The sequence below is a fragment of the Notechis scutatus genome, chromosome Z (assembly GCF_049901735.1).
Source record: "Notechis scutatus isolate UNSWTSFEM ecotype Mainland chromosome Z, rNotScu1.2, whole genome shotgun sequence".
Classification (NCBI taxonomy): Eukaryota; Metazoa; Chordata; class Lepidosauria; order Squamata; family Elapidae; genus Notechis; species Notechis scutatus.
This window is the reverse complement of record NC_142025.1, coordinates 23,257,195-23,401,373: the sequence shown is the minus strand read 5'-3', so window position 1 is coordinate 23,401,373 and position 144,179 is coordinate 23,257,195. Positions and strand designations below refer to the sequence as shown.

Genomic DNA, 144,179 nt, shown 5'->3' with positions numbered 1-144,179 from the left:
ATGTAGAATGGTAATAAGATATGGAATGGTATATAAAAGTGAGCATGAACTTGAATTTATGTCTGTACGAAGAGATGTAACCCGGGATCAAGCTGCTTTCAAAAAAGATGTTTTATGTTTTTCATGTTTTGTGTTTTGTTTGTATATGTGTTTTTTAAAAATTAATAAAATTTTTGGAAAAAAAAAAAAGAAGTTTCATGCATACATAAATGATTTTTTTTTAAATAAAAGTTTTTTATTTTTATTTTTAAACATAAAACAAACAAAAAATAAACCACCTTCAGTTACCATCTTCAGTGTGTTGGTTGGTACAAATCACTTCTGCACAATCTCTGCAATCTTTCCCTTCAAATTTGCATTAATCCTTATATCATAAATCCACGATATATATTTATATTATTACTAATATTACATCATTTTATGTGAACAAATCACCATTTTTACTTAATCTACTTTATAATGTTCATTTCATCATCACCAATCTATTCTATAACAATATATCCTTACTTTACCTTACCTCTGTAATTTTATTATACTTATAACGTATTATAAAATATTTCATAAATGAAAAAGCAAAGCAGAAACAAATATCAATAAGTACAGCAGTGTAACAGAAAAAATATTTAAATTTCTTTGTATCGGCTTATTTCTAATTTTGTTAATTATATCAACATGTTTATAATTATCAACCTTCTCTATTTAATTCATACATAGCAATGATCATTCTCTGCCTAATTTCTACCTCTTATCTCTATCCATTTCTGCACATTGTAATTTTTTAATTTCATCTATGGGGAACGCTTCATTTTTCCACTATTGTACAAACATAATTTTAGCCGCTGTTAACACGTGTAACATTAAATATGTATTGTACTTCCTTTATTTATGTGGGTACCAACAAATATATTTCTGGTTTTAAAATTTAAATCTATATGTTGCTGTGTTGTCCCAGCCAGTCTATGGGAATTGGATAGTTACTTAGGAATTATGAGCTGTCCCCTTAAGGGAATGCATCATGGTAAATGTAGTTAAAGGTATCCTGGGAAATGTAGTTCATGTCATGTGACCACATCTGTAATCCTGATTGGTCACTAGTTTGACTCTCGAGGGGTTGGGGAAAGTTGTCCTCATTCTTTGTCTGAACTCATGGCACCTTCTTTCTATCGTTACGAGATGGGTTAGGAGATAACCATCTTTTACTACAAGGCAGATATACAAAGGATTGGTCATAAAAGAAGAACTTTGTCACAAATGTGAGTTATGAGGATACCTGATGAACCAATAAATGTTCTTTGTTATGGACATCTTGTTGAGTTATCTCTCTGCATCTGTGCAGTTTATGAATCTACCTCTGTACAAGATACAGGAAAGTAAAAGATGAATCCTAACCCATCAGAATAAATTTGTTAATTTTAAATTTGTGATAAAGCAATGTAATATTGAAGCCAGGAGTGAATATGCAATATTAATCTAAACCTGCATTTCCCACCGTCTCTCTCTGTGAGCTACAGAACTCTTTACACGCTGTTTGCATGATGGGAGGGGTTGGAATTCCCTCACATGCTACAAACAAAGAGAACCAGTAACCCACCCACCCACCCTTCTCCATTTATGCAAGAGACTTTCAAACATCCTATTCTCTGGCTTAATCTGGGTCTTCCCATTGTTGGCCATAGTAACCTTACAGCCTGTTTGGAATTGAAGGAAGGGGCCAGGTATTCCCCATCTATGTCTATCTCCAGTTACAAACCCTTTCCAAATGCAATGGAAAGTTTGAGAAATCTTGCATGTATTGCTAAAAAGAAACGCTTCGCATTCTTATGCTCTCGGCTGCTTCAAGAGGTAATAAAGGAGGCCTCTCCAGCTATTTTACAACCACTCTGGCCAGTTTATTGGGGGTAATAAATCATTAGTGAAGGACCGTCTTCAAAGAAACGGAGCACATTCCTTCCCCCAAGTCACAAGGCTGATTTACGCAAACTATTTGAACAGAATAATTCAAGGAGCAATTTCTTTTGTTTAAAAGCCTAACTTTCTTCATCTCCTATCTTTACTAAAAAATTAAAAGCATAACACGGCCATAGTGCACGCAACTTAACTGAAGTATTTTTCCTAATGAATTTTTCCCTTCCAGCGAAATCAGCTGACATTCAATTATTAGCTTACAGCACCATCTGAAGTAGGCAATAAATTCCTTTGGGCAATCAGCAAACTTCATAGCCATGAGGCTCCCCCCCCCAAAGAGTGAAATCAGTCTCAAGTAAAGCAGCCTAAATCTCCATCTGGTGATCAAGAAGAAATTTACAGTGCAGTCAAATAATTCTTACCATTTTTTTTCCTTTTCAAGGGTAGGCAGGAAATTCTCCCCTCTCTTTTTCCTTCCACAAGGAAGTGAGACATAAGCAATGCAGCCCACAGCTACATCTGGGCTCAAGGAGAAATTTCCCAGACTTTGATTTTTTTTTACACAGTTTCTCAAATATTGACCAGAGTGCTTCTCCAATGATAACCCCCTTTTTGCAACTATTGTGCACCATTTGATCAACTTAATTCAAAGGTCCCAAGAGTAACTGCAACCTAAAATGGGCATAGCAACAGTGTCTTACAGACCCTCTGCTGCCACCTTGTGAAGCAAGCGACCCTTATAGGCATATTTCTGTGTTCTGCCCTCAAGTCTTCAGACTTCGCGATGCAACCTCTAGTGCCCCCTTCTGTCGCAAGCTCATAACACACCCTAGAAGCAGCCATACTGTGTGCTGTGCTACCATCGCCTGGACTCTGCAGTGCCACCTACATGCTCAAGTATTAAATCCAGCAGCAATTCTACTTGCTACCTGCTTGCAGCACCCCCTAGTACAAAAAAGGAATTGCACGAAAAACCACTAAAATTTCCCAAAATTCTTCCTTTGCCAATTTGAAGTATGGCATCTTCCTCAGCCATGACAGATGTATCTGATGTACCAGACGACCTGAATCCTCCACCCACCCTTGTTGTAAACGTGGAGCCTGGTTCCCAACAACCGCCTTTAGATGTCCAACCCTATGGAGAAACCATACCTCCGAAAGCCTACAACCTCAGAAAGAGTAAGAAGCTTACCAAATCCATGGAAGAACACTTGAAGAATGATTGGCAGCAGCAATATCGCCGCTACACAGACTCATGGGCAAAGCTTGAGGAGATCTGTGGTGCCCCAATATATAAGCTGCCCCCCGAGAAACTCCGTACATTGCTAGATGATCTAGATGCCCTCTTCACATGGTAGAGATGCAGCGAAAACAACCTCAAGTCCATCCAGTCAAGACTGGGTGACCCCAAACTTCTAACACACATCTAATACTTCAAGGAGTTTCACAAGGAACGCAAAGACTGTGTCGAGAAAAGCAAGGCAGACCTCCAGGCAGTGCTCCACAATGCGCTTCAGCAGGGAATAACGTCAATGGAGCAGGTCACATCCGACATAGCTCCTCGATCACATGTGTCTTCTTCCCTCCATTCTAAACTGGCTAGATCACAGGCAGGTTCTAGTGTCTCACATCAATTCTCTGCTGCTGGCTCCCACCATCCTTCCAAAACATCCTCCCATCGTAGTGGCGTATCTTAGACTTCCAAAGCAGCAAGTTACACCAAATGAACTGTAGAAGCCCAAATTGAAGCTGCAGCAGCAGAGGCAGATTTATGTATTATGACAGAGGTGATACAGCAGAAGGCTGAACTGGCCAATCAACAAGCAGAAATGGCCAAAGCTCAAGCCGATCAACAAACTGAAATGGCCAAAGCTCAGGCCAATCAACAAGCAGAAATAGCCAAAACTCAGGCCCAAGTGGAGTTACTCAAATGACAGAGATGGCAGTGAAAACAGCATGGGCCGCAGCATGGCAGAAGGCAGCCAACGCTGCTTCCCTCAACTTTGACCTTGAAGAGTTGGGAGAAGAGAGCCCAGATACACGTGTCAAGGCCTACGCGGATGAGCAGCACTTGCTACAAAACGAGCAGATGGAACCGCCTCAGTTGTCTAGCAGTCTCCCACAACCAGGGAAGCAGACAGATGAATCTCAACCACAGACTCTACACGTTACTTACACAACTGACGTTGTACGACCTAAGTACGAGATTCACTTCCCTCCAACATCAAACCTTCCCCAACTGATGTTGTACGTACTAAGGTCTGAGATTCTCTTCCCAGCACCAGCAACCCTACTCCAATGTCTCATGGCCTGCCAGGTGAACAAATTAGCCCACCAGTGCTCACACCAACTTCTCACCAAGTTGACCTGCAACCAATCACAATTGCCACACTCAATCCTCAGGTTAAAGAGTTCTCACCACAACCGCTAAACAACTCTGATGCACAGTGTGGAACCTACACCCAACCTCAAAAGGTACTACCTACATATGTGGGGGCAGATGCTGACCTTTTCATAAAGTACTCTGGTGAACCATGTACTGTCCACAACACATGCCCTCGAGCCAGAACGCCACGCCTACGAAGACGTCATATGAAGAGATGACTTGCCCTCACAGAGAAGTAACAGAGAACCGTCACTAAGGAGTGGAAGGTTAGTCTTAGCAGCCAGCAGTGTGTACAAATTCAATGACAAGCCAAGCAGAGAATACCTACTATGGAAGTCTATTTTCACGAGCACCACCCAAAGTGAACAGCTGCTTCCCGGTGAAGAACTTAAATTTCTGTTGGCATGGCTAGGACCACAGTCTAGCTACATGGTGAAACAAATTTACACATGCTTACTTAATGACCCAGACACTGCTCTAAAAAGAGTGTGGGATGCTTTGAACCAGAAATATGGCAAAGATACATTGATGTAATACTCGCTCCTAGAACGACTTTACAGTTTCCCGTGTATCGCCATCCACAAAACCCGAAAACTAGAGGACTTTTCCAACATCCTTACGGAGCTGCAAACAGCCAAAGAATGTTCTGACTTACCAGGACTGGCTTGCCTTGATCTCTTCATAATGCAAGAAGCAATCATCGCCAAACTCCCAAAAGAAATATTAGAACGATGGATTGTTTTGTCCAACGCCTTTCTGGCTGCAAACCGCAGATGAGACCCACCCTTTGCCTTTCTCCAAGAATTTGTCTTCTAGCAAACAGAGTCCTGCAACAGCTTCAGAAATCTTTGCCTCAGACGCAGAGTTTACCAACCTAACAGAGACCGCTACTGCAAATCTGGACCTCTCCAGCCTCTACTGCACATCTCTACAGATCATCACCAAAAGTCAACACATAACACCGAGATCGACTCCTCATCCACACACAGTTGGGGAGAGAGCTCACCTGATACAACCCACTTTAGATCTCCGAACACAAGGAGAATACAGTTTTGTCCTATGCATAACACTCGTCACTCGCTGAATAGCTGCACTCAGTTTGCAGCAAAATCGATGACCCAATGAAAAGAATTGCTAAGAGAGTACTAATACTGCTACAAATGTTGCGAATCCAAACATTTGCCCAAATACTGCACAACCAAAGTGCAATGTCACATCTGCAAAAGTGACCAACCGACCGCGCTGCATCCAGACGCCGAGCCACCATGGCAGATATCTCATAACTCTCCTTCAGACAAAGAGCTACAACGTAACACAGAAGCATGCAGGGCTCCGCGACAGACTGACAAACTGCAACCAAAACCAAGCATGAGTGTCAACTGCACAGCACTCTGCGCCGACTCACCACACCCTCGTTCATGTATTCCCATCTGCTTAGCCAAATTATACCCTGAAGGACGCCCCAAAGATGCCGTGAAAATGTATGTGCAGATAGACACTCAAAGCACCTGCACCCTGGCCAAACCTGCGTTCTTTGACCTCTTTGAGGTACAACAGAACAAACTTCCTTTCACTGTATCAACATGCCATGGACCAAGAAGCATGGCAGTGAGGAGATCTACTGGACTCTGCATAGAGTCATTGGATGGAAGTTCCCAGTTCCCACTACCTCCTGTATTTGAATGTGATGGGGTACTGAACGACCGCAGTCAGATTGCAACACCTGAGGTCATAAGCAGCATGCCTCACCTACAGCACCTGGCTCATCACTTTCCCACTTCAGATCCAGAGGCTGATATCCTACTCTTGCTGGGAAATAATGCCCCACGCGCCTTTCTCTTCTCTGAGTCGACGGCCCTGTAGACGGCCCAGTGGCCATCAAATCTCCACTAGGTTGGAGGATCGTAGGAATTGTCAGTGATGCTCAGATGCAGACTCCAACCCAGGCAAATGCCTTAGCACCACCCATTCCAACAACCTTCCGATGTCCTTGGTACCATTGAAAACAAGAATGACGTTCCAGCCTAAAAGGCTGCTGCCGATCAGTACACTTTCGCTAGGACACCCTAAACGGCCGCCAGCAACCAAGACTTCCACTAAGACACTCTTCACAGGCATATACCTCCGTAATGCCCTTTCCAACAGCTTCCTGACGTTCCCGACGCCCTTTGACATTGTGGAAGCAAGAGTACCATTCCAATATAAGTTTAAATTAAATTTAAACTATCAAAGTAGAAAACACACACCAACCACTACCTCAACGCCCAATCCCACAACCACCCAGCACAGATAAACTCCGTGGTCAAAACACTAATCGCCAGAACCAAATGCCTGGCAGACAAGACACACATAAAGACTGAACTATGCATCCTGACTAAAGTACTGACAGCCAACGGCTTCCACAAAAGCAAAATCACTGGCTTGATCCACAAAAACACACTGAGACATAATGGAGACCTAGAAGATGAACAGACATATGGAACAGTTGTCCTAAGAGGTACTACAAACAAAATCAGTAAGATACTACACAGGCATCACATCAAGACTGCCTTCAAAACAGACAGAAAAATAGCAGCCATCCTAAGAAACCCCAAAGATAAAATTGACCTGGAAAACCAAGGCATCTATGAAGTCCCCTGTGCATCATGCCCTGCCACATACATTGGACAGACCAATAGAAGAATAAGTACCCACCTAGATGAACACAAAAATGCAGTAAAAAAGCTGGAACACACTTCCTCACTAGTCCAACACAAGAAAGCCACAGGTTATAGCATCGACTTCAATGGCACCAAAACCCTAGCCACTATAGAAAACCCCAGCTACAGAATTATCAGAGAAGCCATAGAGATTGAAAAAAGACCTGAAAGCATGAATAGAAGAGATGACTCCACCAGACTGTCAATTATCTGGAAGCCTGCACTCTCAAACAAAAGAATCTCCACACCACAAGCCAGGCAAACACCTGGGAACAAACAGACTCCCCCGATACCTCCAGCTCAAATACACCCCAACCAGGCGCCCAGATGAAACCTAGCTTCCAAATGATGGCCGTCCATTTACTCGGAGCCAAGCCACACTAAAAGCCTCCAATACAGGAAACACAATGTTGCCAGCCAATCAAGACAAAAAAAGCTACAAAACAGACAGAAGATATTAGAAACACCAATCAAGCAGAACACAGCAAACTCGAAGACCAATAAACACAGACCAAGAATCCCAACCAATCAGGATGAAGAAAAAACCATTCTGGCACAGCGTAGGCTAGCACCAAATTTAAAACAGAAACGGCTGTGAAAGTCTGACTCACAGACGAACACTATACAGAAGCCTGATGATGGCAGATGAGATTCTGCTGAAACGTTGCTACAACTTTAAAAGAACAACTACAATGACGTGGGAAAACACCCGAACAAAGCCGAATGCCATATATATATATATGTTTTCTTAAGTTTTCGTGGGTACTTACATGTATGGCATTCAGCTTTGTTCGGGTATTTTCCCACGTCATAGTAGTGGTGCTTTTAAAGTTGTAGCAACGTTTCAGCAGAATCTCATCTGCCATCATCAGGCTAATTTATATTTAACATAATAAAATATATTAAATATATTAGCTTTTAAAAAAAATCATATTAGTGGTCCTTGAGATTTAAAAGTATGAGTTTGATGTCCCCGAGATTCAAAAGGTTGGCGACCCCTGTTCTGTGAGATAGCTACATAGCTGATAAGTGTGTAATTGGATCAATTAACTAGTGAGCATTTCCATGACTGAGAGAAGACATGAACCTGGATGTATCCCCACTGCTACTCCTAATCCTCAGGACTGCCCCACACTAGCATGACTAATGTTGATGCAATAGAATGCCATGGTATGATCTAAGGACATAGGAACTATTGTATTCAAACTTCAAACTGTAGAGAAGAATTTTGGATTTTATGCTATTTTAATCCCCACAATAAGTGGCAAACAATTCTATTCTCACCTGATGTTTCTAGAAGAATTTTACTACAGACCTAACCAGTGTGTTTGCTGAATTGTTGGGCAACATCTAGAATGCAAAAGTGACGTAAGACCCTTGGGTTGACCCTGAATATTTGCAGCCAAGTAAGAAAATTAAGTTCTATGTTATTTTGAGGAGTTTAGGATGTTGAAATTGCAGGATTGATACTGAGCAGTAGGTGGTAGAAAGCACAAGATTTCTGTAAATATACTGCAGTGATACCTCTGTCCCATGCTTGCATCTGCACAGTATGAATCAAAAGGCCAAGTAGTTGGCAGGTTCAATGTGGCAGACACAGAACTCCTATTTTAACCTCTTTTTTAATAAAATATGTGTCATGCATCAGAATAAGAACTGATTATAGCTAGAACACTGTATGTGATAGGTTAAAATAATTTGATCCATGAACTTTTGTCTTGCATATTAGACTCTTGTCCTCAAAGATTTTGTTAAAGACCAGCATGGAAAACAGGCCAAACCATTATTCATTAAATCTTTGTTAAAATTAGTGGCAATTTTATCTATAAGTAAGTGTTATGTCTCACCTATATTCACAAGTGAGAATACAAAGTTCCACAGTTCCAAACATTCAAACAAAACAGAAGCAGACTACAAAAGGGTTAATAATGCTATATTCCAGTCCTTGGCAGACTTCCCGGAATCTGTCTGGTAATTCAGAATGTCCATAAATTACAAAGGCCGCTCCACACGTATCCTTTCGACACATCAAACACTTTGCTTCCAAGCAAAGTTTGAGAATCATCACGCCTCCTTAAATCACCTGGATGGGCGTGTCAGTCTCTCTAATCAATGTCTGGCTTGATGCCTCCCCTCAGCTTGACGTTTCAGTCTCCTCCTAGTTCTGGCATCAAGCCACAATCTGTCAGTTTCCCCACTCGAAGCCTCTGACTCATTTTGTGGATCAGTTGCTGGCATAAGCGAGGTCGAGGGTTCTGGAGAGGATCTCTCATCCTCCTGGCTCACATCTGTGTCCTCTAATAATTCAGACTCCACATTCACAGCAGGCTCCAGCCTTTCATCATCAGAGTCATCAGAGTCAAAACTCCCAGCAGGATCGATCCTTCCAGTCACAACAAGTAAGATATTAGGATGAATGGTGTAGAAGTTTAAAGCAGGCTTAGCAAACACTACATTTCAAAAATTTCTAACAGAAAATTAGTATGATTGAAGAAATTCAAGGAGGCCAGGCAATGGGAGATCTCCGGCAAAGAAAATTAAACAAAAAATAAGCATGGAAAAGAACTTAATACAGTACTATGACAGAAGCACATCTTGTTGGCATCCTCAACATTCTTGTTGGTCAGTAAGCATATTATTGGGATTGATCCAATTAAAACTGTGTAGAATAATTAACTGGATTAAGCCCTTAATGGTATAGCTCCAAGTTACCTGATGAACTGCCTTGTCTTGCTAGGAAAAGTCAATCCTACCCATGCCATCAGAGAGGCCCCATTTTGGATCACATCTGTTAAAGTACTCCAATTATTGGGCTCCAGAAAAAGACCCTTTTCTGCTGCATCACTTGCCTTGGAACATCATACTCTAAAGCAGGGGTCCTCAAACTATTGCTCCTGAGCCAAATAGGGCCCACTGAAGCAATTTATCCAGCCTGTGCATCATAAGACAGGCAAACATGATGGTGGGAAAGTCGGTTCCATATTCCATAGCTCTAGTCACAGGACTGGCCTATTGGTCATCCCAGAGCAGTTCCTCCACCCCGGGGAGTGGCTGGGCAGCTTGTAGTAGGGCTGGAAACCCCCGTAGAGGGTAGTACAAGAAGTGGTGCAAGGAATAGTCCCTGCTGGCCAGAATGAGGTAATGATGCTGTTGCAGCAAGGTGGAGTGGCGCAGGTGGGCCAAAGTGGTGGTGGTGATGGCTGGACCCTTAGTGTGGGAGTGAAGTGCCCCTGTACTTGCCTTCAGCATTCCAGCTTGTTGCAGTACATTTGCACTCAAGGTAGCCTTCGCCTCTTGCTGCTTTGGGCTTGGAGCTGTAAGCATGTCTGGGAAGCACTGATGTGGAGAGAAGTGACCAGGGTTGATTCTCTGGCACCTCATCTTTTTTTTTTTTAATAATAAATTTTTTGTTTATTTTGACAACAAACATTCACAAATACAAACATAAAACAACAAATAAAACCATCTTTCCATTACATACAGTGTGTCGATTGGTACATATCTTTTATGCACAATATCAACTGTCTATCTCTTCTGGTTTAAATTAAACTTCATATTATGTAAATCAACTATACATATTATTATTTGACTATAATTATAAATTCATATCCTGCTTTAATGATATGAAAACCAGATCATCTGCAAACGCTTGTTACTTATATTCCTCCTTTTTTTATTTTCATTCCCTTTATTTCATTATCTTCTCTGATACTCCTATTTAATACCCCTAAAGTCAACACAAACAACAGAGGTGACAGCGGGCATCCTTGCCTAGTTTCTTTTTTAATATCAATATTTTCTGTTAAATTTCCATTTATCATTACTTACATATCTCTTGCTCTGGCCCTCTCCTCTTGGATTTTAATTATTTCCTTCTCTCATATCTTCTCATCTTCTTTCCCCCTAAAATATTCTCCATAGAATAACTTTGCTTTCTCTTTTGACTCTAATCTGTGTCTTTGCGTCTGCCAAGTAAAGATGAGACCTTTGGGGATCATCCCTCTGTAGTTCACTCCTTTCTTAATTAGAAATTTTGTCAGGAATTGATACATTCTTCTTATCTCTCTGACTTTTCTTGGTACTTGTTTTAGGACCATAATCTCCTTGCTTTTATATTTCAGTGGCTCATCTCTTGCACTTTGTAATATTTGTGTTTTAATTGCTTTCTTAGTAAATCTTATGTGGACTTCTCTTCGTAGTTCATTGCATATCTTGTAAAAACTCAGAACACCTTGTCTATTCCATCCATCATTTTCTCTTTGGATATCTTCAAGGCATCTGCCAGTATTTCTATCATTATTTCAGCAAGGTTTTCTCCCTTTTCTTTTATATTTTGAAATCTAATATAGAATTCTGCCCTATCTATCTCCCAGCTCAGCATCCCACTTTTATCATGTTCAACAACAGCCAGTCTGCTGTCAATTTCACCAATTTTCTTATCTCTTTGTTCGCCTTTTTCTTCTATTTTTTGAAATCTTTCCTCATTTTTCACCAACATCTGTTGTATATTCTCTATTTTCTCATGTCTTCACTCTTCTATTCTTTGTATTGCTTGCACAATCATTTGTAGTGTGACCTCCTTCTCTTTTTCCTTCTCTCTCTCTATTTTTCCTGCTGCAACATTGTCTGTACCACCAAGTGGGGAAGAGGAGGAAGGAGGGTATTGATGAACCTGTAGCAGTTGTCTTCCTCATTTTGATTTAATTGCAAGTCTAGTTCATAGAAAGGCAGGTTACCAATGACAATATGCAAACTTCAGGTTCTTCTTTACCTTAATCCAGTTAAAAAGGGAGAACTATATAAAAATAAAAGTTGAAAAAATAAAAAAAAAGAAAGAAAAAAAGTTCCCTAGAAGAAAAATATCATCTCCCTGGAGGAGCCCAAAAGACAAGAAAATGAGTACAAAAGTAATCCAACAGTGATATTAAAAAGTTAATTGAAAAAAGAATCAAAATAAAATAGAAAAATAGAAAAAGAAAAAATTATATCCCAATAGTAAAGTTAGGTCTAATATAAAAAGAAAAAAAAATAGACAGAAAAAAAATAGGCCAGGCACAGCTGTCCACAGACAAAGGGAAAAAAAATCCAGTTTGAAAATTCTGTCACAAAGCAAACTACTGCCACCATAAAGTGCGCAAGGCTCACTATCAAATTTTAAACAAGCTTCAACAGTGCATTGTTCAAGGTCACCATGAACTCTTTCCTTTCAACTCCCATCTCCAGCCACTAAGATAATTTTACAGAAGAGCACTTGCAAAAGCATTTCTTCAATGCTCAACTCTATCTTCTCAAAATGTAAACAGTCTAGTTGGAAAATTCCTCCAGATTCATTTCTTTTTTTCCAAAGAAGAAAAATAAGAAAATTTCCTTTTTATCTTAAGCCTCTAGATGGCAGTGTTACTTTGTTTGCTCAATTTCACTTCTATGTTACAATATAACCAAAACAGGAAAAAAGTTTAAAATTCCTTATTAGAGAAAGCAAAGAAAAGCAACAAAAAAGAAACAAATTCTCTCTTTAAAATAATTATTAATATTTGTTCTTCATTAATCATTAGTTAAAAAGTCCAGTCCAGATTAAGAAGAAAGTCCTTTAATATTTTATTAAATCAAGGAAAAAACCAAATTGATTTGACATCAGGCTTTTTTTCGCCGCTATCCCTCTTCTGTCTTCAATATTTTTTCTTCCCCCTTAGAGTGTTCTCTTTCCCAAAAAAGTTATTAAAAATCTCACCCAGAGCTGACACTCTTTCCTCGCTTCTTCCGTTCCTGAGCTGCCCCAACTTTTCAGCAGCTTCAATCACCGCTTCCTCCACAGCCAGAAAAGAGAGCTTCTCCTGGATCAACCAGGGACTTTGCGGTGTCCCTGGGATCAGCAGGATGCGCTCTCCTCAAACCGTCTCTATGGGACGGTTCGAGTTCAAAAGGACTGTCCAGCTGCGGAGATATTGACGCCGGTCTCGGAGCTCCAAGTTCGTTCGTTGTATTATCACAACGTCAGCCCTGCCCCCCACCTCATTTCTTGTTGGGTCTTGCAGGCACTTCTTCCAGCCCTTGGTGCTGGGTGCGTCTCGATTGCTTGGGGAGACGCATGACCTGCTCTACACCCCAAGACACTGGCTGACCCACACTGCAGCCACAATGCCATTGCTGTTGCCACCCCCATGGCCTGCCTGCTGTTGTCACAGCACCTTGCACAGCACAGTGAATTTAGCATGCGTCACAATGGGTAGATAGGGGTCCCCTCCTCCTGGATGTGCCCATTACAATGAAGAGCCTACAATGTGATCCTGCCCCATTCGCCCTTGGCAACAGCAGCAGCATTTGCTGAGGCACAGGTCAGGCCAATGTCTCGGGTGGAGAGCAGGTCGCACATCTCCCTGAGTGACCAAGGCATATTCAGCACTAATAAGGGCCAGAAGAAGTGCCCGCGAGACCCAGCAAGTGATGAAGTGATGGAGAATCAGCCCCGACCACTTTTCTCCTCTGCAGTGCTTCCCAGACATGGCTTACAACTCCGAGCCTGAAGTGGCAAGAGGCGAGGGCTGATTTTAGTGCAAATTTACTGCAACAAAGGCCCATTACAATGTGGAGCCACAATGTGACCCTGCCCCACTTACCCCTGGCAACAGCAGCAGAGTCAGCCACTGTAAGGGTTGGACTAGTATCTCAGGGTGGAGAGCAGGTTGTGCGTCTCCCCAAGTGACTGAGGCATGTCCAGCAACACAAAGGCCGTAAGTAGGCTCCCACCATTTCCTGCTGCAGTCTGTTGCAGCGAGATTTAGCTAGAGATGAGGTGCCAGAGAATCAGAGAGATAGAGAGAGGAGGCACAGAGAGACAAAGACACACAGAGGCAGACAGACAGACAGACAGACAGACACACACACACACACACACACAGGTACAGAGAGAGAAAGAGAGAGACAAAGAGAAACAGAGACAGAGATATTGTTCTGTACGATCCATTAGCATACTTGTAAACACCGCGCCCTGATTGGCCAGGGCGCACGGCGACCTGATTGGCTGAGCGAGCCGCACTGATTGGTCCACTGCGAATCCCCGCGATTGGTGGAAACTAATTGCGGGAGATTCAAAGCGGTGCCATTGGCCGCGGCCGCCGCGGCCAGACAATATAAGCCGCCGCCGATCTCCTAAACCCCAAGTCGATCTCGGGACCTAATAAAGAGCTGAAAATGGTCACTGACTCCCAAGCCTTCTTTCCAACGGCGAACATAACACTGGCGACAAAGGTGGGATCGCGGAACTGATACCCACCGAGCACGTGCCACTGAGGGAAACAAGATCGACGAGATGGCCAGCATCGCACCGCCCGCACCCTTTAACCAAGCTACTGAGGACTGGGAATCGTACATTGATCGGTTCCTGATGTTCTTAGAAAGTAGCAATCTCAAGGATGCAAACGGGCAGAAAAAAAGGGCCGTCTTCTTGACACACCTGCGGGCCCGCAGTGTTTAAGATGGCAAAAGCCTTCGCGAAACCCGAGGACGTGAAGGCGATGGACTGGACCGACCTCAAACCGCTGCTATGAAGCCACTATGCTCCCGCCGTGCCCACCCTCATCAGGCGGCACGACTTCTACCGGCGAGACCAGAAACCGGGTGAGAGCATTAGTGATTTCGTGGCAGACCTGCGAAAACTGGGAGGCATGTGCGGCTTCACAGACATGGACGAGGCATTTACGAGATCGCGTCGTCCTTGGGCTCAGGGACCCTGTCCTACAAAGCCGGCTGATGGCAAAGGGCGACATCTCCCTCACAGACGCTCTTGCCGAAGCCACCGCAGCCGAGGCAACCCGAAAGTCAGCGGCCCGAATGCGGAGACCAGACACTGGGGACCGAGCCACGACCTCCGAGGCGACCCCGACGGCCAAGACGCATCCAGAAGCAAGCCGCCGAGCGACCACCACCACCCACCATGGCGACCTCGACTCCGTTTCCGACACCACGGACGAAGAGGAGGACATCCATCGACTCCAAACAGAACAAGACCGACGCGAACGGCGGAGTCGTAAGTCGGGTCTCCAATGTGCTGGGTGCGGAGGCGACCATCCTCGATCGGAGTGCTGGTTTTTCGACGCAATTTGCCGGTAATGCGACAAGAGAGGCCATATCGCCCGAGTCTGCTGACTCAAGAAAGCTTACAGCCCCCGACGGCGAGACAACAGCGGCCGGAGACGGGAAGGCACACACACCCCCAGGACAAGGGACCGCCAAGCCGAGAAGTCGTTGGAACCGGGACGGACGGGGCCCGGCGGAACGGCGAGAACCGACAGAGAGAGGAGACCCACCAGATGGTCATCATCGGCCACTCATCGAGCACTGACGCCCGAAAGGTATACGTGGAGGTGGGCATCGAGGGCAAGCCATGCAAAATGGAGGTGGACTCCGGGTCCTACCTCTCCATGGTTGCATGGCGGGAAATCAAGCGCCTGGTGCCCGCCATCCACAAAAAGGGGCTGGAAAGCCAGAAGTTAATCTTAAAGGACTACCAGGGGAACCGCATCCCCATAGTCGGAACAGGACATTTTGAAGTCACATTCAAAGGGCGCACAGCAAGACTTCCCCTGACCGTCGTGGACTGAGACCGACCCAGCCTATTGGGACTACAGTGGTTCGCGCCACTCGGGATCGAAGTAACGGGAATCGACCACATCGCAGAGGCAGATTGGGAGGAGCAACTCGCAAGGGACTTCCAGGAAGTGTTCGACGGCACCCTAGGCAAGTACCGAGGGCCCCCTATTTCATTCAGCCTAGACCCTAGCGTCCCCGATACGCCTAAAACCGCGGCGGGTACCTTTTCGCACTCCGGCCCAAGATCGACGAGCAGATAGACAAGCTCATCAAACAGAGGGTCCTAGAGCCAACCGATCACGCCCGGTGGGAAACCCCCATAGTCACCCCAGTCAAGCCCGATGGGTCGGTGAGAATCTGCGGGGACTATAAGGCCACCCTAAACTGCGCCTTACAACAAAGCGCCTACCCCGTCCCAGTAGTGCAGCACCTTCTACACTCACTGGGGGGAGGCAAGGTCTTCGTGAAACTTGACCTGGCGCAAGCCTACCAATAGTTACCGGTCGACGTGGAAACCGCCGAGGCGCAGACCATAGTGATCCACCGGGGGGCTTTTTGCTGCAAGAGGCTCCAGTTTGGAGTCAGCGTAGCACCGGGAATTTTCCAGAGCCTCATGGAGAGACTCCTGAAAGGAATCAAGGGGGTGGTGCCCTACTTCGACGGCATGTGTTGGTGTCAGCAGCCAACCAAAAAGAACTGGAGGGTCACCTGAGGGAGGTACTACAAAAATTCAAAGATGCGGGGCTAAAAGTCAAAAAGAAAAATGCCAGTTGCATACCGAGAGGGTCGAGTTCCTAGGATATCTCCTAGACCGGCACGGAATTCACCCAACCGAAAAAAAATCAGAGCCATCAAAGAAGCCCCCAGGCCAAGGAATAAAACGGAACTGCAGGCGTTTCTCGAGCTGATTAACTTCTATAATGTTTTCCTACCCCAGAAGGCGACCGCAGCGGAACCGTTGCATAGGCTGCTGGATAAAACAGCCACCTGGACCTGGGGGAATCGAGAGGAAGCCGCCTTCAACCAAACCAAGGACCTGCTCACATCGGATGCCGTCCTCATCCAGTACAACGAGACCCTCCCATTGACAGTCACGTGTGGCTATCCTGCTTTAGCTATTTTGCCATAGAACAAATCTTGCCTAGCACGTACACCTCTCAGGGCAAATTCCACTGACAGGACTGAAACTGACAGGATTAACTCCAAAAGTCTGTGTCAGCTAAAAACTGTGTATTTGGTATTAAGACATGTTTACCTGAAAAGTATCAGTCATGAAGTTTGCTCCTTGTGTCACGTAGCTTGGTTTCAATGATTAACTCTGTAACTTCATTGTTTCCTGCAATCACCCCGCACCCCGTCTTTGAATCAGCACAATAAAAGAGGACAGCGCAAAGCAATCGGGGCCACCGGGACAATTCCATCTGCCCCAGGCGCGATGTGTTTCCTCACCTAAAGAAACTATTTGTTTTGTGTCTTTTTCTTTGTGCTTTGGCACTCACCCTTGCGAGGGCTCCGCTAAATTATTTCTTGAAGGGAATTCAGCAACAGACTGGAAAATCGAATCAACGGACCGGTCGCTCGATGCGACAGTCACGTGCGACGCATCACCGTTCGGGATCGGGGCGATCCTCAGCCACACACTCCCGAATGGAAACGAAGCACCCATCGCCTTTTACTCGAGAACCCTATCAAAGCCGGAAAGGAACTATAGCCAACTCGACAAGGAAGCCCTGGCAATCATCGCCACCGTCAAAAGGTTCCACGAGTACCTCTACAGCAGGACATTCACCATCATCACAGACCACAAACCGCTGTTGGGCATCCTGGCAGGAAACAAGGCCACCCCGAACATTCTATCTCCAAGAATGACAAGGTGGTCTGAATTCCTCGCCGCCTACAGTTACCGGCTGACCCATCGACCCGGCAAAACAATCACACACGCAGACGCCTTGAGCCGCACCCTGTTACCCGACCTGGATGCCGACCCAGCACCCACAGCATCCACCCTGAGCATCGAAGCCATACCCAACCTCCCCCTAACCACGTCAGACATTGCCCACGAAACAAATAAAGACAAACGTCTGGCGCGGGTGTTGCAATGGGCGGAGAAAGGGTGGCCGGAAAAAGACAATGACGAGACATTCAGGACTTTCAGGAACAAACAAACGGAACTTTCCACCCAAAAAGGTTGTATACTATGGGGGGACAGGGTTGTCATCCCGGAAAAATTACAAAAAAGATTCTTGGACTTGTTACACGAGGGGCACCCGGGCATCGTCAGGTCAAAAGCCCTGGCCAGAAGCTACGCATAGTGGCCAGGGATGAACAAACAAATCGAAGCCTGGGTGGCAAACTGTAAGCAATGCCAAGAATCCAGGCCAAGCCCACCCGCCGCCCCAGTCCTGGAATGGGAAACCCCCAGGGACCATGGTCCAGGATACACATAGATTTCGCCGGACCCACAAAAGGACACACATTCCTCATAATGGTAGATGCTTACTCCAATTGGCTGGAGGTAAGCGACATGAGAACTACCACCACCAAGGCCGTCATCAAAGAACTAAACAGACTATTCTCAACCCACGGCCTCCCAGATGTCATTGTGTCAGATAACGGGCCACAGTTCACCGCACTGGAATTCGAAAAATTCCTAGCGGAACGGGGAATATGGCACGCCCTGACAGCACCGGCACATCTGGCGGCGAACGGTAGGGCGGAACGAATGGTCCAATTCACCAAAAAAAACAATTCAAAAAATCGAAACCGGGGACATGCAAGAGAAAATAAATAAACTACTTTTTATCCAACACATAACACCTAACACAACGACCAACAAGAGCCCCGCAGAGCTACTAATGGGGAGGAAACTAAAATCCCCCTAGATAGGCTGCACCCCACGTACAACCCCGAAAAACCCACCGACTCATCAAGCAGGTACCGAACATTTGCACCAGGAGACGCGGTATACGCAAAAAACCTTAGAGGGGACCCCCTCTGGATACCGGCAACGATAACCCAGGCAACAGGTCCCCGCTCGTACCGGCTACAAACAACCAACGGACGAGCATGGAAATGACACATCGATCAAATAAGATCGAGAACAACCATGGGAAACATAACCGACACGCAAACAGACAGAGACATAAACCCAGAAAGGGAAAAAAACCATCCCAGCACCGACCAAGAGGGGAGGGAAAGCCCCGGGAACCAACCACAACCAGAAAGAAACCAGGAATACTCACCAACCGAAGCAGAAATAGACAGCCAGCTTGAAGCCTCGCCAGGAAGAAACAGCCAAGCCAGGAAGAAACAGCCTGGAAAGACCGGGCAGGAGCGGCAACACCAGCAGCTCGACCAGCCCGGGTAGACCGGGAGGAAGCTGCGACGAAAGGCCCGGCTCACCCTTCCAGGCGGTTCCATCTACCAGGCAGAGAGCAGCACAGAACCCGCCCGAACCGCCCGAAGGCCAGACATCAACTAACCTGCGCAGGTCAAGTAGGCAAGTATGGAGCCCCGCCTACTTACGGGACTACGTCATGTAGAACCGTACCAAGAGGGGAGGGGTGTTCTGTACGATCTATTAGCATACTTGTAAACACCGCGCCCTGATTGGCCAGGGCGCACGGTGACCTGATTGGCCGAGCGAGCCGCACTGATTGGTCCGCTGCGAATCCCCGCGATTGGTGGAAACTAATTGTGGGAGATTCAAAGCGGTGCCATTGGCCGCGGCCGCCGTGGCCAGACAATATAAGCCGCCGCCGATCTCCTAAACCCCGAGTCGATCTCGGGACCTAATAAAGAGCTGAAAACGGTCACTGACTCCCGAGCCTTCTTTCCAACGGCGAACATAACAGATATACGCACAGAGATAGAAAACAAGACAAAGACAGAGAAAGAGACAGAGAGACACACACACACAGAGAGAAAGACACACACACACACACACACACACACAGAGAGAGAGACCTAATCCTAACCTATAGTTTGGCCTCTGAACAGTCTGTGGGACCATGAATTGACCCCGTGTTTAAAAAGTTTGAGGACCCCTGCTCTAAAGGTAAGAGCTGTCCACTCACTCCTATCTTTCCATGAGCTCTGCTGTTGATCTGACCAAATGGGGGAGTTCCACACTGGAGATGGCTACTGGATTGATGGCAGATCCACTTCTCCACCTTGGTCTCTGTTCTCTGGTTATCATATTCTTGTATTTATTCTCTTTTGTCATTATTTTACTGTTCTATTATTTGTCTTCCCTTTTATTATTGTAAGTCTCTGGAGTAGCCCCATGGAGAGATAGGTGGCAAATAAATTTAACAAAAATAAATTTAAGCAGCATTTTTTATTTCCCTGTATGGATCTGCACAGAGAACAGTATTTGAGCCTAGATTTCTTGTAGGACTTCCCATTTCTTTTCTCTTTTTTTGCATGTTTTTCTTTTTCTTTTTATAACAAAAACAACAAATACAACAAATGAAATCTTTCACTTGCACAGTGTGTCATCTAAATATATATATCTTGTGCACATAATAATATTTGTATACATTTCTTGTTAGGTTTATATTCATATTATATTCTAGTCAACATTATGTATCATATTATATCAATATTACAATGTCATTAGGTTTTTTATTTCAATTTCCAGCTAATCCCAACTCTTGCTCAATTATATTCATGTTATATCTTATTCAGAATGTTCTATTACAATATATCATTATTAACAGTATTCTTTAATTTCTTACTCTACTTTCTAGCCATTCATAAAATAAATCTCAAATCTTATAATACTCCCTTTCTTCTTGCTCTCTAATTGCTAATGTTAACCTACTCATTTCTGCACATTCCGATATTTTCTTAATCACCTCCTCTTCCAACGGAATTTTCTAATTTTTCCAGTTTTGAGCAAATATAATTCTAGCTGCTGTTAGTATATGTATAATCAAATATGTTATTTCTTTACTATAATTCTCAGGCAAAATCCCCAATAAAAATATATCAGGCTTTAAGTCTATATGTTGTTTTATCATCTTGTCAGGCTAAAGAACTTTCCCCATTCAATCAACTAGAATGAACTTCTGAAAACGTATCAAAACGTATCAAAAGGATTCCTTTACTGAGATGAGACAATTCATGTAGGGGTTAAAAGCAGCGTCTAAGGTCTCTAAGGCATGCAGAGATAGATAAAGGAGTTTAAAACCCCTCCCCTTATCTTGATGTGTATTTAGTAAAACAAAGAGCCAACATGTTAATTCCCCCCCACCCCGTTTTTAGAACGATCTTTTCCAGAGTTTCCCAGGACACATCTCACTGTGGAATTTTTATGGTCTCTTCATCTCCTGGCTGTCTCTCTCAGAGGTAATAGGTTTTGGCCATCTGGGTTTTATCCCTCCACTATATCATGTGTAGGTTATACAAATTCAATATAAGATTAAATATATTCAGGTTACATCAAGAAGGATTTCTTTATCAGTCTCCCCCGCTTTGCTTCTTTTATTGAAGAAATGACAGATACATGTATCTGACATCCTGCCCTCCTTTAAAAAACAGATAGGTCTACCTGGAAAAAACAAAAATCATGCATTACATTTGCAATTTAGGATGGTTTATCAGGGTATTTTAGATGGAACTTTTGTAGTAATGTGGGTACTTTTACATGTCGTTTGGCTACCCACTCATTTTCTGAGGAAGGAAGGTGTTTCCAAGCTACTAAATATTGTGTGGATTCACGGTGAGTGTGTGAATCAAGGATATCTTTAAGTTCAAAATGTTGTTCCCTATGTACCATGATGGGAGTTGGAGGTGTGGGAAGAAGGGGGGGTCTGAGGTTTGAAGTGATCTCCGGTTTGAGCAAGCTACAGTGAAATACTGGATGAATCTCCCCCCCTTTTCTTCTTTCATTGAAGAAATGACAGATACACGGATCTGACACATCTTTTCCAACCATGTGTGTATTTTAGTCCAATACCTTTTGGCTTCTGTACATGTCCACCACATATGGTAGTATGATCCAGGTATCTGTTGAAATTTCCAACATTTCGCTGATTTATCTTTAAACATCTTTGCCAATCTTGCCAGGGGAAGATGCCACCTGTAAAACATCTTATACAAATTCTCTTCATAAGCTGTTGACATTGTTAATTTATAATTTCTATTTCATAATTTCTGCCATTTATCCAAATCTATCCCATATCCAAAATTTCTCCCCCAAGCAATCATTGTTTCCTTAACTTGCTCTTCTTCTAATTTCACTCCTAATAAATAGCCATACAGTTTTTTAATCATCTCCTCTTCAGTACCTGTTAAAATTTTATCTAGTTCAGTCAATTCTTTGTAAAACCCATCTATTTTAACATCTTTCTCATATCTAGAATGTATTTGCATGTATGAATACTAATTCATATTTATCCCTTGTTCATCTAATTCTTGTTTTGTTTTGAGTTCACCCCTTTCATTTAAAACATCATTATATCTAACAATGTTCCATTTTAAAGACATTTGGATATGCGAATGCCTCCATTGTTGATAACCAGACTGGTATTTTTAAGTAGTGTTGTTCCCTTATTTTCTCCCATATTGATAATAAGGCACCTCATACATAATGTCCATGTGCCTTATTTTTCTTATATCATAAAAATACATGCCAACCCAATTGTAAATCATTCTCTTCCAATGTTAACAGCCTAGTATTTCTTAAAACTATCCATTCTTTCATCCACATCAGTACTATGGCCTGATAATATAATTCCCAATTGGGTAGTCCAAAGCCTCTTCTTGTTCTAACATCTTGTAACAATTTTAATTTAATCCTCATTCCCGCCCCCCCAATATATATTTCAATATCATTTTATTTAAATCCTCAAAATATTCTTTTCCCAACTTTATTGGGATTAAGTATAGTACTCTTGGTAAAATATTCATTTTGATTGTCATTTCTGACAGTTTCTTCTGATACCATATCGAAGAGCATGGGCATGCTCCAGGCATTTACTAAACATCATTTTCTCCAGAGCACCTATCATGGTTGACTTGCTACTCAGCTCTTCTTACAAAGAGACAACAGTAACAGGAAGTGGGAAAGAAGGCATTGGAATGTAAAGGAGATTTGGAAGGAAACTGTTATGTATTAAGAACCTGCCAGCAGTTCTCCTTCTGGTCCGCCGTCAGAGCGGGAGCGCTGATCGCTCCCATTGGCTGATGCCGTTTGACAGCCGGCTATAAAAGGGAGCTGTCAAATGGCATCAGCTGTTGCCGCCAGCTGGCTGTCAGATTGCCTCTGAAGCTGCGGCGACCCTTTTATTCATTGAATAAAGTACGTTAGCATAAACCTGGCTTCATCTCCCTCTGTAACCGCCGCTCCACAACACTGGCGATGAGGGCGGGATACAGTAAAGACGTCCAGGTGAAACAATTGAGCCGAAGTCACACCGAGAAAGAGCTGAAGCCGCTAAGGGCTGAGTGAAGTCACCGCCGCCGGCGCTCTCCAAAAGAGCGCGAACTTCAAAGCTCCGCAGCTGAGGAGCCAAACGCCGCTGACAGGCGCTACCAGAAACGCTTTTCTAAAAGCGACCTCTAATTTTTCCTTGCCCAGCAGACCTACTCTGCCACTCCAATGGCATCTACTCCGACCTTCCCGCATTTTCAGCCGGGAACAGAGACTTGGGAATCTTACATTAACAGATTTGAATGTTTTTTAAATGCCATAGACTTGTCCAGGGCTACAGACCTGAGGAAAAGGTCTTATTTTTTAAGCTTCTGTGGGGCTACCATTTTTGACACAGCCTCAGCGCTAGTGTCCCCATGACCCATTAAGGCTATCCCCTGGGAAGAGTTGAAAGAAATTTTGTCCAACCACTATTCCCCAAAACCCTCTCAGATAGCTAGGAGGCTAGCTTTTAGGAGAAGGACTCAAGCTGAAGGGGAAACTGTAAGTCAATACATGGCAGCACTAAGATCAGCTGCCATACACTGCGGGTTCAGGGATTACCTCGAGGACATGCTGCTAGACCAAATTGTAGGTGGAGTTAGGGATTTGAAGCTTCAGAGAAGGTTATTAGCAAAGAAAGACCTAACCTTATCCCCAGCCATTGAAGAAGCTCAGGCTGCTGAGTTATCAGAAGTATCTGCAGCTGAGATTCAGGGAGCTACCACAAAACAAGGGCAGGCTACAGTTCACTATGATGAGATCTCCCAGGAAGAAATAGAAGAACCATTAGAGGTAAACCGCCTCACACATCCCAGAACACCTCTAGCCCCACCAAGGAGAAACAGCAGCCAGTTCACCAAACAACAACCCTTTTGTATGAGCTGCGGGGGTAACCACCTTAGAACCACATGCAGGTTCAGAAACTTTATCTGCCTGAACTGCCAGAAGAGAGGGCATTTAGCCAGAGTATGTCAAGCCGAGCAGGCCCCTTCTCAAAAATCTCAAGTTTCTGCCTCCTCCCAAAGGCAAGTAAAAAGCTGCTACACTTGTTATCACGCGGGCAGCTTCACCTGTAACCCTAACAAAATAAGCATTTCTCTTCTTATAGAAGGTAAGCCCTGCCACATGGAGGTGGACACCGGGTCAACCCTCTCCATCATTGCGTGGTCCACATTGAAGAAAATTCTGCCTTCGCTCTCAAGGAGGAAGCTGATCGCCTGCCACCTGAATCTTCGGGACTACCAGGGGAAGACCATCCCAGTCCTGGGTAAGGGAAGATTCCTTATTCAATTCCAAAACTTTAGAGGTTACTTGCCACTGGTAGTTGTTGATGGTGCCCTGCCTAGCTTGCTAGGACTAGATTGGTTCCCTGCCCTAGGTCTTAACATTACAGGGATTCACTCTGTGATAAACTCTGAAGTTGATGCCCTTTTTAATGACTACGCTGATGTCTTCAGCAGTGAACTGGGCTGTTATTCGGGCACTCCCATATCTTTCAATGTGGGTCCACAAGCCACCCCAATCCGTTTGAAACCTCGAAGGGTTCCCTTCGCCATTAGGCCCAAATTAGACGCTGAACTAGACAAACTCATTAATCAAGGAGTTTTGGAACAGGTAGATTTTGCAAAGTGGGAAACACCCATAGTCACCCCTTTAAAAAAGGATGGTAGCGTGAGAATTTGCGCGGACTATAAGACGTCCATCAACCGTTTCCTTCAAGTTAGCGCATACCCAGTACCTGTTATTCAACACCTGCTTCACTCATTTGAACCAGGCGTAATTTTTGCAAAATTGGACATGTCCCAGGCATACCAACAATTCCCAGTGGACCAGCACACTGCTGACCTTCAAACCATAGTAACACACAGGGGTGCTTTCAGATGTAAACGTTTACAGTTTGGGGTCAGCGTAGCTCCTGGCATTTTTCAATCACTCATGGAAAGAATCCTCCAGGGCCTACCCGGGGTGGTTCCATACTTTGATGACATTTTAGTATCGGCCTCTAACAAGGCACAACTGCTACTCAGAGTAAGGTCTGTTCTTGACAGATTTAGACTAAATGGGCTCAAATTGAAAAAAGACAAATGCACCATAGCTACCAATCAAGTAGACTTCCTTGGTTATCGAATTGATGCCTCTGGGATTCACCCCATTGAAAGTAAAGTCAGAGCCATTCACGAGGCACCCACTCCCTCTAACAAAACTGAATTACAGGCCTTTTTAGGGCTCTTAAATTTTTATGCATCCTTCCTACCCCACAAAGCCTCTGTAGCTGAGCCCCTACATAGGCTCCTAGACAAGAAGGTTTCCTGGCACTGGGGACAGAAAGAAGCCAACGCTTTCCAGGCAGTGAAGTCTCTTTTAACTTCAAACGCAGTGTTGTTCAATTTAACAAGGACTTGCCCCTAGTACTCGCCGCTGATGCCTCACCTTTTGGGATAGGAGCAGTTTTAAGCCACAGACTTTCAAATGGATCTGAGGCACCCATTGCCTATTTTTCAAGGACATTCTCTGCTGCTGAGAGGAATTACAGTCAGATCGATAAGGAGGCTTTGGCAGCTGTAGCTGCTGTAAAAAAGTTCCATGAGTTTCTCTATGGCCATTTTTTTGAACTGGTAACAGACCACAAACCTCTCTTAGAACTGTTAGCTGGTGACAAACAAACCCCACAGGTACTTTCCCCGAGAATGACCAGATGGACTCTTTTTTTGGCCGCTTATTCATATACCTTGATCCATCGCCCTGGAATAAATCTGAGCCACGCAGATGCCCTCAGCAGGTGCCCCCTGCCTACACCAGTCAAGGACCCAGTTCCCATCCACGCAATCTTCGAGTGCACTGGACTTGACCTCCCAGTTTCAGCCGGGGATGTTGCTGCGCACTCAAAAAAAGATCCATTGATTTCCCAGGTCCTGGACTGGGTGGGAAGGGGGTGGCCTGATATGCAATTTGCCCCGGATTTAATCCCCTTTAGGATCCGCAAGCAGGAGTTGTCTGCAATTCAGGGCTGTCTGTTATGGGGGACTAGGGTGGTCATTCCTGCCACCTTGCAAGAACCGGTTCTAAGGGCACTGCATGAGGGACATCCGGGCATGGTAAGGATGAAGGCCTTGGCCCACAGCTACGTTTGGTGGCCAGGACTAGATGCCCAAATTGCCAGCTGGGTCAATGCATGCCAGGCCTGCCAGGCGACAGGGGCAGCTACACCCACAGCTACACCCACCAGGTGGGAAGATGCGGGGGCACCCCGGGCCAGGCTACATATTGACCTAGCTGGCCCCATGCTGGGGAAGACATTCTTGGTGGTTGTAGACTCATTTTCCAAATGGACTGAAGTGGCCTTGCTGTCTTCCACCACAACTCAAGCCATCACAAGGGTTTTGACCAGACTGTTTGCTACTCATGGACTGCCAGACACCTTGGTGTCAGATAACGGGCCTCAATTCAGCTCTAATGAATTTGCCATCTTCACTGCCAACCTGGGCATCAGACACGCCCTCACAGCCCCCTTTCACCCCGCTAGTAATGGGATGGCGGAGAGGGCTGTTAGATCAGTCAAGGAAGTTTTGGCCAAGCTGGGCCAGGCAGACTGGCACTCCAAGCTGTCCACTTACCTACTCACGCAACATGCCACGCCATGCCCCGCAACCAACAAGTCACCTGCGGAACTTTTGATGGGCAGGCGACTCAGGACCACCCTGGACAGGTTGCACCCTCACTACACCCCCAGCACACCCCTGGCATCTGACAGCCATGCCAGGGAATTTGCCCTGCAAGACCTGGTTTATGCCAGGAACTATGCAGGGCAGCCGTTATGGCTGCCAGGGCAGATAGTTTCTGTTACAGGGCCCAGGTCTTACAGAGTCCTCCTGGAAGATGGGAGAATCTGGAGAAGGCATATCGACCAACTCAGGAGACGCTGGACCGTGCCTGCCACCGAAGGCCCTGACAACCAGCCACCGAGCTACCCGGTCTACTCGCCGCCTGCCGCAGCCGTCCCGCAGAACTACCTGGTCTACCAGCCGCCCGACTTCCCAGCCAACCATCCACCGCATGAAGACTCACCCGAGCAGCCGCCAGATAGCAGGTCCGGGATGGCCGTCGATCCTCCGCAGACGCCTGGCATCGCCGGAGCAGAAAAGGACTGTGCAGCAGCCGCCAAGCTTCCAGAGCCGCGGAGATCAGGCCGCAAGCGAAGGCCGCCATTATGGCTGCAGGACTACGCATGCTCGCGGCCAGGGGGAAGGAGTGTTATGTATTAAGAACCTGCCAGCAGTTCTCCTTCTGGTCCGCCGTCAGAGAGGGAGCGCCGATCGCTCCCATTGGCTGATGCCGCTTTGACAGCCGGCTATAAAAGGGAGCTGTCAAACGGCATCAGCTGTCGCCGCCAGCTGGCTGTCAGATTGCCTCTGAAGCCGCGGCGACCCTTTATTCATTGAATAAAGTACGTTAGCATAAACCTGGCTTCGTCTCCCTCTGTAACCGCCGCTCCACAACACAAACACTGGATTACAAGTATGCTGCCTGGAAGCATGAAACAGATTCAAACCTCAAGGGATGTCTGAGGCAGACAGGCTGTTTCCAAAATAAAGCAAGTACAACTGATTGGTGGAAAATGGACAGTGGAAGGCATGGCGGGGGGGAGAGTTTTCCAATGCTGTTTTCACTCAAAAAATGGCATTTCTACTTTGTCTACTTGGAGAAAAAAAGTTTATTTTGCTGTTTAATGCAGTGGGACAGTTGACCATAAGCCAGTGTAACACCCTATTTGGGATTACACGAGGAAGTCAACCTCAAGATGTCAGCTATGGCCAAAGACACAGAAGAGGAAAAGAAGCTGGGAAGAGTGCTTCAGAGTGGCTAGTGTCACTGCATGATGAGGGCATCCCTGAGCTAGTTGACCTCGATGCTTTTATGCAAGCCCTGAGAATGATTTGAGGTCCCCATGGCAGCCCAATGTATGAAAGTTCATATCCATGCCCTAAAGCAAAAGAAGTGACCAGTGATGGAGTACAAGACTTTCACTGCCTAGCCAGCCACCTGCCGCTGCATTCGCCCAGGAGTGCCGCACAACTTGAGAGAGTGGTACTGTGAGTGGTACAAAGGTAGAGATCGATCTGATGAAATTCCACTAACATACCAGGCAGGAGAGTCGGTCCCACCAGCCAGCAGAGAAGCAAATGGCTCCTATGGGAGTAAGAATGGGCATGCTGCCAGCCAGAGAAGGCAAATCCTACCAAAGCCTGGGTAGCTGCTTTCGTTACATAAAGGAGGGACACGATGCTGCTGAATACTTCATAACACGGCCAATGACCGCTTCCCCCCTTGTGAGCCAACAGAAAAAAAAGGCTCTGCCAAAGCCAAAAGAGAAAATGTATGTGGAGCAACAGGTGGTATAGTTATCTCCTCTGTCCAGTGAAGAGGAGGGAACCCTGGCCCTGTCAAGACAGAACCAGTCTTCTGTAAGAGTGATAGTGAAGGAAAATAGTAAAGCAACACCATCTCTGGATAACTGTTAGGGTGGAGATTTCAGTGTCCTTCTCAGAAACAAAGGGGGTCCTTACAGCCCTACTGGGTGTATAAGATGCCTGTCAGCCCCAAGTGGTAGAGAAACTTGGAATAAGGCTAAGGAAGCTAAAGAAGCCCATAGCATTTTCCCACCTAGACAACTCAATAACAGGTGGAATGCCAGCAACTTGCCTAATTGAGCCTGTGAAAGTAAAAGCTGGACCCACACAGAAATGATATAATTAATTGTGGCCATGGGGATTTCAGAGGCCATTATCCTCAGCCTGGAATGGTGGAAAAAATAGAACCCATCTGTCATTTGGGATAGAAACAAGTGGCAGATGCAAAGGAAATATCCAAGTAGCAAGAGTTAGGGAAAGTGCTAAGAAGCTTCCATGCACCTGCGGCTAAGAAATTGAACACAGAACCTGCCAATAAACTAGAGGGAAGTGGTAGCTTAGAACCACTGATTCCCAAGGAATATCGCAATCTGGCTAAGTGTTGGTGAGGATTCCAACACAATTCCACCCCACCCCACAGACTGTGTGATTAAGATTGTGCCTGGGGCTAAATTGCCAAAGCCAAAACTATATTTGAAGACAGCTAGGAAGTTGGAGAAGCTCCACCCATTCATAGACAAAAATGTAATGGGGCTTCATTGAACTGGCTAAGTTGAGGTTGGCAGCCTTGTGTTTTTCAAAGAAAAGAAAGATAGGTCCCTTAGGCTGTGCATTGATTATAGCCATGATGGCGAACCTATAGCACGCGTGCCAGAGGGGGCATGCAGAGCCCTCTCAGTGGGCATGCACACTGCCAGCTGATTTTTTGGTTTCAGGCGTGCTGGCCAGCTGGTTTTTGTGGGCATCAGAGCACTGGAAAATGGCCTGAAAAACGCCCCCAAACCAGGATTTTTGCATGATTTGGGGGCCTTTTTCAAGCTATTTTCAGGCTATTTTGGAAGCATTTTTGGTGCAATAAACAGCATGTAAATGGCTCAAAAGTGGCCTGAAAATGGCCCAGAAAACATCCTGAAAATGCCCCCAAAACAGGCTGTTTTCCAGGCTGTTTTTAGGCACATTTCCAGGCAGTTTTTCACACCAAAAACAGACTGAAAATGGCCCCAAAACAGCCCAGAAAATGCCCCAAAACAGGCTGCTTCTAGGCCATTTTTCACGCCAAAAATGGCTCCAAAAATGGCCTGAAAAATGGCCTGAAAATGGCCAAAAAACAGGCATGCATGCATCAGCCAGCTGGTCTTCAGTTTTCCAGCCCTCTGGCATGTGCTCATGCATGCACATGCATGCCCACAGATTTGGGCACTTGGTGCCAAAAAGGTTTGCCATCCCTGGACTATAGTTTATTTATTTACTTAGATTGGACCAAAGACGGCGTAGTTCTAGGTTTTCTGGGTCTAGAATTTCGAGTCTGGTGGCATAAGGTATTCTGCAACGAGTTCTTGTGAAATATATCTGACTTTCTCAACTGTGTTAATATCAGATACATAATGTGGGTTCCAGACTGATGAGCTGTATTCGAGTATTGGTCTGGCAAATGTTTTGTATGCCCTAGTTAGTAGTGTGATATTACCAGAGAAAAAGGTATGTAGGATTAGGTTAACAACTCTTTTTTTTTTTGAAACAAATTTTATTAGTTTTAAAGACAAACAAAACATCATTAAACATTACAAACATGAAACCTCTTTCCATTGTAAATTTTTACAAGGCAGATAAAAGATTATTTTATACAGCATAATTCTAATTTATCCCATTTCCTTATAAACACATAAATATCTTTTAGCAAAGATTATTTCTCTTTAGTCTCTTTACTCATTATTTCTCTTTACTTTTATTCAATTACATTTCTTTTCTATATTCGTCTATTTTATAACCGTCATATTAATATTTTCATCTGACTTGTTTACAAATATTCTCGTCTAACATTCCTCCAAGGTTTTATTAAGTCTTAATCAAACATAAACACACAAAATACAAAAAACATAAAACTTCTTTTTAGAAAGTGGCTTGGCCCCAGAATACCTCTCTTTGTATGGACTTCAATTAAATTCATGCTCATCTTATATACCATTACTTATTAACCATTCTATATCTTCTATATAACTTCTCCCCACTTTTCACTCTTCTTAATTCTATTTTATTTATTTAGTCTTACTTTAAATCATTATCCTTGTATCTTTTGTCCATTCTTTTCCGATTGTCCATTTATCTCATTCTCTTTAATATAAAAAAAAAGGATTTCTCCTGGAATCACTGATCGAAGTATGATGCCTTTCTATCCCTTAGGTTAACATTTAAGATAATACCTAGTTCCCAATCTGATTCTGCTTAGTACAATCTACCTATTAAATTTTAAGAAAAGAAAAAAAAGAGAGAATAATAAATCTATAAAATAATTAAGTACATAATTACCATTCTACTTTTTAAGTACATTTTAAATAGTACATTTTAAACTGAAAAAATTAAAAAAAAGAGAAAGTAAAAAAAAAGTTGTGATAACATTGGGAATAACAAATTAAGCTCTATCATTAAATCTTAAGCATTTTACACCTTCTCAATAATATCAAATGTTAAGATCTATCATTAAATCTTAAACATTGTAATATTTTGATTTATTAAACCTTGTAATATTCCAATTGTCTACTTCAAAAACAAATGCTACAAAAATACATTTGTAGTAACATTAACACAATAGCCAATAAACTCTATATTTTAAACATTCCCTTTAATATTTTATTAAATCATAAAGTCTATCATTATTAAGCATTCTGATATTTTAATATTTTATTAGTTCTTATAAAATTCTAGTTTTCTATTTCTAATACAAATACTACAATACTATCTTATGTACTTTTGCAAATCCATTTTTTATAAATTATACATTACCCTTTGTCCCTAAAAAAAAATTTCTTTTTCCCATCTTGTTTTATACCTTTATGGCTTTCCCCCTTTTTCCCTTCCTTTCTTATTCCACCTAGTCTTTTCACCCCCCCTCCCTAACCTTCGCCTTTTTGACTTCCCCTCTCTGTTGTATTTCTCTTTTCTTTTGCTTTCTAGCATTGTATTGGTTTTGCATCTCATTTTTCTCTTTCTTGGGTGCTTTTTTAGGTCAAGTCCTTTATTTTCCTTCCTCTCTTTCTCTTCTTTTTCTTAGTCAGATTTTTTAATTCATTAAAGATTTCTTCTTCTTCTTCTTCTTCTTCTTCTTCTTCTTCTTCTTCTTCTTCTTCTTCTTCTTCTTCTTCTTCTTCTTCTTCTTCTTCTTCTTCTTCTTCTTCTTCTTCTTCTTCTTCTTCTTCTTCTTCTTCTTCTTCTTCTTCTTCTTGTTTCCTCCATTTGTTGTTGTATTTGCTGATAAGTAGCAAGTGCCATTTCTAAAAAGTGAAAGATATCTCTCAAAGAGTCCTTTCTTTCTTTCTTTGTTTTTCCATATTGCTTTCTTAATTCATCAATAGATAGAGCCATTGTAAACCTTTCTTCTTCTTTTTTCCCCCTCTTCTTCTTCTTAAAACAACCAAGATGTTTCAAAACTTAAAAAACAGTTCCCCAAAGTCCCAAAGACATCAAGCATCCAAACAGAGCAGAAAGTTCTTCCCTTTACACTTTCTCTTCCTGGGGTAATATCAGTTAAGAAAGAAAAAAAGAGCCCAGTCTGTACTTTAAAGCCTTATTGCAATTAGCTTCTAGTCTCAAAATCTCTAAGGCATCTCCTCCAACAAGATCTTTATACAGGTTTTAGTCATCTCCTTCCCACTTATAAAAAAGAGCTTTAAATTTTACCTTCTTTAGAAAAGCAGATTTTTCAATGTCCCTTTGTTAAGTCCGTAGGGAAGGAAAGTAAACTTTCCCTTTCAGCACTATTCGCGGCTTTTAGAATCTCCTCTGGAAACAATGTATCATTAAAAAAATGTAGTTTTCAGGATATTAGATATATCTTAAAGTCCCGGTAGCCAAAAAAACTTTCACTTTGAAACTTTCCAAACTTTCTCCTTCTTCCTCCTGCACATTCTTATCCAGTTGCCGGCTTCTTTGTGGCGGCCATTACTGACCGCCGCTCCACCGCCTTGAGAGAAGGGGTTTTTGCTGGGTGGGGAGGGGGTCTGCGACACCCCCAAACCCCTATCCGGATCCCCCCTGTCTTCAGATGCCTCTACGTGGCAGCCTTATCCTCCAGACCCGTCGGGATCGGAGGCACCAAGACGGCTAGCGCGACAGGGATAGCGCTGGATCGCGAATCCCTGCCGCCACCGAACCCTGGCAAACCGGAAGCCTGGATTAGGTTAACAACTCTTAATGCCTTTTGGGCTATGTAGTTACAGTGGGCTGTAGCACTTAGGTCATTAGAGATGAGTATTCCAAGGTCCTTTACAGAGTTTGGATCATCAACAAGGTCTTGACTATTCAGTTTGTATTTTATTTTCTGATTATTATTTTTTTGCCAATATGTAAGACAGAGCATTTATTTGTTGAGATTTGAAGTTGTCATTTGTTTGACATAGTTGAGGTCTTTTTGAAGGGTAGCAGTATTGTCTGTGGTGTTGAATAGCTTTACATCATCAGCAAAGAGAACGCAGTTGCTCTTAATATGATCACAGAGGTCATTTAGGCAGAGTATGAAGAGAGTTTGTCCTAGAACACTGCCTTGGGGCACTGTTGACAATTTTGACCATTTGCTGTCTGTTTGACAGGAATGCTTCTATCCAGTTATGCAGTTGTCCAGAGATACCATAAGATTTTAGTTTTAGTAGTAGTTTGTCATGTACCACTGAATTAAAGGCTTTACAGAAGTCTATGTAGATTGCGTTTATTGCTTTGCCCTGATCAAGTTGTGTAGTACATATGTTTTTGCAGTGTAAGAGTTGCAGATTACAGGATAGTTTTTTTCTGAAACCAAATTGTTTGTTAGAGAGTAAGTTGTTTGTGTCTAAGTGGAGGATAATGGATTGGTTAATAATTGATTCCATGACTTTACAGGTGACGCAGCATAAAGAGATTGGTCTGCAATTTTCAACTAGACTGGAGTTTCCCTTTTTGAAGATGGGGATGACCATGGCTTGTGACCATAGTTTGGCAAAGAGCTGGTTCTAAAAGATTTTCCAAAGAATATGCTTAGAGGTTCAGCTGGGGCAGTGGATAGCTTTTTTAAGTAGGCACATATTCCATCCGGTCCAGTAGATAGAGATGGTTTTAGATTGTGTAGTACTTTTTCAACATTGTCTTCTGTAAAATCGATATGTATTAGAGCATTGTAGATGTCTGTGGTTCGACTAGGAAATACTGGGCATGATCCATTGCTGTTTACAATACTGAGCCAAAGAATGTGTTAAAGAGGGTTGACTTTAATGGTGTCATCATTGCAGTCTTTACCATTAGGTCCTTTTAGGGGTGGGATGGATCTTGAGTCTTTTAGTATGTTGTTTACAAAGTTGTAGAAAGCGAGGATGGAATTGGTGTGTAGAAGGTTTTCCTCTTGTTTAATGTGATAATTGGTGCATTCAGTCTTTATCTGGTGGCATAATTTTTTGTATTGGCTTTTGAAGTTGGCAACGTGACCAGATTTGTTTTTCCACCAAAGTGATCTTTTTTTGGATTGAAGTTTCCTTATTGTTACGGGTAATCTGTTTTTTTCTGGTTTTGGGAGTTGTTATTGGTACATATAGTTTGATGACTCTTTGGACTTCAAGTAAAAATATGTTGTAATGGTCTTCAACAGTATTGCATCCAGTGAATAGAGATTGCCAATCAAGGGATGAGAGATCATTGTCTATAAGGTCATAGTTGCCTTTTTAAAGTTATAATTGGGGATCGTGATGATTTTTGTGCGGACGTATGTTGAGACAAAAGTCAATCATGTTGTGGTCGCTGTTGGAAAAGGGTTCTTTAATTTGTATTCTGTAAATTGAGTTCAAACTATTGTAGAAGATGTGATCGAGGCAGTTGTTAAGTCTAATATTGTTGGTTACTAGTTGCTCCAGTCCTAGATTTGTTACAGCATTGTAGAAGATTGCACGTATGGGTTCAGTATTACATTCATTTAGGGTCCAGTTAATATGAGGTAGATTGAAGTCAGCAAGAAAGATAAAAACGTGTGGCCAGGATGATGCCCATGTTAGTAGTGAATTTATCTTGTTTACATGTTCTATGTCATAATCAGGGGCTCTGTAACATAGTAAGAACCGAAATATGATATTTAAGGACACTTCACAGACGATGGTCTCAGGAAGAGCAAGCTCTTGGGTAACTTGGATGTTTTTTAGATGTAAGGACTTTTTATAGAAGATAGCAACATCACCTCCACTACGGATTTCATGATCTGATCGGTAAACATGATAGTCTCTTACTGTGGTAATGGAGTTAGGGAGAGATGTGTTGAGCTATGTTTCACAGACAAATATGATGTCAAATTTAGCCATATTTAGTAAGAGGCGGAATTCAGGTATTTTATTCACAAGGCTTCTTGCATTGAGTAGCTTGCAGTTAAGGCCAGCTGTAGTTGTAATCGAGGTAGTTAGGGGCGTGCGTGCCTAGTCTTGGTGTATCCCCTCTACTTGGGCCCTTGCTAAGCTCTTGGTACAGCACATTTACATATTACATGGCATTCCAAAACACGGACAGTGGGGTGCAATTCACCTCAAAATCTTGGTGCAAATTCCTGAGGTTGTTAGGCTTCTCACAGAGTCTTAGTTCTTCCCATAATCTTCAGATGAATGGAAATTGAATATATAAATGCAGTCTTGGAACAGTATCTTCGATGCTATGTGAATTACCAGCAAAACAATTGGACTGAGCGCTTGCCCTTTGTTGAGGTAGCCTAAATAACTCTGTGCACAGTAGCATCAGATTTACCTCTTTTCGAGTGGCCACTGCTGCAGAATTTGTCCCTATGCCAGAGCTTCCTCAAGAGTGTCCATCAACTTGGTTGAGTACTCTGAAAGCTATCTGATCCATAGTGTGAAAAGCATTAGAAGTAGCAAGAGAAGTGTAAAAGAGGCAGACTGATGAGAGTACCTTAGATGGAGTTTAGAATAGGTGATGAGGTATGCCTGTCCATGAAGTTCTTACAGTTGGACCAACCTTGCAAGAAATTGGGCCCCAGGTAAATAGGGCCCTTTACTATCTGGATGATAAATTTGAGGCCAGCCATTAAGCTGCCTACCAAAGAGAAGCACTTCGAGGTCAAGATCCTTGTCTCTCAATACCACAAGGGGAAGTTGCAATAGTTAGTCTTATGGAAGGGGTTTCCCGTGGCAGAGGCAGAGTGGATGACAGCGAGGAATGCCCCTACCACTAGGCTTATTCAAAGGTTCCACACCCAGGTAGCCAGACCTATCCCTATAAGGCAGGGATGTCAAACTTAATTTAATTGAGAGCTGCATCAGGGTTGTATTTAATCTTTGGGGGGGGGGGGCATGGGGCATGGCTAGGGGGTTGTGGCCAGCTCAATGTCACTTGAGGCTGTTCTCAACTGCAACTGCCTCCTGCAGTCCTCTGCCAGCGAAAATGGAACATCTGGCCTCCCCAGGCCTTCATTTTTGCTGGCAGAGGCATCTAAGCACCCCGTGGACTGGATCCGGCTCCCAGGCCTTAAGTTTGACATCTCTGCTGTAGGGTATTTGTGTGAAAAGAACATAGTGTAGAAATAATGTGTTTCTTTGTCAGATTAATCTTCTTTCTGGAGGATCAGCATGTCATGATTGACACAGCCCTGCTTCCAATCAGACAACAGTAATGGGAGGTGGGAGGGAAGGCATTGGAATGTAAGGTGTGGGAGGGAACTCTGGGATGTAAGTGTGCCACTTGGAAGCGTGAGGCAAACCCAAATCCCAATGTCATTGCCTGGGAATGTTTGAGGCAGACAGGCTGTTGCCAAAATAAAGCAATTGCAACTGATTTGTGGACAATGGACAATGGCTGGTCCAGGGAGGAAAAGTTTTCTTATGCTGTTTGTGCACGAAAATGTCAGAGCTGACTTTTCTATTTCTGTACCTATATGGCTTTTCAGTAAATTTATATTGTGAGAAAAATATCCCAGGAGTTTCTTTTGCTGTGGGATGGTGGAAAGCACCACAGAGATGACTTTCTGGAAGACCAAGTAGAGATGACAATTATTAACAAAATCATGCTTTAAACCCTGGAAACAGCAATCATGAGAAAGCAGTTCAGACTGACACTATCTATTCACCAGAGTTTAAGGAGGAAAGAAATAAAAACTCAGTCATGGTTTTACAATTCTATTGTGTATACTACACTCAAATTTGTGGAACCTGGCACCCTTCAAACAGCTGACATCTTGGGTTTGCTTTTTGTCAGTCACCCAGTTGGCTTCATGTCTGAGGCAAAACTAGAGCTCCTGCATGGTTGCTCACCAGATGCCTTAACCAATAAACTGGCTCTCTTTATATTGTATATATGAATTATGTAACAATTATCCAACATTTAGGAAAGATGACATTAATAGAAATGGTATTACAGTATGAAGAACTTCAATTTAACTTAATAATTTCTTGTTTTGTTTTCCAAAAGTATGCATCTTTTAATAACAGAAAATATTGGATCTTGATTCTGATACTAAATAGCAAGAAGCTAACATTAGATCAGTGGTTCCCAAACTTTTTCAGTCCACCGTCCCCTTGGTGCTACAAACTCATCCTCAGTGACCTCCACCCAGGGGTGGGATTAAAATTTCTTAACAACTGGTTCTGTGGGTGTGGCCTAATTTGTGGGTGTGGCTTGGCGGTCATGTGACTGGATGGGCGTGGCCATGTGACAGGTAAACCAAATACAAGCTGTCCTGCTTAATGGCCAGCTGCTTAGCAAGTGTTCTAATTTATAACTGACCTCTCCAGAGCTACTTGACCTGTTTTTGGAGTTTTGACAGCCATGCACACACACACACACACACACACACACACACACACACACACACACACACACACACAACCTTCTAACCCTGCTGGAGCAGGTGGTTGGACTAGGTATCTTATTCACTTTTTCCTCCTTCCCTTTCTTTTTTCTTTCTTTCTGTCCCTTCCTTCCATCCCCCTTTCTTTGTCTATCCTTTTCCTTTCTCTTCCTTTCTCTTTTTCTTTTTCTGTGTCTCTTCCTTCTCTCTCCCTCCCTCCATATACCCCATTCACTTTCTCCTCCCTCCCTCCTTCTCTTTCTCTCTGTCCCTTCCTTCCATCCCTTTGTCTATCCCTTTTCTTCCTTTCTCTTCCTTTCTCTCTACCTTTTTCTTTCTTTCCCCTTTCTTTCTTTACTTTCTTGTTTCTGCCTCTTTTTTCTTTTTCTTTCCCCCCTCCCTTCCTCACTTCGTTCTCTCCTCCTAAGCTAGGAAACCCACCTGAAACACACACACACATACTCTCCCTCTCCCTCCCTCACTCTTCCAACAAAGTAGCCACCCGGCAGCGTCGCTCATGATGAGTCTCCCAGAGTCCCAGGGACTGGGCGCGATTATCCGTTCACGCCCGGTCCTGCGTTGCCCGGAAAAACCAGCAGGCAAGACTTCCGGGTCCAACAAAGGGGCTGCGGACGGGGCTTCACCCCTCCTCTTTTGGGGAAAGGGCTGGGAACTTCAGGCGAGGCTGCAGCCGCAGGAACTGAGGGAGAAGTGAGCTGCAGGAAAGGTGAACCAGCCCACCCTGACTGGTTCACCAGTCAGGGCAGATCCGTCGCTACTCGGCTCCCTGCCATCCTGCAACTTGTCAGCTGCTGGGACTCGTGGGTCGTGGCTGCTGAGTGGGAGTGCGGGAGGCAACCAGGAAGCACGAGGCTTACGCCGCCTGCATTGCCCCTCTGCCAGCTGCCCCTCTGAGCGTTTTTGCCGAGTGCGGGCCACCACTATGCAAGCTCCATGAGTGGAAGATCCGCTCTCGTGAGGCTTGACTCGCATCATTCTCAGAGCGGTGGCCCGCATTCAGTCAAAGCACGCAGGCTGGCAGGCGGCAGAGGGAAGGGGTGGCAGGCAAGGGGCGATGCGGGAGGCACTCTCATATATTAAAACATGCACAGATAATGTAACAGTGGATAAGCGCATCAGAGCAGGGGTGGGATTCTACCAGTTCGGACCTCTTTGGGCCACCCCTTGCTCCGAAGATCAGCTGTCAGCGAACTGGTTTGCTGCAACAAGAATATGGGCTCACCCCCCCCGCTCTTTCCTGTGCTTTATTCCTTTTTGTGAGAGCATGGCTGATTCGCATGGCAGAGCAGTTTGCCACGCCTCAGCTGTTTTAGTCACAGGGATCGCAGAAAAAGGTAACTATAAAATGTTTTTGAAATGTGGAGTGTGTATGCAAAGTGCACAATCACCGAAGCAGTTGTTATACTGGTGGAATCTGACCCCTGCATCAGAGTCTACGGGAATTGTAAACCCTGGATGTCAGCAGAGGTACAGATACTTCTGAGAGCCCTGAATTCCCCCTTCAAGGCAGGTAACAGAGATAAATATGAGGCCACGAGAAATCTAAGGAGAGGCATTAAGGCAGCTAAACAGAAATATAAACAAAAGGTGAACCATCTAGCAGACAATCTGAGGCAGGTGTGGCAGGCACTGCATCACCCAACCAACTACAAGGGCAACACAATGAAGACAGTCAACACCGATGCCTCGTTGGTGGAGTTGATCATCTTCACCCACTATGAAGTCAAAAGACCTGACCCTGTGTCGCCAGCCCACCAACTTCCAGCCACTCGCCCTGCATGAACACAGAGAACTGTATTGAAGGCTGTGGATCCTAATAAAGCTGCAGGTCCAAATGGGGTGCTAGGCAAAGTGGTAAAAACCTGCGCAGACCAATTATCAGAGGTCCTAGCAAATGGTCACTGTTCCATCATGTCTGAAAGCAGCTACCATACTAGTCCCGAAGAAAACAGCCATAAATAGCCTGAATGACTACAGACCTGTTGCATGATGTCTGTAGTGAAGTGCTTTGAGAGACTGGTTCTTCAACATTTCAGGTCATGCCTTCCATCAAACTTTGATCAAGATCAGTTTGCCTAGAGGAAACAGTTCAAAAGGCGATGCCATTACCACTGCCCTACATAATATTTTGAGGCACCTAGAGAAACCTGGGAACTAGCTCTTCATAGACCATAGCTCGTCTTTTATCACCATTTTGCCAGGCATTCTTATTGAAAAGTTGACTGAGTTGAATTTCCCTCTCATTTGTAATTGGATTAGACTTTTTGACAGACTGTCCATAAAAAGTGAAGGCTGGATCCTTTACACCCTCCTCCCTGAAGCTCAGCACTGGCTTTCCTCAGGACTGTGTGCTAAGTCCCTAACTGTACTTGCTGTTCACACAACTGCATATCTTCTGATCCATCTAATACGATAATAAAGTTTGAAGATGATATCACCATGCTGGGTCTTATTACAGAAGGGAGAGTCAGCATACAGGGAAGAAGTCCAGAAGTTATCTACATGGTACGCAGAAAACAACTTGCATCTCAACACAAAGACAAAGGAAATGGTGTTGGACTTTCGGAAGCAGAGAAATGACCCTGCCCCACTTTGCATCAAGTGGAAAGGCTGTGTGGAAAGGATCTCTTCTTTCAAGTTCCTGGGAGTGCACTTAGCCAAGATCTCACCTGGAAAAATAACATGTCCCAGGTAGTTAGAAACGCCCAGCAGACACTCCATTTCCTGAGGGTCTTGCGGAAAAATCAGGTCGAACCGCTGATGACTTCCTTCTACCGGTCCATTATAGAAAGCACCTTCACATAATCATGATATGGTACACTGGCTAACAGTTGCTGACAGGAAGGCACTACAGAGAGTGATGAGCACAGCACAAAAAATCATGGGCTGCCCCCTAACCCTACTGAATGAAATTGCCAGGTCCCACTGTCTCAGCAGAGTGAGGAAAATCCTAAGGGGCGACTCGCATCCTGGACAGCATTTCTTTATTCTCCTACCATCAGGCAGGAGACATAGAAGCATAGCCAGCCGGACAAATAGGATAAAAAATAGCTTTTATCCATGGGCCGTCAGACTACTAAATGCAACAACACCACAATCAGGCTTAATATGATAGACTTACAATCCCAGTTATGTAATATTATATATATTATAATATAATATAATTAATGTATAGGGAAATGTGTGCTAATTAATTATTTGGGGTTAGGGATTTTTTTTTATTTATTGGTTTATTGACATGTATTCTGTGTTCATGGGTGGGCTGCACCAAGGGAGGCTAATTCAATTTCATTATACACATGTTGTGCATTGACAATAAAGGTTTGAACTTGTATGAAACTCCAACAATATTAAGTGGTGAAGATAGAATTCATAAGATCTGGAAGGAAGTGAATACTTTTGGACAGAACTGAGACTGTATGGCCTATCCCAGCACATTTTCATTTATAGTGCTGCTGGCACATCTTGAAATAAAAATAATCATGTGCCTTTCTCATCAGAAAAAAATCAGCAGAAGCAAGATTTGTGACTAATCAAGAAAAGTTAGAAATAAAATGCAACTGAACAAGAATAGCTGGAAGAATAGTGGTCCCATTATGTTTTACCTATGATGTTGACTTGCTCATCTTCTGATTAAAATCCTAACAGATAAAGGTAGCAGAAAAAAAGGGAAAAACAAACATGAAAGGTTGTAGAATGTTTCAGCAAAATTAGAATATCAATTTGTTTCACCCACTTTTAAGTATACTCCTGTACTTCTTTTAATAGATGAATGAGTAAAATATTAAAATCAGTAATTTAGTCTGAATATTTCTCAATGAATTCTGAACTGAGATTAAACACCTAAATAATACCACGAGGGAGCTTGAGACATATTATACTGAGTTGGTAACCAGAATTCTTCATTAGTTTTTAAATACAATACAAATAAGAGAGAAGAAGTGTATGTCAGTGTATCCTTTACAGGATAAATTTCATTAGTATTAAAAGCAGAGTGTAAATAGTATAAAACATTTTCCAGTTTGTTCCAAATTATTCAATTTGTATCTAATTATAATGTAGCATAAGCACACTAAATTAGCTTATGTTTATGGAAGAAATTATAGCAAGAGAAAATGTATAAGCAAGTCATAATCAAATTGATAATTCTCAACATAGAAAGGACAATACTTTCAGAATTAGTTTTGAATAAATGGTGATTGAGGTCCTTAACACAGCATTTTTTGAAGCCACAAGGTAATAAATAAAAAATAGCAGCCAGCCATTTAACAACAAAAACTTGATTTAACTTTATTTATCCCTATAGTCAACAACGGGTTTGCATTGAGTTGTAAAGCAACAAAATAATATAATCTCAGTGACAAAGGGTCAGAAATCCAGATTTTGTGAAAATGTTGCTACTGCATTATTGATTTATAACCTATTTAATCCAAAAGGAAGAAAAATACAAATAAAAATTATACATCTGTAATGTCAGCAGTAACTTTCTCACTGATCAAATGATATTTTTTGGGAAGGTACATACTATTCTGCTTTACACCAACAAAGATGGCATAAGCTGTTTTTTTAAATCAAAATTATATCCTGTGGCCGTCAATGAATCCTATCCCATACACATGTTTAATAAAATAACAAATAATGTTCAAGTTTGTATAGTTGGAAATTGAACATGTTCAGTCTCCATTTATGATTTAGTGCACTTGATAAAATCTTTTTCAGAAACTATAAAAGATAGCGCATATGCAAAGCAGAAGTTCCATGAACTGAAGCACTAAATAAAAATATGGAGAAACTCAACCCCATGAAAGACAGGTAAGCAGGCAGACTTATAAACCTTCTGCCTGTAAATAGATGCAGGAAACAAGTTTGGATACTTGTCAATTTTCCCCCCAACAGGCCAAAATATTGTATAATATAAACTTCTGATTAAACAAGGAGGTTTTGAGAACACCAAGTGCTATGGTGCTCAATAGCATTCATTACTGTCATGTCAGATATAAGGTTCAAATGTAGCCCTTGTATTTATCTCTTCTATGAAAGATCTATCACCTTGAAGGGCAGCAAGATCACTTCTTCTCAAAATAAATGGCCTCATCTAAGCACCTAATCTGTGCCATGATTAGTGAAATTGCAGCTAGATATATAGTCCTGAACACAACATACAGCAACAATGAGTGTTGTTTCATAAAATAAATATATCAAAGCTGTTCTACTATCTGAAATGTCAAAATACCCACATTATTGCAAGCATCACAATTAGGATAGCTAAATCCCAGTTGAGATATTGCTGTTCAACAGAAGATTAAAAAACTGACAAGTATGCATGTGCCAAGGACCGAATTAAAGGGCTCTTTGGTGCAATCGATTCAAATTCAATTAATATGAAGGATAATATGTACCCATTTTTAAAAATCTGCTGCTAAGACCTGGACAACAGCCCTGTCTTGCTCCACAATACAAATCTAAAACAGCTGTTCTTAATAAGCCAAAATTTAAGTCAGACATTGCCTGAAAGTTTTGTACAATAATCTGGACCAAAGATGGTTCTGTACCCTCATGTTGCTGTGAAACATGACTTGAGCTAAAGGCAAAGACTGGTTATCTCAAGGACAACTGCTTCAATATTAGCAATCAGTACAGTGTTTTTAAACTGTCTTCCTGTTGGGTCTCTTGCCTTTCTTTAAAATTAGTTTATTCTTAATGTAGCCACGCTTCCTTTTGGCAGTCTAAAAAGAAAAACAGAATAGTGTATTAGTTATTTGTAATGCTCTAGCGGCAATGCTTATGTTTTTGTATTGCTCCAGAATCCTTAATTATTATGTTTTAAGTCAAGGTTAGAAAGATAGGAAGTAGCATATGCGGGTACTTTTGGATGTGATCTTTCCAGTTCTGACATGTAGCATGTTCCCCAAATCTCTCACCACAAATTTGTGTTATTCTATGTGTGTTCTTCTTTAGTCATTGTCACTGTTTTCAATTAAACCTAAGCTTTTAGGTTTCAGACTACACTTATTTGAAGCAAATACTGCCAATTAATTTAAATAACAGCTATTTAGTATATTGTCCTGTAACAAGGAAAAATATTTCTTGATACTGTTTGCTTTCTGCTAATGCCACTGTAACTTTTAGCATTCAATACAAGAAGTATTATTCCAAAAACTGCAGTCATAAACCTCTAATTTCTTTAAAAGTGTTATCATGGTTATAATGTAAAAATAATGCTGTAAGGTTTACATTTTAATTTCTATGGACTATAGAAAAAAACAGTTCTACCATGCTGCAGTTATTTCTAAAATACAATGTGATGCAATGTTCATTTTTACAACTGTAATTAATTATTTCACACATTAACTATTTAAAGTTGTGTGTGTATGTATGTATGTATATATATATATATATATAGTGTATATATATATAAAGTGTGTGTGTGTGTGTGTGTATATATATATATATACACACACACACATACACACACTTTATATATATACACTATATATATACTATATATATATACACTATGCTTTATATATAAATAATTGTTGCTTGAATGTTTACGATAGACTACTTTCGTATTAAAAAAAAAAATCAGGTAAAACTTTTCTGTTTGAAGAGAATTTTATTTTCATTCCTGAAGACTTGATTGTCCAATAGACTAGATGACCACACAATGATGGGGGAAAATGTATTCAAATGAGATGATTTTAAAACAGGAAAAAGCCAGACACTTGAGCTGTCAACAACAAGTTCAGGTTTAATTATTTTACAAAATAAGTCATTCTGAAATGTCTTAAGCATCATTTTTCAGAAAGACATTTTCACATTTACTAAGTGAACCAACATAATAACTGGAATACTATTAATATACTTTAGATAATCAATCTTATTACACTTAGCTGGGATTTTATGGGCACAGTCTGCTAATGAGCACAAATAATAAATATAATCCCACATGCTTTATTAATCAAATGTTAACAATTATTATTTTGGCTGTTCTTTTATTGGAAACAAAAGTGACCATTTATGTGGCTGATAGAAAGACCCAATAGCATATCTGGTAAAACTAGCATAGTATTAAAAATTTCCTTTGAAAATTTCACTAAGAACCCACCTTTTTTGACAAATACTTCTGTTTTGGTAAAATGTTGGTTAGTCTAGGCTTATGGTCCAACGTTTCTCTGTTATCTAACTTTTTTACTTTATATATTCTAACAAGCCAGTGCTCTGAAGTAAAGGCTTCTTCCAAATGTTTAAACTTAATGTCCTTGTTGCCAATTTCAGCATTGCGGGTTCGATCAAATCCTGGGGGAGTCCGAAAATCCAGCTACAAAATTAACGCAACCCATTAGTTTGCAGGTATATTAAATTCTAGACAAACTACAAAGGTTATATTGAAAACATTGGTAATGGATTTGAAAATGTTATTTTTAATCTGAAACAAATCATGATTAAAGAGGCCTTACTTTTACTCCACACAGTGAAGAAGTCCAGCATTGTACTATATAAATTAAACGTGAGATAAGTAACCAGTTCAGTACAAAAAAGGAGAAAATATCAAGAATTTCAACAAAATCCCTCCCCTCATAGAAAGATCTTGATTTTTTATTTCAAATTGTGGCTAAATAAACCACATAAACTAATAATTGTAATATATAAATGCAGATCATGCATTGCCACTAAGAATGCTTTTGAAATAAAATTAAATGCTGCTCCTTTAAAAGATTCCAGTGAGAGTAAAATGCCAATATGACCTTTTAACTAGTTTCTATTTGCTAAACCTTAATTGACAAGGAAATATAAAGGCACAGTGGAATTTTGAAACAAATCTAACCTCAAATTTTGAGAGGTAAAAACCAAACACTGAATTGAGCTCAGTAACAAAATGGTAACTAGTATAATTAGTAAAGGGTTGATACAAAAAATATTTTGTGCCCCTGCATGCTTATCCATCATTACAAGGAAGAATTTCCTTTCTTTTCCTTTTCAGGATTACTTAACAAGGATTACACCTTACTTTTATTATATTATAGAAAGGCCTAATAGTGATGATTTTATGTAATCATATAACTGTGAAATGTATTGTCAGGGATACACATAGAAATGTAACAAAGCATTACTATTAAGGTGCATCAAAACAATGTTGGACTATTATCAAAGGCTTTTTGCACATCCAAGAAGATCAACATTGTTTTTCACAATGGGCTTCGTAATATTCCAATGCATTCACAATAATCCTCATATTATTTTTCAGTTGTCTTTTAGGTAGGAAACCATTCTGATCAATGGTAATTTATGATACTACAATTAAAATGTATGGACTTTGACGAAAACTTCGTAAATATGGTCCAAGCAATATATTCCAAACAAATGGCAAAAGTGATAATAAACAGGGATATAACAGAAAGCTTTAACATAAGCAAGGGCAAAAGACAAGAATGTCCACTATCTCCTTTATTATTCATACTAACTTTGGAAGTCTTGCTTAGAAAGATCAGACAAGATCGAGAAATAAAAAGGTTTGGAAATAAAAAAAGAAAATTACAAAATACAAGGTTTGCAGACGACTTAGTATTTATTCTGGAGGAATCCCTAGAAATGGGACCCAAACTAATAAAAAGAATAGAAGAGTTTGGTGAGGTGGTAGGACTAAAAATAAACAAGGAAAAGATGTTGACAAAGAATCTCACAAACAAACAGAAAAATGAACTGACAGAAAAGATGGACATGCAGATAACTAAATAAGTTAAATATTTGGCAATCTGGTTAACAATAAGATGTACAACCATTAAAGAAGACAACTACATTAAATTAATACAACAAATAAAGACAGACTTAGAAAAATTCAGAATTCTACAGTTGTTGTTGGTTGGAAGGATTGCCAAAACAAAAATGAATATCCTACTGAAATTGCTATTTTTATTTCAAGCAATTCTGATAAAACTAGGAAAAAAGCTTTTTAAGGATTTAAACAAATAGATTTTAAAGTTTGTCTGGCAGGGTAAAAAAGCAAGAATCAAACTGAAAATGTTACAAGAGACCAAAAATAAGGGTGTGTGTGTTTGGACTACAGGATTGGCAGCTGTATTATCAGGCGTCAGCACTCACATAGGTAAAAGAGTGGATAAATTTGAAGAACAAAAGAATATTGACTTTATAATTGGAGTGACATGCATTTATATGGTATGGGAAAAGTAAAATACAGAGATATTTTCAAAGGCACTATATCAAGAATGCTCTGCTTTCAGTAAGGGGAAGAATCAAACAGAAACATTACATGAAAATACCGGTCTGGCTATCCATGATGGAAGCACTAATACATCCAAATGCTCTTGAACTGGAAAAAATTGTAAGGTATAAAGATATCCTAAACGAACAAGGGGATTTAAAATCAAAACAGGAACTAAAAACCAAGGAATAGATTTGGCCTGGTGGCCACATATTCAAATACAAACAAGACACAAGAAAGATGCAGAAATATATGGATTCTATAAAGAACCTCTAGAATTAGATCAGATATTTCTAGGGACAGATAATAAATTAATAAAGAAAATATGTAACTACTTATTGAACTTTCAAATGGAAGAACATGTAAAAGAAACTATGATAGAATGGGCCAAAATTTTGGATATATTATAGAATTAGACAATTGGCAAAAACTTTGGGAAAGCAACTACAAACTAATGATGTCAACAACATATAAAGAAAACCTTTACAAAATGTTTTACTGATGGCATTTATCACCAGCAAGAATGGCAAAGATGTTCCAAAACATATCGTCAGAATGCTGGAAATGTAAACAGATTCTGGGTTCCTATATCCATATGTGGTGGATTTTGTCCAATGGCAAAAAAATAAAGGTGGTTAGAATGACAATACAACGAATAGATTTAAAACCAGAATTGTTCTTACTAGGAATACCACCGGGAAAATATAACAAAAGAATTACATATTTAATATATACATGTAATAACTGCAGTGAGAATTATGTACACACAAAATTGGAAAAATGAAAATATACCTATAGCTGAAAATGTAATAAGGAAAATACTAGACTGTGCCGAAATGGACAGGTTAACGATGAAAATTAAGGATAAAGAGGAAACAGTGTACTATTTAACCTATTTTATAAATGGTTAGAAAATAGAAGCAGAAGTTAATAAATTTATAATTAAGGATGATCAATTACACACACACACACAATAATACCATAAGCAATATTATAACTGGATTATATATGATTATAGATTAAATTGTATAGGGCGATTAGAAGTGAAGAATAATGGTTATAATTATGGTGTGTATAATATTATGTGTATTCAAAAGAGATTTGATACAGACAGTACACTGCCATTGCAGAAATGGAAACATTATGCATAACAAAGGAAAATGTATAATAATAATAATAATAATAATAATAATAATAATAATAATAATAATAATAATAATAATAATAATAATAATAATAATAATAATAATAAAACAACAACAACGTAGGACTAACCTGCATTTCTCCAAATCTGTAATATGACATTTTATACATAAGACAGTTCAGCAAGGTTGGAGATCCTGCTTTATCAACTCTAAACTCTCCTTGTGGAGTGAAATAGTCACTTTCCTTTAAGAAAAAGAAGGAATTGAAGAAGTCAGATTAGAAAAATAGGATAAAACAGAATTAAAATTACAATAATCAGTTATTGTAAACAAGTAATTGCTAAAAAACCCAGAGTGATTCAGAGTAGTTCTAATTTTTTCATAGAGATTGTATTCGTATTCTATGAAGCATAAAATGATGAGGAATGTACAAGTAGTTTTCCACAAGACCATAATGCAGCTGTTCACCACGGTTCTAAGGCATGGCAATCATAAATCAAATCACTTATGTGGCCAATCTGATTTTATGACTTTTTCCCCAGTGATCATTGGAAAAGTGATCCAGTGAATTCAGTGATTGTTAAAAGAACCAATGGGTCGTTATGAGCCAAAACCCAGAAATAAATACGTTTTTGGTACAGATTTCGTAAGATATGGTCAAATGATCCTTGGACGCTGCAAAGAGCCATAAATACGGCTGCTTGCCAAGCACCCACATGTTGTCACAAACTGGATCATACTTCGCCCCAGAGAAGTTTGTTGCAACTTTGAAAATTTGCTAATTAATTAATTGTCAATCAAGGATGATTTCTATAGTGTTTCTATATAGTGCTCTATAGAGCAGACAGAATTGCAGAAACATCTGGTAAAAAGAAAGGAGGAGGCTTATGTTTTTATATATAACTATACTAAAGAAATTCTGTGATGTGGCTCACCCCATTGACTTGGTGCACCGCTCCGCTCGACTTGTTTGGGCAGGTCCCTCCAGTGCAGTGGGCTCAATGGGGTGGACCTGCGGGGCTGGCACCTAGAACACGGTAGTGGCAGCATGTTTGAAAAGTAGAGCAAAGCCAGACTGGCTTTGCTCTACTTTCCCGATGTGCCTGCGGGGCCGGCGCATCCTTTCTCCCACACTTCTCCCCTTTCCTTCCCTTTCTCATTTCCTCACTTGCTCTATTTTTTTATATTTTACACCATGATAAAATAATAATAAAGAAATAATGAAGAAAAACCATTAGAAAAATGACCCGTGTTTTAGCAGTGCTTCATATTCCACAGCCGAGATACACAAATTTCTGAGGGAAAAAAAGTTCATCGCGACTCCACTTCTATGTCCACATTTTTATATTGGCAATTTCTCCCCAAAAATGTTGCTTTGTATATTTTTTTCTGATGAAAGTATCGATTGTTGCGCTTTGAAATGATGGGCAGATGTTGAAATTGTCCTAGAAAAGGAGTGGAAAATGGAGGAGAAACAGCCAAACTTTGTTCTGGGATCTTCATCAGGGGCTGTTTTTCAAGGAAAAGTGGGATCCTGAGCCACAGAAAGAGAAGGGGAGATACCTTCCCATTGGGGGCTGAGGGGGGATCGGAAGGGGTTCTTCAAGCGAGAGGGAAGCGGGTTTCAAGGACGGAAAACACCATTTTCTCCTGTAAAGCCGAGAGATCCCTATGGAAATCCCCCCTCAAGAGGATGGGGCCTGGGGAGAGGATCCAGCCAGATTATGGGGGATCCCTGCATCTTCGTCTCTTCCTGCATGGACTGTCAGCTGAGGGTTTTCCTGGCTTCCCTTTGGATTGGGGTGAGTGTGGGGGCCTCTGGTGCAGCTGCTGGGGGCTCCCTCCCTCCAGATTGAGTAGGGGGGCAGAATGGAAGGACCACTTGAGCTCTGGCTCCACTTTGCCCTTCTGGAGTCTCAGCAGCTCCAGCCTGGGTGCCCTCTGGGCATTGTGGGAATTCAAAGGGTATCTAGTCCGCCCCTCCAGGTGCACAGAGAAAGGGAGATTGGATGAGAATCATGGGGGGGGGGCACAAAAGGAAGTCCACCCTCCCCTCTGGAGCTGGTATGAAAGACCCCCCCCCAGAATGCAGCACCCCAAGACTGAAAAGATTCCCTTCCCACTTTCTCTGCTTCTGTCTCTGCTCGGAACTCTCTCCTCCATCAGGTGAAGTCAAGGGAGACTCTGCCCAGAGACTGATGACACTGGAGCAGGGATAATTCCCATTGGTGCTTCAGCTCGTTCTGGCCCCTCCTAGCTCAAAACTCCGAGAAAAATGTTTCCTTCCCCTCGACACACATTACTCCTCTGACACACACACACAAACATACATGTTCATTTCATGGGTAGATTTTGCCGTGGGAAGAGCTGCTGCACTGGACAAGAAGGGGGGAGAGAGAGGTAGCCATCTGCGTGCCACCTGTTTCTCCCCCCTTGGAGGCTGCCGGACAGAGTGCCAGCGACACCCCGCTGCCTCTTAGGCCCCCCTGCTGCCCCCCTTGCCTCTTAGCACCTCCCTAAGGCATCCCACCATCCGCACAGGGCGGTACCACCACTTTGGGAACCACTGCTTTAGACCATTGCTACACAACATTAAAAGATGCTTATCGGGTTTTTTTCCCCACGAGCAGCTGTGGGACACTCTGATCATTGTATGATTCACCTTGTACCTGCTTACAGACAAGACCATGAAACCAACTATTAAAACAATGAAGACTTGGACTGAGGAGGCACAGCTAAAGTTGCAGGCTTGTCTTGAATGCACTGATTGGAATGTGTTCGAAGATACCTCTGCAGACTTGGATGAACTCACAGATACTGTAACATCATGTCAATTTTTGTTAAGACCTAGGTGTGCCGACTAGAAACTTGACAATATACAGTAACAATAAACCTTGGTTCACAGCTAAACTTAAGCAGCTACATTGTACCAAAAAAGAAGCCTACAGAAAAAGCAATAGAATACAGTACAATAAGGCCAGGGAGATTAGAGCAGCGAAAATAAGCTACTCTGAAAAGCTAAGGAATCAGTTCTCAACAAATGAGCCAGCAAACATGTGAAAACTATAACTGGTTACAGCAAACCTTCTTCCCATGCTGAAGGAAATCAACAAATGGCAGATGACCTGAATGTGTTTTACTGTAGGGTTGAGAGAAAATTACTGCCATCCATCTCCACAATCCCCATCTCAGACACACCAACAACAGTAAAGCCTCCTGCAACCTACCCCATTCCATTGGGCCCACCACCTCTGGTGATTACAGAGAATGAGGTGCAAGGTCTATTTCACAGACAAAAGTCAGGAAAATCACCGGGCCCAAACAAGATAACTCCTTCTTGCTTAAAAGCTTGAGCTGATCAATTGGCCCCCATCTTCACCCGAATCTTTAATAAATCACTAGAGATGTGCTATGTTCCTTCTTGCTTCAAATGCTCTACTATCATCCCAGTGCCAAAGTAACCTTCCATCAAGGAACTGAATGACTTCAGACTGGTTGCTCTAACATCTGTAGTTATGAAAACCATTAAAAGGCTAGTACTGTCCCACCTAAAAGCCATCATGGATCTGCTGCTAGACCCCCTGCAATTTACCTACCGAGCAAATAGATCGACAGATGATGCTGTTAATATGATTCTGCACTACATCCTACAACATCTTGAATCTCCAATGACCTATGCAAGGGTCCTCTTTGTAGACTTCAGCTCAGCATTCAATACCATCATTCCATATATTTTTCTAACTAAACTAAACAAGCTGCTATACCTGACCACACTTGTAAATGGATCATAAGCTTCCTAACAGACAGGAAGCAGCAGATGAAGCTAGGCAAAATCACATCAGATGCTTGTACAATTAGCACAGGAGCTCCCCCAGGGCTGTGTGCTCTCTCCACTTCTCTTCTCACTATATACCAATGATTGAATCTCAAAACATCCCTCTGTTAAAGTACTGAAGTTTGCAGATGACACAACAGTGATTGGTCTCATTCGAGACAACGATGAATCTGCAAACAGATGGGAAGTTGAACAACTAGCCTTGTGGTGTAACCAGAACAATATTGAACTAAATACACTCAAAACCATAGAAAGGGTGGTAGATTTTAGGAGAAACCCTCCTATACTGCAACCTCTTACAATACTACACAATACAGTATCAACAGTAGAGACGTTCAAGTTTTTAGGTTCTATCATATCTCAGGACTTAAAATGGACACCTAATATCACAAACGTCATCAAAAAAGCACAGCAAAGAATGTTCTTTCTGCACCAACTCAGAAAGCTCAAACTGCCCAAAGAGCTGCTGATTCAATTCTATAGAGGAATTATTGAGTCTGTCATCTGCACTTCTATAACTGTCTGGTTTGGCTCTGCAGACAAACAAGACAGACAGACTTCAACAGATAATTAGAACTGAAGAAAAAACAGTTGCTACCACCCTGCCTTCCATTGAGGACCTGTATACTGCATGAGTCAAAAAGAGGGCTGTGAAAATGTCTACAGGCCCCTCACATCTTGGACATAAATTGTTTCAACTTCTACCATGAAAATGACGCTATAGAGCACTGCACACCAGAACAACTAGACATAAGGACAGTTTTTTTCAGAATGCCATCACTCTGCTAAACAACCAACTCCCACAACACTGTCAACTTACTTAATAAGATTGTATTACTATTATTCTTGTCATCCTTCCTATTACCTATCTCTTCCCACTTGTATCTTTATAATTTATATTGTTTTATTTTCTTAGTATGTTTTGATTGGTATTAGTAACCTATGTATGATTTTATTGCTTATAGTAATCTATGTCTATTACTAAGTGTTGTATCTTACAATTCTTGATGAATGTATTTTATTTTTTCTTATGTACACTGAGAACATATGCACCAAAGACAAATTCCTTGTGTCTCCAATCACACTTGGCCAATAAAGAATTCCATTCCATTCTATTCTACTCTATTCAAGAATTCTTACAAAAGTGGGCAATTCAAGTGTAAAAAATGATTTGATTACTAATTCATTTTTAAATATTTATTTTGCAATTCCTTGTTTTACTTTTTGTCTTGTTGCCTTAAAACTATATGACAGTATGTTTTCATTTCATTTTCACTTTTGGCTATATTGGCTATATTGCATTAAAACATCAAATGTGACAAATACACAGTAAATACTACTAAATATGCTAGTTACTTAGAACACTATGTAATTATAAACAATGTAAGTGTCCTTAGAAATATCAAACAAATTTGGGATAATTTCTTTTAAAGAAAGATGAAAGCACAAGATCTTGTCAGATTAAACAAAAAGACTAAGGCAGGAAAAAAATATATCCTAAGTACCTAGTTTAAAAACTGTCCTGACTTACCCTAATATCTTTAGGATGTTCTCCTTCTGCTATTCTTACCATCCACAAAAATTTGTTGATGTCATCACCAGAATAGCCAATTACACCTCCAAATATTATTAAGACATAATCCACATCTAGGCTTTTCATAATCTCGTAGGCTGCTGTCTCATTTGATGACATAGCTTTTCCTACCTAGAATAAAAAATATTTTAAAATAAATATAAATATATTCTCCTTAAATTTACCTTTATTCTAGGTATTTTGAATTTGGTTAAGACTTCTAGCACCATCAGAGGCAACGACAGCAAACTCTGCCCCAAGCTTTCCCATCAGAGAGCTCCAAAAGGAGCCACAGCCACTCTGGAGGGATGGTGAAGTAAAGGGGGGGGGCGCCTTAAAGGTTGAGGAGAGCTGCCTCTCTCCTCCCTGACTTGGAAATTCTCCCTCATCCGAAGATGTGGAATAGTGGCAGTCATTCAACATGGCTGCCATGAAGCTGGGAACAGCCAGAATACCCAAGACAGTGCACAAGCGAAGGGAACAGTGACTAGAAACTGTATTGCTGGGTCAGACAATTTTACTTCTTTACAAGTTACCCTAAGGATTAAAAAAAATCCTAGAGAATTTAATTATAATTATCCAAGTGGTGGAAAAAAACATTTTTAAAGAGGATTATGCTGAAAAGTAAGTTGAAATCACCATCTACTGACGGAAGGAAAAGTGACTCCTAGTGTCCTGGAAACTTATAGCCTTATGCTCACCAGAGGTGGAAATAAGGGAAACATTCTATGAAAGAGATTCTGGAAAGTTAGAATAAAAGACTAAAATCACAGAGCAGATTTAAAGAACTTGGAAAATATATTGGACTATCAAAGTACTGAGTAAATGTTGGAATTGCTCATTTAAACAATTTACTGTGTTTTGAAAGAAATAGAGACTGAATGAAACAAATACCTACTGGCGATTGAGGTGTGATTGTTTGTTCTACTTTTGTCACTATTATGGCTGGAGTTGAAGGAACAACTGTGGGAATGAGAGGATTTCTTGATTAGATGGCCTTGGTGTTCCAAAATGTTTTTAATTTAGTTGATGGTTTGGACCAGAAAGTAGAAAACAGTTTGCAAAAGACATTGAATAAAGATCAAACTGCCCATGAATTGGTGGAAGCAACAGAAAGATTGGACAAAAAGGACCATTTAATTCAACAAATGGAATATGAACGGGGGAAAATATGGAACAGAAAAACCAGCAAATAAAGCAACAGCATGATGAAGAAGACCAGACAAAAGATAAGCAAAAGGAGCAGAAAGACCAGATAGACTCTGGTCACATCAGCAAAGAAACCAAGGACTGGAGCAAAAAATAGGATTGACAAATCAGCTGACAAAGAGAGGACTGAAGAAAATAAAACAGGCAAATCAACAACTGGAAAGACAAGAAGTTACCTTTGATAAGGAGACTGGGATATGGGCAGATATATATATTTCCTTAAGTTTTTGCGGATATTTATAAGTATGGTATTCAGCTTTGTTCGGGTATTTTCCCACGTCATTATAGCTGTGCTTTTAAAGTTGTAGCAACATTTCGGCAGAATCTCATCTGCCATCATCAGGCTTGTGTATTGGGTTCGTCTGTATGTCAGGCTTTCCCAGCCGTTTCTGTTTTAAATTTGGTGCTAGCCTTGTGCTTTGTTAGAATGGTTTTTTCTTCATCCTGATTGGTTGGGAGTCTTGGTCTGTGTTTATTGGTCTTGGAGTTTGCTGTGTTCTGCTTGATTGGTGTTTCTAATATCTTCTGTCTGTTTTGTAGCATTTTTTGTCTTGATTAGCTGGCAACATTGTGTTTCGTGTATTGGGGGCTTTTAGCGCAGCTTAGCTTCGGACGAATGGCTGGCTATCGTTTATTAGGAAGCTAGGTTTCATCTAGGTGGCTGGCTGTGGTGTGTTTGGGCTGGAGGTATCGGGGGGGGGGGTCTGTTTGTGCCCAGGTGTTTGTTTGACTTGTGGTGTGGAGATTTTTTTGTTTGAGTGCAGGCTTCCAGATAATTGACAGTCTGGTGGAGTCATCTCTTCTATTCATGCTTTCAGGTCATTTTTCAATCTCTATGGCTTCTCTGATAATTCTGTAGCTGGGGTTTTCTAGGTCTCTATTATGTCTCAGTGTGTTTTTGTGGATCAGGCCTGTGATTTTGCTTTTGTGGAAGCCGTTGGCTACTTTGGTCAGGGTGCATAATTCAGTTTTTATGTACCTATGCAAGCCAAGCCCGCTAAAAGCCCCCAATACACGAAACACAATGTTGCCAGCCAATCAAGACAAAAAAAAAGCTACAAAACAGACAGAAGATATTAGAAACACCAATCAAGCAGAACACAGCAAACTCCAAGACCAATAAACACAGACTAAGACTCTCAACCAATCGGGATGAAGAAAAAAACATTCTAACAAAGCATGAGGCTAGCACCAAATTTAAAACAGAAACGGCTGGGAAAGCCTGACACACAGATGAACCCAATACACGAGCTTGATGATGACAGATGAGATTCTGCTGAATATATATACACACATAAATACATACATATATACATATACATACACACACACACACACACACAAGAATTTGGTTAAGTCTGCATGTTTTTTTAAATAAACCAACTCTAGCTCCTTCAAGTTTAATAGACACATTTTCCAGCTGTGAATTTGAAATTTGACAACTTGGGTTTCAATTCCAAAGTTGCATACAAATATGTACATCAGAAAAAGTTCATGTATAGGTAGTGTTAGGAATCTGTGCACCAATTAGCTGGGTTGGCAATATATAAACCAACAATGTATATTTGTAGCTTTAAGACAAAGTCACTGTGTTGATTTGTACTATATTCCGATTGGTTGTGTTGTGAATTGCCATAAGAGAGAGCTAGAGATCATGGCTTGCTCTCTCTGATATGTTTCTCTCTCTGACATTCTGTTTCTCTGACATTCTGTTGCTATCTCAGTTTGACTCGGAGACTCTGTTGTGTTTATGCTGTGCTTATACTTTGATATCTTTGTTTACTGTAAATGACAAAGGCAACCGGTAAGAAGACTTTGTAACTGGATATTATTTGGACTGTAAAACGTATATGACCTGGACCGTTTATTGGACTGTGCTATTTCTTAAAGTAAACTTTAACCCAACTTAGTGTATCTGTGTGTGGCTGGATAATTATTCATAACTATTCTCATAAACGTTTCCATGTGCATATCCTTGTTACTCAAGGGTTATTCTGTACATATCATAACATTGGTTATGGCCCCAGAGAGATATTGAGAACCAGTGTGAATATGCAGTTTCATATTCAGCCAGCTGATTGCGGTTTATTTTTAAACTAACAATGGCACAAGAACGATCAACCAGTATATCCCCAATAACCCGGTTAGATGGAACAAACTATGTTTCCTGGTCTATGAAGTGCAGCCTACTTTTGCGTAAAGACGGATTATGGACTGCAGTTAATAGTCCACCGGATGTAACAGCTTGGGACCCATTGAATGATGAAGATAAAAAGAAAATAGCTGACTTTAACCAGGATAATGAAAAGGCTCTTAGTATAATTGGACTGACACTGAGTGATCAGCAGTTAGTCCATATTCGTGGTGAAGAATCTGCTACTAGGTGTTGGGACATTTTGAAGAGGATTTATGTTCGAGATAGTTTGAGTGCACATATACACCTTACACGTAAACTGTTTAGAGCCTGTCTTATAAAAGGTGGAGATATGTTAGCTTATTTGGAGTTTATGAAAAGGACTTTACAAGAGCTACATGAAAAGGAGCTGATTTTCTCAGAGTTGCATCAAGTTTACATCATTCTTTCTTCTTTAGATGAAACTTATGATGACTATGTGTCTTCACTGGAAGTTTTAAACAGAGATGAATTTACATTGACTGGCATAACTGGAAGACTGTTAGAAGAGTCAAGAAGAAGGCAAGTAGAAATGAACTGAAAGAAAGATAACCACAGGAAGAAAAACTGTCTTCAACTGCCTATATTGTTAGGAAATGTTTTTCTTGTGGGGCTAAAGGTCTTGTGGGGCTAAAGCCAGATACTGTAAAAAGGGTAAGAAACAGAATGCTATTAATATACAGAGAGCTTATAAAGATGTTAGTTTAGCCATATCATGTACAACTACAACTGTAAACCATGATATATGGGTAGTTGACAGTGGAGCATCGCAGGGTATAACTAAAAGTAAAGAGATTTGTTAACATGAAAAAGAGTAAACAGCATGTATCATTAGCTAATGAATGGAAATTGAGAGCATCTGGAGAAGGTACTGCATATTGTTCATGTATTAATGAACATTTACTGATGTTATATGTACCTAGAATGATATTTAACTTGCTATCTGTAAGAGAAATGGTAAAAGCAGGATTTGTTGTAACTTTTCAGGGAGATAAATGTTTAATTGAAAAACAGGGTAAAAGTGTTACTGCAACATTGGATAATGGTTTATTTATTATACATGATAATCCATTAATTAATGCTAACTCAGTTTATGAGAATAAAAAGCCTCATGATGAATGTATTCATCTGCTCCATAGACATATGGGACATATAAATTTCAAAATGCTAAAGAAAATTGTTGAGTTATCTAATGGTATAAAATTAAAACCTTGTACAAAGTATTTAAATTGCAATGTTTGCAATCAAACAAAAAGCAAGGTAACTCTTGCAAATAGGGTAAATGGATTCAAAACCAGTGAACCATTAGAGGTTGTTTTTGCTGATATTATTGGACCTATGAAACCTAGTTTAGGTGGAGCCTGTTACATATTAAGTATAATTGATCATTTTTCCAGATATGGTTTCTGTTATTTAATGAAAATGAAGAAAGAAACGTATCAGCATTTTGTAAACTGGCTAAAATTTGCTGAAAGGAAAAAGAAACAGAAAGTTATTAGCTTAGTAACAGATAATGGTACTGAATTTACCATCGAAAATTTGAAGCCATGTTACAGAAAGCTGGCATTGAACATAAACGTTCTGCTCCTTATAGAACACAACATAACTCATATATTGAACATAGAGGACAAACATTACAGGCTATGGCTAGGACTATGATTTCGGATTCTGGTTTATCAGAGAAACTTTGGGGTGAAGCAATAATGTGTGCTAACCATGTTTTGAATAACATAGTGAATTCAATGATTAGTGAATTACCATTTATTAGTTGGAATGGAAAAAAGCCAGATCTCAGTTATTTACATACACTTGGAACCCCAGCATGGGTTCATATTTCCATGCAAGTAAGGCGAAAGAGACAACATAGAGCGAGACAATTATATTTTGTAGGTTATAAAGCTAATCATAGATCATTTAGATTTTGGGAGCCAGGTACTACTAATGTATATTGCAGTGCAAGTGCTAAATTTATGGAGCATGTTGGCTGGAGAAAGCTTGAACAGGAATATAATAAGGTACAGGATAGTGTTGTTGTTGAGACTCCATTGTTTACCGATAATCCTGATGATAATAATATTGATGATAAGATAGTGGAGGAATCCTCAATGGAGGAATCATCAATAGAAGAACCCTCTATGACTGTAGAAGACGAGGATTTGATAGGGGAGGTAAAGGAAGAGGACACGCCAACAACATGTACTGAGTTGCCTAGGAGGTCAACTAGGGAGACGTCCACCTGAGATTTCAAGCAAGCATTGTATGTCAGGTTAATACAAAACCTTCTAACTTCAATGAAATAAAACTGTATCCTACAAAGGATCAGGTAGCTTGGCAGGAAGCTATGAACAGGGAGTTAAAATCGTTAAAGGATTTAGAGGTGTATGAGGATGTAAAGTTACCATCAGGTGAGCGTGCAATAGGTTGCAAATGGGTGTATAAGATAAAGACTGGTGTGGATGGGACTATTACCCATAAAGCAAGATTAGTTGCTCAAGGATTTGCTCAGTCAGATAAAGACTATGATGAAGTGTTTGCACTTAGTCTGAGAGCAAATACATTGAGAGCAGCATTAGTTTGGGCAGCTAAGAATAAATGTAAAATAAACCATGTAGATGTTGAAACTGCACATCTACATGCACCTTTACAACATACCATCTTTATGAAAAAGCCATTAGGTTTAAAGGATGATGGAAAAACTGATTATTGGAAATTAAAGAAAAGTCTTCATGGTCTAAAGCAATCAGGTTATGAATGGAATAAATGTATTATAAAGGAATTAGTTTCAATAGGTTTTGAAGCTGGTATAGCTGATCCTTGTTTGTTCCGAAGAGAAAAAAGATGGTTTAATTTCTCTATTACTGTTATTTATGGATGACATAGCAATTGTAATTAAAACTGAACAAGAAGCAAATGATATTGTTTATAGATTACAGGAAAAGTTCAGGATTAGAAATTTAGGGGAAATTAAGCATTATTTGGATCTTGATATAGTGAAAACGAATAAAGGTTTTAAAATTTTGCAAGCTAAGAAGATTAGCCAATTATTAAAATGCTATAACATGGAGCATTGTAAATCTGCTATGACACTAATGAGTAAGGAATTTACACATAGTGATATCAAAAGTCCTATGTTTGATAAGGCAATATATCAATCCTTAATTGGTAGTCTATCATATCTGAGTAATTGGTCTACACCAGATATATCTTACAGTGTAAACCAATTGGCTAGGTATAATGCTGAACCAAATGAAAGGCATTGGGAAGCAGCTAAGTGAATAATTAGGTATTTAAAACACACAATCAATTATTCATTATATTTAGAACCAAGTAATGAATTAATGTTAACTGCATATGCTGATGCAAGTTTTACTACTGATATAATGACTCATAAGTCAACATCAGGTAAAGTGGTAATGTTGGGTAATGCTTTAAGAGGATGGAAGTCTATTAGGCAACAACATATTAGTTTATCCACTATGGAAGCGGAATTCTCATGTTTATCTTTACTGTGTACAGAACTGATATACTTATAAACAATTGTTGAAGGATATTGGAATTACTGTACGTGATCCGTTTATTGTTTATGAAGACAATCAATCTGCAATTAATATGCTACTAATTTAGCTATTAAAACAAGGTCTAAACATACTGATTTGAGATATTTGAACGATAGACAGTGTGTTCAAAATAAATTAATTCAGTTAGAATACTGCATGACTGAACATAATATTGCAGATTTCACGAAAGCTCAAGGTGCAATTAAGCATAAAGAGTGTTGTGAGAATTATGGTTTAAAAATGTAATGTATTATATATTGACCAACCCAAAGGGGAGAATGTTGGAATCTGTCCACCAATTAGTTGGGTTGGCAATATATAAACCAACAATGTATGTTTGTAGCTTTAAGACAAAGTCACTGTGTTGATTTGTACTATATTCCGATTGGTTGATTGTGTTGTGAATTGCCATAAGAGGGAGCTAGAGATCATGGCTTGCTCTCTCTGATATGTTTCTCTCTCTGACATTCTGTTTCTCTGACATTCTGTTGCTATCTCAGTTTGACTCGGAGACTCTGTTGTGTTTATGCTGTGCTTATACTTTGATATCTTTGTTTACTGTAAATGACAAAGGCAACCGATAAGAAGATTTTGTAACTGGATATTATTTGGACTGTAAAACGTATATGACCTGGACCATTTATTGGACTGTGCTATTTCTTAAAGTAAACTTTAACCCAATTTAGTGTATCTGTGTGTGGCTGGATAATTATTCATAACTATTCTCATAAACGTTTCCATGTGCATATCCTTGTTACTCAAGGGTTATTCTGTACATATCATAACAGGTAGTTCTGGAGTTAAGGCCAGGATTGTCATTGCTAAGTGATGCTTTCATATTGTGCAATGTCACATGACTGCATTGCCTAGCAATGGCAATCCAGTAATTTAAGGTGTGCAGTTTAAGCAAGACTGGTGAGAATTCTAAGTAAGGAGTGCAAGAGTGCCATGTGGAGATGGGGGAGAACTGATGCAGAAGTTGGAGATGGCAGTGTTGTGGTACAAGTGTGGGAAGTCAGGGAAGGTATGATGCAAATAGCATTGAGAAGAAGACATGGCTAGCAGTTGCCTAGCAAATATTCAGGCAGCACATGCCTTGTCGGCACTGGGAGGAAGATAGTGAAGGTCAGCTGGAAGTAGCAGGATTAAAGATGCACAGGGAGGTGCTCACAACTAGAGTTTTGCGCTGCAGCACTTAGCCACTGTATTGTGGTACTTGAGGCATCACTTCTTGGTTGAGATTGTCTTGTGGCTGAAGTAAAGGATAGCCCAAATGCTGCCAACTTAGTGATGAAGCACATAGGTGACGAAATGGAAAGATGGGAAGGGGAGAGATATGTGGACCAGAGGAACTGATTTGCCCCATGGTCATACTGGTAAATGCAGACAGGTTGCTAAACAACTCAATTTTTATCACATGACCACAAGGGAACTGTAATAGTCACGATTTTAGGGATCAACCATTTGTTGAGGGCTACCATAATTGTGAACTATTGTTGAACATATGTGACCTAAGGACTACATGTAAATTGAATATATGTGAAACCAATTTGAACAAGAAAGAGTTTTATTTACTTCTGCTGAAAAAAAAATATTATCAAATCACAAGCTTAATCCAACACACCCAAAGAAGCTATTAATCTCTTATGAAATAAACCCAATCCAATTTAGAATTTTGTCTAAGTAAAAAATAAATTAATTTAGTAATCTTCTAGATCACACAACAAAAAAGGTATCCAAATTCAAGCTTTCTATCAATCCCATCCTTGCAAAAATACTATTTTCTACCCAATCCTCTATGTTACCTGCCTTGTCCAATCTAAAATTCAACTTTAATATTGCAATGTGTTATTTTACTGGGAGAAAAATAAACTCAGCTGAGATTTGAGGCAAAAACATTACTATTCAGATAAATAACCAGCTTCATTTGGTGTGCCTTGTAAAGTTCACATGCAAGAAAACATGCAGTTTAAAATAGCAATAACATTTTTAAAAATTCCAATTTTGGGAAAAATAAGATACAGTAATGAAATCAGTCTACATATATCAATATATTTTTTTTCATAAAAATTATATTAAGTGTGAACTGAATCCTATAAAGATCCCACTATAATCTTAGTACATTCCTGTCTCATAATCTTTTTAGAATTAAGCTTTGATTAGCGTAATTGAATATAATGTTCAATATGTTACAATATAACCAATACGTACAGTGACAGCTGTGATCAATAATAACTACATACCAGAGCTATGTGGCTGTTATTCCAAGTGTTATTATCAACTAGAGTAGTTCGATTTGCCATTCCAGCTATCTGATAGCCATAATCCCACCAAGACATTACTCTGGCATGTTCATCTGTATTTTGTCTTAGCCAATAATATGCTTCCCTAAAGTCATCCAAAATGTTCCTTGTGCTATTTAGAAAAATAAAAGTTAAGATTATGACAAAATAATTACCACTACATATTAGCAATGCTTTGTGTAATTACAATGTACCATAAATAATGGATACATAAAAATAGCAAATCTTACCCATCGTGATTGTAAGAGGCTAAGACAACACTTGGACTGGAATAGGCATTGCTGGTTACCCATGTACAGTGAACAGCGAACATCATCAATAACATTAGCATTAACATTGTGACAATACTCTTTATATTGGGCCCAAGACCTTCTTCAGTTTTTTCCTGCTCAGAAATATGTTTCCTCACTTTACCTGCCTGAATAAAGAAAACAAATTAACCCTTTCCATTTAATCTATCAGATTTCAGAGTAAATATCCTGTTTTAGATAAGAAAGTCTCACCATTTCTGATTTTAAAAAGCACTTTAAAAATATTTCAGGTGAAAAGAGTTTTTCAAAATGGAATGTATGAAGGGATACTAACAGTCTAAATCTGCCTTCATTTAATATATTCAACCATGTTTTGGACATTAAAATGGTACAATCATAATGAAAGAAGAAAAAAATGAACAGTTTAATGAAGAGATCATAAACAATAGGGAGTTCCCCAACCTACTGGGCTGCGGCCTGTTTAAAACCGTGGAGCTTCATGTGTGAGCGCAAAGGCCCTCCACTCGCGTGTGAGCACAAGGGCCTGCTGCTCATGTGTGAAACTGCCTTTGCATGCGAGGAAGGCATGTGTGCCCACTGCTCGCATCAATAGAGCTGTGCATGTGTGCCTGCCACTCACAGGCCCCCCCTGCAGCAGGCTACCAAGGTGGAAAAGTTGGGGACCGCTGACAAACATTATTTCCACATATGATTTTCACCTACATTAAACATTTCTGTTTAAATTAATTTAGATAGATATCAAACTTTTCAAGGCTCACCTTATCATAAAGGTTTCCTGGATTTCTTTTATCATCTTCATCACTACTATCTTCTACTGGAGGATTTTCTCTTTTCATATCATCACCCAAATAATGTTCAAAAACATTTGAGAAAGCAATGGCTGACAACATACAAACCACTGGAGTCAAAGTTAGCATCAGGCGAACCATCACTCCAGCAAAATAAACAGCACTGATTGCATACAAAGCCACTGCAAAGACACACAGACATTCAGTTTTAATATTAGGTTCCTCACAGATGCAATGTTTCAAGTGCACTGTAAGCTTGGAATTAAAGCTTCAATGTTTATTTCCTGGAAGTTCATATGAATAAAACTTTATTATCATTTGAATTATATCATCTTTAAAAAGAAGGACTATTTAATGAATGCTAATTTCTTGCCACAACTCATGCCCACCTCGAAAGTATAAAAATGCAACTGAATTAATAGGTACTACTTCAGTGAGAAAGTAATAGCATTCTGTGTGCCTTTGCCATATAGCCATGCTGGCCACATGACTACAGAAATGGTCTTTGGACAATGCTGGCTCCCTCAGCCAAGAAATAGAAGAGCACTGTGCCCTAGAATCGGACACAACTGACAGGGAAACCTTTACCTTTTTAGTAAGTAGCTATTGTTCTAGTGGTCTTTTATCATCATATCAGCTTCAACATTTTCAGTCTGTTCTTATGTTTTGACAAGAGTATTTTTTGCTGAATCCAGCATTACATACAGTGAATTCAGAAAGAATTCAGACCCTCTTCACTTTGTCAATTTTGAAGAGTGAGCCTCCTTCCTCCCTAGAGGAAGGCTAGGGAGATGAGAATGAATTTTTTCTCATGGTCCATAACTCTTTTCCCTCTTAACAAAGTGGCAGGCAGTTCTGTGGGTCAGCCAAGAAGAAGGAGATGAAATGGTAAGGAGGCAGCTTCATAGGGGCTTTACTGAAGAAAGTGAGGGAAGGATAAACAGCACAAACCTATATGACTCAGCAGGCCATGGGTTGCCTATTATAAAAATAAATGTATAAAATGACTTTGATTGTAAAGAAAGTTAATGAACCTAAATAAAAAATGCATTAAGTATAATTTTTAATTCCTGAGAAATATGTTCTAATAAATACAAGAATGCTAGCAATTCAGTTTAGCTTCATTTTGAAAAGTTATTTCTTCTTACCAAAAACTCTTTCATCATTGATGTTTTTGATGCAGAACCACAGGCCTGCTGGAAAAGTACAGACGAGAATATGTAGATCAAAAAAGAAGGAAACCCAAGTTGTAGGCTGATGCTCCGACACTGAGGCAATGATTGGGATGTGAATTTTTGCATACCTTTTTTAAAAGAATCAAATTCAAATTATTTTAGTGATGAAACTCTATAAATGTTAATAAAAATACAGCTGATTACTGAAAAATTTCAAATTAAACACATTATGTCTTTAAATACTAGTCATATTCCTATCTTTTAAAGGTTTGTAATATAAAGCTTTTTTTTGGAATGGGTATATATGTCCTATATATTATTTCAATTAAATTTCAGAAATTGAGAAAAAGTGGTTCTTAAACTATCTTTGCATCCTTGCTAAAAACTGAATGGTATGATCAAATGTAGCCATTTATTCAAAGAATGAAAAAAAATGGCATGTCATAAATATCAAAGTATTCTTTTGCATCTTATAAATCACACTATTTATTGTTATATAACAAGGTAAGGCATAATTATATTCTATTCAATGAAGTAATGTTACCTTTTCCTTTAAAGTGTGTATATTAATACAAAGAATTATAAAAAGCAGACAACATAAAATATTAAGTATAAATTCAATATTAATCATGAATACACTATAGAAGATGAATCCAGGGATGAAATATAAAAAACTAAAATAAAAATCATTTTTTAAAAAGTAAATGTTCTTGTACTATAAATAAAAAAAATTCTATTGACACAAATGGAAATTTTAAAGTATTTTAATGTAGACAGCAAAAGCTGTTATTTATGTTTGACTTTTTTTTCCTTGCTAGGATAGAGATGGCGTGGTGTTTGGTGGCTAACTGTTTTCCTTTAACAGGTCAAAGATTATGTCATTTTACCTTATATTTATACCTACCCAGTATCCCACAATGAGTAGAATCTGCCACTCCATGGTGCAATGTAACCTGAAAATACATATTACAGTAACTGAGCAGCTACTGTGCATATATACATTCACTTTCAAACCTTCAAACGAAATTGTTCTATCAATCCATATTAAAAAATATTTGTCTCCAACTTCACTTTTAAACTAATTCCCTTAGTCCCAGCTCTAAAGTAAATTGTTCCTTCTTTGTGTATTGATACTTATTTTTACTGACTGCCTGAACCATCTTAATTGCACAACAAACCACAGACATCTTAACAATGAAAGATAGAATTTCCCTTTAGTTGCACATTCTTTAATGATCTCAGAGATTTAAAAAAAAAACAGATCAGAATGGAAAAGGACATTACAGGCTCTGCAGCAGGAAATAGCGGCAGGAAATAAGAACAAAATTTAAAAGATAGCAAAAACGGAGGCAGAAAGGACTCTAGCTTTATATGCAGGGTTTTGATGGGGCAAAGTTATCATATTAAAACGCACACTTTAAAATGTGCATTTCTGTTCTACTTGAACCTTTGTTTCCAGTTTTTAGAAAAATTTTAACAATCAATTTCTATACAATAAAATGCATGTTTCTTATGGAACATCCACTCATAATTCCGAAGATTATCTGAAATGATTATTTTATGAACAGAGGCAGACCTAAAATACAGTTTTGATTCCAGAAGCATATTCCATCATATTCCTGATATTTTGCTTGTTTCAGGCTAGACATAGTTTGGCAGAAATGAAACATTTAACATTTATAATTGTTCTGGACAGAACAAAGTTTAGGCTCATTCACATCATTCCTATCTCTCCCCACATTAAGTTCCCTGTATAGCATATCCACTGGCCCAACTGCTCCCCACATTCCCAGCATCTTTTTTTCCACCCTTCACCAACATCTCAGCATAACATGTATCATAGGCCTGACTGCTCCCCCTCCCACTTTCCCAGCACCTTCGTTTCCTCCTCATGGCTGAAGCATGGCATAGACTAGTGGCCTGCCCAAGGAGCCATTCCCTCAAGCTGTTGATGTCCTTGCCTGCTCCTCATAAAAAAGCTCCATGTTATTCCATGCATAGAAACAAAAAATATCTGAAACGAGCATATTGTGTCTGGCACAGACTCCCAAACTAGCTGTTCTAGGCATGAAAATTTCATATAAGGAACATTTTGCACATCTCTACCCAATAATTTTGAGCTGTCAGAAAGCTTTATCTGATAACAGGAAATATTTATTGGATACTACTTACCTGTATATGTTAAATAGATAACGCTCAGGAATACAATTCCAGCAGCCAAAGATATACCTAAGAAGAATAATGTCTGAAATTCTTGCTTTGTTAGTCTGTCTCTCATATACTGCAGGAAAGCATAGGCTTGCAGAAGAGCAAATACACCTATTAAAATGCAAAGAAACAGTTTAACAAACACTCCTTATTCTAAACAAAGACTAATTTTAAGTAATTTTGTTCACATTATGCATGTTTTTTTTATGTATTTACATGGATTTCTATATATGCTGCCATATATGACCGTTGTATTTTAAGATGTTCTTATTTTCCTAATGTACATATATTCATGATCTGTAATATCCTTTTTTTCCCCTGCAGCTATCTTATCCCCCCCATTGGATGTTCATTTTTCTTTTTTATTACTCAATGAAATGAAATATTTAACATTTTAATTCATTTTAATTTTTATTCTTATTTTTATTTTTTCCCCAATTACTTATTTCTATGAAACAAGTTGAACTGAATCTGAATAAAAAATTAATTAAAATGCTCTGGGACAAAATACAGTCCTGAATTACAACAATGATAAAACATCAAATTCTGACATATTTCTACCATATTAGAACACAGATGTAAAATTTGTGGTTGCCGTCGTGTGACTTTTTTTCCCCCATTCGCGAAACTGGGATAGTTGTGGCCTACTCCTGATGTATCCGGCCTGTTGGCCTGTTTCCTCATTTGATACCCCTGTATTAGAACCTGTAATATTTCCTCATAAAAACCAGCTCTTTTTGATATTACCTGATTTTTTTATCTTTTCCTATTTTTTCAATATCTTATTCAGATATGATTATCAGAGCAGTACAGAATATTTCAAAGAAAGCCTCATCACAGATTTAAATAAACCCACTGTACATTGACAAAGTTATTTTCAATCTCCTTAATGATCCTAAGGAGCACAAGGTATGCTTATTAATAGTCCTCACATAAGAGTTTACATTTTCATTCAGTTAAAATCTGTCAACATTCTTTCCTGATCAATCTTGTCAGCTCAGAACCCATTAATATAAATGTAAAGGTTGGGTTTTGTTTTGTTTTGCACTATTGCACATCATTTTATACTTCTGCTGAAGTGCATTTTGCCATTCTAATAGCCATTCACCAATTTGTAGATATTCTTGTAATATTCTCCTTCATAGTTCCTTTCTGATCAGGAAATGTAATAGCTACTTGGAACATCTCTCCAAACAAAAAATTACTAATTTATTACTACTACTGCTCTTTATCCATTACTAAATAGTAGAATATCTGCATGGTGCCATAGTAGTTAGAATGTAGTATTGCAGACTATCTCTGCCCACTCCTAGGAGTTCATTTCCTTCTATCCTGACCAGTTCAAGGTTAACTCAGTCTTCCATCCTTCCAAGGTCAATAAAATGAGGATCCAGATTGTTGGGAGCAATATGCTGATTCTGTAAACTGCTTAGAGAGTGCTATAAAGCACTATGGGATGGTGCATAAGTCTAAGTGCTGCTACGTTTGTTAGCAATCTTTAGGCAGTGCCTTTGCATATTTTGCCTTTCAAAATAACTACTGATAATCTTATTTATAATTTTGCCATCAACGAGGTTAGTGAATGATGGCACACAATCAGCATAGGATTATTACTGGGAAAATTTCTGCAACATTTAAGCTCAAAGTCTTTATTGTCATTGTCTATGTATACAACCAAACTGGTTTAGCCTTTACTGGTGCAGTCATGCAAGAATATAAGAAAACATGAATAATATAAAGAATAATCTTTATACAAGTAGTTAGAGAAAAAAACTAGCCATATGTTTCCATATGTACATCATATTCTGGGCAACATGATCTTATATCATGGTAGATAAATGGCATCAGTGAAATTCATCATATTAATCTGTTTGTGGTGCTATATCGTGTTTAGGAGTTTGACAGCCCATGGGTAGAAGCTGTTTTTAAATCTGTTTGTCTGGCTGGCTATACTTCTGTGTCTTCTGCCCGATGGTAAAAGTAAAAAGAGATGCTGGCTAGGGAGGAATAAGAGTAAAATGAATCTGACTACAAATAAGACTGACCATTTCTTCAGCAACTATTCAAAGCTTCAGTTGTTCTGAACTAATGGAGTTGCAGGCAGTTCTCAACCTATGACCACAATTGAGCCAAAAATTTATATTGCTAAGTGACACAATTGTTAAATGAGTTTCTCCCTTTTTATGACCTTTCTTGCCACAATTGTTGAATCACTGAAGTTGTTAAGTTAGTAACATAGTTGTTAAGTGAATCTATTTTCCTCACTGATTTTACTTATAAGAACGTTACAAAAGGTGATCCAGAACATTGCAACCATCATAAATATGAACCAGTTATTAAGCACCAAAATTTGATCATGTGACCATGGGGATGCTGTAATGGTCATAATTATGAAAAACGGTCACATCACATTTTCAATGCCATTGTAACTTCAGTTATTAAACAAATGGTTGAAAGTCGAGAATTACCCGTACTTGAAGTTCTGGGCCTTGCAGTGCCCCAGCAGTCACATGAATAAAATTTGGGTGTTTGGTAACCAGCTTTAATTATGACCAATTTCAAGTGCCTGCTGTTATGTGATCACAATTTGTAACATTCCCTACTGGCTTCTACAAGCAAAATCAATGGAGAAGCTGTCAAGGAAGATTTTGAGTCATTTAGAAGAGTCTTTCTCCCATCTTCTCTCCACCTGCATGCACAGCACTGTTTTCCCCCTCTTCTCACACACACCTTGTGCCCTCTTTTCCTGAGGTTCCTGTCACCCCCCCCCCCATCTTACATCCTCCTTTCATGGGCTCCCTGAGATGGATGCACCCCACACCCTCTTTCTAAGCCTCTCTGCAATCGCACACATACATTCTACATCCTCTTTCCATGGTCTCTCTGTGACTGTACGCAAGCAAGCATCACACAATCTCTTTTCTTGGCATTCTTAAGCTTGCGTTCCATCACAGCACTCTCCCCCAGCTCAGTGTGACATCTCCATGCTCTTTACCTGGGACCCCCTCCAAACTATTTAACAAGTCTAGGGTTAGGACAATGGCCTGCATTGTGGTAGCTAAGCGAAGCAGTCAGCTGATGTTTTAATTACAGTTGTAGCTTGAGGACTACCTGTAAGTATCTGTAATGGTTAGGCAAAATTGTTCAAAATTATTCTTATGCTATATAGGAACTTCCATTTTACAATGCTTATTTTATTTTTGTTTATTTGATTTACATTCTACCTTTCTTTTAGAATATTAAGGCAGCCTATAAACCAACACAAATAGAGATTTCTGGATATCATGTTAGAAAATTATAACTTCTAAACCATTTTTTCCTAATCACGTTTATGCTGTAATAATAGAATAAGAAATAAAATTACATAAGTACTATAAATAAAATCAGATGTTATTACTTTCTTCCTTTTCTACACCTTTGGCTTTTTCTTTCTTCTTTTCTATATTCTAAATATCATTTTCATTAGTTTATTTTTTATTAAAATCTAACTGTATATATATTTCAATATATTAAATTCTTTCTTACCTGCAGCTGCCATGTGCTCACTTGTCCTAATTGGCTGAAATCCAACAAAAGGTATCTGCATGGATAATATTAACCCAACAATGTAGAAAGTGCTATATGCTGTGAATAAAAAAATTGTCAGATTATAAAAGAAAAAAGTTGGTATACTCATATTTTTAGGATTTGTCAAAAATTTGAAGGCCATTTCAGTAATATACATTTATGTCATCAAATATTGACTGGTACATTGACATTTTGGTTCCTTAATTAATTCTAGTATAGAAAAGGGATTTCTAAAAGTCTAGGGCAGCCTGAATATCACTGTAGTGACACATAGAGCGAGATATGATGGAAGACAAAGAGTTGGCAACTCTCAGGGAATGTGTCCTCAGTAGACTGTTTCTCTGATGTGTTCCAGTCCCCTAATCTCAGCCCAAAGATCCCAATTAGCAAATCTCTAAGGAGCCAGGCTTTTGCCTCCTAGTAGTGAATACCTGGTCTATCTGTAATAAGGTTGTCCTCTGCCATGATTTGATCACAGATGAGAGGAGTAACCAGGCAGTCTGAGACTTGGGCTTGGACTGAGGTGGCAATGATGCCTCTCTTGGAGACTTGTCCATTAAGATTTGGATATTTATCAGCGAAGACCCCAGGGTAGGAGCAAGTGGCAATGGTATTCAGGACATTAATGTACGTATCAATTATAACTATTCCTAGACTGGGAAGTTTTGCTCATAGTCACTCATGCTTACAGGTAGTCTTGAAGTTGATCATTATTACATTCAAGTTGTGCATTATCATATTCCAAAAAATCTAGTCACTAATATATACAGCAAATTTAAAATATTTATTACAGTCAAAGCCAATACAATTAAAAATACTCTAAGAGTTTCTAGTTAAAAGTTCTAAAATAAAATAATGACAAATAGCAAATAATATCTGTTAAAGTCATAATCTGACAGCCTATCAATTGAACATAAACAAAAGCATGGTCTAAGCTATAATGTAATATTAATCCTTAAATTGTAAAATCCTATATTACATACATAATGTATGTAAGGATACCTTACAATAGGAAACCTATTAATTATCAGGAAAATAAATTTGTTTGAATGTCTCTATAGAGAGAGCAGTGAAAGAGGACATGTTCAGGGGTTTCCATCGCTCCAGAATCACAGGGAAATCACTTTCAACCAATGTTATCCCTTTATATTTGCCGTCCAGGATGGATGAGGGTGGAACATGATATTGTGGAAACGAAAAAGCTTTCTGAAGATTCATTATCTCTAACAAGCTAAGATAACTGGCAAGGTGAGAGTATATCTAAGAGAATCTGGAGCCAATATACACAGCAGCTAATTTTACCTAATTCCAGTTTGAATAATGAGAATTATTTTCATCTGAAAGTTTGACAATTTATGTAACTTTTACAATTCAAAATGCAAGAAGATATAGTAACTACAACATTGCCATCTTGTGGTGTTTAACAGATTTCTATGACTTTTTGTGTCCTATTATCTATTTTAGTAATTTTAAAAGATCAAGGAATTTGCTTCTATTTGAAAAATTAAACTTTGACTTTTATTAATATTAATGTTTGTTCATATTAAAATACTAATAGATTTTTTGTTTCTCTAAAGAAAGTTGCAATCTAGTCCATTTTATCCATAAATACTTCAAAATTCCCATCAGTAATTATTTTTCATATGATTCATTAAAAACTTCCATCATTTAAAAGAAGTGATTACTTATAAAGGATAGAGCAAAACCTAACTTTAAAATCTGGGAAGTAAAGCAAAACCATATTGCTTAATCACTGTTCCTACTTCTGTCCTCTAATTTGTACATACTGAGCACTTTTTAAAACTCCTTTTTCAAATGCTTTTTCTACTTGACCAAAATATTGTTTCAGACTTACATTAGAGAGAAAAAACCGCCAATATAAAGTGAGAAATCAACCTTTTTGGAGTCTCTCTAAATTTTTCTATCAAATGATATTTTAATAAATCTGGGACAAAATTTATTTGGTTCATATTTTAATGTGACATTTTCAAATATGCATTGCTTAGAAATGTATATGAAGAATGCAATTTTCTTACAATAGTTGCACTTTTTTCAAAATAAATAAATACTAATGGAAAAATATATAGGTTATGTATGAATAAAAACAAAAACACATACAGGAAATTTCTTAAAATTCACATTATGGAAAAAATAAGATGTTTATCTGAAAGTATAAATATTCATGCTGAGTTTTGCTCTAAAATGTCACAAGTGGATCCCAAACTATATCAGAAAAATTAAAAACTAAGCAAACAAAACAAATCTTTCTTTTTAGGCATTTAATTAGATAAATTCCCATAACTCATTTAAGAAAAATATTAAAACCCTTTTTCATTAGGTCTTGATGCATTTAAAAATAATACTATTTCTTAGAATGAACAATGGATCTCAAGGTAGTTGACTAAGTTGCTAAATGGGCAGTGAATCTCTCTCTCAGATTTAATAATTTAAACTTTACACAATTTTAATAGGACAAAAAGCATTTTATGAGTTACAAATTTTAGTTAAAAATGAAAATTCCCCAGTAGAAAGTTTTGCATAATTAATGGTATGGTTCCAAACCTTGGCTGACAATGCCTTTATTTCTCTACGATTTTCTACACTCTATAAGGAGGCACAGAACAAACTTCAGCTTAAAATTGTTTTGTCTGCATAACTGGCATCTCTCTTCCCAGCAAGTAGGGCAAACATGAACAAACTGTTTCCCTTAACTATGGACTAGAAAGGAAGCAAGTTTTGACGAATGGTTATAGAGATAGGTTTAGCAATACATCAAAATCTTTACAGTTTTTTTAAAGTGAACCTGGTCTAAATCTTTTTGTAATGGTATTGCTGGAGAAAATGATAGACCATGATCACTTACGTCTTTTTCTAGTGAAAGTCGCTCAAAAGAATGTGGCAAACCAGGATATCTTTTAAGTAGTCATGGAGCCTGATCTATCTGCTTTGGAAATAGTAGTACCTTCAGCCTTCATTAACTTCACAATCTATTTCTGCAGATTTCTTATACACTTCTACAAAATCCATCAAACACAAAATCATGTTCTTTTTCTTGCAGTTTGTTGTGTTAATAGGTCACCATATGATTCAATAAGAAATTATATATTCTCACACTTCAATAACCAAGGTTTCCCCATTTCTGTAAGTTTTCAATTATGTAACCTGATGTGAAAGTATTGGGGTGGGGGGAATATATAGAGAAGGACAAGCTAAAATCAAGAAATTGACAGTATTCTCCTGAAGTACACATAAAGGAAATAAAACTCATATAATTTTAGTTTAACTACAACTTTCAAAATATTTTTTTTAAAATTAAATCATAAAAAAGTAAAAGTTATAATTCCATTACAAGGTATATTTAATAGTATCTACTGTTTGTTGGCAATACTATTTCACTGTAATTACAGCCTCCTGATTTTATCTCTTCCTCAGCCCTATCTCTATCCAAGTTTTACCCATCTTCCTCTTTCTTTATAGTGTAGCTATCCCTTCCCTTCATCCTATTTTGAACCTGTTTTCTTTTTAGTTGTTTCTTCTATAAGGAGAATATCATTTTTACAAGTCTTTGTTTCCATTTGCCCATATATTTGTTGAGAGAGCACATATTCATATATACTTAAGGAATTTATAAATTGAATTTTATGGCAATTAATTTTAATCAGTAATTAATTTTTAACATGTTAATGCACATTTTGTTCTAACCTCTCTTTTTATTTTTAGTATGTATCTTAGGACAGACACACAAACATATACAATATTATATGTACACATATCTATGGCCTTCTTAGATTGACAATGTATAAAAGTTGGGCATTCTACAGATACTTTGTATTAATTTTGGACTTTGCAGGTGAATGTTTAAATTTAAATCACCAATTACATTCCATTAGGCTAATGGAATACACCAACAATTTTTATAAGAACATATTGCAAAGAATATAGAAAAATTAGTTGGTCAGTCCTTATTCTAGCAAAACAAAGGGTACATCTGGTTTCCGTAAAATAATATACAGTGTTTTACTGTATTATGTTACTTAATCTAATATTAAAACTTAAATCCATGAAGATAATTGTTATATTGGGAAAAACATTAGCTAAGATGTATAGAATAAAAACAATTGTATAATTATTCCTTTTAGTATGGAAATTCTCATCATTATATAACTAGAAAAATATATTTTGTTACTAGCTGATACGACTGAACCTAGATGATTATCTCTATGAGAGTAGCCCTGACAGACTATCTGCACGATGGCATCTGTCTCTTTAGGAATCCATATCTTTGATTATATAATGTTTCCCTGAAAGACCCAGCACGTTTTACGTGTGTTCCTAATATAAGCCGTACTTAAGAGCCTGCACAGCCACCTGCCCACCCATTCTGTCTGATTGCTCGCAGTGCCACTGTCACGAGGCAAGGCAGGATGGTGATAGAGCTACCCCACCCGCCCCACACTGGCTTACCTCAGGGCCCCTGCAGCCAGGCCATCCACGCTCCGACACCTACCTCATGGTGGCTGCACTAGCAGCCATGTGCAGTAGAAGCTCCATGGCTGAAGGCCCACTTATTCTGCTTGCTCATGGTCACGACAGAACAGGAGGCCCAGTGGTGTGGTGGTGCCATGGCCGTGAGGCAGATGTTGGGGCTTGGATGGCCTGGTAGTGGGAGCCCTGTTGTAAGCTGGTGGGGGTCATGTAGGGCAATTCTACTCACCTCCTTGCGATGGTGGCACTGGCAAGCCACGTGGCCTCCTGCCCAGTCGTGAGCAAGAAATGGGCCTCCAGTACATGGGGAGACATTCCTCAAAAAATAAGCCCTAGTGCTTATTTGGGGATCCAAAAGAAATAAGACCTGGGCTTATTTTCAGGGAAACTTGGGTATCATTAAGAAAACTTGAGCAAATTGTAGGAATAATTGTATGTAGCAGAACACTATCTGAGGTATTGATGGAATGATTTCTTATAGTATGATAAAAATAAAGCTAATGTAAATTTTAAAAATGATTATTGTAGGTATACTGTATTAAGAATATGAGACAGATAATAATTCAGACTGTGTCCCCAAATACCCTTGTTGGCTCCAGCACATGAGGCACTTTAAAGTTTTTCTAAACTCTCTTCATATATTTTTATGTTACTCTTTTATTTAATAAACATTTTATTTAAAAATATATCTGTAACAAAAACTGAAAGAAATTTCAAAATTATTGTTCTGATTATTATTTCAAATGTGTTTAAATCATAGACATTTGAAAGACTAGTAAAGCTGAAATGAAAAATCACTTTTCATCCAATATCATCATATTGAAGTACTCACCTATATAGACCCTCCTGCTGTATCTTTGCATTAACAATAACACAAATACATGCAGTGGAATAAGGTTGATGATGAAAACATAACCACCCCATGCAGAAACCTGTGAAAAATACAGTAAGCATTAAGATTTAGTTCATGTTTACAATGTTATCTTGATAAACATGAGTCACTGAAAGCTGAGAATTCAAGCTATATATAATAACAAGGTACTTTGACCCACAGGAAGAACTTATAAATCGAAGAATTTCCAGCAGAAACTGATTAAGTAATATATAAAATAGGTTAGCTGAAAGTATTACATAAAATGATATATTTCAATCTTCTGACAGTTTTTATTCTATTGTGTGTGCAGTTTACAGCGCTCTATAAATTCAATTAATAATGGTTCATAAAAAATTCCTGATGTTATCATATTTTATGTTTATCTTTTGTTTCAAAATATTCTGAAATAAAACTCTCTCTTTGACTACATTGTCAATTTTCTCTAAGACAGCGACGGTATTATTACAATAGGATACAGAGAGAGGGGATAAGCATGACTAGTTTGAATGAAGACTTATCATTTCAGACCCAGAAGTAACTCCAAGTATTTATTCCAGTTACTATAAGAACAGATTTGTAACAAAGTAATGATGCCTATACCTACTTGCCTTTATTTTATCTCTATTACCGTGTTTCTTCGAAAATAAGACTGGGTTTTTATTTTTTTTTGACCCCCCCCAAAATGATTAGGCTTCTTTTGAGGGGTGTCTTTATTCCCCTCCATGTACCAGTAGGAGGCAGGGGGACAAGTAGCCCCTCTCACCATCCATGAAGCAGCTACTTCATGGATGCCGCTCAGGCCACTGCCTCCAGCAAGCATGGCTGCTTTTGCAGCCACAAAAGCGGCAAAAGGCCCAACGACGTGCCCCACACCTAACGGTGTGATGGTCGCAGCAGGCCATCCCATCATCCATGAAGCTGATAGTCTGTGCTGAGCTTGAGAAAAGGATGGCAGGCAGAAAAATCCCCCTCCTCATTTTCCTACTGTTTGCCAAAAAGGCTCCATTTTGAGCCTTCAGAGTTGCAATCCTGGGATACGCTGAAGGCTAGGAATGGAACCTTTTTGGTGAAAAGCAGGAAAATGGGGTAGTGGGTTTTTCTGCCTGCCATTTTCTCTTCAGTCTGTGTTGAGCTTGAGGAAAGGATAGCAAGCAGAAAAATCCCCCTCCCCATTTTCCAGCTATTCACCAAAAAGGCTCCATTCCAAGCCTTCAGCATTGCAATCCTGGGAGCCTTTTTGGTGAATGGCAGGAAAAGGAGGAGGGGGATTTTTCTGCCTGTCATCCTTTCCTCAAGCTCAGAATAGACGGGCATTCCAAATAGGCTCCTTCCTGAGCCTTCAGTGTTGCAATCCTGAGGTGTGCGTCCTTTTCTCAAGCGACATTTGATTGCTTGAAATGAACAGGCTGTGTCCCGAGTGAAGGAACGAGAGACAGCTCCCGGCCCTCGCTGACTCAGCTGATCCGCGGGCTCAATTAAGGGACCGAGCAGCCAGGAGGTAGACCGGGGAAGGGAAGGGCTGCCTCCTGTGCTGGCCACAGCCACCCCTTCACTAGGGCTTATTTTTTGGGTAAGCAAATGTCAGGCTCCCCCCCAGTCAAGCTAGGGCTTATTTTCAGGGAAACACAGTAACATTATTATTAAAGTTTATTATTAAAGTTTCTAAGGTTATCATTGTCTTCGACAAAACTTTTTAAATTACCTCTTAATTAGGTAGGTTCAATAATTTTATAGTATAGAAACAGTATGACTTTGGGAACTTCCGGTTGCGAGGCTTCGGCGGCGGCAGGAATCCGCTTCTCTGCGGGTCTCTGCTGCGCTCGCCGCTGAGGTACCCCCGATCCAACTGGATTTGGGGGTTGTCGCTACCCCAAAGGGGCAGCGGAAGACAGAGGAGATCCATGCAGGGGTCTGGGGATATCGCACCCCGCTTCCCCACCCGGCTAGACTCCTTTTTCCTGAGGCGGTGGAGCGGCTGTCAGAAATGGCAGCCATAAAGGAATTTTCAACCGGATAAGACTGTGCAGGAGGAAGTTTTTTAGAAGGAGAAGTTTTCTTGGCTGAACCGGGACATTAAGTTACTTTTAAAACACCCTGGAAACCTGACTTGTGGATTGATACATTTGTTTCCAAAAGATTGTTACAGCGGCGAAAGTGCTGAAGGAAAGTTCACTCCCCTTCCTTACGGAGAAAGCAAATGAGCACAGAAAAACCTGCTTCTTTAAGGTAAAAATAAGCTCTTTGTTATAAGTGGGAAGGAGAGGACTAAAAAAAATCTTTAAAAATTTGTTGGAGGAGACGCCTTGAAGATTATAAGACCAGCAACTAACTGTAATACGGCTTTAAAATATATTTGGGATTTTGCCCCAGGAGGAAAAATTGCAAAGAGAAGAAGAGGAATATAATTTCTGTCTGTTTGGATTGTTTGATAACTTTGACATTTGGAAATTACTTTAAGACTAAAAACATCTGGGTTGTTCTTAAAAATTTACAATGGCACTATCTGTGGATGAATTAAAAATGGAATATGAAAAATTAAAAGAAAGAGAACAAAATGGCAAGGATTTTTTGGGAGCTGTCTTCCACTTTTTAGAAATGGCGGTTCCTACGTACCAGCAAATACTTGAGGAAGGAGAAGGAGAAGAAGAAGAAAAGGAAGAAGCCATTTTTAATGGACAAAAAAGTTTGATTAAGAAAGAAAATAGGAAGAGAGGGAGGAAAAATGAGAATTTAAGATTCAATAAAACAACCAAGAAAAAGAAAAATAAGGTGAAAAAAAGGTACAATGTTAGAAAGCAATTGAAAAGAGAATTACAACGGAGAGGGGAAGTTAAAAAGGTGGAGGTTAGGGGGGGGGGGGCAAAAAGACCAGACTGGAGAAGAAAGGGAGGCAAAAAGGGAAAAAAAGCCACAATCTGAAACAAGATGCCAAAAAGATTTTTTTTAGAGATAAAGGATAGTGTATAATTAAAGAAAGATTCTGCAAGAGTACATAAGATAGTATTGTAGTATTTGCATTTGAAATAGTCTATTGGAATATTATAAGATTTAACAAAAAATTAAAATATTAAAATGTTTAATAATGATAGATCTCAATATTTAATAAAATATTAAAGAGAATGTGTAAAATGATTAATGCTTAGTTATTGTTTAATTCGTTATTGTTTTAATGTTATTATAAATTTACTATTTCATCTTCTTATTCTAAAATAATGTATTAATTAGAATTAGAACTAGAATGGAAATTATATACTTAACTATATTATGAGTTTATTATTCTTTTATTTTAAAATGCAACATGTAGAATGTACTAAGCAGAATCGAGATGGAAATTATGTATTATTTGAAGTGTTACTTTAGGGGAAAGATAGAAAGGCGTCACACTTTAAAAGTGATTACAGGGGAAATTCTTTGTTAAAGAGAAGAGATAAATAGATGATTGGAAAAGAACGGACAAAAGATACAAGCATAATGATTTTGAAATAAGATGAAATAAATAAAATATAATTAAGAGAGTGAAAAGAAGGGAGAAGTGATATAGAAAATATAGAATGATTAATAAGATATGAATGGTATATAAGGTGAGCATGAATTTGATTTAGGTCTGTAAAAAAAGATGTAACCCGGGGCTAAGCCACTTTTCAAAAGAAGTTTTATGTTTTGTGTTTTGGTTAGCTATGTTTGATTGTGAATTAATAAAACCTTGGAGGAATAAAACTAAAGGGAGAGAAATTTGGAAAAGACATGTACAAATGATAATTAAGGAGGTTTTATCTTTTTATGTCTTGTTTTATGTTTTGTATTTTGTGTGTTTATGTTTGATTGAGAATTAATAAAACCTTGATAGAAAGAAATATAATTGAATAAAAGTGAAGGGAGAAATAATGAGAAATTTGGAAAAGATATATATGTGCTTAAATTGAAATGTGACAATGTGGAACTATGCCTTAAAAATGATGTTTTATTTGCCTTGTTAAAACTTATAAGTAATTTTTAGAAAGGAGGTTTTATGCTTTTATGTCCTATGTTTTGTTTGTCTTCAAAAATTAATAAAATTTGTTTAAAAAAATAAGAAACAGTATGACTTTAATGAAATAACTATGAAATAACATGGAAAAAGAACTAAAATCCTTCTCCTTTCAATAATTCAACAAATGTAATTAACAAGTCAAAGGGCATGAAAGTGGTTAATAATACCAAATTCCTTGTTGATCCTTGTTTAATAATTATCTGAAATTCCTGAAGAAAATCAGCTGCTGTAAGATCATCTCACTATTTGTTTCCCTATTGGGCAACCCTGTCACTAATTAATTTGCAGAGACCTCTTATTAAAACTTATCAATTCACATTTCTGTTGAGAATGCTAACTCAGATATACAAGAACGGTCACAATAAGATAAAAGCATACCAATTTTCTAAACTAAAGTTGTATTTCAGAACAAAAGTGCCTATTTATGCTACCATTAGTCTACTTTGTACCTTAAATACCTCTGCACTCTACAAAGCCAAGAGGTGAAGAGGAAAGTAGTATTGCTCGCCTTTTAATTTTTACCTTGCACAGAACCATCATGTTTGAAAGAATATGTTTAAAAGAATAAGAGAAAATAAATACTAATCTCTGCATTAGGTAGGTTTTTCTAACTTAAATGAAATCTGAATTTTCAACAAGTTAAAATACTTGTGCTAAAACTTAATTTATTCATAAAAATGGTATACTAATTAAAATGTGACCATTATAAAATTATTTTCTACTACTTACCATGTAGAAGTAGGATAAGCAGCAGCAAATAGTCCAGAAAACAGATCCAGTTTTCACTGACTTCACCTAAGAAAGTTGAGTTTTAATTATAATAGAAAATACAAATCATGCAAATATAAAATATTCTATTTGAATGTTTTTAGAATTCACCATTTTTTCTAGATCAGAGAAAAATCAGCTGATCTGCAACAAAAATATTTGAGCTGTATCTTGGAGACATGTACTCATTCATTTTATTTTGAAAGGAAAAGCAAATGGCAGTAGAAAAATTGTGTTAACTATATTTCTTTCTAGTGACTATTAGGACAAATTGAAATTATTTTGCATATGCAAATTTTAAGAAGAGTAAGCCGAATTTATATATAGTACTTACCCACAAGTAATACGTGAACTGCAGTGCAAATATAGCTATCCCTTCATTGTCAAAAGATCCTGCAACTGATCGTGATATGTAACCTGGTACAATAGCAATAAAACAGGCAGCTAAAAGCCCTGCACCCTGGTTCCACAGTTCTCTGGTAAGCAGGAAAGTAGAAATTGATGTAAGGCCGCTAAAAACTGGTGCAAGGAAGACACATACATCTCTTATATGGACAGTTATATTCAGCATATTCAAAATCCAATGTATAAGGCCAGCTGTAACCATCAGTCCTGGGTATACCTAGAAAAGGAGAGAAAAAATAATTAACTGTCCTGTTCCTCCAAAATAGCTCTATCCCGAAAATAAGCCCTAGTACGATTTTGGGAACCCCTAGTCTAGATTAAAGAAAATTGTCTATTAAGAAAACTTTTCCCTCAGTTTCTTCTATAGATATATTTAGAAGTTCAAATGGGCATAAGCTAAATTCTAGATAAAAGCATACAGAAAATGTGAAACTTAACTGATTCAACAGCAATGAAAAGATAAGGTAAGATCTATGACAAGTTAGATGTTTCAACTGGCTGATGAAAATATCTCTGAAGGAAGGAGAGATCAGAGGATCATCCATTTATGCTCTGGATAGCTGCTCCTCATAAGCAAAGTAAATGAGCTTTTGTACTTAACTGAGAACCTTTGGAGCAATGGGGATATCAATGTCCCCTAAACCAGTGGTCGCCAACTGGTGGGTTGCTGCCCACTTGTGGTCCGTGAGAAATGTCACCCCCAAAGCAATTAATCCAGGCTGTACCGGAACACAAGGCTGCGCCACCCACATGACCCATGGGAACACAAGGGCCCACATGGCCCGCCCACCCTTCGGCTGAGCACAAATCTTACCTTGAGTAGAGCCATACAAGCTGGAACTGGAAGGTAAGACCAACAGCGGGGGAGGGAAATCTTCCCCGGGGTGGCTTGCTGACATTGGTGGGAAATTCGGTTCCATATTCCAGAGCTGCAGTAACCACAGAACTGGGCCTTTGGTCATCCTGGAGCAGCTCTGGGATGACCAAAGGGCCAGTCTTGTGACTACTGCAGCTCTGGAATATGGGACCGGCCCGTGGTTGAGTTGGAAATCCCTTTGCCGGCCAGGACAAGGTAATGGTGCTGTTATGGCAAGAGGGGGTCATAATTAAACCACCACATTTGGAACTACTGTTCCAAGCTGAGGGTTGCAGTCAAATTCCCCACTCTTGTCAGTGTTCTGGGAAGATGTGGCTCGGGGATACAGGGGCTTCCCTCGGCGCAAGCAGGCGAGTCAGCAGGGCACTGCCAAAATGATGCCTAGGCTCAAAGGCCCTCTTCCTCCAGCCTTGGGAGGGGCGCCGCTTCCTACCTTGCCCCCCTTCGGGTAAACCCAGCCGGGCGCCATGTGTTGGGTCTGGCAGCGGATGGGAAAATGCTGTGCCCTCCTGTTAGGAATGGTAGTCACCTAACAGTTGGGTTGGCAATATATAAACCAGGATAGTTATTTAATACTGTTGTATCTTTAAGAGAATGCTGTAATTATGATTGGCTGAGGTTCCTCCGATGGCCTTAAGATGGAGCCAGAAACCTGGTTTGTTCTCTTCTTGCATTTCCCTATTGCCTTTTGCCTGATGGTCGTTCTGCTTGGATTGCTGTAAGTCTTGCAACCTGTTAGCAAACTCCGTTTACTGAACTTTGTTTATGATACTGGACTTCATTTTTGGATTATCCCTGGACTGATTGTATTGAATACTACCTGCTTTAACCGTGTATGATTTGGACTGTTTGTTGGACTTTGTTTACCTGTTTACAGGAAGTAAAACCTACATTTCACTATTCAGTGTATCTGTATGCTGGTTGTGTGTTATTTCTCACCACTCTCACTACGTTTCCCTGAGTGCACTCATTCTCCTAACGGGGAATACCTCAACACTGGTTATGGGCCCAGGCTCAGATAACTGAGAGTTAGTGTGAATACACAGTACCGTATACAGACAGCTGTTTACTGTTTAATTGTGGGTTACTGTCCTGGTAAAGATGGCACAAGACCAGTCAACAAGTCTATCACTGATAACCCGGTTGGATGGAACAAACTATGTTTCCTGGTCTATGAAGTGCAGTCTACTTCTGCGTAGGGAAGGATTATGGGCTGCAGTTCAGGATCCACCAGATTTAAATGCTTGGGATCCAAATAATGAGGACGATGCCAAAAAGTTAGCTGACTTTAAATGGAACAACAAACGAGCTCTTTGTATAATTGAACTAACACTGAGTGACCAGCAGCTAGTCCATATTCGTGAAGAAGAGTCTGCTGCTAGGTGTTAGGAGAATTTGAAGAGGATTTATGTTCGTGACAGTGTAGGTGCACACATACATCTTACACGTAAACTGTTCAGAGCACGTCTTCTGAAAGGTGGAGATATGTTAGCTCATTTGAACTTCATGAAAAGAACTTTTCAAGAGCTACATGAAAAGGAACTGGTTTTTTCAGAGCTACATCAGGTTTACATCATTCTTTCCTCATTGGATGAAAGTTATGATGATTATGTATCTTCACTGGAAGTCCTGCCCAGAGATAAACTGACATTAACTGACATAACCAGATGATTGTTAGAAGAGGCAAGAAGACTGGATAGAGACCAACTGAGAGAGAAACAACCACAAGAAGAGGATTTGTTTTCAATTGCCTATACTGTTAGGAAATGTTTTTCTTGTGGGGCTAGGGGACATATAGCTAGATTCTGTAAGAAAGGCAAACGACAGAATACTGGTAATCACCAGAAGGCTAAGAAGAATGTTAATTTGTTTATGTCTAGAAATTCAATTGTAAACCATGGTTTGTGGGTAGTTGATAGTGGAGCATCGCAGTGCATTACTAGAAATAGATAGAGGCTTGTAAAGATATCCACGAGTAAGCAACATGTATCAATGGCAAATAGATGGAAGATGAAAGCATCTGGTGAAGGTACTGCATATTGTTCATGTATAAATGAGCATTTATCTATGTTATATGTACCTAAACTAAAATTTAATTTGCTATCAATAAGGGCTTTAGTTAATATTGGTTATGTAGTAACCTTTAGGGGAGATAACTGTATAATAGAGAAAGAGGGTAAAAGTGTTACTGCTACTTTAGAGAATGATTTATATGTGATACATGATGACCAATTGCAGATAGCTAACTCAGTTTATAACAATGGTAAGCCACATGATGAATGTATACATTTACTGCATGGATGTCTGGGGCACATTAATTTCAAAATGCTGAAACAAACTGTTAAATTGTCAGAGGGAGTAAAATTAAAACCATGTACTTAAAATTAAAGCATGTACTTAAACTATAATGTGTGTAATCAGGAGAAAAGCAAGGTTACTCCTGCAAACAGACTGAATGGGTTTAAGACCAAAGAACCTTTAGAGGTTGTTTTTGCTGACATAATTGGTCCTAAGAAACCCAGTTTGGGAGATGCCTGCTATGTTTTGAGTATAATGGACCATTACTCACGGTATGGTTTCTGCTTTCTAATGAAAAACAAAAAACAGAAATGTTCCAACATTTCTTTAACTGGCTAAGATTTGCAGAAAGGAAAATGAGACATAGGGTAATTACCTTAGTTACAGATAACGGGACTGAGTTTATTAATAATAGATTCCAAACGATGTTGAAATTGGCTGGTATCGAGCATAAGTGTTCTGCACCTTACAGACCACAACATAACTCGTTTATGGAATGAAGGGGGCAAACGTTACAAGCCATGGCTCACGCGATGTTATCTGATTCAGATTTGCCTGAAACACTGTGGGGTGAAGCCATAATGTGTACCAACAATGTGTTAAACAATGTGGTGAACACAACAACTGGTGAATTGCCATTCACCCGTTGGCATAGCAGAAAACCAAATTTAAGTTATCTACACGTTTGGAACTCCAGGATGGGTGCATATTCCCTTACAAATAAGACTGAAAGGGCAACATAGAGCTAGGAAATTATTTTTCGTAGGTTACAAGGCCAACCATAGATCGTTTAGATTCTGGGATCCAGACACAGCTAATATTTACTGTAGCACTAATGCTAAATTTCTTGAGCACATTGGGTAGCATAAACTAGAACAGGAATCCAACAATGATGTTGTTATCGACATCCAAATAATCCCTAATGATGAGATAGTTAAACCATCAATAGCCATTAAAGAGGAAGAACAGGCACAGGAGGAGGTAGAAGAACATGAGCAGGTGGAACAGGAGAGTCCACCAGTAAGCCCTGAGTTGCCTAGACGTTCAACCTGTGTAACACGACCACCAGATAGATATCAGGCTAGTGTTGTATGCCAAGTGAATACAGTTCCTGGTAACTATAATGAACTGAAACTGTATACTGCAAAGGATCAGGCTGCTTGGCAGGAAGCAATAAGGAACTGAAATCAAAGTTTGGAGGTATATGAAAATGTCAGGTTACCACCAGGTGAGCATGCCATAGAGTGTAAGTGGATTTATAAAATTAAGACAGGTGTGGATGGGACTGTTACCCATAAAGCCAGGTTTAATAGCACAAGGGTTCAATCAGTCAGCCAGCGACTACGTAGAGGTGTTCGCACCTAGTCTGAAGAATACCACATTACGATCAGCATTAGTGTGGGCAGTTAAGAATAAATACACAATAAATCATTTAGATGTGGAAATGGCATATCTTCCGTTGCAACATACTATATATTTAAAGAAGCCTTTGGGGATAAAAACTGATAACAAAACTGATTGCTGGAGATTAAAAAAGAGTCTATATGGCTTGAAGCAATCAGGCTATGAATGGAACCAATGCATAGTGAAGGATTTAACAAAGATAAGTTTTGTAGCTGGCATGGCTGATCCATGTTTATTCAAAAAGGAAAGTGATGGTGTAATTTCATTGTTGCTATTGTTCACTGATGACATAGTATTAATCACTAAGACTGATCAAGAAGCTACTGAGATTATTTCACTGTTAGAAAAGAAATTTAAAATAAAACATTTAGGTGAGATTAAACAGTATCTTGGTTTGAAAATAGATAAAACTAAGGGAGGCTACAAAATCTCACAGGCAGATAAAATTAATCAGTTACTGAAGAACTTTAAAATGGAACTTTGTAAGCCGGCTAAGATGCCAATGACCCAGGAGTTTAGCCACAGTGATGTGCAAAGTCCTGTTTTTGATAAAGACATTTATCAATCATTGATTGGTAGCTTATCCTATCTTAGTAATTGGTCTAGACCAAACATAGCATATAGTGTCAACCAATTAGCCAAGTTTAATGCTGAGCCTACTGAAAGGCACTGGCAAGCTGCTAAGCGTGTGTTGAGATATCTTAAACAAATGATGCATTATGCATTATATTTGGAGCCTAAGGATGAATTAAATTTAACTGCATATGCCGATGCAAGTTTCGCTACAGACGTACCTACACGTAAATCAACGTCAGGTAAGGTGTTAATTGTATGGCGGTCTATTTGACAAAAACATCTAAGCTTATCAACAATGGAGGCTGAATTCTCATGTTTGTCTCTATTATGTACGGACTTAGTATGTTATAAACAACTAATGATAGACATGGGAATTAATGTAAATGAACCTATAGTTGTATATGAGGACAACCAATCAGCAATTCAGATGGCTTCCAATCTCGCTGTAAAGACAAGATCAAAACACACCGATCTACAATATCTAAATGTAAGACAATGTGTTCAAAGTAAAATGATTAAACAGGAGTACTGCATGTCAGAGAATAACATTGCAGTTCATTTTACAAAAGCCCAAGGCACTGTAAAACATAAGGCTTGTTGTGAGGAATATGGACTTAAACTGTAAGGTTTTATATATTGTCCTATCCAAAGGGGAGAATGTTAGGAATGATAGTCACCTAACAGTTGGGTTGGCAATATATAAACCAGGATAGTTATTTAATACTGTTGTATCTTTAAGAGAATGCTGTAATTGTGATTGGCTGAGTTTCCTCCGACAACCATAAGATGGAGCCAGAAACCTAGTTTGTTCTCTTCTAGCATTTCCCTATTGCCTTTTGCCTGATGGTCGTTCTGCTTGGATTGCTGTGAGTCTTGCAACCTGTTAGCAAACTCCGTTTACTGAACTTCGTTTATGATACTGGACTTCATGTTTGGATTATCCCTGGACTGATTGTATTGAATACTACCTGCTTTAACCGTGTATGATTTGGACTGTTTGTTGGACTTTGTTTACCCGTTTACAGGAAGTAAAACCTACATTTTACTATTCAGTGTATCTGTATGCTGGTTGTGTGTTATTCCTCACCACTCTCACTACGTTTCCCTGAGTGCACTCATTCTCCTAACAGGGAATATCTCAACACCTCCCCCACTTCCTGCAGGGCCTTCTGGGAAAGCATGGATGAATGAGACATTAATTTTGGAAAATAAAGTATTTTTAATGAAAGTATCTTTCAAAATCATATCATTAATTAGACAAAGAGACCTTTATGTAAATGATGATTGTTTATTATTAAAGTAGATAAGTGGTGGATTTTAGAAAATAAGATGACAAGGATAATAAGAGCCAGGCTGTATGAATGTAACTACAGGGAGCTAACTGAGACAAAGTATTAAAAACAGAGAAAAGCAAAACTGAAAAAAAGGAAAAGTGTTTTACTTTATTGCTGTAATTGACATATTTTCACTTTCTCATAAGGGCAAACACAAGGAAAGCTGCAAGATTAGGAGACGGAAAGAGAAGTTTGCTAGGACAACTTACAGGTAAAGGTATTTCACTAGATTTATTGCAGAGAATGTTTGAAGCATTTGGTAAAAAAGGGACTGTACCAGTTGCCAAAAGTTTTAAAGCCTTTAAAAAGGAAATGGAAGAAGGGTGTGCCAGACAAAAAAAAGGGAGGGGAGGGGGGTATGAAAGAAGTGAAGAAGACAGAAGAATCCATAGAAAATTGGCTGGAGATCTAAAGCAAAGTATTGACAAAGTAGAAGTTTTGGAAAGTAAGTCAGAAGTTGCAAACAGATAGAGAAAGATTTGGATTAACCGATATTGCTGGAATTGAGAGAAAAAGAATTTTATATAATGTTTACAGCAATTCAGAAGTATGTGGAGAATATATAAAAGATTGTTAAACAGTCTAATTTCCTAGATTGGAATGAAAATGACACTAAGACAAAAATAGATAAGGTTTATAGAATCGATATATGATTTGCAAAATTAAGAAATATTCCAAGGAATGCTGTTGATCACTCTGTTAGGAAGAAGAGCACAGATCAAGTATTACAGCAGCATTTTAATATTAAATTTATTATTGACAATGGAGACATCATTGGACTTAAAGAAATTGCACTTCTCTGGGAAATTACTAATTTCATACATACAGAACAGTAGAGAAAGTAAATCTGCTTACTCAAACCTCAGGATGTCCAATGACTATTGAAACTATTGATAGCTGTTAAAGGCAGGACTGGTCCTATACTGCAGTTCTTTTTCAACTGACAATCAAAGATTACAGAATGCATATAGTTTTATGTATTTTATCCTTGCTAGTACTCATAAACTTGAGGATAAAGTGGTTTTAAAAGCAAGTCCCAGGTTTACTTGTGAGTCAGCCATCCTCAGGAAAACATCTGAATGCCAACTTCAAAAAGGATCCATTCCTCTTTGCAATTCACTGACATTAACACCAACACTGTCCACCAAAAATAAGAAACAGTAGTCTACCTCCATGATGGCGAACCTATGGCATGCCTGCCGGAAGCGGCACACAGAGCCATTTCCCCCCGGCAGGTGAGAGCTTGCCTGGAAGAGACCCACTGCACATGCATGCCTGCCACCGCCGCCCAAAAGTTGATTGTCGGGATCTGGCACACATGTGCAGGGGGTGCACAGGAGACATGTGCACATGTGCAGAGACTGGGCGTTGGTTCTTACCTGATACGCCTCTTCTCGTGGAACTGCGTAGAGCATCCAGAGAGTGGGAGGTGCTTCAGTCCTTCCTTCTCACAGGCTGAGTTATAATTGAAGAACGCTCCTCCTTCCTCCACGTGGCTCCTCCATGCGTTCTCCCAGTTTCGCGAAGACGAGAGGACAACCACAATCCTCTAACTGAACTAGTAAACAACTCAATTATATACAATAACGATCATTGGCCGAAAAACAGAATTCCCTACCAGACGGACCAAGAAGGGTGGGGCTGGATGCTCTACGCAGTTCCACGAGAAGAGGCGTATCAGGTAAGAACCAACGCCCATTCTCCGTAGAACTGCTGCGAGCATCCAGAGAGTGGGACATACCAAAGCATGTTTGTCCTACGGGCGGGACTCCGTCTGGATCGGAATCTCCTTAGGATCCCCAACCACTTGCTGTAGGACTCGCCTGCCAAAGGACGCTTCAGCCGAAGCGAAAGTGTCAATCTTATAGTGGCGTATGAAAGGTGACGGAGAGGCCCAAGTGGCCGCCCGGCAAATGTCAAGAAGCGAGGCTTGAGTAGCCCAAGCTATTGATGTAGCTGCGCTCCTGGTGGAATGAGCCGTTATCCCACTGGGGATTGGAAGAGCTTGAACTGAATAGGCCTTGGAAATGGTTGCCCTAATCCACCGGCCTACCGTGGATGGTGGTACCTTTTGACCCAACGTTTTAGGCTGAAACGACAAAAACAGGGACTCCGATCTCCTGATGGATTGCGTGCGACATATGTAAATACGCAACGCCCTTCGAACATCGAGGGTGTGCCATTGCCTCTCCCTATCATGCAGAGGCTTTGGACAAAAATTAGGTAGGACCAACTCCTGCGCCCTGTGAAAGGCAGAATTGATTTTTGGTAAAAAGGAGGGGTCTGGTCTTAAGACAACTCGATCAGAATGAAAAATGCATAAGTCCTTCCTCACGAATAGAGCTGCAATTTCAGATATCCTTCTAGCTGAGGTGATCGCTACCAGAAAGACCACCTTAAAAGTGAGAAACTGGAGTGGTACCTCCTGAGAGGTTCAAAGGGAGGCCTAGTCAAGGCCAGGAGAACTTTGTTAAGGTCCCATGCTGGATATCTATGCACTACCGGCGGGCGCAAATTAGAAGCCCCTTTTAGAAAGGCCTTAATGCGAGGGTGGTGGGAAAGAGAGCTGAAGGAGCCGCCAGCCACCACCGTTGAGAGGGCCGCGACCTGTCTTCTCAACGTGTTGGGAGAGAGACCTTCATTTAGGCCATCCTGTAAAAAGGCTAGAATTTGTGCTATAGAAGGAGAGCGTGGATTGACAGAGGATTTTCGGCACCACTTACAGAAACTGTTCCAAGTTGAATCATAAATTCGAGTAGTGGAAGGCCGCCTGGCAGCCAGAATGGTATCTATGACCTGGGTAGACAAGCCTTCTTCAATCATCGTTTCCCGCTCAACCTCCAGACGGCTAGCTGCAGCCACTGTGGTTCTGGATGAAGCAGAGGTCCCTGTGACAGGGAGATCTGGTCCAGCGGGATCCTCCACGGCGGAACCACCGATAGACCGTGAAGATCCGCAAACCACGGCCTCCTGGGCCAATATGGGGCAACTAGAAGGATCTCCGCCCTCTCGAACAGCAACTTCCGAATTACCCTGGGGATCAGCGGAAGCGGAGGGAAGGCGTACAGGAGGCCGGGAGGCCACGGGCAATGCAGGGCGTCGTGGTTCTCTGCTCCGTGGGAAGGGAACCGAGAGAAGAACTTTGGTGTCTGCATGTTGAGCGGCGAGGCAAAGAGGTCTACCAGAGGAGACCCGAACCTGTCTGCTGCTTCCCTGAACAGCCGCGGATGCAGGCGCCACTCTGCTGGGTCCAACGTGGCCCTGCTCAGCCAGTCTGCCTGGACGTTGGAGACCCCGGAAATGTGCTCTGCCCTGATGGAGGAAAGATGCGTCTCTGCCCACCGACATAGTCGTTCGGCTTCTCTCATGAGGATGATGGAGTGGGTGCCCCCTGACGGTTGATATGGGCTTTGGTGGTGGTGTTGTCCGTAAGGACCAGAATGTGGTGCCTTCTCACCTGAGGAGCGAAAGCTCGCAGGGCTAGGTACACCGCATGAAGCTCCAACCAGTTGATGTTGTGTCGTCGTTCGAAGGAGACCAAACTCCTGGGCTGACAGAGACTGCAGATGGGCCCCCATCCGGAAAGGCTTGCGTCTGTCGTAGAGTGACCCTTTGGGGCTCCTTGAATAGATGACCTCTGTTGGTAGAAGGTCGAGTCCACCAAAGAAGGGATGAGAGAACCCTTGGAGGTATCCTTACCACTCGACTTGATGTGCTCCTTCCCGCGCTGGTACGGCAGAAGGAACCACTGCAAGGATCTGGAATGCAAACGAGCCCATGGGATAATAGAAATGCAGGAAACAAGTTTCCCCAGAAGCTTGGATAAACTGAGTAAAGACGCTTTACCAGTTCGCCTGATAGTCCGGATAGCAGTATGAATACTATGAAGCCTCTCCTGGGAGAGGAAGACCTTACCCTTAACAGAGTCAATTACAGCCCCTAGGTGAGCTATGCGGGTGGAAGGGCTAAGTTGGCTCTTCTCCCAATTCACTAAAAACCCGTGATCTTGTAGCACTGAAAGGGTAACACTAGTATCCCTCTCGGCCTGCTGTCGGGAAGGGGATACGATAAGGATATTGTCGAGGTAACAATGGATGCGGATGGGAACCTGTCTAAGATGGGCCGCCAGAGCTGCCAGCACCTTCGTGAAAGACCTCGGGGCTGAAACAAGGCCAAAAGGAGGGCCACATACTGGAAATGTTGGTTATTATAACAGAATCTCAAATACTTTGAGTATGAGGGATGAATGGGAATATGGAGGTATGCCTCCGACAGGTCAACTGACGTGAGCCAGTCCCCTTCCCTGATACCCTGTAAAATAGACTGTAGAGTCTGCATCTTGAACTTGGCGCCTGACAAAGCGATTAAGTCGCTTGAGATCTAAAATAGGTCTCCAACCCCTGAATGTTTAGGCACCAAGAACAAGAGGGAATAAAAACCTCTTCCTCGTTGAGAGGATGGGACAGGTTGGATGGCCCTAATGTCAGCCAGATGTTTAATGGCGGAATCCATAAGAGCCCGCTTTGTAGGATCCCTAGAGACAGGTGAAATCCTGAAGTGTTCAGGGGGAGAGGAATTGTAGAACGAGTCCAAAACGCACGGAACTCCTCACCCAGGCATCCGAAGTGGACCTCTCCCAGAGGTCTGCAAAATGCCTGAGGCGACCGCCTATGGGGAGAAGGTCTGAGGCCCTATCTGGGCCGGCGGAGGCCCTGTGACTGGAGCCTCTAAAGGGTCTCCTAAAGCCGCCTCCTCTTCGGCTCCTGTCTCCTGTATCACTTCGGTCGTGGTAGGATGACCGAAACGACGGGGAACCCTGGAACCTAGGGGAGAATGACGACTGGTATGGGGGACGAAAGGAGCCCCTCCGAAAGGGCTGGGACCCTCTAGACTCCTGCCTGCGAAAAGCGAAGGAAGAAACTTCTTCTTACTTCGAGTTTCTAAAAGCAAGGGTTCAAGGGCAGGCCCGAACAGCTTCCCTTCTGCCAAGGGGCTGAAGCCAACTTGGATTTATTTTTAACATCGGCCTGCCAATGCCGAAGCCAAAGTAATCTCCTAGCTGTAACATGGGAGGAGATGGCCCGGGAAGCGAACTTAACCGAATGAAAGGTGGCATCAGCCGCGAACTCCGCCGCTGCTGTGATCTTTGCAATATCCTGATGGGCCCTGGTATTAGTCGGGGGATATGCTGCTTGAGCTGCCTGAGCCACTTGATGGAGGAACGGGTGAAAAAGGAGGCGGCCGTGGCCGACCTGATGGCCCAGGCATCGGACTGGTGAGCTCGCCGAAGAGCCATCTCCGCCCGCTTGTCCTCTGGCTTCAGCGCCTCCAACGCATCCGTAGGGTTGGAAGAGGAGGTCAGCCTCACAATTGGATCGTCTACCTCCGGGGTGTCTAACATAGAAGAGAATGCTGGGTCCAGATTAAGCATCCTCTTATCCTGACTAGAGGGGCGGGTGTAGGACCCACCGAGGCCAACTGCCTCGCAACCAAGTCTGAGAAGATTGGGGGGGCCGGAATAACTTCTGCTTCTACAATCGGTTGCCTGAACATGAGGTCATCTGGATCCTCCGAAGTCGATGGCGGTGGATCAGAAGGAGATTGAGAGGCCAGGCCGGAGCTATTCTTAGCCTTAAATAATAAGGACTTAAATAACTGGGGTTTAAAGAGGCCCACAACCGTCGGTTGTTCGGGAGAAATGCCCTCGTCCTCTGACATTTCCCCTCCATAGGGTCCCCGAGAAGGAAATCAGAATACTGCGAGGACCCCTCTCAGAGCCTTCCTCCTCCCCGAAGGGCTCAAAGCCCATTTCCTCCTGTTCCTGAGAGACCTCCTGAGGCTCCTCCCCTCCTGGGGATGGGGCATCCGTATGAGAAGGTACCTGACCCTGCTGGGACGCCTGCCCGGAGATAGATCGACCAGATAAAGATTCAACGTCGGAGTCCTCCTCGAGAACCAGGTCTGGATAGCTGCTGCATTCCATCAGCTATACCCTGGCGGATAGCAATTGCATCCATTCCCTGATACTATCAGGGATGATGGTTGACGGCGGCTCCTCAGGGCGAAGACCTGCAGTGGTTGGAGTGAAGGTCGCCTCTGGAGTACGGGATGGCTGGCGGCTCCGGGTGGATGTACTGCACCTGGAGGGGAAGAACGACTCGGCAGGGGAGGGGATGGGCAGAGGTAGAAGGTGGGGTAGGAATTATAGAGTGCAGTTCTTTAGATCGTTTGCTGAACTCCTTTTCCAGAGCTTTGTGACGCCTTAAGGCATCCTTTTGAGAAGCACTGGAGGAGTCCTTGTCCCTCTTACGAAGATAGTGCGTCTTCGACTTGGCCTTCAGGGAAGAGCCAGTTGGATTGTTCTCTGCCATGGTATCAAGGAAAAAACCTTACAACAAATATGGCGGTTGGCACGCCTAGGAGTTCGGCTTACAAACGCAAACCGGTTTTCCCAAAATCAGATCACGTCCCCCTTTGAATAAATTATTATTTATTTATTTATTTATTTATTTATTTATTTATTATTATTATTATTATTATTATTTTTAAATTTGTTTTTTTTAAACACCAAGTACTAAAAACACAAGGAGAAAACTATCCAAAAATATTTACACAAAGGCTTGCTGGAATATATTATAAAATAACTAATAATAATAATTTCTTTTTTTTTTTTTTTAAGGCATGGGCCCAAAGACAGGGCCAAAAAGGCACAAGGAGAAAATAATAATAAAAATTATTAAATCCAAATCCAAATGAGCCGAATGAACGCAGAGGCCAAAAACAAGGGAAGCAAAATAAGTAGAATAGGTAGGCCTCTTTAGGCAGCCTCCCAACACAATGGGAAGTACGTGCCCGCGCCTCTGAACAAGCTGATTGATACAGACAGAAAAAGCCAACAAGAAAAAAATCTCTAAAGGAAAGACAGCAGGGCCGGAACCACAGTGTCCTCCAATAAAAACGGGCTCCACACGGCCTGACGGTCCCGCTTAGGGCCTCAATCCACACAGCTTAAATCCAAAAACAAAAATTACACACAGCCAGGAAAAATATTTTTTAAAATAAAACAAAATGGCGCCCGCCACGGGCGGTTCCAAAATGGCCGCCCGGCACGACGCGAGGCAATCAGGCGCACCAGCCCTATTCGCTTATCAGGCAATCAGGAACAACGAAAAGCCAGGGCTGGGAGAGGAAGCGTTGCTTCCTCTAATGCGTTCTAGGGGAATGATGATATCGCAATAAATCAAGGCACGGAGCCAAGCGGCTGGATAAAGGCACGCTCGGAAATGCAGAGAAAGGGAGGAGGGGGCGAAGAAAGCTCCGAGCCCTTAAACCCTTCCTACAGGCAAAACGCCTCACCAAATTAAATTTAAGAGCACACTATCAACGCAGGGACAAGGAGGAAAGGAATAAAGGCAAACCTGAAAACTTAGAAGAAAAAACTCTGAAAAACGGCCAAGGAACAAGAGATCGCTGCCTGCTTTCTCGAAAGGCTGAGTGAAACTGGGAGAACGCATGGAGGAGCCATGTGGAGGAAGGAGGAGCGTTCTTCAATTATAACTCAGCCTGTGAGAAGGAAGGACTGAAGCACCTCCCACTCTCTGGATGCTCGCAGCAGTTCTACGGAGAAACACAACGTGTGCTGTGGTTCACGCGCACATGCGCAGATGGATGGCACGGGGAGGCAATGGCACACAGCGGGGGAATCACGTGTACATGTGCAGAGATGTGTTGCGTGCGGTGGGGGAATCACGTACGCATGTGCAGACGTGCAGCACACGGCAAGGGAACCCTGTGCGCATGCGCAGAGCACTGCAGGGGGATTGTGCACACCATGCGCTGGGGGTAGCACACATTGAGTTCTGGGTGTTGGCACGCATGCGCGAGTGCAGGAGCATGTGCGCACTTATTGGCACATGAGCCGAAAAAGGTTTGCTACCACTGGTCTATCTGAAGGGAAAGGAAGAAGCCCAAATATATATGATATAACGACCTGAACAAAGTGAAAATTAGAGATCATTATCCACTCCTAAGATCTATTAGACTGGCTACAATAAGCACATGTCCCTACAAAAAGAGACTTAAATGCTTACAATCTAATCAAAATGAAAGATGGTGAAGATATTTAATAGCCTTTGATATAAGGTATGGAAAGATTGAACACACAATGATGCATTTCAACAAGGTTAACTGTGAAGCTATTTTTTCATGACTGACACTTTCAAGATGTTTTGATATTATTTATCATTTATTTGGATGACATGTTAATTTATTTGAAAGATCCCTCCTTGCAAGTAATCCATGCTAGAAATTGCAGGTTAATAAGCTTTTTGCTAAATTAGAAAAAATGTGCATTTGATCTTACTCAACTGGATTATTTGGGCTACAGAATATCCACAAAAGGCATACAAATTGATCCAGCAAAGGAGCAGAGTATTCTATCCTGCGCACTCATGGAATACAATGATATGTGTTGCTTTTAGGCTTTGCTAACTTCTGCAGGAACTCATCCCTAATTTTGCTAAGCTTGCAAAACCATTATTATAACTCCTGAGAAAAGGCCTGCAATTCTCCTGGTCAAGAACAAGTTATATTTCAAGAATTAAAGCAGCTTGTAATTTTTCAACTCCTCCTCTATCATCCTGACCCTCCCACCCCTTTGGTACGCAAACAAATGCACCAGATATAGCAATTTAGAGAGAGAGAGAGAAGGCAGTTACATCCATGTGCATTTTGCTTCAGAGCATTCAGAATGAAATTACGACATTATCAATAAAAAGCTGTTGGCAGTAAAATTGCCTTTCAACTATAAGGACACTTTCTGGAAGGAACAGCCCATTCTATGCAAATCTGTATAGCCCCCCCCTTTTTTTTGCTTTGACTTTTACATCTCATATGTTCCAGACTCCAAGAACAAGCTTCTGTATGCCCTCTTGCATAAGCTGGAGAATAAAATTCCTCAGTTACATCCTCTTCCCCATCCCCAAGCAACACACTGCAGCCAAGCAAGTTTGAATCCCATAAGACACATCAATATGCTAGGACAGTGGTGGCAAACCCTTTTCGGCTCTTGTGCCGATAATTGCGTGCATGCTCGTGCTCTCCCGTGCCAGCACCCAGAAGGCAATGCTTGCTGCCCCCATACCCCCTGAAATGCCCTGCAGCATGCTGCATGTGTGCATGATTCCCTTGCTGCATGCCATGCATCTGCACCTGCGTGTGCGATCCCCACTGTGCGCCATGCATCTCTGCGCCTGCGTGTGTGATTTCCCTGCCGCTCACAGCATGCCTCTGCACCTGCGCATGAGATTCCCCCACTGCGCACCATGCGTCTGTGCATGCATGCGAGATCACCCCTCCACATGCTGTGCATCTGTGCATGCACGCATGATCACCCTTGTGCCATCCATCTGCGTATGCACACATGACCTCAGTGTGCGCTGCACATCTCTGCGCATGTGTACGTGTCTCCCGCTCACCCCTGGTCCCCCGCGCATGTACACCAGATTCTGACAATCAGCTGTTGGGCAGCAGCGTCGGGCGTGCAAGTGCAGTGGGGCTCTTCCGGGCGAGCTCTTGCGTGCCGGGGGAAATAACTCTGCTGGCACGCATGCCATAGGTTCACCATCACAGTGCTAGGGCCTATATGGATAAATTCAAGGAACTCCAAGGTACAGGATCACCTTTCACAATGACAGGGAGACAGCTACAGCTATGTGAAAAAATCCTGCATGCTTTCAGTTTTAAGCTGTATTTACCTGTTTAATCAACTTTTCACTCATAGAAACCACGCAAAATTAGTACTTTGATGAAAATTTCCATTGTTGGATTGAGATGCATAATTTTATTAATATAACCAAAGTCTTTTTAAAGTTTTGAGTGAGTTTATGTGCTAAAACAAACACAACTTGCATTTTTGAGAATATTAGAATCGAAAGTAGCCAATCAGCAGTGAGCTTTGGCTGACCAATCAAAATGCACAGAGGCTAAATCTATGAGCCAATTAATGTTGTCATACTCTCTAACTATAAATAGGCATGAAAAGCATAAAAAAATTTAATTTAGCTTTGGCTGCGAGCAAGGATAAAGGCCTTTGCTTTCACCAGTACTAAGCAGTGGCATCTCATCATTGTGCTTCATGAAGAGGGTTACTCCTGTACAGAAATAGCCAAGAGAGTAAAATGCCATTGCTCCACAGTGAGCAGAGTGGTTGAAAAATACCTAATAACTGGTTCAGTTGATGACAGGCTCTGCTCCGGAAGACCAAGAAAATCGACAAAATGGCAAGATGGCTGACAGGAAGTTCACCTCACCTCAGATTACAAGAATTTGGGGTGAAACATGTGATGTAAAAGTGTGCACAAGCACAGTGCGTCACAGACTGCTTGCCAGAGGGCTCAAAGGTTGCAGGGCTCAAAGTAAACCTTTGCTCACAGATGCTCACCGCTCTCGACGTGCATGCGCCAAGAAGTATGTCAAGTGAACCAAGGTATCTTCAGTGACGAGAGCAATTTCTACTTGACTGGAAATCAGTGCAATAAGTATGTCAGAAGATTTCCAGCTGAAGAATTTAGGCCGTACTGCCTGAATCTATCTATGAAGCATCCATTGCACGTGATGATCTGGTGCTGTATCGCTGCTTCTAGTATTGGTCGGATACAAATCATGCAGGGAATCATGAATTCCAAGCAGTATGTTGAAGTCCTGGAAAAGACCATGCTTTCTTCAGCTCAGCAACTTGTAAAGAAGGACTTTTACTTCCAGGATGACAACGCTCCTTGTCATCGAGCCAAGTCCATCCAGCAGTGCATGAAGAAGCATGGTGTTCAACTCCTGGATTGGCCAGCTCAGAGCCCGGATTTGAACCCAACTGAGAGCCAAGATTGGTTACAAAATAAGCAAGAAGCATCCAAAGACCAAGCAGGAGCTGACTGAATCCATTATTGCAGCCTGGCACCACATTGTCACTAATGATCATGTGCAAAGGCTTATACAGTCTATGCTGAAGCAATGCCACCTGGTGATAAGCAATAAGGGCTGGCCAATTTCATATTAGTAACCATGTTTGGTTACCTAAACGGTCCTTTTCAGGGCCACAAACAATAAAAATGTTAACAAAACACTAGCATCGGCCTTAGTAATTGCAACACGTATGCCACTGGGTATCATCATAGTCATTGTAAGCATGCAAGAAAATTCACTATTCCCATCCAAACAGTACCAAATTGCAAAAAGCTTATGCTTTAACATTTAAGAACCACCAGTAGTTATTTAAATATAACAATATTTGCATAGCAGTTAGCATATCATAAAATCAATGGCCTATCCAAAAAATGTCATAAACCGTAAACTGTAAAGCGTGCAGGACTTTTTCACACAGCTGTAGTACACAGTAGACATTTATATGTGTCTCTAAGGAGTGGCTAGTACAGCGGTGTCATGAAATCTATCACAAAACAGCAGGAGATGTGGGGGATATTCAGTACTAATTAAGTGCCCTGAAAAAGTATTGGTGGCCCTGCATCCACAGATAAATTTGGAATTGTTTCTTCTTGGCGAGACAAAACCAATCCCTGGTAAGTGACTGGATTGTTGCAACTACTAACCTCCCCCTCCCCCCTCCAGCCATAGGATACTATTTTTCTAAATTTCATCATTGATTTCCCTCCAGTTTAGGAATATATTGCCATAGCAGTAGTAGTGGATTTATTGGCCCATTTCTTTCCTTACAAGGGTCTCCTAACAGCCCAAGAAATGGTTCAATATTTTTGGATTATGTTTTTAGATACAGGTAGTTCTCAACTTACAACCAATCACTTAGTGACCATTTGAAGTTACAATAGCATTGAAAAAAGAGATTTCTGACCATTTGTCACACTTACCCCCATGCTCATGTGATGAACATTTGGATGCTTGGCAATTGGCATGCATTTGTGACAGTTGCAGGGTCCTGGGATCATGTGATCATCTTTGTGACTTTCTGAAGCCACATTCACTAATTTAACAACTGCGGTAATTCACTTAACTATGCAAAAAAGGTTGTAAAATGGGCAAAAATCATTTAACTCTATTGCTTGATAACAGAAATGTTGAGTTCAATTCTAGTCATGAACTACCTGCATAGAGGACTGGTCAATCTCATAACAGATAAAGGAAGTCAATTTACTTCCAAATTTTTAAGGACCCTCTTCCTATTTTTAAATATTAAAATACATGTCATCTGTTCATCATCTGGCTTCCAATAGAGAAGATGTCTAACTGATCTACATTTGTAACAAAAGTACCCCCTTCCATTCCAATAGATAAGAAGAAGAATATGAGTTGCAAGCAGTATTGAGACACAGAGAGAAGCAAGTTAACTGCTTAATAAACCCGGAAAGATAATCAGAGTTTGAAAGATTATGGGAGCAAGCAAGAGATGTTCATTTATCACAATTGATAGGTTTTCCCAACCAATACCCAAACAAACCCTGTCTAAGAAGTTATGGATCCTGCAAAGGTCAAGCACTGACCAGGATGAGCAGAAGGGACTAGTCTATGAGATGGAGGGAGCTTCAACTATACCAAGAGACTTAGTGGGGGGCAATGAATCAACTTTCTACAGCAGACATACAAAACATGAGTGGGGGAAGATTGGTGGCAGTTAGTTATTGGAAGAAGATGATGTAATGGAATGTATCAATGATCTTGGGAAAGAGGAGAAGAGATACTGTCTGGGAAACAATCAAACAAGAGAGGCAGGAGCCCACAGTCGCTTAACTGTCAGAGAAAGAAACCTAGGAAAGACTTAGCTTTAATGATTCAAACAGTCAAAAGTGAAAGTGGAAAGCATGTGCCTTCAAAGTTACTAGAGTCTATCTTACAATAAAGTGAAATTAGTTTATCTATTTGTGTTTCCTGTCTGATTTCCTGTCGAAGAGGTTCCTGACCAACCTAGCTGACAACTTACATTAAGTATTCAGAAATGAATACTTAATGTAAGGGTGGAATGAACTTTTGGCTAATTAGCCTGATCAACTAAACCAATCAACTCTGCTGCTGATGAAGTGAGGGATGTTATAGCTTTTTATACCAATGTATGTATATGATATTTGACAGTAAATAAGAAATATCTAATATTCAAGCCTTTAAATGTTTGAAGTAATTTTATTATTCACATTGTAGGAATGTTATACTATGAACTAATTTGATGTATAGTAACAAGAGAACTAGGAGGTGAGAACATAATCTTTAATATTTTTATTATAAATGTAAAATTCATTCATTTTAAACAAATACTTGTTATGGATGAAATTTGAGTACATATCTGATTTAATTTAAAAACAAAACAAAACTGAGTATCATATATATTTCTTGACTGCAAACTAGAAATTAAAATAGTATAGAAATATAAAAACAGTTTAAATAGAGTCCAGTTTGAAGAGATTTGTCAAGAAGTTTAATATTTTTTTCTGATACTCACAGTTCCACCAACTATTCTTCCTAGTGGATACCATGCTCTTTCATCAAACCAATTTAAGAATTCGTAAAATCCATGTGATGCAAGATGATGTGTTGATCTGTAGTTAAACCTAGAAAAAAATAGTTCAGATATTTAAAAAATCTACTAATTAAATGTTCAAAATGTAAATGTTCAAATCTGTATAGTGCTCTTTGGGGAACTAATGCTTAGAATTTCTAATATTAAAATCAAATATAGCCAGTTGCTCTTTCTCAAGCCTAGAAAACAGGCAATGGCAAGCCAAAATCTTGTCAAAAAAGCTTAAGGATCTTGCTCAAGCAGTTACCAGGATCAATACTGAGTCAAAGGAAAAGAAAAGGCAGTATTTATTTGTATGACTGAATCGCTATTGGCACTTGTATAGGCACTATTGTATATATCTGATTGCTGATATGTACTGTATTTTTCAGAGTGTAAAATGCACTTTTTCCTCCCCTAAAAGAGGGTGAAAATTTGGGTGCATCTTATACACCGAATGTAGCCCCGCATGAAGCCAAGAACATGAGGCACAGAGGCCAAAAACACAAGGCACGGAGATGGTGATGGTCTGTGGCAATCCCTGTAGCCTGGAACAGCTGATTGGGGGTATTCCAGGTGGTCGATCCACCTGCCAATCGGCTGTTCCTGCTGAACCAAGCTGCAATAATGTGCTGAAGCTAACCTGGCTGTTCGCTATTTGCTGCAAGGATGTGTCAGAATTTGCATCAGCAATCACATCCAGAAAGCACACACAAAGTAACTGATTCAGCAGGATTCAGTAACTTCTCTTTATACAGTATACAACACATGATATACAATAACAAAATCAGGTTTTCCAATGTGGTAGTAAATACAAACAAAACACAAGCAGTGGAGAGGAGTTTCAATATTCAGTTTCAGAGCAGCATGCAGCTTTAGTACAGAACAATTGAGCTAAGCCACAGCCAGGCTCCTTGCTGTCTCCTTCCTTCTCACACAGCAAATAATGTTTCGGTTTCCAAACAGCCCTCAACTCTCACACATTGCCAGATGAATACTGATGGATGCTGGTAGGCAGAGGCAGAATTTTTTCCCCTTATTTTCCTCCCCCAAAACTAAGGTGCATCTTATACTCCTGAGCATCTTATACTCTGAAAAATACAGTAATTTTTCCATTCCAATGATAAGGAAGAGCTCCAGAATCTTTTATTTTTTTGGTTTTACTAAATGGGAAAAAGAATAAAATTGCTATTTTCACCAAGTTTTCCCCCAAAATACAACCTATTCCGAAAATAAGCCTAGCCTGATTTTTTTGGGGGTGGGCCTAATACAAGCCCCACCCCCAAAATAAGCCTTAGCAAAGGGGGTGGCCATAGCAGCACGGGAGGCAGTTAAACTGTGTGTCCCCTCACAAACATGGGCAGCAATCCCTGAGGCATGGCAGCTCCTTTCCTTTCCTTCCCTTCCACAGTCACCTCACGGAGGCTTGGCCCCTTAATTGCGGCTGTGTGGATTGGGCGTTGGTACCTACCTGATACACCCGTTCTCGTCAAGCTGCGTAGAGCATCCAGACAGTGGGAGGTGCTCCAGTCTTCACTCTAACAGGCTGAGCTATAATTGAGGAACGCTCCTCCTCCTCCACGTGACTCCTCCACACGTTCCCCAGTTTTACAAAGATGAGAAGACAACAACTATCCTCTCCTGTCAACTATAATACAAGTCTCAACTGCGAACTATATACATCATTGGCCGAAACAGGATTCCCCACCAGACGGACCAATTAGGGTGGGGCTGGATGCTCTACGCAGCTCGACGAGAACGGGCGTATCAGGTAGGTACCAACGCCCATTCTCCGTAGAGCTGCTGCGAGCATCCAGACAGTGGGACATACCAAAGCATGGCCTGTCTGGTCCAGAATCACCTCTGGGTCTCTTGTCACCTGTTGAAGGACTCGCCTGCCAAAAGATGCCTCAGCTGAGGCGTAAACATCGATTTTATAGTGACGTATAAAGGGAGATGGAGACGCCCAGGTGGCTGCTCGACAGATATCCTGAATCGACGCCTGAGTAGCCCAGGCTGCCGAGGTGGCTGCACTCCTTGTAGAGTGAGCGGTGATCCCACTAGGAACAGGGAGAGCCTGTGTCAAATAGGCCTTGGATATAGTAGCCCTAATCCAGCGACCAACGGTAGATGGGGAAACCTTGCAGCCCAGCGTCTTTGGTTGAAAGGACAGGAATAAAGACTCTGACTTTCTGATTGATTGTGTACGATAGATGTAGATACGAAGTGCCCTTCGCACATCGAGAGTGTGCCACTGCCTTTCTCTTTCTCGAGAAGGCTTGGGACAAAAATTAGGCAGAACAAATTCCTGAGCTCTGTGAAATGCCGAGTTGATTTTAGGCATAAAGACGGGATCTGGTCTCAGAACCACCCCGATCAGTGTGGAAGATACATAAATCCTTTCTCACGGATAGAGCTGCTATTTCAGATATCCTTCTTGCCGATGTTATCGCCACAAGGAACACCACTTTGAATGTGAGGAACTGAAGTGGCGCCTCCCTGAGAGGCTCGAAGGGAGGTTTAGTTAATGCCATAAGAACTTTATTAAGATCCCAGGTAGGATATCTGTGGATCACCGGGGGGTGCAGATTAGAGGCCCCTCTAAGGAAAGCCCTTATGCGAGGGTGGTGGGAAAGTGAGACAGAAGAGCTGCCAGCGACCACCGTGGACAGGGCTGCAACCTGCCTTCTCAGAGTGTTGGGGGAGAGACCCCTATCTAGACCGAGCTGTAGGAAGGCCAGGATTTGCGCAATTGAAGGAGAGAGCGGATCGACGGATGACTTATTGCACCACTTACAAAAGATGTTCCAGGTTGCGTTATAAATGCGGGTAGTCGAAGGCCGCCTTGCTGCCAGGATGGTATTGATGACCTGGACCGACAGGCCCTCATTTTTTAGCCTTTCCCGCTCAATCTCCACACGGCTAACTGAAGCCACTGTGGGTCTGGATGTTGAAGAGGTCCCTGGGACAGAAAGATCCTGTCGAGGGGGATCCTCCACAGTGGGGCCACTGACAGATTGCAAAGATCCGCAAACCACGGTCTCCTGGGCCAAAATGGGGCTATCAGGAGGACCTCCGCCCTTTCGAGTATTAACTTCTGAATCACCTTGGGTATCAGCGGGAGGGGGGGAAAGGCATACAGGAGCCCAGTGGGCCAGGGGCAGCGGAGGGCATAGTGGTTCTCTGTGCCGTCGGCAGGGTAACAAGAGAAGAATCTCGGTGTCTGTGTGTTGAGTGGCGATGCGAACAGGTCCACCAAGGGCTGACCGAATATCGCTGCTGCCTCTCTGAACAAGGAGGGGTGTAGGCGCCATTCCGATTGGTCCAGCGTGGCCCTGCTCAGCCAGTCTGCTTGGACATTCGAGACCCCCGAGATGTGTTCCGCCCTGATGGATAAGAGATGCGCCTCTGCCCATCGACAAAGCCGCTTTGTGCCCCCTTGACTGATGTGGGCTTTGGTAGTAGTGTTGTCTGTTAAGACCAGAATGTGACGGCCTTGTACCTGCGGGAGGAAGGCGCGCAGGGCTAGATATACTGCGTGAAGCTCCAGCCAGTTGATGCTGCAGCGTCGCTCGGCTGCTGACCAAGTTCCCTGCGCTGAAAGCGACTGCATGTGGGCTCCCCATCCGGAAAGGCTGGCGTCTGTTGTGAGAGTGACCCTTTGGGGCTCCTTGAAGAGATGACCTCTGTTGGTAGAGGGTCTTGTCCACCAGAGAAGGGAGGCGAGAACCCTTGGAGGAACCTTCACTACGAGACCTGAGTTGCTCCTTCCGGAACGTTGGTAAGGCAGGAGGAACCACTGCAAGGATCTGGAATGTAAACGTGCCCAGGGAATAATTGAAATACATGAGACTAACTTTCCAAGCAACTTGGACAAGTCCAGCAACAAGGCCTTTCTAATCCGTCTAATTGTCCTGATAGCTTTTTGAATACTGCTAAACCTCTCTTGAGAGAGGAAGACCCTCCCCTCAACCGAATCAATCACAGCTCCTAGGTGAGCTATACGTGTGGAAGGGTTAAGCTGACTCTTCTCCCAGTTAATGAGGAATCCGTGAGCCTGAAGCACTGAGAGGGTGGTCTTAATGTCACTCTCAGCCTGATGCCGGGTAGGGGACAGAATAAGAATGTCGTCAAGGTAGCAGTGAATGCGGATAGGGAAGTGCCTGAGGTGGGCTGCCAGGGCAGCCAACACCTTGGTGAAGGTCCTCGGGGCCGAGACGAGCCCAAAGGGAAGGGCTACGTATTGGAAATGCTGATTGTTGTAGCAAAATCTCAAATATTTGTAATACTGAGGGGTGAATGGGTACATGGAGATATGCCTCAGAGAGGTCGATGGATGTAAGCCAGTCTCCCTTCCTGGTACCCTGTAAGATCGACTGAAGGGTATGCATCTTGAACTTGTGGCGGACGATATAGCGATTGAGCCTCTTCAGATCTAAAATGGGCCTCCAACCCCCGGAATGCTTAGGGACCAAGAAGAGGAGGGAATAGAACCCCCCTCCCCGCTGTGAAAAAGGCACGGGCTGGATGGCCTTGATATCAGAAAGATGAGTGATAGCGGCTGCCATGAAAGCCCGCTTAGTCGGGTCTCTGGAAAGGGGAGAAACCATGAAGTGTTGCGGAGGAACAGACTGAAACTGAAGAGGGAGACCAAACCTTACAGTGTCCCTAACCCAGGAATCTGAAGTAGATGAGTCCCACTGGTCGGCAAAATACTTAAGGCGACCGCCAATGGGATAAGAGGCTGAAAGCCTACCTGGGACGGCGGGGCGCCTTATTCCCTGCACCCCGGAAGGGTCTCCTGTAGGTACCTCCCCTTCTATTTCTGTCTCCCGAATCGCCCCGGTCCTGATAGGCCGACCGGAACGTCGGGGAGCTCTGATAACCTAGGGGTGAAGGAAGGTTGGAAAGGGGTGCGAAACGAGCCCCTCCGAAAGGGCTGGGACCCTCTAGATTCTTGCCTGCGAAAAAGTGAGGAACTTCTTCTTATTCCGGCTCTCCATCAGCAATGGGTCAAGTGCCGGGCCAAACAATTTTCCCCCTGCTATAGGAGCTGAGGCCAACTTAGTTTTATTCTTAACATCGGCCTGCCAGTGCCTAAGCCAAAGCAGCCTTCAGGCAGTAACGTGGGATGAGACGGCCCTAGATGAATTTAACAGAATGAAAAGTGGCATCAGCCGCGAACTCCGCTGCGGCCGTGAGTTTGGCAATGTCCTGATGAGGGGACATGCTGCTTCAACTGTCTGAGCCACCTGATGGACGAACGAGTGAAAAATGACGCGGCTGTGGCCGACCGGATGGCCCAAGCATCCAACTGGTGTGCTCGCCGCAGCGCCATCTCTGCTCTCTTATCCTCTGGCTTCAGCGCTTCCAGGGCGTCAGTGGGATTGGATGATGATGCTAGCCTCACTATGGGGTCATCTACCTCAGGTGTGTCTAGCATGGTAGAAAATTCCGGGTCGAGATTAAACAATCTCTTGTCTTGGCTGGAAGGCGCGGGAGGGGGACCCGCAGAGGCCAATTGCCTTGCGACCAAATCGGAAAAAAATGGGGGGGTTGGAATAACCTCAGTTTCGATGACCGGTTGTCTGAATATCGAATCTTCCGGTCCCCCCGGGGTCGCTGAAGATGGTTCAGAGGAAGACTGGGAAGTCAGGCCCGAGATATTCTTTGCCTTGAATAGCAAGGACTTAAACAAATGAGGTTTAAACAGGCCTACAAATGCAGGTTGGTCAGGGGAAATGCCCTCATCCTCTGACATCTCCCCTTCCATGGGGTCTACTTCGAAGAAGGGTTCTGAATATTGTAGAGACCCCCTATCTGAACCTTCCTCTTCCCTGAAGGGTTCAAACCCCATTTCTTCCTCTTCCTGGGCCTCCTCCCCTTCCAGGAAAGGGGCTTCCACTTGGGAAGGTACCTGACCATGATGAGATGCCGGTCTGGAGAGGGATCTCCCGGACATAGATTCGACCTCGGGCGCCATCATTTGGGAACCTGGTCTGGATAGCTGCTGGATGCCCTCTGCTATTCCTTGCCTGATGGCCAGTTGCATCCATTCTCTAATGCTGTCCGGAATAATGGTAGAAGACAGGTCTTCTGGACGTAGGCCCGCTGCGGTTGGTGTGAAGGTCGCCTCAGGCGTGCGAGAGGCCTGGCGACTTCGGGCAGGTGAGCACCTGGAAGGAGAAGGTTGACCTGAAAGGGGAGGGGGTTGAGAAGAGGTAGAGGACGGGGCAGGATTTACAGAATGCGAGTCTTTAGATCGTTTGTCAAACTCCTTCTCCAAGGCCTTATGACGCCTTAAGGCATCCATTTGAGAGGCCTTGGAGGAGTCCTTGTCCCTTTTGCGCAAATAGTGCGTCTTTGACTTCGCCTTCAAAGAAGGACTGCGGGGGTTGCCTTCTGCCATGACACAAAAGAGATATTAGATAAGAAAAAACAAGGGCGGTTGGCACGCCTGGGAGTTCGACCTACAACGTAGGCCGGCTTTCCTATAGTTGGGCCGCGTCCCCCTTTTGGATAAATTTTTTTTATTATAATTTATTTTGTTTTATTTTGTTTTTTGTGGGCGGAGCCCAAAAGGTGCCAATCAAGTCCAAACAAAAAGAAAAATTTAGTAATAATCTGCTTTCAACTTATTGCTTACCAAGAAGAAAGTAAATAAAATTAGAACTAAATCCTAACAATCCAATACACCAAATGAACGCAGAGGCCAGAAAAAAGGAAAAGAATAACCAGCAAGAGAAAAAAAGGTGGCCTCGTGAGGCAGCCTCCCAACAAAAATGGGAAGTAAGTGCCTGCGTCTCTGGGTGAGCTGCGGGAAAACAAAAAGCCAACTAGAAACTAAAATGAAAGGGCAACCGGGCACTGAACCACACTACCCTTCAAATCCAGGCTCCACACGGCCTGCCGGTCCCGCTATGGGCCTTTAGCAACCTCGCAGCCCGATCGGAAAGATAACAAAAATTTTCAAAATGGCGGCCGGCCACAAGGCGCACTCAAAATGGCCGCCGGCCTCGGCGTGACTACCACAGAGACGCACAAACCCTCTAAGGTACACAAACGGCCTGAAAAAGGCAGAAAAAAGATACGAGGGCTGTAAGAAGAAGCTCTCCTTCTTCTAGGCGTTCGTGGGGGGAAGGCGCAATGCAGCGCTATCTACAGCACGATCTCGAGCCGCTGCTCAGCTGTAGCGCGGCTAGAAAAGCAGCAGAGGAGAGGGGGGGCAAAGGGCTCCAAATCCCCCTATTTCCCCCCTTGAGGGGCGAAAAACGCTCCTAAATCAATTTGGGACGAAAACTAATTGCGCAGGGAACAAGGAGAAAGGAGAGATCAAACCTGATTTTTGAAGAAAAGCAAAAAAACCTGGATCGGCCAAGGAGTAAACGAACAAGCTGCCTGTCTCTAGCGAGGCTGAGCTAAAACTGGGGAACGCGTGGAGGAGTCACGTGGAGGAGGAGGAGCGTTCCTCAATTATAGCTCAGCCTGTTAGAGTGAAGACTGGAGCACCTCCCACTGTCTGGATGCTCGCAGCAGCTCTACGGAGAACAGTTCAGCCATCAAGGGCCAGGAGCTGCCTCTCGTTTTGTCTGTCCAGGTGCCTGGAGGTGTTTCCAGCACACTCTTACCAACCCTGCCCCTGCCCAGAGCCAGGCAACCTGCGGTGGAGGGTCTCTCTCTTCCGCAGTTCACCTTGTGGCTTTGGAGCAGGTGCAAACAAGGCCCATCAGGCCTGGAGCTTGGGTCTTTCACAGGCTGCTGCTAATGAGACAGAAAACCGTATGGTATGTTGGGATCACCTGCTCCCCCCGCCCCTGCTGCTGGTCTTTGTAAGGACTCTTTGTCCTCCTGGCTGCGCTGCTCTTGGCCGCCCTGCACCTTCAGCGGGCAAGAGCTCATGGTGGCCCTGCAGCGGGATGGAGGGAATGATATCACCCCTTCTTCCTCCATCCATCTGCTCCTGCCTGGTGTGGGGCAATTTTTGGAGCACAAGAAGGAAGTGGCAATCTCCCCTCCTTCCTCCATCTGTCTTTCCTGCTGCAGGACTCTCCTGCATCTCAAGCAAAATCAAACTGTGATGAACAAGGCGGCCAACAAGATCTGAGTACTCGCAATTCTGCCTCCCTGCTCCACTCTACTCATGTAAACCAGATCCCCACTTATCAACCCCGCCAGCTTTGCACACATGCACATTGCTTGGCATAAATCATCTCCAGGAAAACCCCATCCAAGACCAAAGGTGCCCATTCTCCCTGAGCCAACGAACCCCAAGCCCAGTCACTTAGTCTTGCAATGATTTAGTTTCAACCCGTTGCTCCCCATCCAGCCCCTAACAGCCTCCAGGCACTGTGAGAGGGAGGACACAGCATCACTTAACTCACCACGGGGCCAGACATACAGCCGAGTATCATCAGCATATCCAATTAATTGAACTGCAGTAGAAAATTATACAAATTCTCAGGGAGGATTTAACTCTGCCAAATTCAAGTGATTTAGTTTAGTTTACTTTGTCACTGCACCTTGTACAACGAAATCAAACACCATCTTCAGTGCATATCATGACCATGACCATGAAAATAAACACAAACACACATCCTTCACCCTTCACACATTGAACCGGAAACCCCTGACACCACACCAACACTGAACTATACAGCAGAATTCAAAAGAGCTACTGCCCTGGGATAGAAGCTGTTTTTCAGCCTATTTGTCCTTATTTTTATTATTCTGTACCATCTGCCAGATGGTAATAGTTCAAAACAGGGTTCCCAGGATGAGATGGATCTTTGAGAACGTTCTGAACTTTCTTAAGGTAGTGGCAGCTATAAAGCTCTTCTGGGGAATGATCTTCTGGGCAATGATATTAACCCTCTGGAGTGCTTTCCTATCTGCCACTGTGCAATTGGCAAACCATACAGGGGTGCAATGTTAAAATGCTCTCTATGATGCAGCAGTAGAAGATCACCAGCAGTTTCTCATTCAGTTGTTGTTTTCTGAGAAGTCTCAGGTAGTATAATCTCAGTTGGGCCCTTTTGACCAGGGCTGCAGTGTGAGCACCCCAGGTCAGGTCCTCTTTTAAGGTAACACCCAGAAACTTAAAACTGGCCACTTGCTCCACTAGGTCTCCATTGATAAGCAAGGGCTGGATGTCTGATCTGTTCCTTCTATAATCCACTATAAGCTCCTTGGTCTTATTGGTGTTGAGGACCAAGTTATTGTCTCCACACCACAAAAGCAACCGGTCCACCTCATCTCAGTAGGCAAACTCATCCCCCCCAGAGATAAGTCCCACCACTGTTGTATCATCTGCAAATTGAGCAATAGTATTACTAGCGTGAGTGGGAATGCAGTCATGCACATAAAGAGTATAGTAAGGGACTCAACAAGCAAACCCTATGATGTACCAGTGTTAAGAATAAGGGCTGAAGAGGTATGATTACCTAATCTGACCCTCTGTGAGCGGGCAGACAGGAAATCCATAATCCAAAGGCAGATTGAATTAGGAAGTCCAAGGTCCAGAAGTTTAGACACTAGTTTATGTGGAAGAATTGTGCTAAACGCAGAACTAAAATCCACAAAAAGCATCCTCACATAGCCCCTCCCCCACTGTTCTAGATGAGTCAGAGCAGTATGAAGAGTGATGGCTATAGCGTCCTCTGTAGATCTATTTTTTCTGTAAGCAAGCTGGTGTTTATCAAATGTATGCGGAAGACCAGAAATGATGTGCCAGCAGACCAATTTCTCAAAGCCCTTTATGATGGTAGGAGTGAGTGCCACTGGTCTGTAATCGTTGAGGTTACTGATAGGGAACTTCTCTGGCAGCAGAACAATGGTGAAAGCCTTCAAACAAGATGGAATAGTGGACTGGGATAAAGACCGATTGAAGATCCTGGTAAAGACTCCAGCCAACTGATCAGCACAGTCTTTAAGCACTCGGCCAGAGATACCGTCAGGACTGGCAGCCTTTCTAAGGTCCACAGCCTTCAGAATGCTCCTCACCTCCTGTTCCTCCACAATGAGGTGGGGGCTACAATTGGCTGGTAGTTGTATTTTATCTGTCTCTGATGTCCCCACTTCAAAGTGAGCAAAGAAATGATTCAGTTCCTCTGCCAATGAAGCATCCCCCTCAGCAGGGATGACATTGGTCAGTTGGTTTGTAATTTGTTGAATCCCTCGCCACATCTGCCTCATGTTATTGCTATAAAAATTATCCTCAATCTTCCTCTTATAATCACTCTTGGCTTTCCGAATACCTTTCTTCAGATTAGCTCTGGCAACACTGTCTCTTGCCCCATCACCGGACCTAAAGGCCTTGGTCCTGTCACGCAAGAGGCGCTGGACTTCTTTGGTCATCCAGGGTTTCTTATTGGGATAGATCCTAATACATTTATCCACAGTGATAGCATCTGTGCAGTGTTTGATATAGCACAGAACAGTTGCAGTGTGCTCCTCTAGGTCAGGGTGGTAAAAGATGTCCCAATTTGTGTTCTCAAAACAATCCTGAAGTTGTTGGGAAGCATCTTCTGGCCAAGATTTCACTGTCTTTATTATAGGCAGAGTCCATCTCCTAAGAGGGATGTACGCTGGTGCTAAAAGCAGTGACATATGGTCTGATTGTCCCAATTGTGGTAATTGTATAACCCTATAGCCATATTTGATACTTTGTCCAATATGTTTGCTCCTCTAGTAGCACATTTAACATACTGATAGAATTTAGGAAGCACTTCTTTTAAATCAGCTTGATTAAAGTCCCCCGCTATGATATGCACAGCATCAGGATACTTATTCTGCTGATTACTAATAATGTTATAGAAGAATCCCAAAGCTATGGTAGTATTGGCATCAGGTGGGACAGACTGCAGTAATCAAAAACACGTTGAATTCCCGTGGAAAATATACGGGTCTACATTTAAGAGTCATATACTCCAGATCCATGGAGCAGTGGCTGTCTACAGTCTTTGTATTGATAGACCAGCTTTTGTTCACATAAAGGCTTAAACCTCCTCCTTTGATTTTGCCAGAATCTCTACTCCTGTCCTGCCGGTGAGCTATGTAGCCTTCCAGCTCTACAGCTGCATCTGGAATGAGTGAATGAAGCCAAGTTTCTGTGATTAGCAAAACACAGCAGTTCTTGATGAATTTAGTCTTTGCAATCTGTAGCCTTAATTCATCCATTTTATTAGTCAGAGATCTTGCATTGGTAAGAAATATACTTGGAATTGAAGGCTTGTGTGGAAACTTACTCAGCCTGAAGAAAACCCCAGCACGGCATCCTCTTTTCCTATTCTTCTTTTTCTGCCTCTCCCTCCTTCCTACAGGGACAGTGATCCATGGCTCCCCCAGGGGCCTAGCTGCCTCCTTCGGTATGTTATGAGAATGTATAAAATCGTCCGTAATAGCCTTTTCACATTTCAGTCCAATTTGTAACAAGGTTTGCCGACTATAGATGCTCCTTGCCCCACAGGATTCAATCAAGGAAAGGATCCAAAACACACACAGAATCATACACACCATACACTGAAAGAAGGAGCGGTTAGCCGCAGCATCCACGTGCGCAGCCATTTTGAAAAACGAAATTCAACTAGACTTGTTCTAGAAGCTGATTCTTATAGGCAAATGGACAGAAAAGATACTGAGCTTACAGAACTAGTTTAATGGCCTGCAATTTTAACGGAGTTGCAACTAGTTCAGCAAACAAGAAAGGAACTTATGTTTGTAGGCAAACTTCAGGTTATAACATCAATTGGGACAAAGATTTTTAACACTAAGCAACACAATTATCATTTCTTTATCATCATGAGCCATGGTGGAGCAGTGGTTAGAATGCAGTACTGCTGGCTACTTCTGCTAATTGCTAGCTGCCTGAAATTTGGCAGATCGAATCTCACCTGGCTCAAGTTGACTCAGCCTTCTATCTTTCTGAGGTGGGTAAAATGAGGACCTAGGTTGTCGGGGGCAACATGCTGACTCTGTAAATTGCTTAGAGAGGGCTGTAAAAGCACTGTGAAGCAGTATATAAGTCTAAGTGCTATTATCATTACTTAGCAATGGCAACCCTGACAGCCCCAGTTCCTGTTGAACCCCAAAGCACATAAGTTACATGGGAAGAGAAGGAAGTCTAAGGCAATGAGTACAGGGCTGCCATGCAAGCGAGTTTGGGTGTTGTTGTTGCAAGCACGTATGTTATTGAGATCCTGGCCTAACAATAGCATGGTTCTGGCCTAATGACAGCAACTGATATTACTGCAAATCTCATCACTATGCAATGCAATCATGTGATATCTCACTTAATGACCACTTCACTTAGGAATGGAAATTCCAGTCCCAAGTAGGGTTAAGTGAGGATCCCTTATATGACTTTTAAGAGAGAATAAGTTCTACAACCCTGTATAAAATATCTATAATTTGAAAGTGGGAAAGAACTTCAATATTTTTTCTCAAAATTACATCATACATGATCAAGAGGACACAATATAATTTGGATATGGTTTTATATTACCATCATCAAATTAGTCTTTGCATTCTTTTCCACAGCTGCAGAATTTGATGAGTGATTGAGTTCACAATTGCCAGCATCTGTTTTTGAGTCCTACTGTAACACATTTAAGCTACCTGTATTTGAAATTGAACTTCAAATTCTCAAGAAGCAACAAATTATCAACTACAATTAAGATTCTGAAAAATAGCAATGTTCTGATATTGTACAAATTGTCAAACACTCAAATCATAATAATAAATATATGAATTGGGGAAACCCACAAGTTAGTTCTAAAATCATATATATTCCTCGAGATATGACAGGACATCTAGCAACCATTCAAAATTACAACCTTCCCCCAAAAGCCACATGCCCCCATTTCAAAGTTACATCTGTAGTGGCCTCTGGAGTTATTTACCCTTATGTTCGTTTGCAGAGATGCTAAACGCACCCACCCACCTATTTCTCCCCCACCCTGATTTGAAAAGCACTAAGCTTGTTTTGCTATCTCTCCAGGTTCCACCCACTCCTCTCCACCCCCAATCACCATTCACTCTCTTTCCTTTTGAAGGACTCAGAAAGATTGGGTAGTTAAGGACAGTCTTCTCTGCTGCTGGGCCATATGGAACAATCTAGAAAAAAGATACTGCCAATTTCCCTTTTATTGCCAGTCTTAGGTCCCAGTGTTAGTTCCAATAACTTTTCGCTAGCAGAGTTAATGATGGGGAACTAAATCTAATGGTGAAAAGGAAAACTGTCAGGATTTTTTATCTTCAATTGTGCTACATTGCCCAACAACAAAATGACCAATTCACGTTATCTACCTTGACCTCTGAGTTTTGAGCATCTTCAAAAAGTAAAGTATGTGATTGTGACGGTGTGGGTATGAAGGAATCCTAAAAGGCTCTGGTGCTCCTAGAAGCAAGAAGCAGAGCAAAGGATATCTCAGGGAGTAGGGAGAGGCCTTCGGAGGCCCATTGCAATAGGTTTGTGCTGGATTAGGCCTCTCAGTCTGCCCTAAGACAACCCATGCTCCATTTGGTAACAATTTGTGTATTCATTCAATAAATGCATTGGAGAGATACTCTTCTGAATGAATCCAGGTCAGTTATATTATATATAGCACTATAAAAAGACACTTTTTTATTCTGTATTTAGAAAATATTAGTGAAATGTGGATAATGGAATGTGGATAATTAAATGTTATATTATGTTAATTCCATTAATTTTATGTCTATCCATCACAGGATGAAGGCCTCTTCCAGATGTCCTGAGGTTTCTTTTGCCAATTGGGCCTGCAATATTTGCTGATGTCATCGATCCATCTTGTTTTAGGTCTCTTTCATGGACTTTTGATCAAGTAGGATCTGTTCTATGACTGCCTTGGTCCACCTGTCATCAGTTCGTTTTGCTATATGACCAACCCATTTCCATTTCTTTTACTTTCTTGTTGATATTGTATACGTTTATTTGTTCTCTAATCCATATGCAGCCCTTTGTATCTTATCTTGTAACTGTCTCTTTCCATGTGCAGCTCTTGCATGTGTCTTTCTAACTCTTTTGGGCCTTGTAAGAAGAAAACATCATCATCTGCAAATCATAAGAGATTTAAATAGGTGCCACTGATTTTTATTCCCTCTTTTGCCCAGTCTAGTTTGCAAAATACTTCTTCAAGGCAGGCTAGAAAAAGGATATTATTGTATTGACTTGTCGTATATCTCATTCTATGTTGATTTTCACTTTAAGATCATTAAGGCAAATTGTCAGTATTGTTTTTTCATATATTGATTGTAGTAAGTGTCAAGTTTCCAATGATGAAATCCATTTAAAAAGAAAAGAGCAACTCCATCTTCCAAAACAATTTCTTTTATTTAGGAAAGCATCAATTGGCAAAGTCCATGACACAACCCGGAATTACCCCACAATATTAGAAGTTAGAAACAACTCCAAAAGTCACATTCTCCAATAGAAGTAATTGATGTCATAAATCTCCACCTCAAGGGGCCTCAGCATGGTCAGCTCATGTTCTCACGGGAAGAATCACTTAGCCTAAACAACTCTATCTCCATTCCTCCCTCCTTAGGAATGTGGCAAGCCCGAAACCCTTCCCCCATAACCGTCAAAGAGAAAGTAAGAAAAAGAAGATATACTAAGCCTACCTAAAATGACTACATGTCAATTTTGGGCTTGACAGTAAGTTTATGTAAGCAGTATCTATGCCTTAGTTGAGCAATGCATTAATTATTGCTTGCTAGAATACTGAGTCAAACACCTTTTGGTAGGTAATGAAAGCCAGGCACAGAGGTATGATGTACTCATTGTGCTTTTCAATGACTTGCTGAACAACCTGGATGTGATCCATTGTACCATAGCCACATCTGAACTCTGCCTGCTCCTGTGGCTGTGTATCATTTGCTGTTCTCAATATTCTTGCTATTATCTTGGTGAAAACCTTGTAGATGACTGAAAGGCTTATTGGGCAATATTTCTTTATATCATCTTGGGTCTCTTTCTTGTGTATAAGAATCACTTCAGCATTTTTCCATGCATTGGGTATTTTTTCTTCTCTGAGGTATCTCCAGTATAGTTTTGTTAGTACCTTATATAAACTGTGGCCACTAACTTTCAGTATTTCAACTGTAACACAAGTCATTTCCTGAAGCTTTGCCATTTTTCATTGATTTTATAGCAAGGTATTTCCTCTACTAGGATATCTGGCATTTCCTCTTTTGTAGGTGTTGTTACTTTTAAGTGATCTTGATCTTTGTATAGCTCTGAATAGAATTTTCCAATTATTTCTAATATTTCGTGTCTAGTTCTACACACAGAGCCATTGTCACATTTTAATGCAAAAAAAAACTTTTTTGTGTATTTATAAGCTTGCATTTGTTCTATTAATGCCTTTGTTTTATTCAATTGCCTGTTCACAAGCTTCATGCTAAACTGAGGTGTTTCTTCTTGGATACATTTTATTATTGTCTTGCAAAGTTTAAGTACACCAGTTTATTAGTGAATCTTCTGGTATCCTTCACTGTCAATAATTTTTTCATTAAACCAATAATTTCAGAGATATTTTTGACTGTACGTTTTTTACAGGTGCTATAGATGTAGCAGATTCAAGGATGTTTTTGATTATTCATTCATTTTGGTCCATAATGTTCATCTCTTCCAAATCCTCAAACAGCTTATCACTGTGTATTTTTGTTTTTTTGTGATGTCTTTATCATTTTCATATGCTCTTTTTGAGGCTATTTTTACTTTAGCTCATACCATTCTATGGTCAGTTCCAATGTTAAAACAAATGATGACATACAATTACTGAATATATTTTCTCACTTGACATGATGTAGTCAATTTTGCTTGTATAGACTGACTTATATGGCAATGCAATAATCAATAAAGTTTCCATTACTGCTAAGATGTACCCTATGGAGAATTTAAAAAACAAAAAACAAGTAGATAAGACAATGGAATATCTTACGTTTAACGATTAATGGAATAACACTTTCTACAAAACCAGCTACTTTAAAAATTGAACGAACTACTATTTTTAAACATGGAAGTTCATCTTCATAGGAAGATGCTCCAGTTCAGATTTAATTTGCTCAACTACGTTAAGTATATTCACAAGGCATTTAGAAATGTTCTAATTAAATTAACTACAGGCTACCTTATCTCTGAAACTGAAGTAGTTAACTTAATTTAAAAAAATCAGCTTCAAAAACCATGGTTTGAAGTTATTTGCAGTTAGCAAACTAGTTTAGTTCAGTTGCTGTTCAGGAAATTTCATAAACTATAATTAATCAAAATAGAAGTGAATTCCTTCTTGTAACTGTTATGTGATCATGATTTATGACACATCCAAAAGCAATCATTATAGAATGGTAATGGTAACAAAAGAAATACAAATTAATAAGCATGAACTTTACCTAAAGAGCCTTGGTGGCACAGTAAGTTAGAATGCAGTATTACAGGCTACTTCTGCTCACTGCCGGCTGCCAGCAGTTTGCAGTTCAAATCTTACCAGCTCAATTACACCGATACTATAAACTGCTTAGGGGGCTATAAAGCACTGTGAAGCAGTATATAAGTCTAAATGCTATCGTATGGTGCTATTGTTAAATATAAGCACCTACTCAAGGATAAATAAAAGATCTAAATTATTCAGAACAACCATCACAGGCACAAATATATAGCAAATAGGCTTTGGCTTACATGAACACAGTTTCTCAGCATGCCTTGGGAGAATCCACACATATGGGTTGAATCTGCCTTTCTGACCAGAGACTGAGTCATCAATCTTTGCCACGCCTCTTCCTGTTGGGTCAAGAAGTCCCCTAGCTCCAGTCAGGACAAAGGCACAGCTACCTGATGATCTTCTTTGTGGCATTGGCTCTGCCTCCCACGTGGACACTGGACCAGACAGTTGCCAGGGTGTGAGTGGATTATCCCAAGGCATGCTGAGAAACTGCGTTCAGGTAAGCCAGTGCCTATTCTCCAGCATGCCTTTGGGAAAATCCACACATATGGGACATACCAAAGCTGGCAGTCCCTATGGGGGGGGAAGAAGTCTGGTCCTGTGAACCCCCGTCTGTATGGACTCATTGTAACACTCTTCTGCCGAAGGCCGCCTCTGCTGAGGCGTATGTGTCCAGTTTGTAGTGCCTTACGAAAGGAGACAGGGAGGACCATGTCGCCGCCCTGCAGATGTCCTCAAGTGAGGCTTGTGTCGCCCAGGCAACTATGGTAGCTGCACTTCTAGTTGAATGGGCAGTTACTCGTCTGGGTACAAGAAGAGCCTGAGTCTCGTAGGCCTTGGCTATACAAGCCCTGATCCAACTGCCGATGGTTGAGGAAGAGACTTTGGTACCCATTGAAGACGGCTGAAATGAGACAAACAGAGCTTCGGTTTTGCGATACGTCGATGTTCTTTTGATGTATCTGCAAAGTACCTCCTTACAGTTTGTGCCATCTGTGCTCCATATCATGAGATGGAGTGGGGCAGAAGTCAGGAAGGACAATTTCTTGAGCCCTATGGAAGCGGGAGATGATCTTAGGGATGAAGGTGTCAAGGTGCAAAATTACCCTATTTGTGTGGAAGGTGCAGACTGAGGTCTCTGACTGAAAGAGCTGCCAATTCCAATATGTGCCTGGCCAAGGTAATGGCACTAAGAAGGCAACTTTGAGTGTTAAGTAGCGCAGGCTTACAGATTGAAAAGGTTCAAACAGTGCCTGGGTAAGGGCTTGTAATACTGTAGACAGGTTCCAGGAAAGATACCTGTGAATTGTTGGTTTGAGATTGACACCTCCTTTAATGAAGGTGCGGACTACTGGATGCCTGGCTAGGGAGTCCCGCTTTCCATAATGCAACACCGTGGACAGGGCGGCTACCTGTTTGCGCACTGTATTAGGAGAGAAACCTTTGTCGAGTCCCTCCTGCAAAAAGTCTGCAGAATAGAAGCTGCAGTGGGATCCATGTCATTTTTGGCACACCAGTGATGGAATGCTTTCCAGGTAGCATCATACATTCGGTTCATGGAGGGCCTCTTAGAGGTTTGAATTGTCCTGATCACCTTTCTTGAAAAGTTATCCTTCCTCAGGTTCCTCCTCTCAAGTGCTAGGCGGTCAAGTGGACCCACTGAGGCTCCAGGTGTTCCAAGAATGCCTGGCTGAGAGAGATCCTATCCTGAGGAATCCTCCAAGGATGGGACACTGACAAGCTCACTAGGTCTGCGTACCATGACCATCTGGGCCAATGGGGAGCTATGAGGAGGATTTCTGCCTGTTCTAGTAGCACTTTCCTTATTATCCCCGGGACGAGGGGAAGAGGAGGGAAGGTGTAAAGGAGACCCTTGGGCCAGCAGCTGCGAAGGGCATTGACCCCTTCCGCACCTGGAATCTGGAGAAGAATCAGGGAAGTTGGGTGTTTGTTGGAGTGGCAAAGAGGTCAAGTACTGGCCTCCTGAATTTCTGAGACATCTCCTGAAAGAGATCTGGGTGGAGACACCACTCGGAGTTGTCCATCCTGGTTCTGCTCAGTTAATCTGCCTGTACATGTGATGTCCCCGATATGTACTCTGCCTTGATGGACAATAGGTGACCTTCTGCCCAGATTCCCAGTTGCTCTGCTTTGGTCATGAGGGATCTGGAGTGAGCCCCTCCCTGGCGATTGACATGTGCTTTGGCCGCCACATTGTCCATTAGGATCAATATGTATTGGCCGGCTACTGTGCTTTGGAAGTGTTTGAGAGCTACAGGGATGGCACTGAGTTGTAACCAGTTTGTTGTGTTGAAGGTCCGCTGGGGACCATTGTCCCTGTGTGAGTTGGGACTGTATATGGGCTCCCCATTCTAACAGACTCATATCTGAAGTGACTTGTTATGTGATTGGGTTCCTTGAAAAGGGGCTCCTTGGTGATCGCTGGGGAAACCCACCACCTGAGGAACCTGAGGACGTCTGACTTCAGTCAAACCTTGATGTTGGAGGTGCTGGTGCCTGCCCTCTGGAACGGTAGGAGGAACCATTGGAGGGATCTGGCATGTAATCGGGCCCAGGGCACTATAGTGATGCACGGTATCAATTTTCCCAGGAGCTGAGAAAGCACCGCTAAAGAACCCACTCGCTCCGCTGTGATTTGGGTGACCAAGGATTTGATGCTGTCCTGGCGCTCCTGGGACAAGTAAACCTCGCACAGATTGGTATTTATCACCATGCCTAAATGTAGTAAGTGGGTGGATGGGACTAGCTGGCTTTTCTGGAACTTGATGGAAAAACCGTGTTCTTGTAGAACCCGGATTATGGAGGCCAGGTTTGACCAGGCTTGTTGGCTGGAACTGGACTAGATAAGGACATAGGCCAGATAGTACTGGACCTGCACCGGGATTGTTCTGAGGTGCGCAGCCAGTGCTGCCACCACTTTTGTGAAGGTCCTGGGGGCCGATGATAGGCCAAATGGCAGGGTTTTGTATTGATAATCATTCCCTGTGTAATAGAACCTGAGAAACCTCTGATAGGAGGGATAGATAGAAATGTGGAGGTATGCCTCCATCAAATGGATGGACATCAGGAGATCGCCCCCCCCTTAGGCCTTCCAAGATTGACTGCAGAGACTGCATTTTGAATCTCTTGTACTCTATATGAGTGTTCAGCTTTTTGAGATCTAGGATTGCTCTCCACACACCCCTCCCCGTGGCCTTCGGAACTATGAAGAGAATGGAGTAAAACCCATGGTCCCTCTTGCTCCTCTGACACTGGCTCGATGGCCTGGATGTCCAACAAGTGCTGAGTGCCTTGTTCATGACCTCTTTTTTTACAAGTGTTTTGGAGGCTCGGCAATGGGTGAAAGTCCTCGGAGAAGTGGATAGAAAATCCAGGGTGAGATGGAATCGCATGTTTTTTAGGACCCAAGAATTCAATGGGATTGTCTCCCATCGGTCTGCAAATACGCCCAGTCAGCTGCTGATGGGGGGAGGGGTCTGACAGTCATTTGGATCAACAAAAGGGATGACCTCAAGTGCCATGAAAAGGCCATTTGAATTGGAACTGTGGTTATTTCTATCTTGAAATCTCGATCTATCTGGAGGTCAATCTGATAGTGAGAATTCCTGACCTGATTCCGAGGAACGAAATGGCAGCCTACGGATATAGAGAGAAATCCTCCAAATAAGGATGACCCCGTGTAGGGGGCTGAGTCCACCTTCCATTTGGTTCTAGCATCCACTTGCCAATGTTGTAGCCAGAGCAGACGATGAGAAGTAATACTGGATGCCAGTCCCCTGAAAAAAAAAATCAGGCTGCATGCAGGGAAGAATTGGCTGTTACCAGTTTATTGATGTCCTGATGCATTCTGATTTCCTCTGAGAGAATCCTGGCCTATAACTGGTCAAGCCAGAGAAGGGATGTCCTAGTGAAAAAGGAGGTGGTTGCCGCTACTTTGACCACCCAGGCGTTGGCTTGGTGTGTCCTGTGGAAATTTTGCTCTGCCTTCTTATCCTTTGTCTTAAGGGCCTCTGCTATGTTGCCAGAAATCGCAGAGGGTGAGACCAAGGATGCCAAAGGGTTGTCCAGTTGGAGTGACTCGGTAAGGTGAGGAGCCATATTGAAAAAAACCTTATTGTTACCCCCAGAGTGGGGAAGGATCCTGGCTGCATCCATTGTCTCTGAACCACATCCAACTTGGGGCAAGGGATTGTTGCAGAATAGTGGGTTCGGAAAAAAACCTGCTGTTGGGTCCCTGATTTTCAGGTGAAGCAGCCAGGATATTAGGCTGGGGATCAATTTGGGCAGTGGTCCTAGCCTTATGGAGTAGGGATTTAAACAGTCCTGGACTGAATAGGCCCATTAACAAGGATGGATCAGGAGATAAATCCTCATCTTCTGAGAACCCTTACTCTCCCCGACCTTCCTCCTCTATCACTGATACCCTACTTCATCAGACCCACCAGAGTGGGTTGGAGAAGCAGTCCACTGGTGCTTAAGGGATTCCATTGCGGTCTGGTATTGCAGACTGCAGTGCTTGAGGATCAGATCTTAGAGAAGATGGATGGCTCCTCTCCCTCAGGGTGGAGGCCACCCCTGAGAAATAATCTGAGAAATCAGATTCTTGATCTCATCTGATAATTCTGGGGCCAATCTATCTGCTGAACCAAGCCCCACTATCGTGGGAGTAAATGTGGCCTCAAGAACTCTAGTTCTGTCTCTGACCTGTAAATCTGCAGGACTAGGGATCATGCAATCAAATGGAAATCTTTTGTTTGGATTTCCTCTGCAGATGGGATGTAATCCTGCTCTCTATCGCCCTCTGGTGACCAAGCCCCTATAACTGCAGGCAATTCCTTTGCTAATAACTGCTGAGGGGGGCAACAACCAGGCTCTGGCGGAAGGGAGGGGGAACACCTCTCTTGTTCTGCTTGCTTCTGAGCTCTAGAGAATTGTTTTTCCAATGCCTTTTGCCTTTGTTCTTCTGCTCTTGTAGGCTTTCTGGAATAAAGAGCTTTTGCCTTTATCTTGTTTGCAGCCTCTTTACTCGCAGATTTGGCCTTTCTGGGGCTCTGCTTGGACCATTTAGCATGTTTGGGCTCCATGCTGGCTGCTGCTTGGTCGGCCATGTGCTTACTGCCGAGATCGTGCAAAGAGGAGAGAAAAACTCAGTCCTCCTCCTTCTGGGGAGTTCTTCAACCCTGGGTTCCTACCCTGGGCGGTGACAGTGGAGGTCTCCTGGATAGCCTGCATAACTCTCCATATGGTCAAAATGGCCACCAGCAGCCCCGAAAATTAGCTGTGAGGCTCTAATAGTGCAAATAGCCACCCCCGAGTTACCCGGTCGAGCCTCGGTGCGCAAATGGCGCACTGGGGCCGATAGCAGTTTAAACACCCCTTCCCGGGGTGGGGGATCATTTTGGGGCTCTTCCCTGTTTGCCTGGGCTGTTAGGCTTTTAATTGGTAGTTCAGGGGAGCTGCGAAAAAACAGGGCAGGCAGGCAGTTCTAATTGCTGCCTGTTTACACTATTTTTAAAGCTTTGCAAACCTTTAGGAGAATCCACACTTTAAAATGCTGCTTTCTGCTGAAATTGTTGGAGCCAACCTTTGCCACATCTCTGTAGGGCCAAGACTGAGTCGTGACTGGGGCTAGAGGATTTCTTGGCCCAACAGGAAGAGGCATGGCAAAGATTGATGACTCAGTCTCTGGGAAGAAAGGCAGATTCAACCATATGTGTGGATTCCCCCATAAGCATGCTGGAGAATGTAAAGAGAAACTAAGGACAAAATTCAAAATCAGAAGTATAGAGATCTAGCTTTGGGGGAAGAAAATGAAAAAAAAAAGTTTATAGTTGCAAGTTTATTTCATTTTCTACTATAAAGAAAACTCTTAATTATAGTTAACTTTTCAACATTTTCACTTTGAAAATAATTAGAAGCTACCTAATACTCTTTGTACGAAAGAGCATTGTGTTATTTAAATAGTTTATATATGTATAAACTGATCTCTACAGTATAAATTATTAAGACAAACTCACCCATTATCCATCAAAATAGTTAAACATGGAATTATTTATTGTGATCTAGGTCCTATAACTTTTCCTTTTTTTTGTTTTATCTGGGGAGGAGTAGTATGGAATGAAACTACAATTCAGCAGAATTTTTTTTAATAAATTACGATTATTGTTTTTTCCAAATTGCAGCTATGTGTAACCTGGTTAGTTATTAGGAGAAACTGAGTTTGATAAGAAAAATTTTAAAATCTGTATCTCAGTTGGATACTTAAGCATGACACTATTTTTATTCTAAATACAAACAATATTATTTAATATCAAAATTCAAACAGATAGAATTAATCCTGAGTAGGTTCCCTCTTTGGAGGTAATGGGCGTTGGTTCTTACCTGACACGCCATTTCTCTTGAGCTGTGAGGATTGTCCAGAGAGTGGGTGGAGCTTCAGTCTCTGCTGTTGTAGGCTGAGCTTAATTTCTGAGGAACGCTCCTCCTTCCATCATGTGGCTTGCCATCGCGTTCCCCAGTTTATGTGAAGACGAGAGGAAAACAGGCATTCGTGCTCTCCTCTTACTAGACTTAAAGTGCATTGGCCGAAACAAGACCCCACCAGATGGTGAAATGAAAAGGGAGGGGCTGGACGATCCTCACAGCTCAAGAGAAATGGCGTGTCAGGTAAGAACCAACGCCCATTCTCCTTAGAGCTGTTCGGATCATCCAGAGAGTGGGACATACCAAAGCTGGGGCCTGTCCTATGGGGGGGACACCGTCTGGTCTGTAGACTTCTCGGGTTCCCTGAGTACCCTCTGGAGGACCCTTCTACCAAAAGAAGCCTCCGCTGCGGCATACCTGTCGATTTTGTAATGCCTAATGAAGGGCGACGGGGAGGCCCACGTTGCTGCCCGGCAGATGTCGAGTATTGGGGCCTAGGTAGTCCAGGCGGCTGAAGTTGCCGCACTCCTGGTGGAGTGAGCCGTGATAACCCTGGGCACTTGGAGGGCCTGGGCCTGGTATGCTTTGGAAATGGACGCCCTTATCCAACGGCCTATGGTGGTTGAGGGTACCTTGAGCCCTTGTGACTTTGGTTGAAAGGATATAAACAGGGCCTAGGATTTACGGAAGGTCTGAGTACGTTTAATATAGATCCGGAAGGCATGTCTGACGTCTAAAGTGTGCCATAGTCTCTCCCTTTCATGAGTTGGCCTGGGGCAAAAATTAGGGAGGATAAGTTCTTGAGCCCTGTGGAAGACCGAGTTAATCTTGGGTAAGAAGGAAGGGTCAAGTCGGAGGACCACCCGGTCGGGATGGAAGACGCACAGGTCTTTCCTAACAGACAGAGCAGCGATCTCTGAAATCCTACGGGCTGATGTAGTAGCCACCAGGAACACTACTTTGTAGGATAGGAACTGGAGAGGGACCTCTCTTAGGGGTTCGAAGGGTGGCTTAGTGAGGGAAGTCAGGACTCTGTTGAGGTCCCAGGTCGGATACCAGTGAAGGGACGGTGGCCGTAAGTTTGTGGCCCCTTTCAGGAAGGCTCGGATGCGGGGATGGTGAGAGAGGGAGCTGACCCCCTCGCAGGAAATGACGGTGGATAAGGCTACCACCTGCCGCCTTAGGGTGTTGGGGGACAGTCCCTTGCTGAGGCCCTCTTGGAGAAAGTCGAGAATTTGGGCAATAGATGGGTCAGTTGGGTCAATGAGGAGATTGGCACACCATTTGCGGAAAATTGCCCAGGTGGCGTCATAAATCCTTCTGGTGGAGGGACGTCTAGCTGCTAAGATGGTGTCAATGACTTCGGAGGAGAAATTTTCCCTCTTCAGATGTTCCCGCTCAACCTCCAGATGGCTAGTTGGAGCCATTGGGCGTCCGGGTGAAGAAGGGGGCCTTGAGACAGGGTGATCCTGTCTGCTGGGATCCTCCAGGGAGGGGCTACAGATAGGCTGCGGAGGTCCGCGAATCAAGAGCGACGGGGCCAATAGGGAGCTACAAGAAGCAATTCCGCCCTCTCGTGGAGTACCTTTTGAAGGACTCTGGGCACCAGCGCCAGAGGGGGGAAGGCGTAAAGGAGGCCGGAGGGCCACGGGCATCGAAGGGCGTTGTGGTTCTCCGCCCCTAGGGACGGGAATCTCGAAATGAACCTTGGCAGTTGGGCATTGAGGAGGGAGGCAAACAGGTCTACTACTGGCAGGCCGAATATTGCTGCTGCCTCCCTGAACAGGGCTGGGTGGAGGCGCCACTCCGACTGGTCTATGGTGGCCCTGCTCAACCAGTCTGCTCGGGTGTTGTCGATACCCGAAATGTGGTCTGCCCTGAGTGAAAGGAGGTAAGACTCCGCCCACCGACAGAGGCGCTCGGTCTCCCTCATTAGGCTTGATGACTGAGTGCCCCCCTGCCTGTTGACATGAGCTTTGGCTGTTATGTTGTCGGTGAGAATGAGTACGTGGCAACCTTGTACCTGAGGGAGGAAACTGCGGAGGGCCAGGTGGATGGCGCGAAGCTCTAACCAGTTTATATTGCACAGCCTTTCTGTCGCTGACCATCTGCCCTGAGCTGTAAGGGCCTGTAGGTGGGCGCCCCATCCGGACAGACTGGCGTCTGTGGTGACGGTGAGTCTTGGGGGCTCCTTGAGGAGGCAGCCCTTGTTGATCGACGCCTTGCTCCACCAAAGGAGGGAGGTGAGAACCCTTGGCGGGACCTTGACCTTGCGCCTTGAGTTGCTTGATCCGGCTCTTTGGTACGGGAGCAGGAACCACTGGAGGGATCTGGAGTGGAAACGGGCCCAGGGAATAACGGAAATACAAGAGATCATTTTACCTAGCAACTTGGTTAGTTCGAGGAGGGAGACCCTCTTAAGTCGTCTGATGAGTTTGACTGATTGTTGGATGCTGAGTATTCTCTCCGGGGATATGAACACCCTCCCTTTGACCGTATCTATTATAGTCCCCAGATGGGATAGCCTGGTGGAAGGGGCCAATTGGCTTTTCTTCCAATTGATAAGGAACCCGTGTTCCTGGAGGGCGGTTAGGGTAATTTGGGTATCCCTGGCGGCTTGTTCCCTGGAAGAGGATAGGATGAGGATATCATCCAGGTAGCAGTGGAGTCGCACCGGGATGGTTCTGAGGTGGGCAGCCAGAGCGGCCAGGACCTTGGTAAAGTCAGATGGCTTATCTGGAGCGCCGGAAGGGCCTGCTGCCAGAGCCACGAAAGGGCCTCTTGAAGTTACCACCTCTCCTGTGCCTATCAAAGGGGTCGGACCTGTCCTGGGGCTGTTCCGAGCCTTTGGTACCTGGGAGGAAAGGGGGGTTGGGGATAGGGACGAAAGGGAGCCCTCCGAAAGGGCTGCAGGGATCTAGGTTCTGACTTACGGGTGAGGGATGGGAGGAATTTCTTTTTGTTTCTTCCTTCGACTAGGAGAGGATCCAGGGAAGGTCCGAACAGTTTATTTCCAACGAGGGGGGCAGAGGCTATTTTCACCTTATTCTTGAGATCTGCCTGCCAGTGCCTTAGCCAGAGCAGGCGGCGGGCCGAGACGTGAGAGGAAATGGCGCAGGAGGAGAATTTTACCGAGTGAAAGGTGGCGTCTGCTGAGAACTCCGCCACGGCCGTAATCTTGGCTATATCCTGATGGGCGCGGATATTGGAAGTCGGGACATGTTGCTTAAGCTGGCGAAGCCAGCGAATGGACGACCTGATGAAGAAGGAAGCGGCCGTGGCCGCCCTGATCGCCCATGCGTCCGACTGGTGAGCTCGCCGTAAGGCCAGTTCCGACCGTTTCTCCTCCGGCCTCAGGGCCTCTAAGGGGTTGCTGAGGGCGGAGGAAGAGGCCAGGCCCACAACGGGCTCATCAACCTCCGGGGTGCTCAGAAGGTTGGAGAGCTCTGGGTCAAGGTTGAAGAACCTTTTATTGTGGGCCGAGGGGGCAGCTGAGGAGGCCAGTTGCTTGGACACCAAATCCAAGAAAATGGGGGGTTGGGATGACCTCGGCCTCCACCACCGGCTGTTTAAACATGGAGTCCTCTGGTCCTTCCGGAACTAGAGGAGTGGGATCAGAGGGGTTCTGAGTAGTTAGACCCGAGATATTCCTGGCTTTGAAGAGGAGGGATTTGAATAGCTGGGGCTTGAAGAGCCCTACAAAGGAGGGTTGGTCGGGGGTGAGCCTTCGTCCTCGGACATCTCTGCCTCTGATGGTTCTGAGTCAGGAAGGGGTTCGTTGTATTGTAAGGACCCCAAATCAAATTGTTCCTCCTCCTCCTCCCTGCACAAATCTAGGTCCCCTTCCACCTCCTCCTCGTCCTCCCTGATTGAGGAAACCCCCCCTTGAAGAGGTACCTGATCCTGAGACGGTTCCTGAATGAGTGGGAATGATCTTACGGATTCGGTGGCCAGCGGAGGCAACCCTGGCCTAGCCATCTGCTGGAGTCCTTCCGCAATTCCTTGGCGGATAGCCAGCTCCATCCAGGCTCTCAGCTGCTCCGGAACCGCCTGAATGAGAGGCTCCTCCTGGTGCAGGCCGGCGGCTGTGGGTGTGAAGGTAGCCTCTGGTGTTCGCCTGGCTGGTGTTCCAGGGGCCTGGTGCCCTTGAGAGGGCGAGCTGTGCCTGGATAGGGAGGAAAAAGCTACAGGAGGGGGGGGTAGAGTAGAGGTAGAAGGAGTGACTGGTGCTGGAGGCACTGAGCCTGCCTGTCTGGTGCGTTTGTCTATTTCTTTTTCTAGCGCCTTGTGTCGTCTTAGAGCGTCCCTTTGGGAGGCTTTGGTGGGCTCCTTAGCCTGACTGCGCAGATGGTGGGTTTTAGCTTTGGCCTTTAAAGAAGGGCCTCTTGAAGAATTGCCTTCTGCCATTTTAGATAATTGAGGAAGATAAAGGATCAAATATGAGGCGGTTGGCGCGCCTAGGGGTCGACCTACAACGAAGGCCGGGAGCCCTGGGAAATTCTTTTACGCCCCCCCGTTTAATATTCGTTTATAATTAATCTGTTTGTCTTATTTGTTGTTATTTCCTTGTATTTCCTTATTATTATTATTATTATTATTATTATTATTATTATTATTATTATTATTATTGCAAACTTATGCAATTAAGCCTTCTCATGTCTCTGAATTTTTCTCTGATTTAGAAATTTTTAAGATCTCTCTCTCTCTCTCTCTCTTTTTTTTTTTTTTTTGAATTAGAAGGGCTGATCAAGATGATCAGAGGACGACAGAGGCCTTAAGGGCAAAGCCGGGCCTGTACCAAACTGCCTTCCCAGGCGGAACCGGGCGGGAGTGGTGATAAGAAAACCGCAGCCGCTACGGCTGGCTGCGGGGGAAGCCAACAAACGGAGGTAAGAACACAAGCCTCCAACAGAAAACAACTCAAATTTGTCTTCTCAGCAGGCCTGCCGGTCCTGCTGCTTTAAATAGGCACGCTGCAGCGATCGGAAAGATAAGTAGGAACACAAGCCTCGGAAAAACAAAATGGCGCCCGGCCACGAAGCGGCGCTCAAAATGGCGGCTGCCACTACTTTAGCTTGCAGAGGCCCTTCTGCAGCGACCAGGAGACTCCCCAGGGGCAATCCAAGGTCCCCAGGGGAAGGACAAACAGAAAGGAACTAGCAAACGTTCAAACGATATAAAAAAAACAGAGTTCGGTGGGGGGGGGAACCGGAGCGAAACGGAACGTTTTAAAGTGTTTTAAAGCGAACAGAACTAAAGCGGCAGAAAGGCAATAAGGAAGGGTGGGGGGGGCAGTTTGTAAATTTGCTAGCCTTCCCCCTGGCACCCCGTGGGGAGGACCTCCCAGGGAACTCTAGAAATTAAATAGGACCAACTGCACAGGGCTAAGAGAAGAAAACAATCAAATGAAATAAATACAACCTGGTGAAGAAGAAATACGAATCAAATAGGGCTTTCCTGAAACGGCCAAGAGCACATTCAAAAACTGCCTACTCTGCACAAGGGCTGAGCATAAACTGGAGAACGCGATGGCAAGCCACGTGATGGAAGGAGGAGCGTTCCTCAGAAATTAAGCTCAGCCTACAACAGCAGAGACTGAAGCTCCACCCACTCTCTGGACGATCCGAACAGCTCTAAGGAGAATTGGAGATACACAGACCTGTTAGGCCAAATGCTGATTTCAAAAATATTGTAGTTCTGAAAAGATCCAAAAGTTTTCAACAAGCTGCCATTTTAATTTAACACTTGGCAAAAAAATGTTAAATATAGAAGAAATTAAATATATTAAATCAATGTTATAAAAAATAAATGAAATCAAAGTAAATTTGGGTATGTTTTGGCCCATGTTTTTGGAAAGTGGCCTTTAGCAAGTGACAGAGTCAATCCTTAATCTGAAAAGAATTGTGAATTGCTAATCTAAAAGCTAATTACTTTATTAATATTCCATTCTTTTTCCATTGTGATTTTTCCTAAAGTTGATATAATAAAACATTTTAAAAGATTTAAGACCAAAATATTTATGAATATGCTACTCTTTAGCTGTTGAAACAATACTGAACAACCTATTGCTTTCTTAGATATGGACAATGGGATGAAAAAGAGATGCTCTTCTAGTATCTCAGGTTTCCTGTATTAGGAAATTTGACTATCTTCCCACTGCTAATGTTCTATCTCTACTTAAGATTCAATTGTATACTGAAAAGAATCCATTGACAGATACCTTAACTCAGGGGTGTCAAACTCAAGGTCTATGGGCCAGATGCAGCCCACAGGGTTCTTAGATCTGGCCCATGGGGGTGACCTGGAAACAGAAGAGAACCGGCCCACAGTGCCTCTGCTAGCAAAAACAGAGCTTGGGAGGGCCATACACACCCCTCCCAGGCTCCGTTTTCAGCCCCAACAGCTTCCTGCAGCTCTCTGCCAGTGAAAATGAAGCGGGGGGGGGGTTGTCCTTAACTCCATTTTCACTGGCAGAGGGCTGCAGGAGGGTATTGTGGCAAAAAAAGGTGGAGCTCAGGAGCCAATTTTCACTAGCAGAGTTCTCGGGCCACCACAGGAGCTCCCAACACAGGTGATGTCAAACTAGCCACACCTACCCCAGCCCCTGAGGTCAAGCACAACCCTGATGTGGCCCTCAATGAAATTGAGTTTGACACCACTGCCTTAATTGTTATGGCTAACTATTGATAAATTTATTTCTTGATGTAAACATCCCTAACACCTATGAAAATCATGTTTTCCTTAGCAGAACTGGTCTGCTGACTGTATTATGAGATGATTCCAATTAATGTCAGCAATATAATATCAAAGTTTACACTGGTTAACCAAGAAAGTAGCCAATCATATGACTCAGGAGCTTGGCAGTATCTGGCACCCCAAATTCTTAAATGACTCATAGAATGCCTTCATTTGACAAGCTGCACGGATTCAGTCTTTAATTAAATCTAAAATGATTACAGGGAAAAGTAGTTAAAGAAATATTTTTTTTAAATCTTAAAATCTCTCTACGTTTAAGACTGCAGTACTGGAGAACTTTTACACAAAATTGAAGTACAGAAATATTTTGGAATCAAATTCAAATTTTTACATTGCATTTTTCTCAGATGTTACAAATCAAGTAGTGTGTGAACTCTTAATCTAGCTATCATTCTATGTGAGCTATGATTTATGTTTAAGGTACTATGCCAATCCATCATGTACTTTCAATAAACCATTATTTATCAAACCATTGCTGAAAATAAGAGTGTGGCTTGTTCAAAGATACCCAGTGAAGCTAAAAGTGGCCATCCTAGTTTAAATATTTTCACATTATATCTGACCAAGTATCTTATGGGCATGTCATACCAAATGATTAGCATGCCTATTATATTATTATGGTTTGTTGCATAGTCAGACTGGATTTGATATTGCATTGTATTATATTATGCAGCTTGGTGACCTAATGATGAAGACTCTCACCTCCCATTCGGGATGTTGAGTGTTCAATCCTAGGTAGAAGCAGATGTTTCTCTTCTAAGGTGCAAAAAAAAAAAAAAAATCTGCTGCAAACTCCATGTGGCATCAGGAAGGGTATCCAGTCAATAAATGCACAGCTCCATCCAGTTGCCCCGACTCTACTCCAAATTAAGGGATTACGGGGTTGTAAAAAAGGATATTATAAGAGCAGTGGTTAGAATGCAGTATCACAGGCTAATTCTGCTGACTGCCAGCAGTTTGAGTCTCATAGGTTCAAGGTTGACTCAGCCTTCCCTCCTTCTGAGGGTGGTAAAATGAGGACCCAGTTTGTTGGGGGCAATATGCTGATTCTCTAAGCTGCGTTGTAAATTATATATGATTTCTGAAGGATCTTTTTATTTTCTATGATGAACATCTAATTATTTGTCTTGTATGTGAAGAATTTTAAAGCAAAAAGCAGGCAGCTTCTTTGTAACTGTTCCTGCTTTGAAATGTAATTTGTTTTATCTCTGTAGTTACGCTCTGTATAATCTTGTGTTTCCAATTGTTCTTGACCATTAAAATACTGTAAAATATATTTGATTACATAATAATGTAATGTATTAATGTTTTGTCAAATATCACTTTAAAAATGCTAAGTTTTCCCTCATACAATCCAGAATTAAAATGTTCGTATCTCTAATTATTTTAGTATGTTGAGAAATAACCCCCAAACGTCAATGCTTCCAACAGAAGCAGAAGCTGGGAGGGGAAAAAGGGGGTATTGAATTATTTGGAAATAAATTAGTGGAATGATATGTATCTTTTAATTCATCCAGTACTATCTTTCCTGCCTGTGATCCTCAGTACTCAGGGAACTATTTGACATGTTTACTTTGACATGGTTACTTGAGTATTACAGATTTATAAAGTATTTTCTGAAAATTAATAAAGCAATTACACAACTGTTTAACAGTGAAAACTCTGATTAACAGCTTCATAAAATGTAAGGTTAACTGCCCTTCAATTCAAATGCCAAATTAAACAAAGGAAATTATTGTCTACTTTATTATGTAACAGTATAATAGTAAAATGGAAGTTTGTTTGCTGCAGCATGATCTGTCCGAATAGAATGGTAATAAATGATTTTTCACCTCAGTCAATTGTTCTAACACTACACCTATTTTCAGAAATATTTTTCTACAGGCCATTTTTCACACCGATCTAACTGGAATAATCCCAAGAGCAAAGCATTGATTTCCATCTCAATACAAAGTTTAAGGATTTTGGATCAAAAAAACAGCAGAATAGAATGAATTTTAACTTCTCTATTATTACAGTTTTTGTAAAATGTAAGTTAACAGTACATCTTTATATGTATGTACAAAAATGCTGCAATCTGTTTAATACTTCAAATTCAGCCTGCCCTAATAAGTACAATCCATATGGCAGGTGAAAAATGCAATATAAAATAGATGATGCAATCTATTATAGAGGCAAGATATGGAAATGGTGCAACTATCTCCAGTTTGATAATTAAAGTACAGAATCAGAAACACAGGAACTTATTGATCAAAAATAATCCTACAAACTTGCAGCTCATCACAATAATTGGATTCTGCTCTGTGTCAAGAAAATGTCTAGGGCAAATAATGCAGAATAGTACCCCCATATATAACAATTACTGGAAGAAGTTACATCAAATTGGTGTATTCTACTCTGGCCAAGATCTGATGTATAATAAATCAAATTTTATTAAAGATTTTTTTAAAATAAGAAAGAACAAATTAATATAAAGTAAGAAATAGAAAATAAATCAAAGAAAGCTAACTGCAGAAAGATAAAAGATAAATAGAAAAGAAAAAATATAGTTTCCAATTTTCTTTATGGCAGTTATAAGGCCAATTGTAAATTTACCTCTTACTCTATGGTTACAACATACCTTTCTATAATCTATTCCGTCTATTCATCAAAACATTTAATCATAAATTCATTTTTTACGTTTCACGTTTCCAGTTAGCTGTAAAGGTAAATATTGCCTTTTCTCTTATTATAGAAGTTAATTTAGTTATCTCAGCAAGTTACATCATGTTCACCTATTCTTCACTTGCAGATAAGGCAAAATATTTCCCTCTTTGTGCATCAAGGTAATATTTTCTATATTTTTCTATATTTGCCATACAGGCATGCAAAATCATACTTCATAAAATGGAAATTGTAACTTTAAATTCAGTTACATATAAAGGACTACGTGATCACAAAAATAAGTGCCAATAAAAAATATGCATCTATTTAAAATGAAAGTCCTACTCATTTTCTTTAATTCACTGCAATATAATTACTATTACAATATGCTGGTTGGTGAAGCATAAAGTTAAAAGCCCAACAGTTTCATTATCCAATTGCTTTAGAAATTTGATAATAGAGTCCTTAACTACTAAATCTCATATATGACAGGGTCTATTTGTACACAGTATGCCCCCACTGGTTCCTCTCCTCATCTCCGGATAGTTTATTGCAAAAGCTCCTTCAGCGTCCAATGCTTTTTAACTACTGCTCCTTTGCTCTATTCCGGTCTCTCTTCCATACAGAAACGCAAATGCCGCAGCGAGGATTACAGCAAAGCTGCACAAGTTTTACCCATGAACAAATGAAAATGATTGGTGTCTCTTGGTCCAACACCAGAACGTTTTCAAATCGTAAGCTTAGACATGATTGTTTCGCGTGTTTTGGCACAGTCACAAGACAATCTTTACGGTTAAAATACCTATCTCAACCATAACATTTGTTGGCTTTTCCACCATACAACCTGGCACCCTCAAAAACTCCGTATGATCTTTCCCACATGCCACCTCTCCCTCCCTGCCCTCCTTCCATTTGCACTACCAATAATTTTTCCTCATTTGCATTTTAAAGTCTTATTTTATCTCGGTTTCCCCCATCTTCTCAAGGAGCAGACGCAGCTCCTTAACCCGCTTCCCTATTCCTCAGTTTAACTGCGGTCGCTTGGTCGTCCACCGCCGCATGGAGCAGCACCGGAGACCGTTTCAGACGTCTCTAATTCTTACCAGGGGTCGAACTCGTGTATGATGCTCTCGAAACGGATGACGGCGAAGAGCCTGGAACTGAAACCAGCCAGCCAAGCCAGGAAAAGAATCGTGAAGGAAAGCAGCGACTGCCAGCCTGCCGGTTGCGAAAGGCCCCCCGACAGGCCGCCGCCTCCCGCGGGGGCACCAGGACCGGTAGCCGCCAATGAACCACCTCGACTGTTTGCCAGCGCTTGGGAATTTGAAGATGACGAGATAGCGGCAGTGGACTTGTGCTTCTGATCAGGGGCTGAGTGTTCCGCCATGTTGGTCCCCGGGCTCCTCGCTTTTTCTCCGCCTAACGCGCAGCAAAGGAGGAGCAGAATCCGCCTCGTTCCCTCAGCACACTTCGCAAAAAAAGACGGAGGAAGCGGATGAAATCACTGTCTTCTTCCGCGCTCTTTTCACTGGAGGGGGAAGCACTTCCCTGCCGCCACCTCTTGTTGAGGGACCCAGGAACTATCGCCGGTTGCGGCAGCCGCCGCCAACATCCCAATGTGGCGCCAGAGAACGGGCACGAGACTGAAGCAGCGCGAGAGAGGGGGGGAATAAGGCGTGGATATGAGAATAAGAGGAGAGCCAGACAAAAGTTGCTTCCGCGTAAAAATGAATTGGCTCAAGATTGCGTTGGAGTAGGTCAAAGAAAACGAAATGGGAGGAGAAATAAAGCGCGGGACCGTAGACAGTCATTGGGCGGCGCCTGAGAAAAGAAGGCGGGGAAGAAGCTAAAACGGTTAATTGAGGCTTAAGGCCCGAGCGATCGCTTACGCTCAATTGGGAGGAGCCGGCGATGAGCCTTCTCCTCCCGTTTTCGTCAAGATCATCCTATTAACCTGTCAGAGAGCGACAGGTACTTCAAAAGGACAAAACGATAGCCAATTACAATCGACAACCATAGGGCGCGGCTACAGCAAGGCGGTGACTTTAACATTTTTCACAAATTATATTAAAAAAAACAACTGTGCGAAGTGGAATCGTTTGATTGGCTGACAAGTTAACCGGTGACGGAGTAAAATCGCATTTTCCCCCCCCGTCACGTGAGCTGCGGTAGATGCGTATTCCTAGTGAGGAAGCCCGAGGCATATTGGGGTTTGTAGTTTCTAGGCATTGTTGCTTTGAATCTGTTAAACGTTCTGTTCACCCCTGCTGTCATGGTAAACTTTGAAGATACACCCGTAAAAATCTGTATATTTGTTTCCCGAAGCTATAAAAGAAACTGAAACACGACACAGAAGGCTATTATCATGCTAAAAGTATTGCTCAGTGCAAAACGCAACTTTGAAAAAAATCACACCGAATCACACTGCAGGTACATAGGTACTTAGGGCAATTAGAGATAAAGAGAGCGAGCTTGCATAACTCATACCGATCTTTCTCAATCCAGGCAACTTCTTGGAAGGACTGTTGTTGGGTCCACATTGCATCCCAGAGTTGTTAAAATGAGAAATGATATTCTAAATAGCACCTCAGAGCAATAATGCTTAGGATGAAGACAAAATGAGACTGAATGCAATAATTGGTGCCCAAGTTCGTGTAATAATATTTAAACTGGATCAATGTATCAAATTCATAGAGCAGGAAGTACTAGTATAATCATACCACAATAGTTTCCTATTTGTCCAGTTTATAATTGCTCATTTAATAAAACAATATTCTATTCTTAGGGGAAAAACTTAGAATAACAAATACATTAATTCTAATAAATGGAACATCAGGAATATTTAAATCAGTGGTTGCTTGTAGTTGAATAAAAACATAGAGTTGATGAGTCTGAACAATCAAAATTCTGTACTAGGAAGGAAGATAAAAAGTACTTCGGTGCCAGGCAATTTTCTTGGAAAGATTGAGAAAGGATTCTGTAACTGGGTAACAAATTAGCAATTTCTCTAGAACAAAAAAATGATTTCTCTGAAATCTGAAATTCTGAAATTCAGATTTCTCTGAAATTGCCAGATCATATGCCATTTAAGGACATATTTTAAGACAAAACTAATACTTCAAATTATGGTTAAAATTACATAAATAGCCAAAGCAGAATGTAAAGCTCACAAAACCTTAGTGACAGGTGCTGCCATTAATATTTTCAAATACTTTTCAATAATAGCTCTGCATTAAATACATACTGGTAACCTAAATAGTATAATCAAAACATCATCAACCTGTCTTTCTGTGGCTGGTAAGCCTTGGCTGGTAATATTGTTTGGACCTTCAGATACAAAGCTAATTATAATATACCTAAGCTGTGAACAAGCCTTTCTGAAAGAGCAATCTTCCAAGTTTTTCAGATCGAAAGCTGGATTTATCATGGAGGTTTATTTTTCAGATCAGCAAGATTAATAACAAATGATTAGGAATATTTCTTATAGAACATAATATTTCAGTTACAGAATTTGAAAGAAATTTAGAGCATGGTACAAAAAAAATTTCTGAGTAAAAGGAAAATAAAAAGGTTTCAAGAAAGGTACATGGAAAGAAGGAATGACCTAATAGCAATAGCACTTAGACTTATATACCGCTTTATAATGCTTTACTTTTCTATAATATTATAGAAACACCTAGATATATCCATTCTTATGCCTTTGTAATATAATAGAGAATTTTCAATTGGTGGATGTTTCAGTTTCTTCTAATCAGAAAGGGCATGGTGGTAAATATCATTTTCTCTCTTGAATTAGTAGGGCACAGAACATATAGCACAGAGATGACAACAATGCCATTCTCAGAAATGGGGGTGGGTGGTGAGTGGGAGAGAAATCTGTATCTATAAAAATGATCAACAGCTTAAAATTACCTTTCTTATAATGATAAAGGTAGAGTTTACCCTGATACATGCAACACAAACATCCTTTATACGGAAAAATTACAGAGAGGGCACGATAAGTGACTTTCAGCAAAATTGGCAATAATGACTACTAATAGTATCAGATATCAGTGGAAATCTTAATGTAATCTCAAATCTTCTTGCTAATGAGTAACAGAAAGACTTTCTGAAATTTTTATTCTAATATTATTGGAGTCAAATTTAATTCCTAACTTCCTGTGTGCAATTAAGGTAAATCCAAGATATATCTAGTATGTTGATAACATGTTATATTGGCCTAACTTCCCTAAACTTATGTATTGTTCACAACTTTTTTTAAATAAAATTTTATTTTATTGCATAAACACAAACAAAAACCAAAAAATACATTACATAGTCAGCTCCAGAGGAGCACCGCTACAAAACCTAGCCAAATATCTAGCAAAGCAGCTACAGCCTCATGCTGAAGCAGCAGCTTCATATATACAAAACTCATACCACCTCTTGGAAATGATCAAAGATCTACACATGAAACAAAAAGATCTGCTTGTAAGTTTCGACGTGGTTTCACTATTCACTCAAGTCCCGATAAAAGAAACTCTCGAAATCATCAAAAATAAATACCAACCACCCAAACACCTCAAGGAACTAACAGAACACTGCTTAACCAACACATATTTCATATACAAAGGACAAAGATACAAGCAAATTGAAGGAGCCCCTATGGGATCACCACTGTCACCCGTCATTGCAAACCTGTTCATGGAAGAATTCGAATCCAGAGCCCTAGCCAATGCCACCCACAAACCCAAACTATGGTTAAGATACATCGATGAAACATTTGTTATTTAGCCCCATGGAAAAGAAAACCTAAACAATTTCCTAACACACCTAAACAGCACACACCCCAAAATCAAATTCACCATAGAAACGGAAACAAACAACTACCATTCCTAGATGTACTAATCTACAAAAAACAGATGACACACTAGGACACACTATATACCAGAAGAAAACACACACCAACCGCTACCTCAATGCCCAATCCCACCACCACCCAGCACAGATAAACTCTGGCCAAAACACTAATTGCCAAAACCAAACACCTGGCAGGCAAGACATACATAAAGACTGAACTATGCACCCTGACTAAAGTACAGCCAACAGTTTCCACTAAAGCAAAATCACTGGCTTGATCCACAAAAACACACCGAGACATAATGGAGACCTAGAAGATGAACAGACCTATGGAACAGCGGTCCTGCTCTACATAAGAGGTACTACAGACAAAATCAGTAAGATACTACACAGGCATCACATCAAGACTGCCTTCAAAACAGACAGAAAAATAGCAGCCATCCTAAGAAACCCCAAAGATAAAATTGACCTGGAAAACCAAGGCATATATGAAGTCCCCTGTGCATCATGCCCTGCCACATACATTGGACAGACCAATAGAAGAATAAGTACCTACCTGGATGAACACAAAAATGCAGTAAAAAAGCTGGAACACACTTCCTCACTAGTCCAACACAAGAAAACCACAGGTCATAGCATTGACTTCAATGGCACCAAAACCCTAGCCACTATAGAAAACCCCAGCTACAGAATTATCAGAGAAGCCATAGAGATTGAAAAAAGACCTGAAAGCATGAATAGAAGAGATGACTCCACCAGACTGTCAATTATCTGGAAGCCTGCACTCTCAAACAAAAGAATCTCCACACCACAAGCCAGGCAAACACCTGGACACAAACAGACTCCTCCGATACCTCCAGCTCAAACACACCCCAACCAGGCACCCAGATGAAACCTAGCTTCCTAATAAATGATGGCCGTCCATTTACTCCGAGCCAAGCCACACTAAAAGCCTCCAATACTGGAAACACAATGTTGCCAGCCAATCAAGACAAAAAAAGCTACAAAACAGACAGAAGATATTAGAAACACCAATCAAGCAGAACACAGCAAACTCGAAGACCAATAAACACAGACCAAGACTCCCAACCAATCAGGATGAAGAAAAAACCATTCTGGCACAGCGTAGGCTAGCACCAAATTTAAAACAGAAATGGCTGTGAAAGTCTGACTCACAGACAAACACTATACAGAAGCCTGATGATGGCAGATGAGATTCTGCCAAAACATTGCTACAACTTTAAAAGTACAACTATAATGACGTGGGAAAATACCCGAACAAAGCTGAATACCATACATATAAATACCCGCAAAAACTTAAGAAAACATATACAGTATATACCGTGTTTCTCATATAATAAGGCCGGGTCTTATTTTTTTTTTTTTGAGCCCTGAAAAAATGGCTAGGCCGTCTTTTCGGGGTGACTTAATTCAGTGTAGTGAATAGATAGATAGATAGATAGATAGATAGATAGATAGATAGATAGATAGATAGATAGATAGATAGATACTGTGTTTCTCATATAATAAGGCTGGGTCTTATTTTTTTTTTGAGCCCTGAAAAAATGGCTAGGCCGTCTTTTCGGGGGTGACTTAATTCAGTGTAGTGAATAGATAGATAGATAGATAGATAGATAGATAGATAGATAGATAGATAGATAGATAGATAGATAGATAGATAGATACTGTGTTTCTCATATAATAAGGCTGGGTCTTATTTTTTTTGAGCCCCAAAAAATGGCTAGGCCGTCTTTTCAGGGTGACTTAATCCCCCCCCCTTGCATCTTCGGGTGGGCAGCGATGGCTTGGATGTTGACCTGGGGCACTTCATATCGGGGTCAACGCAGGCAGCCCCATATCCGGGTGTGCAACAAAAGTACTTCCTAATGCCAAGCCCCCCCCACCATTCCCCCCCCCCCATTTCACATGTTTTAATATAGTCCTTAATTTGGGGGGATGGGCTTAATTTCATTTCATGCCTATAAAACATGCTGGGACTTCCTATTGGGGGAGGCCGTATTGTTGGAGAAACAGGGTATATATTTGCAGTATATATATATATACTGCAAATATATATATATACTGTATATGTTTACATACATACATACACACACACACATTTAATTATTGTCTTGATTCTTCCTCTTTTCTAACCAACCATAAAACTTGTCCCATATTTTGTAGTAATCCGATTCGTCCTTATTTTTTAATTCCTTTGTCAATTTGTCCATTTCCGCACACATCCAAATTTTCCTAATTATTTCTGATTCATTTGGAGTTTCTTTACCTTTCCATCGTTATGCATAAGCCAACCTCGCAGCCGTAATTTTATGAATTATTAAATATAATCCTTATTATATTTTCCCACATTAATCCCTAACAGAAAAAACTCCAGTCTATATTCTATTTTGGTTGTACATATTTCTTCTAGCAATTTCTGTATTTTTTGCCAAAATTTTGAGCTTTTTTGAAATTCCACCACAGATGGTAATATGTTCCTTTTTCTTTGTTACACTTCCATGTGGGGTAAAGTTTTGGATATATTGTTGACAGTCTTGACGGAGGCATGTGCCATCTGTAAAATAATTTATATAAATTTTCCTGTTCACAACTTTTTCCATTGTAATTGTCATTATCTTGACAAATTCTACAAAATGATAGTTACTTGAGATTTACTTGTGTCCTGTGAAACATATATCCTATACCCATATAAGATTTTCAAGGTCTTATTTTGGAAACAACCCAACTTATTTTGGAAACAACCCAACTCATATTATGAAGTCAGATGCAGACATAACTCTAGATAGCATGAACTTTCCTGGGATTACAGTATTGCTGCCAGATAAGTGGGCTTACTCAAATCTTTCCTTCCACTTTGAATTGAAGTTTGCCAATTGGCATACTTTGCAAAAGCAAAGCAGTTATTATGATTGGGATATAGTATTTTTCGGAGGAGTAAGTATAAAACTGTAGCCTCCAACTTAGCTGGTGGGATGGGGAGATGAAAATATAATTGCAAATAAGACAGTTGTCTCTTTGTATAAACAGCATAGTCATTTTTACTCTTTACACTCTATTTTTTGTGGAATTTACAGTAGTAAATTAGAAAAGAGAAATACAAGTATGGCAGTAGGGATCAGAATTGCAGATTTCAAATCAGGCAACAGTTTATACAAATAACTTATACATAGTATTTAGTTAAGAGGTTTTTTGAAAGATTTAATAATAAGGAGGCAGCATTTCACCTCTGCAATATTAAAACTCTATCCCAGTTTAGGACCTAGATCAGTGATCCCCAACCTTTTCGATGCCGCGGCCCGGTTCCGGCATCAGCTGAAGCGCCATGACCCGGTACCGGCGTCAACTGGGCGCCGCCATCTTTTTGACGAAAAGATGGCGGCGCCAGCACTTCCGGTGAGCTTTTTGGGTAGAAATGGCTTTCTGCAGAAAAGCTCACCGAGCGCTGGCGCCATCTCTTTTTGATGAAAAGTGCTTCCGGTGAGCTTTCTACCGGAAAAGCTCACGGAAGCACTTTTTAGCAAAGATGGCGGCGCCCAGCAACCAGCTGCCCGGTAAGGCTTGTTCCGTGGCCCGGTACCGGTCCGCGGACCGGCGGTTGGGGACCCCTGACCTAGATGACAGATGAGCATCGTTTCAGGCTATTAAGATCAAAGATAACAAATTTTACATTTTGGGGAGACACATCAACCATCAATATTATTTGAATTGTGTTATTCTTCCCAGAAGATTCTTATTTCCTATATGAAACTTGGAAGGTCTCACAGTCTACATCTCATCATATACTCAGTTCGTGCAAGAAAAGCACAATTTGCAAACTGCTTCACTGTAACTATTATACAAATTTTCATGTGCTGGTAATGAAAAATTGCTGAGAACGTATAATTGAAAAAGAACTAGAAAATAGCAAGTTAAAATATTGTGGGATTTCCAAATAAAAATTGATAAAGTCTTGACTCATAAGACAGCAGATATAACTGTGGTTAAAAAGAAGAAAAGATGGATAATTTATGTGAGCAGATAGTAGAATAGAAGACAAAGAATTGATCACAAAATATCACAATTTGAAAACAGAAATTGAAAAATTAGGCATAAACTGTAAGCTGTAGAAATAATAGTAGATTTTAGCAGAAGCCCTCCTACACTACCACCACTCACAATACTAGACAACACAGCAACAGTCGAGACCTTCAAGCTTCTAGGTTCTATAATACCTCAAGAGTTAAAATGAACACCTAACATTAAATACATCATCAAAAGAGCACAACAAAGAATATTCTTCCTATATAAATTACAACCATTTGCAGATGATCTGGTTTTTATATTGGAGGAACCATTGAAAACAGCACCTAAATTGATAGGAAAGATTGAAGAATATGGGCAGCTGGCAGGATTGAAAATAAATTAAGATAAAATTAAGATATTAGTTAAGAATATGACTGAAAAACAAAAGAAGGAATTGACAGAAAAATTGAATATTCACGTCACGAATAATGTAAAATATTTAAGAATACAGTTAACAGCACGGTATAGTACACTAAAGGAAGATAATTACTATAAACTGAAACAATAGATTGCGACAGATTTGAAAAAAATTGGAAAATTTACAACTATTTCTAATAGGGAGAATATCTACAATTAAAATGAATATATTGCCAAGGATACTATTTTTATTTCAGACAATTCCAATTAAATTAGGGAAATAATATTTTGATGATTTAAATAAAATAATACTGAAGTATATATGGTAGGGAAAAAAGGCAAGAATCCTGTTACAGGATGCTAGAATAAGAGGGGGATTTGGATTACCCAATTGGGAATTATATTACCAGGCAGCAACATTGATGTGGGTGAAAGAATGGATTGTTTTAAGAAATACTAGATTGTTAACATTAGAAGGTCATGATTTATTATTGGGATGGCATGCATTTTTATGGTATAAGGAAAGTAATACACATGGGTATTTTAGGAGACATTATATTCGAAATGCTTTATTGATAGTTTGGGAGAATATAAGAAAACAACATTACATGAAAATACCAGTCTGGTTGTCAACTATAGAGGCACTTGCTTATCCAATTGTTTATAAAATGAAACAAACAATAAGATATGGTGACATATTAAATGAATAGGGTGAACTCAAATCTAAGCAAGAACTAGAGGAACAAGAAATAGAGATGAATTAGTATTCATATGTACAAATACATTCTAGATATTATAAAGATTGTAGGATAGAAGGATTTTATAACGAACTTACTGAATTAGATGGAATTTTGACAGGTACTGATGAGGGGGTGATCAAAAAATTATATGGATATTTACTTGGAGTAAAACTAGAAAAACAAGACAAAAAACAATGATTGCTTGGGGGGAAATTTTTGGATCTGGGATAGTCTTAGAAAAATGGCAGAAACTATGGTCTCAAAATTATAAAATAACAATGTCAACAGCATCTAAAGATAATTTGTATAAGATGTTTTACAGGTGGCATCTACCCCCAGCAAGGATAACAAGGATGTTTAAGAACAAATCTGAGAAATGTTGGAAGTGTCATCGGATACCTGGATCATACTACCACATGTGGTGGTAGCCAAGAGATACTGGACTAAAATTCATACATGGCTGGAAAAAATGACAAAATAGCATATAGACTTGAAACCAGAAATATTTTTGTTGGGTATCTTACCTGAAGGATATAGTAAAGAATTAATATATTTGATTATAAATGTTTTGACAGCAGCTAGAATTGTATTTGCCAAAAATTGGAAAAGTGAAAAAATTCTGATAGAAGAGGAGGTGATTAAGAAGATAATGAAATGTGCAGAAATGAGTAAATTGACACTAGCAATTAGAGAGCAAGAAAAAGAGTATTAAAAAATTTGGGATTTATTTTATCAATGGCTAGATAAGAAAATAGGGAAAGGCAGAGGTGGAGAAGACTGCTGCAGTTTTCGGTTACCTTCTCTAGCATCTGGAGCGATCT

The 144,179-nt window shown here is 41.4% G+C and overlaps 1 protein-coding gene across 2 annotated transcripts; it reads right to left on the bottom strand.

The window, feature by feature from the left end:
- Positions 1 to 41,708: 41,708 nt before the first annotated feature.
- Positions 41,709 to 134,962, bottom strand: STT3B (STT3 oligosaccharyltransferase complex catalytic subunit B). Of its 2 annotated transcripts, XM_026681340.2 has the most exons (16): positions 134,443 to 134,962; positions 100,983 to 101,091; positions 80,964 to 81,251; positions 80,591 to 80,656; positions 75,790 to 75,889; positions 70,431 to 70,529; positions 66,870 to 67,016; positions 65,602 to 65,650; positions 64,671 to 64,825; positions 63,493 to 63,704; positions 62,693 to 62,880; positions 62,403 to 62,574; positions 53,179 to 53,352; positions 47,943 to 48,056; positions 44,553 to 44,765; positions 41,709 to 43,170 (listed from the first exon to the last, which is right to left on the bottom strand). In XM_026681340.2, the coding sequence occupies exons 1-16, from the start codon at positions 134,724 to 134,726 to the stop codon at positions 43,090 to 43,092; spliced, it is 2,451 nt and encodes an 816-aa protein (XP_026537125.1). In that variant the 5' UTR covers positions 134,727 to 134,962; the 3' UTR covers positions 41,709 to 43,089. The 2 variants fall into 2 exon arrangements, with proteins under 2 accessions (XP_026537125.1, XP_026537126.1); XM_026681341.2 differs by lacking the exon at positions 53,179 to 53,352.
- Between the last annotated feature and the right edge of the window lie 9,217 nt (positions 134,963 to 144,179).

Excerpts from the sequence above, each read along its gene's own strand:
- STT3B (XM_026681340.2), bottom strand. The coding sequence starts at position 134,726 with ATGGCGGAACACTCAGCCCCTGATCAGAAGCACAAGTCCACTGCCGCT. Across the intron at positions 101,092-134,442 it reads ATACACGAGTTCGACCCCTG|GTTTAACTACAGATCAACAC; the intron begins GTAAGAATTAGA and ends ATTTTTTTCTAG. Across the intron at positions 44,766-47,942 it reads ACAGATTTGGAGAAATGCAG|CTGGATTTTCGGACTCCCCC; the intron begins GTTAGTCCTACG and ends TTAATTTTGTAG.